The 144,179-nt window shown below is 44.6% G+C and overlaps 2 protein-coding genes across 2 annotated transcripts; one reads left to right on the forward strand and one right to left on the reverse strand.

Annotated features, from left to right (window-relative positions):
* Positions 1–43,066: 43,066 nt before the first annotated feature.
* On the forward strand, positions 43,067–117,693 carry LOC122563738 (glycoprotein endo-alpha-1,2-mannosidase-like protein). The gene is made up of 4 exons (XM_043717897.2): positions 43,067–44,081; positions 88,378–88,487; positions 109,317–109,393; positions 115,470–117,693. The coding sequence occupies exons 1-4, from the start codon at positions 43,586–43,588 to the stop codon at positions 116,104–116,106; spliced, it is 1,320 nt and encodes a 439-aa protein (XP_043573832.2). The 5' UTR covers positions 43,067–43,585; the 3' UTR covers positions 116,107–117,693.
* A 16,094-nt stretch (positions 117,694–133,787) lies between these two features.
* yrdc (yrdC N(6)-threonylcarbamoyltransferase domain containing) lies at positions 133,788–143,392 on the reverse strand. The gene is made up of 6 exons (XM_043717132.2): positions 143,164–143,392; positions 141,553–141,748; positions 139,613–139,727; positions 139,022–139,141; positions 135,742–135,884; positions 133,788–135,271 (listed from the first exon to the last, which is right to left on the reverse strand). The coding sequence occupies exons 1-6, from the start codon at positions 143,372–143,374 to the stop codon at positions 135,211–135,213; spliced, it is 846 nt and encodes a 281-aa protein (XP_043573067.2). The 5' UTR covers positions 143,375–143,392; the 3' UTR covers positions 133,788–135,210.
* Between the last annotated feature and the right edge of the window lie 787 nt (positions 143,393–144,179).

The following is a 144,179-nucleotide window of genomic DNA, read 5'->3' on the forward strand; positions in this document are numbered from 1 at the left end:
GACCCACACGAAGCAGGGATGGTCATCCGTCTGGACACCCACACGGAGCAGGGATGGTCATCGGGATGGAGACCCACACGAAGCAGGGATGGTCATCGGGCAGAGACCCACACGGAGCAGGGATGGTCATCGGGCTGGACACCCACACGGAGCAAGAATGATCATCGGGACAGGGACTGATACGGAGCAGGGATGGTCAACGGGAAGGAAACCCACACGGAGCAGGGATGGTCATTTGGTTGGAGACCCACACGGAGCAGGGATGGTCATTGAGGCAGAGAGCCACACAGAGTGGGGATGGTCATCGGGCTGGAGACGCACATGGAGCAGGGATGGTCATCGGGCTGGACACCCACACGGAGCAAGAATGATCATCGGTACAGGGACCGATACGGAGCAGGGATGGTCAACGGGAAGGAAACCCACACGGAGCAGGGATGGTCATTTGGTTGGAGACCCACACGGAGCAGGGATGGTCATTGAGGCAGAGACCCACACAGAGCGGGGATGGTCATCGGGCTGGAGATGCACACGGAGCAGGGATGGTCATCGGGACACAGTCCCACACGGAGCAGGGATGGTCATCGGGACACAGTCCCACACGGAGCAGCGATGGTCATCGGGATGGTGACCCGAGCGAAGCCGGGATGGTCATCGGGACAGAGATCCACATGGAGTGGGAATGTCCATCGAGACAGAGACCCACATGAAGCGGGGATGGTCATCGGGACAGAGACCCACGTGGAGCAGGGATGGTCATCGGGCTGGAGACCCACACGATGCAGGGATGGTCATTGGTCTGGAGACCCAATCAGAGCAGGGATGGTCATCGGGACAAAGACCCACACGGGGCAGGGATGGTCATCGGGCTGGACACCCACACGGAGCAGGGATGGTCATCGGGATGGAGACCCACACGGAGCGGGGATGGTCATCAGGCTGGAGACCCCCACTGAGCAGGGATAGTCATCGGGGCAGAGACCCACACGGAGCCGGAATGTCCATTGAGACAGAGACCACACGAAGCAGGGATGGTCATCGGGCTGGAGACCCACACGGAGCAAGGATGGACATCAGGACAGAGACCCACATGGAGCGGGGATGGTCATCGGGCAGGAGACCCACACGAAGCGGAGATGGTCATCCGGCTGGAGACCCACCTGGAGAAGGGATGGTCATTGAGATCGAGACCCACACAGAGCGGGGATGGACATCGGGACAGAGATCCACACAGAGCGGGGATGGACATCGGGACAGCAATCCACACAGAGCGGGGATGGTCATCAAGACAGAAACCCACACAGAGCAGGGATGGCTATTGGGCTGGAGACCCACACGGACCAGGGATGGTCATCGGGCTGGAGACCCTCACGGAGCAGGGATGGTCATCGGAACAGAGATCCACACTGAGCAGGGATGGTCATTGAGACAGAGATCCACACGGAGCGGGAAAGTCCATCGAGACAGAGACCAACACGAAGCGGGGATGGTCATCGGGCTGGAGACCCACACGGAGCAGGGATGGTCATCGGGTCGGAGATCCACACGGAGCGGGATGTCCATCGAGACAGAGACTCACATGGAGCAGGGATGGTCATCGGGCTGGAGACCCACTCAGATCAGGGATGGTCATCGAGCTGGAGACCCACATGGAGCAGGGATGGTCATCGGGCTGGAGACCCACACGATGCAGGGATGGTCATTGGTGTGGAGACCCACTCAGAGCAGGGATGGTCATCGGGACAAAGACCCACATGGAGCGGGGATGGTCATTGAGATCGAGACCCACACAGAGCGGGGATGGACATCGGGACAGAGATCCACACAGAGCGGGGATGGTCATCAAGACAGAGACACACACGGAGCAGGGATAGCCATTAGGATGGAGACCCACACGGATAGGGATGGTCATCGGGCTGGAGACCCTCACGGAGCAGGGATGGCCATCGGGCTGGAGACCCTCACGGAGCAGGGATGATCATCGAGCTGGAGACCCACACAGAGCAGGGATGGTCATCAGGCTGGAGACCCACATGGAGCAGGGATGGTCATCGGGCTGGAGACCCACACGGAGCAGGGATGGTCATCGGGGCTGGAGACCCACACAATGCAGGGATGTTCATCGGGCTGGAGACCCACTCAGATCAGGGATGGTCATCGGGACAGAGACCTGCATGGAGCGGGGATGGTCCTCTGGCTGGAGACCCACATGGAGCAGGGATGGTCATTGAGATCGAGACCCACACAGAGCGGGGATGGTCATCGGGCTGGAGACCCACACGGAGTGGGGATGGTCATCGGGACAGAGAGTTACACGGAGCAGGGATGGTCATCGGGATGGAGACCCACACAGAGCGGGGATGGTCATCGGGACTAAGACCCACACGGAGCAGGGATGGTCATCGGGACAGAGACCCACACGAAGCAGGGAAGGTCATCGGGCTGGAGACCCACACGGAGCAGGGATGGTCATCGGGACAGAGTCCCACACGGAGCAGGGATGGTCATCGGGCTGGAGACCCTCACGGAGCAGGGATGGCCATCGGGCTGGAGACCCTCACGGAGCAGGGATGATCATCGGGCTGGAGACCCACACAGAGCGGGGATGGTCATCGGGATGGAGAACCACACGGAGCAGGGATGGTCATTGGGCTGGAGACCACACGGAGCGGGGATTGTCATCGGGACAGAGACCCAGACGGAGTAGGGATGGTCATCGGGACAGAGACCCACATGGAGCAGGGATGGTCATCGGGATGGAGACACACACGGAGCGGGGACGGTCTTCAGGATGGAGAATCACACAGAGCAAGGATGGACATCGGGACAGAGACCCGATCGGAGCAGGGATGGTCATTGGGATGAAGACCCACACGGAGCAGGGATGGTCATCGGGACAGAGACCCACACGGAGCAGGGATGGTCATCGGGATGGAGACCTACACAGAGCAGGGATGGACATCAGGCAGGAGACCCACACGGAGCAGGGATGGTCATTGGGACAGGGACCGATATGGAGCAGGGATGGTCATCGGGATGGAGACCCACACGAGGCAGGGATGGTCATTGGGACAGAGACTCACACGGAACAAGGATGGTCATCGGGACAGATACCCACATGGAGCAGGAATGATCATCGGGACAGGGACCGATACGGAGCAGGGATGGTCAACGGGATGGAGACCCACACGGAGCAGGGATGGTCATTGGGATGGAGACCCACACGGAGCAGGGATGGTCATTGGGGCAGAGACCCACACAGAGCGGGGATGGTCATCGGGCTGGAGAACCACACGGAGCAGGGATGGTCATCGGGACAGAGTCCCACACGGAGCAGGGATGGCCATCGGGCTGGAGACCCTCACGGAGCAGGGATGATCATCGAGCTGGAGACCCACACAGAGCAGGGATGGTCATCAGGCTGGAGACCCACATGGAGCAGGGATGGTCATCGGGCTGGAGACCCACACGGAGCAGGGATGGTCATCGGGGCTGGAGACCCACACAATGCAGGGATGTTCATCGGGCTGGAGACCCACTCAGATCAGGGATGGTCATCGGGACAGAGACCTGCATGGAGCGGGGATGGTCCTCTGGCTGGAGACCCACATGGAGCAGGGATGGTCATTGAGATCGAGACCCACACAGAGCGGGGATGGTCATCGGGCTGGAGACCCACACGGAGTGGGGATGGTCATCGGGACAGAGAGTTACACGGAGCAGGGATGGTCATCGGGATGGAGACCCACACAGAGCGGGGATGGTCATCGGGACTAAGACCCACACGGAGCAGGGATGGTCATCGGGACAGAGACCCACACGAAGCAGGGAAGGTCATCGGGCTGGAGACCCACACGGAGCAGGGATGGTCATCGGGACAGAGTCCCACACGGAGCAGGGATGGTCATCGGGCTGGAGACCCTCACGGAGCAGGGATGGCCATCGGGCTGGAGACCCTCACGGAGCAGGGATGATCATCGTGCTGGAGACCCACACAGAGCGGGGATGGTCATCGGGATGGAGAACCACACGGAGCAGGGATGGTCATTGGGCTGGAGACCACACGGAGCGGGGATTGTCATCGGGACAGAGACCCAGACGGAGTAGGGATGGTCATCGGGACAGAGACCCACATAGAGCGGGGATGGTCATCGGGCTGGAGACCCACACGGAGCAGGGATGGTTATCGGGACAGAGACCCACACGGAGCAGGGATGTTCATCGGGACAGAGTCCCACACGGAGCAGGGATGGTCATCGGGCTGGAGACCCACACGGAGCAGGGATGGTCATCGGGACAGAGTCCCACACGGAGCAGGGAGGGTCATCGGGCTGGAGATCCACACGGAGAAGGGATGGTCATCGGGATGGAGACCCACATGGAGCGGGGATGGTCATCGGGGCTGGAGACTCACACAGAGCAGTGAAGGTCATCGGGGCAGAGACCCGATCGGAGCAGGGATGGACATCAGGACAGAGACCCACATGGAGCAGGGATGGTCATCGGGATGGAAACCCACACGGGGCGGGGACGGTCTTCAGGCTGGAGACACATGTGGAGCAGGGAAGGTCATCGGGCTGGAGACCCACACGAAGCAGGGATGGTCATTGGGATGGAGACCCACACAGAGCAAGGATGGACATCGGGACAGAGACCTGATCGGAGCAGGGATGGTCATTGGGATGGAGACCCACAGGGAGCAGGGATGGTCGTTGGGATCGAGACCCACACAGAGCAGGGATGGTCATCAGGCAGGAGACCCACACAGAGCGGGGATGGACATTGGGACAGGGACCGATATGGAGCAGGGATGGTCATCGGGATGGAGACCCACACGAGGCAGGGATGGTCATCGGACAGAGACTCACACGGAACAGGGATGGTCATCGGGACAGATACCCACATGGAGCAGGAATGATCATCGGGACAGGGACCGATACGGAGCAGGGATGGCCAACGGGATGGAGACCCACATGGAGCAGGGATGGTCATTGGGATGGAGACCAACACGGAGCAGGGATGGTCATTGGGGCAGAGACCCACACGGAGCAGGGATGGTCATCGGGCTAGAGATCCACACGGACCAGGGATGGTCATTGGGCTGGAGACCCACACGGACCAGGGATGGTCATCGGGCTGGAGGCCCTCACGGAGCAGGGATGGTCATCGGAACAGAGATCCACACGGAGCAGGGATGGTCATCGGGAAAGTGACCCACACGGAGCAGGGATGGTCATCAGACAGAGACCCACACGAAGCAGGGATGGTCATCCGTCTGGACACCCACACGGAGCAGGGATGGTCATCGGGATGGAGACCCACACGAAGCAGGGATGGTCATCGGGCAGAGACCCACACGGAGCAGGGATGGTCATCGGGCTGGACACCCACACGGAGCAAGAATGATCATCGGGACAGGGACTGATACGGAGCAGGGATGGTCAACGGGAAGGAAACCCACACGGAGCAGGGATGGTCATTTGGTTGGAGACCCACACGGAGCAGGGATGGTCATTGAGGCAGAGAGCCACACAGAGTGGGGATGGTCATCGGGCTGGAGACGCACATGGAGCAGGGATGGTCATCGGGCTGGACACCCACACGGAGCAAGAATGATCATCGGTACAGGGACCGATACGGAGCAGGGATGGTCAACGGGAAGGAAACCCACACGGAGCAGGGATGGTCATTTGGTTGGAGACCCACACGGAGCAGGGATGGTCATTGAGGCAGAGACCCACACAGAGCGGGGATGGTCATCGGGCTGGAGATGCACACGGAGCAGGGATGGTCATCGGGACACAGTCCCACACGGAGCAGGGATGGTCATCGGGACACAGTCCCACACGGAGCAGCGATGGTCATCGGGATGGTGACCCGAGCGAAGCCGGGATGGTCATCGGGACAGAGATCCACATGGAGTGGGAATGTCCATCGAGACAGAGACCCACATGAAGCGGGGATGGTCATCGGGACAGAGACCCACGTGGAGCAGGGATGGTCATCGGGCTGGAGACCCACACGATGCAGGGATGGTCATTGGTCTGGAGACCCAATCAGAGCAGGGATGGTCATCGGGACAAAGACCCACACGGGGCAGGGATGGTCATCGGGCTGGACACCCACACGGAGCAGGGATGGTCATCGGGATGGAGACCCACACGGAGCGGGGATGGTCATCAGGCTGGAGACCCCCACTGAGCAGGGATAGTCATCGGGGCAGAGACCCACACGGAGCCGGAATGTCCATTGAGACAGAGACCACACGAAGCAGGGATGGTCATCGGGCTGGAGACCCACACGGAGCAAGGATGGACATCAGGACAGAGACCCACATGGAGCGGGGATGGTCATCGGGCAGGAGACCCACACGAAGCGGAGATGGTCATCCGGCTGGAGACCCACCTGGAGAAGGGATGGTCATTGAGATCGAGACCCACACAGAGCGGGGATGGACATCGGGACAGAGATCCACACAGAGCGGGGATGGTCATCGGGACAGAGATCCACACAGAGCGGGGATGGACATCGGGACAGCAATCCACACAGAGCGGGGATGGTCATCAAGACAGAAACCCACACAGAGCAGGGATGGCTATTGGGCTGGAGACCCACACGGACCAGGGATGGTCATCGGGCTGGAGACCCTCACGGAGCAGGGATGGTCATCGGAACAGAGATCCACACTGAGCAGGGATGGTCATTGAGACAGAGATCCACACGGAGCGGGAAAGTCCATCGAGACAGAGACCAACACGAAGCGGGGATGGTCATCGGGCTGGAGACCCACACGGAGCAGGGATGGTCATCGGGTCGGAGATCCACACGGAGCGGGATGTCCATCGAGACAGAGACTCACATGGAGCAGGGATGGTCATCGGGCTGGAGACCCACTCAGATCAGGGATGGTCATCGAGCTGGAGACCCACATGGAGCAGGGATGGTCATCGGGCTGGAGACCCACACGATGCAGGGATGGTCATTGGTGTGGAGACCCACTCAGAGCAGGGATGGTCATCGGGACAAAGACCCACATGGAGCGGGGATGGTCATTGAGATCGAGACCCACACAGAGCGGGGATGGACATCGGGACAGAGATCCACACAGAGCGGGGATGGTCATCAAGACAGAGACACACACGGAGCAGGGATAGCCATTAGGATGGAGACCCACACGGATAGGGATGGTCATCGGGCTGGAGACCCTCACGGAGCAGGGATGGCCATCGGGCTGGAGACCCTCACGGAGCAGGGATGATCATCGAGCTGGAGACCCACACAGAGCAGGGATGGTCATCAGGCTGGAGACCCACATGGAGCAGGGATGGTCATCGGGCTGGAGACCCACACGGAGCAGGGATGGTCATCGGGGCTGGAGACCCACACAATGCAGGGATGTTCATCGGGCTGGAGACCCACTCAGATCAGGGATGGTCATCGGGACAGAGACCTGCATGGAGCGGGGATGGTCCTCTGGCTGGAGACCCACATGGAGCAGGGATGGTCATTGAGATCGAGACCCACACAGAGCGGGGATGGTCATCGGGCTGGAGACCCACACGGAGTGGGGATGGTCATCGGGACAGAGAGTTACACGGAGCAGGGATGGTCATCGGGATGGAGACCCACACAGAGCGGGGATGGTCATCGGGACTAAGACCCACACGGAGCAGGGATGGTCATCGGGACAGAGACCCACACGAAGCAGGGAAGGTCATCGGGCTGGAGACCCACACGGAGCAGGGATGGTCATCGGGACAGAGTCCCACACGGAGCAGGGATGGTCATCGGGCTGGAGACCCTCAGGGAGCAGGGATGGCCATCGGGCTGGAGACCCTCACGGAGCAGGGATGATCATCGTGCTGGAGACCCACACAGAGCGGGGATGGTCATCGGGATGGAGAACCACACGGAGCAGGGATGGTCATTGGGCTGGAGACCACACGGAGCGGGGATTGTCATCGGGACAGAGACCCAGACGGAGTAGGGATGGTCATCGGGACAGAGACCCACATGGAGCAGGGATGGTCATCGGGATGGAGACACACACGGAGCGGGGACGGTCTTCAGGATGGAGAATCACACAGAGCAAGGATGGACATCGGGACAGAGACCCGATCGGAGCAGGGATGGTCATTGGGATGAAGACCCACACGGAGCAGGGATGGTCATCGGGACAGAGACCCACACGGAGCAGGGATGGTCATCGGGATGGAGACCTACACAGAGCAGGGATGGACATCAGGCAGGAGACCCACACGGAGCAGGGATGGTCATTGGGACAGGGACCGATATGGAGCAGGGATGGTCATCGGGATGGAGACCCACACGAGGCAGGGATGGTCATTGGGACAGAGACTCACACGGAACAAGGATGGTCATCGGGACAGATACCCACATGGAGCAGGAATGATCATCGGGACAGGGACCGATACGGAGCAGGGATGGTCAACGGGATGGAGACCCACACGGAGCAGGGATGGTCATTGGGATGGAGACCCACACGGAGCAGGGATGGTCATTGGGGCAGAGACCCACACAGAGCGGGGATGGTCATCGGGCTGGAGAACCACACGGAGCAGGGATGGTCATCGGGACAGAGTCCCACACGGAGCAGGGATGGTCATCGGGCTGGAGACCCACATGGAGCAGGATGGTCATCGGGCTGGAGACCCACACGGAGCAGGGATGGTCATCGGGGCTAGAGACCCACACAATGCAGGGATGTTCATCGGGCTGGAGACCCACTCAGATCAGGGATGGTCATCGGGACAGAGACCTGCATGGAGCGGGGATGGTCATCTGGCTGGAGACCCACATGGAGCAGGGATGGTCATTGAGATCGAGATCCACACAGAGCGGGGATGGTCATCAAGACAGAAACCCACACGGAGCAGGGACGGCCATTGGGCTGGAGACCCACACGGAGAAGAAATGGTCATCAGGGTGGAGATCCACACGGACCAGGGATGGTCATCGTGCTGCAGACCCTCATGGAGTAGGGATGGCCATTGGGCTGGAGACTCACACGGAGCGGGGATGGTCATTGGGACAGAGATCCACACAGACCGGGAATGTCCATCGAGACAGAGACCAACACGAAGCGGGGATGGTCATCGGGCTGGAGGCCCACACGCAGCAGGGATGGTCATCGGGACAGAGACCTACACGGAGCAGGGATGGTCATCGGGAAAGTGACCCACACGGAGCAGGGATGGTCATCGGACAGAGACCCACACGAAGGAGGGATGGTCATCCGTCTGGACACCCACACGGAGCAGGGATGGTCATCGGGATGGAGACCCACACGAAGCAGGGATGGTCATCGGGCAGAGACCCACACGGAGCAGGGATGGTCATCGGGCTGGACACCCACACGGAGCAAGAATGATCATCGGGACAGGGACCGATACGGAGCAGGGATGGTCAACGGGAAGGAAACCCACACGGAGCAGGGATGGTCATTTGGTTGGAGACCCACACGGAGCAGGGATGGTCATTGAGGCAGAGAGCCACACAGAGTGGGGATGGTCATCGGGCTGGAGACGCACATGGAGCAGGGATGGTCAGCGGGAAGGAAACCCACACGGAACAGGGATGGTCATCAGGATGGAGACCTGAGCAGAGCAGCGATGGTCATCGGGATGGTGACCCAAGCGAAGCCAGGATGGTCAACGGGACAGAGACCCACACGGAGCAGGGATGGTCATCGGGACAGAGACCCACACGAAGCAGGGATGGTCATCGTGCCGAGACCCACACGGAGCAGGGATGGTCATCGGGACAGAGACCCACATGGAGCAGGGATGGTCATCGGGGAGGAGACCCACACGGAGCAGGGATGGTCATCGGGCTGGAGACCCTCACGGAGAAGGGATGGTCATCGGGCCGAGACCCACACGGAGCAGGGATGGTCATCGGGCTGGAGACCCACATGGAGCAGGGATGGTCATCGGAACAGAGACCCACATGGAGCAGGGATGGTCATCGGGCTGGAGACCCACATGGAGCAGGGATGGTCATCGGAACAGAGACCCACATGAAGCGGGGATGGTCATCGGGCTGGAGAGCCACACGATGCAGGGATGGTCATTGGTCTGGAGACCCACTCAGAGCAGGGATGGTCATCGGGACAAAGACCACACAGGGCAGGGATGGTCATCGGGCTGGACACCCACACGGAGCAGGGATTGGTCATCGGGATGGAGACCCACACAATGCAGGGATGGCCATCGGGCTGGAGACCCACACGATGCAGGGATAGTCATCGGGGCAGAGACCACACGGAGCGGGGATGGTCATCGAGACAGAGACCACATGGAGCAGGGATGGTCATCGGGCTGGAGACCCACACGGAGCAAGGATGGACATCGGGACAGAGACCCACATGGAGCAGGGATGGTCATTGAGATCGAGACCCACACAGAGCGGGGATGGACATCGGGACAGAAACCCACACAGAGCAGGGATGGCCATTGCGCTGGAGCCCCACACGGAGCAGGGATGGTCATCAGGCTGGAGATCCACACGGACCAGGGATGGTCATCGTGCTGGAGACCCTCACGGAGCAGGGATGGCCATTGGGCTGGAGACCCACACGGAGCAGGGATGGTCATCGGGCTGGAGATCCACACGGACCAGGGATGGTCATTGGGACAGAGATCCACACAGAGCGGGAATGTCCATCGAGACCGAGACCCACACAAAGCGGGGAAGGTCATCGAGCTGGAGACACACATGGAGCAGGGATGGTCATTGGGACAGAGACCCACATGGAGCAGGGATGGTCATCGGGCTGGAGCCCCACTCAGAGCCGGGATGGTCATCAGGCTGGAGACCCACACGAAGCGGGGAAGGTCATCGAGCTGGAGACCCACATGGAGCAGGGATGGTCATTGGGACAGAGACCCACATGGAGCAGGGATGGTCATCGGGCATGTGACCCACACGAAGCGGGGAAGGTCATCGAGCTGGAGACCCACTCAGAGCAGGGATGGTCATCGGGCTGGACACCCACACGGAGCAAGAATGATCATCGGGACAGGGACCGATACGGAGCAGGGATGGTCAACGGGAAGGAAACCCACACGGAGCAGGGATGGTCATTTGGTTGGAGACCCACACGGAGCAGGGATGTTCATTGAGGCAGAGAGCCACACAGAGTGGGGATGGTCATCGGGCTGGAGACGCACATGGAGCAGGGATGGTCAGCGGGAAGGAAACCCACACGGAACAGGGATGGTCATCAGGATGGAGACCTGAGCAGAGCAGCGATGGTCATCGGGATGGTGACCCAAGCGAAGCCAGGATGGTCAACGGGACAGAGACCCACACGGAGCAGGGATGGTCATCGGGACAGAGACCCACACGAAGCAGGGATGGTCATCGTGCCGAGACCCACACGGAGCAGGGATGGTCATCGGGACAGAGACCCACATGGAGCAGGGATGGTCATCGGGGAGGAGACCCACACGGAGCAGGGATGGTCATCGGGCTGGAGACCCTCACGGAGAAGGGATGGTCATCGGGCCGAGACCCACACGGAGCAGGGATGGTCATCGGGCTGGAGACCCACATGGAGCAGGGATGGTCATCGGAACAGAGACCCACATGGAGCAGGGATGGTCATCGGGCTGGAGACCCACATGGAGCAGGGATGGTCATCGGAACAGAGACCCACATGAAGCGGGGATGGTCATCGGGCTGGAGAGCCACACGATGCAGGGATGGTCATCGGGATGGAGACCACACAGGGCAGGGATGGTCATCGGGCTGGACACCCACACGGAGCAGGGATTGGTCATCGGGATGGAGACCCACACAATGCAGGGATGGCCATCGGGCTGGAGACCCACACGATGCAGGGATAGTCATCGGGGCAGAGACCCACACGGAGCGGGGATGGTCATCGAGACAGAGACCACATGGAGCAGGGATGGTCATCGGGCTGGAGACCCACACGGAGCAAGGATGGACATCGGGACAGAGACCCACATGGAGCAGGGATGGTCATTGAGATCGAGACCCACACAGAGCGGGGATGGACATCGGGACAGAAACCCACACAGAGCAGGGATGGCCATTGCGCTGGAGCCCCACACGGAGCAGGGATGGTCATCAGGCTGGAGATCCACACGGACCAGGGATGGTCATCGTGCTGGAGACCCTCACGGAGCAGGGATGGCCATTGGGCTGGAGACCCACACGGAGCAGGGATGGTCATCGGGCTGGAGATCCACACGGACCAGGGATGGTCATTGGGACAGAGATCCACACAGAGCGGGAATGTCCATCGAGACCGAGACCCACACAAAGCGGGGAAGGTCATCGAGCTGGAGACCCACATGGAGCAGGGATGGTCATTGGGACAGAGACCCACATGGAGCAGGGATGGTCATTGGGACAGAGACCCACATGGAGCAGGGATGGTCATCGGGCTGGAGCCCCACTCAGAGCCGGGATGGTCATCAGGCTGGAGACCCACACGAAGCGGGGAAGGTCATCGAGCTGGAGACCCACATGGAGCAGGGATGGTCATCGGGCATGTGACCCACACGAAGCGGGGAAGGTCATCGAGCTGGAGACCCACTCAGAGCAGGGATGGTCATTGGGTCAGAGATCCACACTGAGCAGGAATGTCCATCAAGACAGAGACCCACACGAAGCGGGGATGGTCATCGGGCTGGAGACCCACTCAGAGCAGGGATGGTCATCGGGCTGGAGACCCACACGAAGCGGGGAAGGTCATCGAGCTGGAGACCCACATGGAGCAAGGATGGTCATCGGGCATGAGACCCACACGAAGCGGGGATGGTCATCGAGCTGGAGACCCACATGGAGAAGGGATGGTCATCGGGATGGAGACCCACACGGAGCGGGGATGGTCATCGGGCTGGAGACCCACTCAGATCAGGGATGATCATCGGGACAGAGACCCACATGGAGCAGGGATGGTCATTGGGACAGAGACCCACATGGAGCAAGGATGGTCATCGGGCTGGAGACCCACACGATGCAGGGATGGTCATTGGTCTGGAGACCCACTCAGAGCAGGGATGGTCATCGGGACAAAGACCCACACGGTGCAGGGATGGTCATCGGGACAGAGACGCACATGGAGAAGGGATGGTCATCGGGCATAAGACCCACATGGAGCAGGATGGTCATTGAGATCGAGACCCACACAGAGCGGAGATGAAAATCGGGACAGAGATCCACACGGAGTGGAGATGGTCATCAAGGCAGAGACCTACACGGAGTAGGGATGGCCATTGGGCTGGAGACCCACACGGAGCAGGGATGGCCATTGGGCTGGAGACCCACACGGAGCAGGGATGGCCATTGGGCTGGAGACCCACACGGATCAGGGATGGTCATCAGGCTGGAGACCCACACGGAGCAGGGATGGCCATTGGGCTGGAGACCCACACGGAGCAGGGATGGCCATTGGGCTGGAGACCCACATGGAGCAGGGATAGCCATCGGGCTGGAGAGCCACACGGAACAGGGATGTCATCAGTCAGGTGACCCAAACGGACCAGGGATTGTCATCGGGCTGGAGTCCCACACGGAGCAGGGATGGTCATCGGGACAGAGACCCACATGGAGCAGGGATGGTCATCGGGACAGAGACCCACACGGAGCGGGGATGGTCTTCGGGACAGAGACCCACACGGAGCGGGGATGGTCTTCGGGACAGAGACCCACACAAAGCAGGGATGGTCATCGGGCAGGATACCCACACGGAGCAGAGATGGTTATCGAGACCGAGATCCACTCGGAGCAGGGCTGGTCATCAGGACAGAGATCCACACGGAGCGGGAATGGTCATTGGGACAGGGACCCATACGGAGCAGGGATGGTCATCGGAATGGAGACCCACACGGAGCGGGGATGGTCTATGGGACAGAGACCCACATGGAGCAGGGATGGTCATCAGGCTGGAAACACACATGGAACAGGGATGATCATCGGGACAGAGACCCACACGGAGCAGGGATGGTCATCGGGCTGGAGACCCACACGGAGCAGGGATGGTCATCGGGCTGGAGACCCACACGGAGCAGGGATGGTCATCGGGCTGGAGACCCACACGGAGCAGGGATGGTCATCGGGCTGGAGACCCACACGGTGCAGGGATGGTCATTGGGCTGGAGACCCACACGAAGCGGGGGTGGTCATCGAGCTGGAGACCCACATGGAGCAGGGATGGTCATCGGGCTGGAGACCCGAGCGAGGCATGGATGGTTATCGAGACAGAGACCCGAGCGGAGCAGGGATGGACATCGGGCAGGAGGCCCACATGGAGCAGGGATGGTCATCGGGACAGAGACCCGAGCGAAGCAGGGATGGTCATTGGGATGGAGACCCACACGGAGCTGGGATGGTCATCGGAACAGAGACCCACACAGAGCGTGGATGGTCTTCGGGACAGAAACCCACACGGAGCAGGGATCGTCATTGGGCTGGAGACCCGTGCAGAGCCGGGATAGTTGATGATCTGAAGACCAGTGTTGATGGTCAGTGAATTGCCAGCCCAGTCAGACTATGTGTGGAATCCCCCTGTGCTGATCTACTGCCGGTCCATTATAGAAAGATTGTAATGTTTATTTTTTTACCTTTATTTCTCATTTTTCTAACTTAAACTGTGAATAACTGTAAGGTGATGTAACTTTAACTTTTTTTTTCTTTATTTCTCTACTTTGTATCTAAGGCTTGTGCCTGGGTATTTTGAACCGAAGACGGTGCCAGGTGGAGTACCATGGTAAAACTTTCACTGTACTCCTGTTCTTCTGTACTTGAGTACACGTGACAATAAAGTGTATTCTAATTAAAATAGTCAATACATCAAAAACAATTGTAGAATAATGAATCCATTTAAAATAAATGTTAGCTATAAAACGTGTGAAGTAATAAACTTATTTTGAATTTAATGCAGAGTCTACATATTCACCTATAAAGAAATATTGGCTCAATAAATGTGCTTAGAAATGAGTACAGTAACAAATCTGTTTGGAAGCGAGTGCTAGATTTAATCCATTTGGAAGTGCATACAGTAATAAATTCATGCAGAAGTTTGAATATCTAAATGAATACTGTACTAAGGCTACACTCACAATCAAAGTATAATTCATAACTTTTGCGTTATCTCAGTTAAAGGACTTTTTTTTATCTCAAAGTTCTCCTCACTGTTTGTTCAGCAGCAGCCAGGTCTGACCTCAATGGTAAATAAAAAGTTACATTTACAATAAATTCTCTTGTTTTGGAGGAAAACTTTATATTATCTTTTAGAATTATTTCAATGTCTGTGTTTTGCAGCTTGTCTCAAAGCTCTTGGCTCACAGGAAAGTTTCAAAGCGTTATACACCTTTCCATGTCTTGTATAAAGTTGTTTACCTCTTTGTTTTCAGAAAAAGATTCAAATACTGCATTAGTTGAATTTAATCCATAAAATAAAAGTCATTCTGCCTCCACACAGTTTAGCATTATCACAGGTGGATTTCAATGCTAGTGTGACTTGCCAGCCAATCAGCACTTTCCTTATAGGGTATAAATTGTTGGGATCATTTGAAAATTGGCATTCTTGCATGTGTTCTGATGAGTGTAAGACAAAAAGCTTCAGCAACATGTCTTTCTTTTCAGAAAAATTCAAGTTCTGTCCAGTCGAGCAGCATTTATTCAGATCAAAAAATGAACTGGGTGCTGGAGATCTGAAACAAACAAAAACAGAAAATGCTGGAGAAACTCAAGCCTGACAGCATCTGTGGAGAGACAAAGCAGCGTTAACGTTTCAAGTCCTGTGATCTTTCACCAGAATACAGGTGTTTATTCAGTTCCTGCCCCTGAGGTATGTGACGAGTCTGTCTCTTTAAGAGGTTATTTTGTCCTGATCGTTTTTCAAAGAGGCAGTAAAGCATAGGTGCCTCGTTTTATGAATTAGAGGGATAGAGATTCAACTGAAAACCACTCGAGTAAACAGCTTGGGAGTCCTTGAGTTTCATGTAACAGCCTGAATGGGTGTGGCCAGCTCTCACAGATTCCAATTTCTAGGTTTTTCTTTCAGCAGAATCAGAAGCTATTGGGGTCTCAACAGAGTGGAAGCTTCAGTGAATGTCTCCTGGCTGCTACTGTCTCTGAATTTTCTCTTGTTTTTTTTTCTCCTGGATTGGAGAACTGCATGTGTGAATCTGTGTCTGAATTTTCCTTTTTGCCAAAGCGTGTGTTTATGGGAGGTAATTATATTGGAACAATTAATTAGTAATAGTTACTGCATCTATTATTCTGTTAAGTTTTCCAATAGAGTTAAGTTATTCTAAATTCCTCTTTCTTTGATTGCATTTAGCTACTGTGTTTAAATAAATTGTGTTTTGGTGAACATCAAATACCTTGACCAGTCACATTGCATCAGGTGCACAGCACTTCACATCCTCCTTTAACATAAGAAAAAGTTAGAATCTAGGCTACCTTCTGGATGTAGGTTTGATCGCTGAGCTGTAAGTTTCATCTGGAGGCTCACTGAAGTTGTTACCTAGTATGGTGACGAAACATCTGAAAACAAACCTTCCAGCTCAGCAAGCAAGCCTACATCCAGAATCTCAATACAACTCTTCTCAAAACTCTCTGAGCTACTTTCTTAAAATATTTTGACAGAGTCTGTGCTGGTCCATAACAGATGAAAGATGATGCATGTGTGCGTAAGTGATAAGGCATGAGGGAGTAAGCACATGAGAGCATCTATATGAACTATTTTGTTTTTAGTTTATACAATTCTTTTGATCAGCATCAGAGGGATCTCCTAAATCAGTCTTATCTTCCAGAGGATCCTACAGTACCAGCTGCATCAAGCTCCTTAGTGCATGTTTTGGCCAATTCTCTGGCATATTTGCCAAAGTCACATTAAACTTCTTTTTATTTCAAAAATATACTTTGTTCAAAGAACTATCTTTACATACACACATAGTCACTGAAGCAGTTCAGTTCAGTATTGTACCAAATGAAGGAACAAACAAACGGTACAGTTTGACTCTATCCAACAAACAAATTGAGGGCGTCTCTTACTTAGGCCAGATTATATTGACATATATTTTAGGCACCCGGAGGGTCTGATAACTGAACAGACCCTCATTTACTTTCAGCAAGAAAACCTTGGGCAGTTCTCTTCCTGCACTGTGTCTTTGCAGCAGCTGCCCCAAAGCCCCTAGTCCTGGACCTTGGAATGTGCCAGTCTGCAACACGCAGTCAGGGTCAATTCCTTGCTCCAGAAGACCAACAAGTTTTGGGCAGATCAAAGAGTGCCTTTCACCGAGTTGAGGTCCTCCAGGCACAGTTGGTTTTTGTCTCCACATGAGTCCAGGGAACACACCATAGCGCACAGCGTCCTGCATCATGGAGCTGCTCAGGATGAACCTCAGCAAAAACCACTGCCACTTCCTCCAGACTTCTTTTGCAAGAGCTTCCTGAGGCTGCTCCACTATTTCCATCAAGGGTCTCCCAGGGCCTTATCATCAGGTAACATCAGGCAGCTGTCACTCTGTGTTTGTGACGGGTGACTGAAAGATCTATCCAACTGGTTCTATTTTCATGTACTTTCCCCAAAGGCTCTGCAAAATCTATTTTCAAAAATGTAGTTGTTGAAGGTTATGATTGAATGAGTTTCATTCCAAGCAGTGCTTTTCAGATGATTTTACTACCAAAAAATTAAACTTTGAAATTGTTGCCACTGTTAAAATGTAGGAAATGCAGCAGTCACTTTGTGCACAATCATCTCCAACAAACAGCAATATGACCCTATCACTTGTTCGAGGTGTTGGTTGAAGGATATTTTACAGCCATCTGAAAGGGCAAACAGGGTACTGGTTTCATATGTCATCTGAAAGATGGCTTCTCCAACATAGACTCAATGGTGCATTGCAGTGTCAGCCTAGATTCTGTGCTCAAGCCTTTGGAGTAGAACTTGAACCAGAATCTTGCAGGACAGAAGTGAGAGTGTTGCAATAGAGACACAGCTGGCCCTTGGAAAACTGGAATATGTGGCATTGGAAAGATGTGATATTAAGAGAAGAATTGTTAGTTTTAATTTTGTTCTCGAAGAGGGTACTTCTGTTTTTCATCTCTTTGCCATAAACAAACAATTAGAGTCAATGTCAAGTTTTAATCTGGAGGAGAATCTGGCCTTGAGTGAAGGAACAGAGTTAAAAGAAGAGAGATGATAGCTGGCTTCAACTCATTGAATTCCACATTTCACTTACGCATGCCAGTCTGCACGTGGGCAAGACTGCCAGGAGAGAACGGGTATCAATTAATATTTACTTATCATTCATTTTGAGCAATGTTTAAAATCTGATTCACAACTTTCCCTCATTTTCTGAAACCCACCAGTGACGTTTCATCAGCTGAACGATCTCAGGGAAAGATGCAAACATTACTTGATATTCACAGCCGCACAGAGGAAAGCTTATTGTGGATTTTCTAGACTTTGGATATTTATTCTATCAGTTCAGGTTGGGGGGGGGGGTGCTTTTACTACCTGTGATTGGGCATCCATTTGCCACCCAGGTTGATAGTGCTGTTATGAAGGCATACGATGTGTTAGGTTTTATTGGTAGAGGGATTGAGTTCCAGAGCCATAATGTCATGCTGCAACTATACAAAACGCTAGTGCGGCCGCACTTGTAATATTGTGTACAGTTCTGGTCACCCCATTACAGGAAGGATGTGGAAGCATTGGAAAAGGTGCAGAGGAGATTTACCAGAATGAAGGACTTTTGCCCGAAATGTCGATTTTCCTGCTCCTCGGATGCTGCCTGAACCGCTGTGCTTTTCCAGCACCACTCTAATCCAGAATCTGGTTTCCAGCATCTGCAGTCATTGTTTTTACCTTACCAGAATGTTGCCTGGTCTGGAGGGAAGGTCTTATGAGGAAAGGCTGAGAGACTTGGGTCTGTTCTCGTTGGAAAGAAGAAGGCTAAGAGGGGATTTGATAGAGACATACAAGATGATCAGAGGATTAGATAGGGTAGACAGTGAAAGTCTTTTTCCTAGGATGATGACGTCACTTTGAATGAGGGGGTATAACTACAAATTGAGGGGTGATAGATTTAAGACAGATGTCAGAGGCAGATTCTGTACTCAGAGAGTGGTAAGGGCATGGAATGCCCTACCTGTCAATGTAGTTAACTTAGCCACATGAGGAAGATTTAAACAATCCTTAGATTAGCACATGGATGATGATGAGATAGTGGAGAGAGATGAGCTTAAATAATTTCACAGGTTGGCGCAACATCGAGGGCCAAAGGGCCTGTTCTGTGCTATATTGTTCTATGTTCTAACAGAAATGGAACATTGTGTGACCAGCAGAAAGAGGGACAGCACAGAGGCTCAGCTTATAGGTGGCACTGCCCATCACACGGTTTATAGGCAGCATCCGCATTTCCTGGGCATGTTTCAACAGCCTCTAGGGAAATTCGGGTTCTATATCAGATGGTGCCTCCTGGATCTGCTTTCTGGTGGGCAAACATTATCAGTGGTTCTCAACATTGCTGGCACCTATCCAGTGTATTGCCTCCGCATCCTACTGGGCCTCAGCCACAAGATGGCGGCAGAGTAGGACACTACAGCCAGCGCTCTCTGCTCCACTCCTTCATACTTTTCTTTCTTATGTGGCCAACATGTGGCTTTTATTCCCCTTTTTTCTTGAGTGTTTTCTTAAACTTATAACTTTTTAAACTTACTTGGAGGAGGCGAGAATCAGACCGGAGCTACACAAGAGGTGAGTCCCAGACAGGAGGCTCTCGTGGGGAGGGGAGTCCCGGACTGTAGGGATGTCACAGGGAGGGGAGTCCTGGATAGGAGGCTGTCAAGGGGAGGAAACGCCCTTGCAAACCGGAAGCAAGGCCTCGAGTTTTAAAGCTTGGCATAGTCTGGAGACTTGGCCTGATGAGGTCTCGGTGCTGGCAAGGACAGGAGTGGACTAACTGTGAATTGAGTACTTCTTTTTCTTTTTATTCTTATGCTCAACTTTTACTTGTCATTCTTTCAATTCTGTACCAAATACATAAGTATCTGTACCTAAGATGATTCCATAAGCAGTGACATTGCAAACTTTTCACTGCACTCACTGAAGTGCACTTGACAATAAAGTTAATTAATTCATTCATTCATTTTTATGTGAAGGATTCCTGGTCAACAGCCCATGGATACCCCACACCCCCAGTGTCTGAAGGCTTGTTTACCAGGACCAGCTATTATGTTAGATTCACCTGGGATAACATCAGTTGGAATGAGTCAGTGCTCAGGTTTTTGGTTTTAGTTAACTTCCCAAATGCACAAGGTATCATTGACAGAAAACATTGTGGCAAACAGGACGTGCCCAGATCACTCAGGAGTATTCATAAAACAACAAGGGCTTTCACTGCAGCGATGTGTTGCAGATGTGCACGCACAAAGGTGTACTCCAGTAAATGCCCCCACACAGCTGCATTGCTGCTTTTGACTTGGTCCTTGATATTTTCAGACCTGTAAGCGCATGTAAGGGTGGCTGCATGAAAATAAGGGATACACACCTTAAAGTTGACTCATGACATCCATTAGAGAACTGGCTAATGATGCTCAGAAGCTTAACAATGACTGCTGTCATAAGGGGGGGGGGGCAGAGGTTATTCACCATTAGGATCTAGCCAGCAGAGATTGCAGAGTTTTCTGTACGTTAACAGAAACTAGTTGATGACATGCTTGAAAGTTAAGTATACATTACAATAATTACCTGTAGTTGCAAGGTCTCATTTCCATATGATCACTGACATCAGTACAGTTGGTGGTGTTCCCCTCTTCCAGACATTAACCTTTTCAGAGTCTTTTGGATTCTTATACTTTATTTCCACTACCTTTGACATGAAAATGCTGTTGATTGTCTGAAAGCCCCATCTGATTCATTAATGTCCTTTAGGGAAGGAAATCTGCATCGTTATCTGACTAGGGTTACATGTGATTCCAGACCCACAGAAATGTGGCTGACACTTTACTGCTCTGTGGGCAGTTAGGGATTGGCAATAAATTTCCCAGCCAGCGATGCTCACATCAAATGAATCAAAAACCTTAATCAGTGCTGACCCCAGAATCCGAACGCCCTATTGTTCGAACAAATTGGAATCCGAACAATTATTTTGAGAAAAGTTTGCTCTAAAATCCGAACACATTTCAGAATCCGAACACCACGTACCGTTCAGGTCGCACATTGTTTATTCAGTTTGTCCCGGGAAGTAGTCGTGAAAACATCTCTCGTGTGCTCATCACTAGGTTACCTCGTGTTTTCAGCTTGTTTTGTGCTGGGTTTTTTTTTAATTATCACCCTTGTGCATTCACCATGGCACCCAAGAGGAGCAGTGAAGCAAATAAGAGGAAGAGGAAGTCCGTGTGAACCACAATTGAATTGAAGAAAGAACTTATCGCCAAGCATGAGAGCAGTACGCGTGTGTCTGATCTCGCTGCCATGTTTGAGATGCTGAAATCGACTGAGTGTACGATTCTGAAAAATAAAGAAGTGAGTCCATGGGCTTGGAGATGAGCCGAAGAGGATGTGGAGGAGTTAGTGGAGGATCACAAGAATAAACTCACCACAGAAGGACTTCAGCACCTCCACAAGATGCAGCCAGAAGAAGTGGCAGAGGAAATTTCTTCAGAGGAGTAAGAGGGAGCTAGTGGGAACATTTCCAGTGCTGAAATTAAGGAACTGTGCTTCCTGTGGTCTAAAACACAGGTCATTGTTGAAAAGTGGCATCCTAACAAGGCAGTGGTCAACAGGAGCATAAACATGTTCAATGACAATGTGATTGACCACTTCAGAAAAATTCAGAAAAGTCACCAACACCAGGCAACTTGGAAAGGTGGTTCTCTAAAGAAAGCCAGTCCAGTGAGCCCCAGCCCTCTACAAGTGGCCTTAGTGTTACGAGAATAAAGAGACAAAGAGAGCATACACCAGAAGTACAGTTACCTGATGTTATTATGGAAGGTGAATCACCTTCCAAGCAGTAAACCCTCTCCCTCCTTCCTCCTCTCCAGCTTCCACATGCACCATTAGCACTCCTCACTAAGGTAAACATAGAACATAGAACATAGAAGAATACAGCGCAGTACAGGCCCTTCGGCCCTTGCTGTTGCGCCGATCCAAGCCCACCTAACCTACACTAGCCCACTATCCTCCATATGCCTAACCAATGCCCGTTTAAATGCCCATAAAGAGGGAGAGTCCACCACTGCTACTGGCAGGGCATTCCATGAACTCACGACTCGCTGAGTAAAGAATCTACCCCTAACGTCTGTCCTATACCTACCACCCCTTAATTTAAAGCTATGCCCCCTCGTAATAGCTGACTCCATACGTGGAAAAAGGTTTTCATGGTCAACCCTATCTAAACCCCTAATCATCTTGTACACCTCTATCAAGTCACCCCTAAACCTTCTTTACTCCAATGAAAACAGCCCCAAGTGCCTCATCCTTTCCTCATACGATCTTCCTACCATACCAGGCAACATCCTGGTAAACCTCCTCTGCACCCGTTCCAGTGCCTCCACATCCTTCCTATAGTATGGCGACCAAAACTGCACACAATACTCCAGATGCGGCCGCACCAGAGTCTTATACAACTGCAACATGACCTCAGGACTCTGGAACTCAATTCCTCTACCAATAAAAGCCAATACGCCATATGCCTTCTTCACCGCACTATTTACCTGGGTGGCAACTTTCAGAGATCTGTGTACATGGACACCAAGATCCCTCTGCTCATCCACACTACCAAGTATCTGACCATTAGCCCAGTACCCCATCTTTTTGTTACTTTTACCAAAGTGAATCACCTCACACTTACCTACATTGAACTCCATTTGCCACCTTTCTGCCCAGCTCTGCAACTTATCTATATCCCGCTGTAACCTGACACATCCTTCTTCACTGTCAACAGCTCCACCGACTTTCGTATCATCCGCAAACTTGCTCACCCAACCTTCTAGCCCCTCCTCCAGGTCATTTATAAAAATGACAAACAGCAATAGTCCCACAAAAGATCCTTGCGGAACACCGCTAGTAACTGCACTCCAAAATGAACCTTTACCATCAACTACTACCCTCTGTCTTCTTCCAGCCAGCCAATTCCTAATCCAAACCTCCAACTCACCTTCAATGCCATACCTCCGTATTTTTTGTAGTAGCCTACCATGGGGAACCTTATCAAACGCCTTACTAAAATCCATATACACCACATCTACCGCTTTACCCTCGTCTACCTTCTTAGTCACCTTCTCAAAGAATTCAATAAGGTTTGTGAGGCACGACCTGCCGTTCACAAAACCATGCTGACTATCCTTGATCACATTATTCCTATCCAGATGTTCATAAATCCTATCCCTTACAATTCTCTCTAAGACTTTGCCCGCAACAGAAGTGAGATTCACCGGCCTATAGTTACTAGGGTTATCCCTACTCCCCTTCTTGAACAAGGGAACCACATTTGCTATCCTCCAGTCTTCTGGCACTATTCCTGTAGACAACGAGGACACAAAAATCAAGGCCAATGGCTCTGCAATCTCCTCCCTTGCTTCCCAGAGAATTCTAGGATAAATGCTATCAGGCCCAGGGGACTTATCTATTTTCACCCTTTCCAGAATTTCCAACACCTTTTCCCTACATACCTCAAAGCCGTCCATTCTAATTAATTGTGACTCAATATTCAAATCGGCAACAATGTCCTGTCCCTGAGTGAATACTGATGAAAAGTATTCATTCAGTGTCTCCCCAATCTCTTCAGCCTCCACACGCAACTTCCCACTACTATCCTTGACTGGACCTATTCCTACCCTAGTCATTCTTTTATTCCTGACATACCTATAGAAAGCCTTAGGGTTTTCCCTAATCCTACCAACTAAGGACTTTTCATGTCCCCTCCTTGCTGCTCTTAGTTCTCTCTTCAGATCCTTCCTGGCTACCTTATAACTCTCAATCGCCCCAATTGAACCGTCACGCCTCATCTTTACATAGGCCGCCCTCTTCCCTTTAACAAGGGATTCCAATTCCTTATTAAACCACGGCTCCCTCACACGACCCTTTCCTCCCTGCCTGACAGGTACATACTTATCAAGGACACTCAATAGTTGCTCCTTGAACAAGCTCCACATATCAATTGTGCCCATGCCTTGAAGCCTACTTTTCCAAGCCACGCATCCTAAGTCATGCCTCACCGCATCATAATTTCCCTGCCCCCAGCTATAACTCTTGCCCTGCAGTACACACTTATCCCTCTCCATCACTAGAGTAAAAGTCACCGAATTGTGGTCACTGTCCCCAAAGTGCTCACCTACCTCCAATTCTAAGACCTGGCCTGGTTCGTTACCCAGAACCAAATCCAGTATGGCCTCACCTCTTGTTGGCCTGTCTACATATTGTGTCAGGAAACCCTCCTGCACACATTGGACAAACACCGACCCATCTAACGAACTCGAGCTATAGCTTTCCCAGTCAATATCTGGAAAGTTAAAGTCCCCCATAACAACCACCCTATTACTTTCACTCTTCTCCTGAATCATCCCTGCAATCCTTTCTTCTACATCTCTTGGACTATTAGGAGGACTGTAGAAAACTCCTAACAGGGTGACCTCACCTCTCCTATTCCTAACCTCAGCCCAAACTACCTCAGATGGCGAGTCTTCATCCATCGTCCTTTCCACCGCTGTAATACTATCTTTGACAAGCAATGCCACACCTCCCCCTCTTTTATCCCCACCTCTGACCCTACTAAAACATTTAAACCCTGGAACCTGCAACATCCAATCCTGTCCCTGTTCTACCCATGTCTCCGTAATAGCCACAACATCGAAATCCCAGATACCAACCCACGCTGCAAGTTCACCTACCTTATTTCGTATACTTCTTGCATTGAAGTATACATACTTCAAGCCACTTTCCTGTTTACAGGCACCCTCCTTGGAAATTGATGCCATGTTCCTAACCTCCCTACATTCCAGGTCCTGCACCCTAAAGCTACAGTCTAGGTTCCCATGCCCCTGCAGAGTTAGTTTAAACCCCCCCCCCCCCCCCCCCCCCCCCCCCCCCACCAAGAGCACTAGCAAACCTCCCCCCAAGGATACTGGTGCCCCTCAGGTTCTGGTGTAGACCATCCTGTTTATAGAGGTCCCACCGTCCCCAGAAAGAACCCCAGTTATCCAGATACCGGAATCCCTCCCTCCTGCACCATCCCTGTAGCCACGCATTTAACTGTTCTCTCTCCCTATTCCTCGACTCTCTATCACGTGGCACGGGTAACAAACCAGAGACTACAACTCTGTTCGTTCTAACTCTGAGCTTCCAGCCTCGCTCCCTGAAAGCCTGCCTAACATCCTCAGCCCTCCTCCTACCTATGTCTTTGGTGCCAATGTGGACCAAGTGGACCAAATGTGGACCAAATAAATGAAGTTATTTTCATGTTAGTACATTTATTTCTTGTTTTTATTATTATTACTTGATATTTAGGTCATTTACTCATCTTATTTTACCTAAACCATGTGTATTTGCAGTTAAAAGTGTCTTGAAAATGTTTTTTTTTGGGTCCAGAAACAGATTAATTCACTTTCTATTTTTTCTTATGGAGAAAATAGTTTCGGAATCCGAACTTTTCGCAATCCGAAAAGGCTCCTGGAAGGAATTATAGTCGGATTCCGAGGCACCACTGTATTTAGTTTCTCCTGAACGGCATAACGAACAGAGCAGAAGATGTTTTTTCTCTTATACCATTGCTGTTTTGAGAAACTTACTGTACATGCAATGGTTACTATATTTGCTACTTTGAAACAATGAGTTTTAAGCAAGGTATTCAAAAGTTTGGAATGATTTGGAACAGGCTGAGGTGCTCAAATGCACTATAAAACTGATAGATTGTATTTATTTTGCTGCATGTTGCATTCAGTATCCACACATCCTTCAGGCTCTTGCTTGAGTTTTTTCTCTATCTAAAAGCGTGAACGCACAGGCCCCAATTTCCCATGTGCAATCAAAATTCGTCATTTATCTTCTGAAAGAGACACCTCGGATAAGAATTTGAACATTATGTAAATTTTAACAAAAGAACTGCCGTTTGAATAGCTCCCTTGTGAAATTAAGGAATTTTATTACAAATGCAAAGTAAACAAACCAACACACAAACAGCTTACTTTCAAAACGCTCCATTGTTCTGATGAATTTTCTTTCGCCTGACACCCAGGGTCCAGCAGCAAGTTTCTCATTAAAGGGACATTAATCTTTTGGTTTCAAGGGCTCTGCATACAAGTTAAGGCAGTGCATTCAGCGGCAATGGAATAGCAATGAATTAGCAGAACTGAGAATGCTTCTCGTGAATGGTGACAGTTGTAAAACTCCCAGCTCATCAGTAGGATCAACTACAATGGCAATCTGTGTGGTCAAGTCCCTGTCAGCCTTGTCACTTCAGACATTATCCTTTCATGAAGGGAAATCAACGCTGATGGCTTTCCATCAGACTTATGACATCATTTGACCATTAGCTACATAAACCTCAATTCCCCATTGTATATTCTTAAAACCTCTAGCGTCTACGGTATATTTCATTTACAGAGGGGCAAAAACACTACAGACTCAAGTAACATTCTACAGTTAGAAGTAGCAATGGAGAGAGCATGGGATTGTAAACTTAACTCATGTTAAAACAGAGCACAGATTTTGCAAATAGTCTTTTTCAACATTGGGTCCAATTTTCACCTCTCTAATGCCATGAATACTGAAGCCAATTATAGCTACCCAATGGAAGGATAGTTCTTCCTATTCTGCATGGCACATGTTAACTTGGTGGAGTTAATACCTGTCCTGTTGATGGAAGAATTCATCCCTTAATGCATCAATAAGTCAAATATACATAAAATGCTACTTGATACTTGATGAAAAGTGGAAGGTAGAATCAGAGAAAAGTGATCAGATTATTGACCGGAAAAACAGCCAAGTTACCAAACAGTTGAGCCAAGCATAGAATCATTGAGATGTACAGCATGGAAACAAACCCTTTGGTCCAACTCGCCCATGTCCAACAGATATCCTAAATTAATCTAGTGCCATTTTCCATCATTTGGCCAATATCCCTCTAAACCCTTCCTATTCAAATACTCATCGAGGTGTCTTTTAAATGCTGTAATTGTACCAGCCTCCACCACTTCCTCTGGCAGCTTATTCCATGCACACACTACTCTCTGCGTGAAAAATTTAGATTAGATTAGTTTCCCTACAGTGTGGTAGCAGGCCATTCGGCTCATCAAGTTCACACTGACCCTCTGGAGAGTAACCGATCCAGACCCACTTCCCTCTGACTAATGCACCTAACACTGTGGGCAATTTAGCATGGCCAATTCACCTAACCTGCACATCTTTGGACTGTGGGAGAAAACCGGAGCACCCAGAGGAAACCCACACAGACATGGGGAGATTGTGCAAACTCCACACAGTTGCCCAAGGCTGGAATTGAGCCCAAGTCCCTGGCATATGAGGCAACAGTGCTAACCACTGAGCCACCGTGTTGCCCTTAAGTCCCTTTTAAATCTTTCCCCTCTCACCTTAAGCCTATGCCTAGTTTTGGACTCCCCTACCCTGGGGAAAAATCTTGGCAATTCACCCTATCCATGCCCCTCATGATTTTATAAACCTCCATAAGGTCACCCCCTCAACCTATATAGGTGGTTTAACATAACATGTGCCAATTCACAGAAGCTGCTTGCAGTCCTCGCTGTAAAGATAATTTGGAGATGCCGGTGTTGGACTGGGGTGTACAAAGTTAAAAATCACACAACACCAGGTTATAGTCCAACAGGTTTAATTGGAAGCATTAGCTTTTGGAGCGCTGCTCCTTCATCAGGTGGTTGTGGAGTAAAAGACCACTGTCTAAGGTCTTTCTGCTGAAGGGAAGAGGGGGTCCATTCAGCTATCAGACCCTCCTAGTTTACTTGATATGCAACTGGACAGATCCAAACTGTATTTGTGACTATATATATATGAGATTTTTTTATGAATAAAGTATATTTTTGAAATTTCAAAAAATGGAATTCATGGAAATTCTGAGGCTCATTGAGAGTCCATACTTTGCTAGGCCAAAATGTCCACACTGCCCAGCAACAAGCCTCCCAAAGTTGGGATAAAGGCTGAAGATGCCATTTTGAAGCACTGCCATTGTGGTGAATGATGGTAACACAAGGTGACAGGATGGCCCAACTGTGGCTGAAATGGTCACATTCAGTCCTTTTGTCATTCAAGACCACTCTTTAAAGGCAAATCAAATAAATCAACCCCACAATGCTGGAGAATGACACGAAGAAGAACACAGAGATCACTCATTTTTTTGGTCAAGTGTAAACCAATGACCCTACAGTGGAAGATGGCAATCTGGGGTGGGACTTTCAGCAAGTCACCTTACAAGTTAAGAATTTTGATGCTCAATTTTGTCTTGACTCAGGAGCAACCATTACTGTTCAGGCTAACATCTTTCATCTAACATTTTTCATCTTTCATCATCAAGCATCAGGCTCCAGGGTTTTAGATTAGATTAGATTAGATTACAGTGTGGAAACAGGCCCTTCGGCCTAACAAGTCCACACCGACCCGCCGAAGCGAAACCCACCCATACCCCTACATTTACCCCTTACTTAACACTGCGGGCAATTTAGCATGGCCAATTCACCTGACCTGCACATCTTTGGACTGTGGGAGGAAACCGGAGCACCCGGAGGAAACCCACGCAGACACAGGGAGAACGTGCAAACTCCACACAGTCAGTCGCCTGAGGCGGGAAATGAACCCGGGTCTCCGGCGCTGTGAGGCAGCAGTGCTAACCACTGTGCCACCGTGCCGCCCACCCAGGATGAGCCCTCCCAGTTACCAGTCAGTTTGTAAAGTGGTAATGTTATTAATGAAGCTGTTTACATCTTGCAGAATCAGAACAGATCATTTTGGAGTTGCAAGGTTTGTGCACAACTAAGCCTTCTACAGCTGACACAAGACACCACATGCCAATTTTCACAACCACTTTCTATCTTCAGAGAAACTATCTCTCCAGAAACATGAGACTTCATATCAACATACAAAATTTATGGACATATGGATAGATAGAGAACACTTTGTCAAAATTTAGTCTGACTTTTCCAAAAACTGGAGCTTCATTCCAAGGTGATTGGATGATCTTGTGTCAAGACATGCCTCACCTTTTCTAAGAGTTTGGTGAGCTCTGGGATACTCTTCATTTCAAACTTGAAAGAGGATAATATTTCTTGACAAATTCTGAGCCAGGAGACACATCCAGAAGATGAAACAGAGAACATGCCACGACCAGATCCAGTTTCAACATTTAAAGAAGAAAGTTCTGTGATACCAGACTCTCCAAACATTGAATCAAATATACACAAGGACTCTGCCCTCACAGCTCTCTGTGGCAAAGAGTTCCAAAGACTCACAACCCTCTAAGAGTCAGAGTCATAAAGTCACGCAGCACAGAACTAGACCCTTCCTTCCAACCAGTCCATGTTGACCACAATGACAAACTAAACCGGTCTCACCTTCTGTGTTTAGCCCACATTGCTCCAAACATTTCTTATTCATGTACTTATCCAAACATCTTTTAAACGTTGCAACTGTACCCGCATTCAACACTTCTTTAGGAAGTTCATTCCTTATAGGAACACACTGTTTAAAAAATTGCCCCATGTCTTTTTAAAATCTTTCCCTTTTCACCTTAAAAATATACCCCTTAGTCTTGAAATCCTCCTTAGTCCCTAGGGAAAAGACACCTGCCATTCATCTTATCCATATTCCTCATGATTTTATAAACTCTCTATCTATAAAGTGGTCCCTCAACCTCCCACTTCCAGTGAAAAAAAAGGTCCCAGCCTAGCCAGCCTCTCTTTATAACTCAAACCCTCCATTCTCAGCAACATTCTGAACACTTTCCAGCTCAATCATATAATGTAATACGTGCATAAGATAAAAAAGAAAGTTGAGTTTTTCCGACAATTTCTGTTTTTGTTTAGGTACTTAAGCAATAATGACAGCAATGGCACAAAGAACACAACTGCAAGAATACATTTACCATAAATCTTCCTGCATTTTTATCATTAAATGCAACAAAGAAATTCATTTAAACTGTTCTTTTGCAATGATTGATGCTGTGCATGTGCATAATTGCAAGCTGCTAGCTATATGGTTGACAGAAGATCCACCATAATCAAGAGCTATTAACTCATTGGTTGCAGTTGGCACAAAGACTGGAACAGATGGCATAAAGGGTACAAATAATATGGCTGGCATAGGGAATGGTTGGAGAGTGAATTTAGCTGCTTTGGCAAAGTGCGTGATTGGTAGGTAGGATGGTGAAATAATATGGCTCCCTGGGTTTCAGAAAGCAGCCAATAATATCAGTCTCAAATCAGTGGTCAGCATTTCCACTGAGGGAGAAAGCTGCTGATTCAAGTCTCACCGAAGAGACTCAAATCTAGGCTATCAGTACAATGCACTACTGAGAGATTGCTGAATTGTCAGAATAGGAATCTTTTGAATGTAATGTCAAACCGTCTCTGTCATAGAGTCATACAACACAGAAACAGAACCTTTGGTCCAACCAGTCCTTGCCATCCATAATCCCTGTAAATTCCCATGTTACTATTTTAGGCAGCATCAGGGAAATTACTGTAGCATCCTGGCTAACATGCATCTCTCAACCAACACCTAAAACAGACGATCTGCTCAACTATCACATTGCAGTTTGAGGTATCTAGACATTTTCAAATTGGCGGCTGCATTTCCAACATTACAATAGTAATTAGACCACAGATGTCCTTTGTTGGCCCTGAGATGCTGTGGGCAGATCTGAGGTTGAGAAAGAGGCTGCATAAATGTGAATCTTCTCTTCGTATTAAAAAGGAAACCTTTTAAGAACTGTAGTCAAATGCACAGTAAAGACTGTCATTTAAGCGAATACAGTCAGAAATATTTGATGGGATAAATGATATCATTACAGATCTTTGCATTTTATTTATTTTACGGTGATAGGCTTGTTTTTGTTTAGAGTTCTGAGGAAGGGCTCTTGACCCAAAACGTTAACTCTGATTTCTCTCCACAGATGCTGCCAGACCTGTTGAGACCTTCTCCAACAATTTCTGTTTTTGTTTCTCATTTACAGCATCCACAGCATCTTTCAGTTTTTATGTTTTTGCTTAAGTTTGTTATCAGAGGATCGGGGTTGCATTCCCCTGAGGGGAAGCATGACAAATAGGGTTTGGAATTTGTTTGATAGTTCTTTCTGAAAACAAAGAGCCTGCATAAGCACGATGGGCCACATGGCCTCTTGCTGTGCCGTACAGTGTTCCTCTTATGATGTCTGAGGTTCATTGTAAGGAAAGCAGGTGCTTCTATCATCCACCTCACCCCATCATCGCCAGGTTAGCTCAGTACGTCAGACCAGAATGAGACTATCACTCCCAGCTTCATGGAAAACGGGTCATTTCTGCAGAGTGAGGAGAAGGCCTACAAGGCCCTGAAAATGACAGATTCTAATTATCTATAACTAGCTTCTTGGTCTTGCAGCTTCTATCCTTGTATTAATTCATCACACCTTCCCTTGACCTTAACACAGACCTCCCTTTGGCTTATTCCTCCCCTCCTTCATTTTCCTTCCTCGAAACTATTAAACCTCAACCATCACCCTATTTTGTTGAGAGAAGAACTATTAAGACTGATTCTTTCTCTGTTTATTTGACCCGTGTGATGTTTGCAATATTTTATTTTACACTTTAAATATCACCTTTGATCAAAAATTCTGAAAAGAACATTTCAATGTGCTGTTTAAATCTCTGAAAGTGGAATGTGAATTGCTGTGATGAATTACACAGAACAGTTAGCAACCCTCTTGTGACAATGTCATCAAGATTATCACAGGTACTGTCACATGTAACCAATTGACTAAAAGTGAGTTCAAAAGGAGGGGGATTCCCAGGACAGATGGCTGAGCTCGGCCGAAGGGCGTTTTTTTCCCACTAAGCAGCTGTGCATATTTTTGTTTTTGAGCTGTAAGAAATCAGAGAAACAGCAGGAATATTTACCAGCTTGCCTGGGGAGTAGCAAGGGTGGGAAGAGGAAGTCAGATCCTCAGATGTGATCCTCCCCCACCTCCGCCCTCCTTTAATATCGAAAAGTGAAGATGTTAAATGAACCATTCTGACATTGTTGAAGCATCAATATAAATGCTAATCTTATCGACTATCTCTGCACCTCCCCAAGCATAGGACTGAGATGAGTCATTAGGGACTTGATGCAGTAACCATAACCTCATCAAAGCCCTTCATGACAGAACAATAACAATGGTTCCTCCATTCTCAGTGGCCTGCCCTTTCCTTGCTGATGATCTCTCAGATCTTCTGAAGGACAAACCCATCCCTGAGATGCTAGGGGGTGATACCTGCAAAAAAGCAATCAATACTGCATCGGTGAAATCCTGAGCTCCCTCCTGAATGGTACTGTGATGCGGCCACACTAAATGGGTGACAGCAACTCCAGAAGACTGCTCGCCATCACCTTCTCAAAGGCAACGAGGGAGGTGCAATAAATGCTGGCCCAGCCAACAACACGCATGCCGTGCTCATGCACAAAAAGAGTGGGTAGTTGGAGGTATGTCTGAGACCATTCACTTCAAGTCCAACTTCCATCTTGTTCTGCCCATCAAAATGACATCACTCCATAACACATGCACTGTAGCTTTAAGGGATAGATAAGTTTTTGCTCCACCATATCATCTGGGGGTTTAACGCAACAAAGGCATTTTGGCAATTGACAGCTATCAAAGCACCATCTCTTCAGATCGACTGACTTTAATGATCAACAGTAATGTCCCGCCATCACTGAACACCTTGAAATTGAAGGGTCAGTGGTCAGTCACATTTTTGGGTGGCATGGTAGTTCTGTGTTTAGCACTACAGTCTCGCAGTGTCAGGGACCCCAGGTTCGATTTCACCCTCAGGTAACTGACAGTGTGGAGCTTGCCCATTCTTACCTGGACCGTATCAGACTCCTCCCTCCCCTTCCTTGACCTCTCCATTTCTATCTTGGACGACCGAATCAACACGGGCATTTACTATAAACCGACCGACTCCCACAGCTACCTAGACTGCACCTCCTCCCACCCTGCCCCCTGTAAAAACGCCATCCCATATTCCCAATTCCTTCATCTCCGCCGCATCTGCTCCCAGGAGGACCAGTTCCAATACCGAACAACCCAGATGGCCTCGTTCTTCAAAGACTGCAATTACCCCCCAGACGCGATCGATGATGCTCTCCACCACATCTCCTCCACTTCCCGCTCCTCCGCCCTTGAGCCCCGCCCCTCCAACCGCCACCAGGACAGAACCCCACTGGTCCCACCTACCACCCCACCAACCTTCATATACATCATATCATCCGTCGTCATTTCCGCCACCTCCAAACGGACCCCACCACCAGGGATATATTTCCCTCCCCTCCCCTATCAGTGTTCCAAAAAGACCATTCCCTCCGTGACTCCCTTGTCAGGTCCACACCCCCTACCAACCCAACCTCCACTCCCAGCACCTTCCCCTGCAACCGCAAGAAATGCAAAACTTGCGCCCACACCCCCCCCCCCCCCCCTTACTTCACTCCAAGGCCCCAAGGGATCCTTCCATATCCATCACAAATTCGCCTGCACCTCCACACACATCATTTACTGCATCCGCTGCAACCGATGTGGCCTCCTCTATATTGGGGAGACAGGCCACCTACTTGCGGAATGTTTCAGAGAACACCTCTGGGACACCCGGACCAACCAACCCAACCACCCCGTGGCTCAACACTTCAACTCCCCCTCCCACTCCACCAAGGACATGCAGGTCCTTGGACTCCTCCATCGCCAGACCATAGCAACATGACGGCTGGAGGAAGAGCGCCTCATCTTCTGTCTGGGAACCCTCCAACCACAAGGGATGAACTCAGATTTCTCCAGTTTCCTCATTTCCCCTCCCCCCACCTTGTCTCAGTCCCAACCCTCGAACTCAGCACCACCTTCCTAACCTGCAATCTTCTTCCTGACCTCTCCGCCCCCACCCCCACTCCAGCCTATCACCCTCACCTTAACCTCCTTCCACCTATCGCATTTCCAATGCCCCTCCCCCAAGTCCCTCCTCCCTACCTTTTATCTTAGCCTGCTTGGCACACTCTCCTCATTCCTGAAGAAGGGCTCATGCCCGAAACGTCGATTCTCCTGTTCCTTGGATGCTGCCTGACCTGCTGCGCTTTTCCAGCAACACATTTTCAGCTCTGATCTCCAACATCTGCACTCCTCACTTTCTCCTGGATTGTCCATGGGGAATGCAAGTTTAAAGGATAGTATAGGGGGGTAGCACTGGGCGGGATGCTCTTTGGGGGGTCAGTGTAGATTCGATGGGTCAAATGACCTGCATCCATACTGTAAGGATTCTATGATCTACATGAGGTAGGGGGTGAAAGCACCACCTTCTCCACATCCCATGGCATTTAAACAATTCAAACTTAGTGCTATTAGTCACCCTAACAATATTGAGTTATTAATCTAGTTCCATTCCACTCTCTGCTCAGATAAGAGGATCTCTCCGCATGTTTAGTAATTGATTACAGGACTGCACACATCTCTAGTTAAATGTTAAATGGTGCTGAACCAGTTCCCTCTTCACTAACTCACAGAATTTGGACGCATGGATGGAAGACTTCCCTAGTTTGCCCAACATTTGAAAATTTCAATTCAGACCAATTCGCTGTGTGCTGCCAACCATCAGTTGCACAAGGTGATATCAAACATGTCGAGGTGTCACAGCACTTGTACCATCAGACTTACGGCAAAATTCACACAAACACAACACAGAAAGTTCCAAGTAGAGCTTACACCTGAGACAAACTGAAAGGTGACAGAGGGATCCATGGGTGAAATGTGCAGACCAAACAAGAGAAAATTGAAAATTTGAGGAGCCTCCTTTTATGGTGATCTATTTAAAAATTGGCTGACATCCAAGCATTTATGATTTAACCTGGGATTTGTAAAATGACCTTGAAGCTGTCTGCCACTCTTGCTGGGGATTCTACTCAGATGCCATTAGAAGAAATACTGATGAACAAACACACACTGGAAATTAGTTCTACTACATAAGCTTTACATAAATTAGCATGTTATTTACATATTAGCTGCACAAACAGAAACTGCCTGTTACCTTGTGGGTTTTACTCCAAAATTCTTCCTCGGAAACAGCATCTTGTATTAGTGCTGTAAATAAGAAGAAAAATGCATACTCCTGGATCCTGGAAATCTTTTAATTACTCAGTGTGTTAGACAGTGGGTGTGGAGAAGTAAATTAATGGAGAGGGTAAACTGCTCACCCTCTTCCCAGAAGGAATGTCGGTGGCTGGTAGGTGTAGGTTGCCCTATGGTCACAAGGTGCTGTGTGCGTGGGCTAAATTGATTCAAAGTAGGAGGCGCTCCCACCCTCATGAATTGCTGGGGAGGAGGGAAGGGGATGGGGGCTGGAGGGATGAGTTTCAATTGAGGTAGGAAGAGGTCCACCATTGTTAGGGTGGTGGGATTGAGCCCGATGCCTGAAAGTAGTGCCAACCCTTCCTGTTCACTCTTTTGAAAATATTTTTCACAAAAATAGTCCCGCTTTCCAGCCCATGCCTATTGTACGGGCATGGTAATATTGGGGTCAATTGAACTTGCTAATTATTTATTTGAATATTTCATCACCCATATTATTGGGGTGAGCTCAGGGGTGAGGGTGTGTGGGTGAGAGATCAAATGCAATCAGTCCTTACTGAAAGTGGGAGGTGAAGAAACATTGTCACAGTTGCTATCTGAGTCAGTGGGCTTTTTGTTTCTTTCGTAGGACGTGGGTGTGGCTGACATGTGTCATGGAGAAAATGTAGAGAATCACCAGGAGACGCAGAGAATTTTTCAAGAAGTAGGTCTTTTATTTGCAAACAAAAAACTGTGACACTGAGAAAGCAGATTCTCGAATGCCCACGAATCTCAGGGTTCGTGGTTTTTTTTTATCATGTTTCTGTTAGCTTATCAGCATGTCCAACTATATTACTCAAAGTACCTTACTCTAGCTACACAATAAACTAGTGATGTTAGTTCCCATTATTTCTTTAGGTGTACATTCGACTTAATGCTATTCTAATGTCACGGTTAGACATTTATTATCCATTCCAGACTAACCTGTCATGGTTAGATATTTCGCTATTCCATCTATTACAATAGTCTCCTGTCTCAAGCTGACTATTAATTAGATATTTAATGTAATGTCCCAAATATTTATGGTCCCAATCTTATCATAATGACACTTAACAGTGAGAATACCTTGACTAACTGTTATCTTATCTCACCATAATGACCTTTCAGCCTTAACCTTACTCAGCTACTTGATGTAACAGCATTCCACTATTCTTATCTCATCCTGCCTTCCACAGACCACAGATTGCCAGTGGTCTTCATGCTTTAACCCTCCCCAAGCTTTCATGCTCTTTATTTTCCATACATGGCCAGCATTTATCGACCATCCCTAATTGCCCCTGAGAAGATAAATACTGTATAGTGGATATTTGCCAATAGCCAATCCTCAGAATTGGAGATAGGGAAATCATGGAAGGGATGGGAACAGTCAGAGATGAATCATGTAATGGTGAGGGAAGGGTTGAAACTGGAAACAAAGTTGATGGAATTTTATTGCCTTAGGCAAGAGCAGAAATTGGCAATGGTACAGTCATCAATGCAAGCTGAAAACAGAGCTGAGGGAAGAAGTCTGGTTAGGACTGGAACAATGCATGTCCCACATAGCTCAGAAGGTAAGCACAGCTGGGATCCATGTGGGTACCTATTTCGGTAATTTTATTTGGAGGAATTGAGTAGAATTGAAGAAGAAGTGGTTCAATGTGAGAAGGCATTCAGGCAGATAGAGAAAGACCGAGTTAGATAGAAACTAGCTGGATCTCCTTTCAAGAAAGAAGCAGAAAGATCTCAGGGTGTCCTATTTGGAGATTGAGGTGTAGAGGGATTGGGCATTCACCACAAAAAGAAAACAGTTAGAATCAGGAAACTAAAACGTGTTAAATTGGAGGATGGCATCAGAAGAGTCACAGATGTAGATGCAAAAATGTAGAAATGAGATAGGTATTGTGCAGGAAATGCTAATATCATAAATCTAACAGGGCAATCCTGCTTGTGGATCTTGGGAAGGCAGTAGAAAATTAGAAGTTCATGAGGTTGGAGGCCATTAGGAAAAATTCACCAGAGGATAGGAGGTCAGTCTGGGAAACAATGACTTGGTTGGGGGAAGAGGGCAGTGGTGGTGGTGGTGGGATCTGATCCCAGGAAGGTATGAGGTAATTTCTGGGACCAGGTATTCAATCCCTGCAAGGAAGAAGCCAATTAGCCAAAGAGCAACAGAGGCAATCATGTTAATAGGTTTAATAGCAATGTCAGAAGTGGACATGAGAGAACAGTTTGGTAAATCCCAGAGTGAGGTGGTTAACATCACTGCAAATAAAACTTTTGCACAACACTTAATAAATATTCTTCATAATAATGAAGCAGCCTCCATGGTGTTACTTACATAGTTTCACATACTGTTGAGAGCATAGAAACAGCTGACACATCCATTCTTTGCTAATGGTTTTACTATATCTGAGTATCAAAGTACTCCATTCACCTAAACTGAGCCTATTAGGATGTTTTTCATCTTTATCTTCCATACTCACCTAATTTACTTTAGAAAGCAGCTAAACTATTGGCTTCCACCAGACTGTCATTGCAAGTTCAGCTTTCTAACCTCTCTGAGTAAAGAGATTTTTCTAATTTATTGTTAGCTCATACTTATAATCCTAAACTTTGGATTCTCTCATATCCTCTCTACATTTATCCTTTCAAACTAAGGAGTGGCATGATGGTCAGCACTGCTGCCTCACAGTGCCGGGTTCAATTCCAACCTCACGTGATTGTCTGTGTGGAGTTTGCACATTCTCCCTGTATCTGTGTGGGTTTCCTCCCACTGTCCAAAGATGTGGATGCTAGGTGAATTGCCCAAACTAAATTGCCCGTAGTGTTCAGGGATGTGTAGATGAGATGCATCAGTCAGGAGAAAATGTAGAGAAAATCCGATAGGAGAACGGGTCTGGGTGGGTTACTCTTCAGAGGGTCAGTGTGGACTTGTTGGGCCAAAGGGCCTGTTTCCACACTGTAGGGATTCTATGGTTACTTGTAAAGACTTCTTATAAATTATGAAATTATGGTTTGTTTCACTCATCAAGCTTCAAAATATCTCTCAGGACTTCAGAAGAACTAATAGAATGCATTAGTTTGAGCCAAGAGATGCTTTGAAGTTTGAACAGGGACAAACTAATTAAACAAGGGACATCATGCAAGTTCCACCCCAAATCACACACCATCCTAACTTAGAACTATATTGCTGTTCCTTCACTATCACAGAGAAAAACTAGGGAATAATTTCCTACTGATACTGTGGGTATCCATACACCCCAAGAGCTGAAACGGTTCACAAAGGTAGCTCAGCACCACTGTCTCAAGGGCAACTAGGGACTGGCAATAAATACTGGCCAGTCAGCAATGGCCACATCCCACGAGTGAATAAAAAAAAGTGTTGGCCCAGCCAAAGACATCCACATCTCATAAGCAAAGTTTAAAATGTTAAAACTCTTTGCAAATGAACTAATGTTACCATAGTGGCTCAGCGGTTAGCGCTGCTGCCTTACAGTGCTAGGGACCTAGGTTCAATTCCAGCTTTGGGTGATTTGTGTGGAGTTTGCACATTCTCCCTGTGTCTGTGTGGGTTTCCTCCAGGTGTCCCATAGTGTTCAGGGATGTGTAGGTTAGGTGCATTAGTAAGGGGCAATGTAGAGTAATAGGGTAGGGAGGGTGGGTCAGAGGGTCGGTGTGGACTTGTTGGGCCTGTTTCCACACTGTAGGGGTTCTAATTCTAAACTTAGGTGCAAAATTAAAGACAGCGAGAATTTCTGCAGGCTTAGAGCACAATAGTATCAGAATACGCCGCTTACTTGCTGTTCTTAAGATTTATTTTTCACATTGTTCCCAACTGCACTTACTTAAATTGACCACTTTCAAAATAAAGTGAGTAATTAAAAGAAAAAGCTTCTGGTGCGATCAACTGAAATCCTGCAAGGCTGCCATTAATAACTAAAAATGCATCAAGCTTACATTCCTTAACTGGAAAGGTTTATCTGTCAGACTGCGTACACAGGCCTCATAAAAAATGGAGCATTTAAAACTGAATTACTCTTTAAGTGAATATACTCTTGACACTGTAAAAGAAATGAAGAAATAAAACTGAACAAAAATACACCACGAAGAAGATATTTCATTTTGTGACATTTACACATATGGAAATTGAGTAATACATGATTTTCTCCCTTAACAATACTCAATAGATAGACTGAATTATGTGCGCTGAGAATAATCCTGGGCATGAACATGTGGTAGCGTCTCATCTTAAAATTTAATGTAAAATTTCAGAATTGAAAATTTAGAATTATCACCATAAAAGCATAAAATATTAAGAGTTAAAATTGTCTCCTTCACATGGCCCTGCCTCAAGAGAACAGCCAAATGATTCTAAAATCTATTTGATGAAAACCATAAACTATATTGAACGGCATTAGTACCTGAAATATGTTTCAGGCCTATCACTGAATCTCACTTGGGTCTTTCAAAAGAGCACACAATTAGAATGGATTACTTTGAATGTTCCTTCAGAGGTTTCCCTGTGTATTGTAGCTCTGACAACAGAAGGATGCTCTAGATGCTCTATTAATAATATCTTTGTTGGTCTCTGGGTCACCTGATGTGGAGACAAGTGCCCCTGTTCCAAACAACAGCTTCACATTGAATATCCTGCATGCCTGGATTGATCTTTGGGCCAGTATTAAATTTGTATTAAATTGGGTCATCTTTTCTGAAAGCAAGACCAGCAAGATATAACTATGACATGCCCATGGGGATGTTGGAGGGATGTAAGAAAAGTAGAGACAGAGATCATGGTCTAAAGTTGCAAAATTCAAAATTGGGTCCTGACGGCTCAATTCGGGCAGAGAGGTGGCAAATGGAGTTTAATGCGGAAAAGTGTGAGGTGATTCACTTTGGAAGGAGTAACAGGAATGCAGAGTACTGGGCTAATGGTACGATTCTTGGTAGTGTAGATGAGCAGAGAGATCTCAGTGTCCAGGTACATAGATCCTTGAAAGTTGCCACCCAAGTTGATAGGGTTGTTAAGAAGGCATACGGTGTGTTAGTTTTTATTGGTAAAGAGATTGAGTTTTGGAACCATGAGATCATGCTGCAGCTGTACAAAACTCTGGTGCGGCCAAATTTGGAGTATTTCATACAGTTCTGATCACCTCATTATAGGAAGGATGTGGAAGCTTTGGAAAGGGTTCAGAGGAGATTTACTAGGATGTTGCTTGCTATGGAGGGAAGGTCTTACAAAGAAAGGCTGAGGGACTTGAGGCTGTTCTCATTAGAGAAAAGGTTGGGATGTGACTTAATTGAGACATAAGATAATCAGAGGGTTAGATAGGTTGGACAGTGAGAGCCTTTTTCCTTGGATGGCAATGGCTAGCACAAGGGGACATAGTTTTAAATTGAGGGGTAATAAATATAGGACAGATGTCAGAGGTAGTTTCTTTACTCAGTGAGTAGTAGGGACGTGGAATGCACTGCCTGCAACAGTAGTAGACCCGCCAACTTTAAGGGAATTTAAATGGTCATTGGATAAATATATGGATGAGAATGGAATAGTGTGGGTTAGATGGGCTTCAGATTGGTTCAACAGGTCGGCATAACATTGAGGGCCGAAGGGCCTGTACTGCACTGTAACGTTCTATGTTCTGGAATGCAGCCTGATGGGAATGCTGCTGGGTTCTTAACCAAGCAACCAAACATATGCTCTAGTGCCCTCTTGTAGTACAGTAGTAAAGTCCCTACCTCTGAGCCAGGTGACCTCGGTTCAAGTTCTATCTGCACCAGAGGTGTGTAGTAACATCTCTGAACAGGTCGATTAGAAAAAAATATAAAAGGAAGTGGAATATGAGGTGTCATTCCTCCAGCTTATGTTGTGTTTATTGGCATGCTATAGCAGGCCTCCTCTCATTTATCTCTCCACCCTGCAGGCACTCTGCCTCTATTCCTGATGAAAGGCTTTTGCCCGAAACGTTGATTTTCCTGCTCCTCGGATGCTGCCTGAACTGCTGTGCTTTTCCAGCACCACTCTAATCTAGAATCTGGTTTCCAGCATCTGCAGCCCTTGTTTTTACCTATGCTACAGCAGGCCCAGGATAGAAATGTTAACATGGGAACAAGGTGATTTGGTGAAAGCAAGCAACTGGAAGGTCTGGGTCAGTCACATGGATAGAACAGAGACATTCTACAAAGGGGTTACTCAGTCTGCATTTGGTATCACCAAAGGAGGATCCACACCTCCTTTTATGTCTTTCCAAATTACTTCCATTCAAATTAAGGGGTAAAGGGAGAGCAAACAATTCAATACCAAGGTATGTGCAAAATCGTCCAATTTTGTCTATGACTAATCCTCCCTCAAAATCACATCATTCAAAATGAATCAATGACAGCTTGTGTTGTTTTTACTTCTTTAATGCACTTTAACATCCTTAACGGTTTCTGAATCACAGCATCATAACTGGGGGATAAAATTATCTGACCATGTTCAATAAAAAATGGAGTGGAGAGATGAGACAGAAACAGGTGCCTGGTGCCCTCTGTCAGGGCAAAACATGAAGAAGCCATCCACACAAAATATAATGATAATTTGCTTCCAGGACAGTGTATTAACACCTTTCTTCAACAGAGCAAGTTGCCAAAGGAAACAGTCACAGTCCCATCACCTGAAACCGTCAGTATCCAGCTACAGATAATTTCATAGAATCTGCACCAACCGCCTGAAGAGTATCCCACCCAGCTCCATTTCCCCATCCTACCTATGTAACCCCATCTAGCCTACACATCCCTGGACGCTGCAGGACAATTTCAGTGGCCAATCCACTAACCTGCACATCTTTGGACTATGGAAGGAATGGAGAGTGCCCAGTAGAAACCCACACAGATACAGGGAGAACATGCAAACTCCACACAGCCAGTCACCCAAAACTGGAATTGAACCTGGGTCCCTGGCACTGTGAGGCAGCAGGGCTAACCACTGAACCACTACACTGCCCAGTTTTCAATATTGGGTCTACCATCTCAGCAGGTCAAGCCTAGTTTAGCCCACGTTACCCAGAATAATGTTGGCAGAATAGAGAGGTTCGTCTGTGATGCTGACACAATTAAAGCAGAAAGTAGTGAAACTACACAAGATGCAGCCTAGGGGAAAAGATGGGTAAAGGAACATTATTTCATAACTTGATCATGCAGGTATGTTTTAAGGAGCATCACAAAGGAAGTGAATAGGTGAGGAGGCAAAGACTTTTTACGCAGAAATTGAAAACTCAGAAGCAAGATGGGCACCAAAAGTGGGGCAAAGATTGCATTAGAGAGAAATAGAAATAAAATGTCAGCAGTGGCAGTCTGGAAAAACATGGTTCTAAGGGAAAAAATAAAGCAGTTTTATTTTGTTTTAACCTTCTGAACATTCGCACATCCTTGCATCACAAAATTGTCATTTACCCTGCCTGATTTGATCCCCCCCGGGTTTAATTTTATTCCCTCGTAATTTGTTTTCTTTCAGGCTGGGGCTGTTGTCAAATGTGATTTCAGAGAAGCAGCTCCCGGTGAAAGCTATTCCCCCGCTGCTAACAGCTTGTGGGAAGGAGGTCTCACTTGGAAAGACAGTCAGTCAGACATCCAGGCTCCACAGCCACTGCTGCTTCAATGAGCTCTTGATGTCTGGTCGCCCATTCCCCAAGGAAAGAGGCGGATAGTCTGTGCCACAGTTTTGAAACGATTCAAATGTTTCCCCCCCCCCCCCCCAATTCTTCTTCAATCCTGTCATTTTAGAAGGGGGTGGGGGGGAGTAAAAGCGAAGACCAGGAGTGGAGTCAGGCTGGAGTGGAGTGGACATTCCCAGTGATGGGGCTTGGGAGATGTTTGTGTGTGTGTGTGTGTGTGTTTGACTGACGGCCCCCTTTGCAAATTGCATCTGACGTGAGGCCTGTCTGTGAAGGTACAGACTGTAATCAGAGAGCATCCTTTATAGGTACAGCTCACATCCTGAATGAGAGAGCAGGACAAGAGAGGGGGAAAGGAAAGCAAAGTGTTCTATTTTTGTTTTGGAGGGCCAAGGGTAGAGGGGGGCCGGTTGAGAGACTGTCACTGACCCAAAGATCACTGACCTGTATTTTCATTTTGGTCAGAAAAGCTCCTTGGATGGTTGTGCATGGTCAGAGGGATGTGACTGCATTTGGAGCGCGGCTTTGTGAATTTAATCCGATTCTTAATAGTGTAATTCTAAATAAAGGCAGACAAGAGATAGCTTCTGAGGAATCATGGCCAGATTTCGGCGGAAAACCTGCGTCGCTTTATCGCTTTTCACACTCTTCATTTTCGGCACAATGATGGGGCTGAGGATGCTGAAACAGACCGAGGGTTTGGGGGAGCCGGGTGCGAGGCTCCAGCAGTTTCCCCCGGAGGACAGACGGCGGCTAGTGCCGGTCAAAGCCATCCTAATGCTGCCTCCCACCGTGACCAAGGCAGCGGCGGCGATCTCCGGCCCCTTGCCCGGCTACCCCCCGATCAACCCGGACCTGCACATCTTCTACTACGCCTGGTACGGCAGCCCCCGCTTCGACGGCAGGTTCCTGCACTGGGACCACCTCCTGGTCCCTCACTGGGACCCCAAAGTGGCCGCCAGTTATCCGAGAGGCCGGCACCACCCGCCCGAGGACATCGGCTCTAGCTATTACCCGGAGCTGGGACCCTACAGCTCCCGGGACCCCCATGTCATCGAGGAACACATGAGGCAACTTCGGTCTGCAGCCGTGGGTAAGCAGCTTTAAAGTGAAACCACAGCCAACATTTTCACAATGATATTGTACACTGAATTCTTAAAACTAAACAGAAAGTGCAACATTTTTTAAAGGTGTGTCATTATGTATCTTGTATGTATTTCAATGTGCAGCCACGGGTTTATTTATTCCCTCTTGTTTCCCCCCACCCCCAAGAAAAACATAATTAAGAGTTTTGATGCAATCGCGGTGCTTGGATACATTGAGTACTTAGAGTGTGTGTGGAAAGCACTGGCTGGAAGTGTGGTACAGGCAGTGTCAGTTGAGATATTCAAAACGGAAAAGATGATTGTTTAAAGAAGACGAATCATAGAATCCTTACAGTGTGGAAACAGGCGATTCGGTCCAACAAGTCCACACCGACCCTCCGAAGAGTAACCCACCCAGACCCATTACCCCTATCCCGTTACTCTACATTTACCCCTGACTAACACACCTAACCTGCACATCCCTGAACACTCTGGGCAATTTAGCGTGGTCAGTTCACCTAACCTACACATCCCTGAACACTCTGGGCAATTTAACGTGGTCAGTTCACCTAACCTGCACATCCCTGAACACTCTGGGCAATTTAGCGTGGTCAGTTCCCCTAACCTACACATCCCTGAACACTCTGGGCAATTTAGCGTGGTCAGTTCACCTAACCTACACATCCCTGAACACTCTGGGCAATTTAGCGTGGTCAGTTCACCTAGCCTGCACATCCCTGAACACTCTGGGCAATTTAGCGTGGTCAGTTCACCTAACCTGCACATCTTTGGATTGTGGGAGGAACCCCACAAAAAAACGCAGCAGAATGGCACAAAGTCGTGATGATCATTCAGAAGGCTACTGCAAACACCAGAGAGGAATAGAGTTAAGGTTTCAAGTTCAATATGACTCTTCTTCAAAACTAGAATTCTGAAGATCAGAAATGTTAACTGCTTCTCTCTGCACAGATGCTGCCAGACCTGCTGAGTTTCTCCAGCACTTGCTGTTTTTGTTTCAGATTTCCAGCATCCACAGTAAATTTGCTTGTATTTCCCAGAGTGTGTGATGCTCCAGGTTGTGATATAATCTGAATCCTACGTAACATGTTATCAGTGGTCAGAAAACATTGGAATGCAACAAGTTTCAGGCAAATGAAAGATGGGTGTGGGATAAGGAAAAGAACAGTTTCAGGCAATCTTATTGTGGTTGGAGGAAGGGAGAGGAATGGGAAACAATTTTTTGAGAGACCTGTCAACCACAGCTGGTCTAAGGGACAAACATCTCAGTTCAGGATAAAGGGATACATAACTATAATTGGGCCATTAACCATGTCTGCCTCCAGTCAGTATTGAGTTCAACAGCCTCAGCCTGCACCCATTTTGCTTTCTTGTTTTCTGAAGGCTTCAATTTTAGTATAACTTGTTTTTGTCCAATTCTGACATTCACAACTCCTCTAGGTGTCTTTATTGTTTCTTTGATTGTCCAATTACCCCTCCCTTTGGTCCTGTAACACAGCTCTTCTGTCAGTTAACCTCTCCTGTCTTCCATCTGATGACAGATCTTCCCTTTTGTTCTCATCCCATCCTTCCCCCATTCACTTGCTTCAAACCTATAACCTCTCTCACTGTGGGCAACTACAGAATTCTGTTTTTGTTCTGTGTACTTCTGTGGTAGAAGTAAAACACAATATTAATTTGGAAATGTCATGATGTATGAATTTGAAAAAGAATTTGCAATTGTCTGACTAAAGAATAACAAATGTGGAATTGAGATTGCAGTTCTACAAATGGTTGAAGCCAAAGGTATGAAAGATGAAAGGTATAAGCAGTGCTGTTGAATGTGAAATCGTTTCAAATTGCAAATAAGATGCAGATTTCACTTTATCATTCAGTGCTGGGATTCCTGATAACTATAAAGCAATGCAAGCTATTTTCCCTGCAGCATCGGAAGCTGAGAGGTGACCTTATAGAGGTTTATAAAATCATGAGGGGCATGGATAGGATAAATAGACAAGGTCTTTTTCCAAGGGTAGAGGAGACCAAAACTGGAGGGCATAGGTGTAAGAGAGGAGAGAATTGAAAGGGACCTAAGGGGCGACTTTTTCACACAGAGGGTAATGTTTGTGTGGGATGAGCTGCCAGAGGAATTGGTGGAGGTTGGTACAATTACAAAATTTAACAGGCATCTGGGTGGGTGCATGAATAGCAAGGGTTTAAAAGGATATGAGCCAAATGCTGACAAATGGGACAAGATTAATTTAGGGTATCTGGTCAGCATGAACAAGTTGGACCGAAGGATCTGTTTCCATGCTGTACATCTCTGTGACTCTATGATCTTAATCACAGAAAAAGAAGCCACTCAGCCCATATGCACTGGCTTGCTAAATGAGCATCATTGTGCCTCTGTGCTTGTGCCAATCTGCTGCCTTTTCCCTGTAACCTTGCATATTATTTCTATCCGAAGAATCACTCAAAGCCCACTTGAATACCTCAGTTAAAACTGCCTCCACTAGACAGTGCATTCCATACCACAACTGCTTGCTGTGTTAAAAAGCTTTTTCTTCAATTTAGTCTTGTTTATTTTGCAGAACACTTTTAAATGAGAGCTAGGGCCTCAGAATAAAAGATAAGTGAGTGCAATACTGGAGTCAGTAACAGAAATAAAAGAGCATGGTGCAGTAGCAGGGAGAAGTTAAAACAAGGAGTGAGCATTCTCTATCAGTCCTTCCATCAAAGTGAATGTATATCTCACAGAATGTTGATCAAACTACAGTTGTACATGTAAATCACAACCACAAAGGGGATGTAAGAGTAAGGTGGAATTAACAATGAACTGTTGCAATCCTAAATGAAATTTGATTTATAATAAAATGCTGAATTTTGATATGTGCAGAAAATGGGATCATCACATATCCAAAGGATAGATATACTGTCAAACTCACATCCTGACAGAATCCCAATTTTTAGCTTTGATTTGATTTATTGTTGTCACGTGTAGCTTAGTACATTGAAAAGTTTTGTTTTACTTGCAGAACTGACAGAATGTTTAAATTAAGGCAGGCACGCAAGTTTATGGCTGCACAGAAGGTGCACAAAAGCATGATCAACATTAGATTTGAAAATTGAGAGGTAATTACCTATGAAAGAGCTGACAATAAAACAAAAACCTTAGTTTGGTGGAATGTGTCACTGGAGAAATAGAGAAACCTTTTATGCTTTAATTTGTAAAGTGATCAATAAGCAGTCAAACAAGAGCTCGTAGATGCTGCCCACTTTGAGAACAATGGGCCGGAGGGGAAGGATTTGTGTGGGTGGTGTGCAGTGCATTAAAGATCCAAAGGTTAGAACAAATAAAAGACAAATTAGGAGAGCAGAATTATTTTTGAAAAACAATTCTGATTTCTAACCAACTGGATAGTTTTCTAATAAACCTCATATTACACACCTCTGGAGCAAATGGACCTTGAAACTAGGTCACCTGCCTGAAAGTTAGGAATACTACCACTGTGTCACATGAGCCCTGAACATGGTCTAGATTTATTTCTTTTTAAAAATCAACCCTTTTAGCGATGTTACTACGCATCTCTGGAGCGGGTAGCACTTGAACCTGGGCCACCTCGTCTAGGATGAGAGACACTACCACTGCACCACAGAGCAGCTTGACTAGCTTGACTAACAAGCTCATTGTTACTGACACATGAAAGTACTAGTGGCTGAATGTGATTTTTCATTGATTATTAATTTGGAAGTGGTACCCAGCTTCATTGAGTGCTAAAGAAGATTGAAATGGAGAATCACGCAATACAGAATGAGGCCATTTAACCTATCGGGCATGTATGCAAGTTTAAAAGATTTAGCCCTCTCCCTTGCCTTTTATTTTTCAAACATATTTCCAATTAAAGTTTGAAGTTGTAAGAAGACTGAGAGTAAAAAATGCAACAAAATAACTATTAGGAACTTAATTGGAGATTCAGTTTGTTTTCAAATTACTTTTGATCCATTTATTATGACAAGGGATAGAATCTAATAATATTTGGAACTTGCATGATGTAGGAATTCCTGGAAGCTTTGATGGTCCAGGTCAGTCACTGAGGTAAGAAATGTCTCCAGATAAACCTACCTGAGCTCAGACATGTTTGTGTTATTCATTCAGCGGATGTGCTCATTGCTGGCTGGGCCAGATTTTATTGGTTATCCTTTAGTTGCTTTTGAGCAGATGGTGGGTTAGCTGCCTCCTTGAACCAATGCAGTCCATTTAATGTAGGTAGACAGTGTCATGAGGGAGGGAGATGCAGGATTTTAACTGCAGTGACTCTGCAGGAATGGTAGTGCGTTTCCAAGTCAAGATGGTGAGTGCCTTGGAGGAGAATTTGAAGGTGGTGCTTGTATGTGTCTGCTCCCCTTGTTCTTCTAGATGATATGGTCCTGAGTTTGGAAAGTGCTGACTTAGAAGCCTTGGTGAATTTCTATGGTGCATCTTGTAGATGGTACTTACTGATGCTGGTGCTGAGCGTCAGTGATGTAAATGAATGAATGTTTGTGGATACGGGGCCAATTAAGCAGGCTTGTCTATCCTGGATGATATCAAGCTTCTTGTGAGTTGTTGGAGCTGCAGTCAGCCAGGCAAGTGCAGCATATTCCACCACGATCCTGATTTGTACCATGTAGATTGTTTTGGGGAGTCAGAAGGTGAGTTACTTGCTGCAGGATTCCTAGATCTTGACTTGCTCTGTAGCCACAGTATTTATATGACTAGAGTCGAAAAGTGTGGCACTGGAAAAGCACAGCAGGTCAGACAGCATTCAAGGAGCAGGAGAGTCAATGTTTCAGGCATGAGCCCTTCATCAGGAATATGTCAAATGAAAGGCTTATGCCCGAAACGTCGACTCTCCTGCTCCTTGGATGCTGCCTGGCCTGTTGTGCCTTTTCCAGCAACACTTTTTCAGCTCTAGTCATATAAATAGTAGAAAGTGAGGACTGCAGATGCTGGAGAGTTAAAATCGAAAAGTGTGCAGCTGGAAAAGGCACAACAGGCCAGGCAGCATCCAAGGAGCAGGAGAGTCGACGTTTCGGGCATAAGCCCTTCATTTGACATATTCCTGATGAAGGGTTCATGCCTGAAACATTGACTCTCCTGCTCCTTGGATGCTGCCTGACCTGCTGTGCTTTTCCAGTGCCACACTTTTCGACTCTAGTCATATAAATACTGTGGCTACAGAGCAAGTCAAGAGCTAGGAATCCTGCAGCAAGTAACTCACCTTTTATATGACTAGTCTTGTTCAATTTATGGTAACCCCCAGGATGAAGTTAGTGAGGGATTCAGTGATGACAATGCCATTGAATGATAAGTGGTGATGGATAAATATTCTCGTGAGAAAGATGGTCATTGCCAGGCACTTATACAGCTTGAATGTTACTCTCCACTTGTCAACCCAAACCTGGATATTGTCCAGGTTTTGCTGCATTTGGACATAGACTGTCTAGGTACTGTGGAGTTACAATTGATGCTGAACATTGTGCAATCATGACACTTTAAAGATGTGTGTAACACTTTAAAGATCTAAGTACCTGAACCCCCAAGCCTCTGGACGTCCACTGTATTTAAAATCATACCATTGAGAAAGTATTCTGCTAGATCATTTTTGGGTCCAAAATAGATAACTTCACATCACTTGTATTAAATCCCATCTTCCACAGTTTTGCCTATTTACTTAGTCTATTAATATCCTTTGCCATTTATGTATCATCAATACTGTCTACAATGCCGAATAACTTTGGAGTCATCAGCAAATTTGGACGTATGATGTTCCATGCCATTGTTCAAGTCATTAATAAAAAATGGGAATAAGGTGAAGCCCTAACACAGATCCTTATTGGACACCTTTGATCACATCCTGCTAATTTGAGTACGTACCCATTATCCGTACTTTCTGTCGCTTGCCACTCAACCAATTTCCCAACCATGTCAGTAATTTGCCCTCAGTTCTGTGTCTTATATCTGACTTTATCAAATGCCTTTTTGTAGTCCTCCTTAAATGGGACATCTCTTACTTTTAAACTTTGTCCCCTAGTTCTAGTCTCTCCCACAATTGTTTCAACACCCGTCCTATCAAATCCCATCAGGAGCTTATGTATTTTGCTTAATTGAACCAGATAAAAGGTGAGTAAACAAAAGATTGGATGCTTACCATCGGCTAAAGTATTATTCTACTTAAATTAAATATTGTAATCCAGGTGAAAGAAAAACTGCCCGAGCTATATCACAACAGATGATAGGGCATTTGTGCAGTGATAGTGCCCATACCTCTGGGCAGGAGGCTGGTTCAGTCCCACATGCTCAAGAGCTGTCTCTTAACATACCTGAATATGTTGAAAAATAGAAAGTGTCAATCAGCAGGTGTCAGAGTTGGTCAACATTAGATTAGGACTGTACTAACATCGTGTTCACATTATTGGTCTGCTAATCTAGTGGCCTTGACTAAGATCTAGGAACTTGGGTTCAGATTCCACCATGATATTTGGAAGAATTTAAATTCAATTAATTAAATAAATCTTGAATTAAAAGCTAGTCTCAACAGCAGCAGTTAATACAAGTCTATATGCTCTCCTTATCCAGTCTATAACTAGTGGTTAACTGCCCTCTGAGTTAGAGTCAAGATTAGAGTGGTGCTGGAAAATCACAGCAAGTCAGGCAGCATCCAAGGAGCAGTAAAATCAACATTTCAGGCAAAAGCTCTTTATCAGGAATGAGGCTGGGAGCCTCGGGAGTGGAGACATAAATGGGAGGGAGTTGGGACTGGATAGAAGGTAGCTGAGAGTGGGGATAAAGATGATAAGTCGGAGAGGAGAGTGGAGAGGCTGGTTGGGAAAGAAGATTGACAGGTGACACCTTCTCCCCAGCCCCACCCCCCTCTCATTTATCTCTCCACCCCCGAGCTCCCAGCCTCATTCCTGATTAAGGGCTTTTGCCCGAAACATCGATTTACCTGCTCCTCAGATGCTGCCTGACCTGCTATGCATTTCCAGCATCACTCTAATCTTGACTCTAATCTCTAACATTTGCAATACCCACTTCTGCCCTCTGAATTAACCTGGCAAGTCACTCAAGTCATGTTCAGAAAGGTAGCTTACCATCACCTTCTGGACAGCAGTTCAGAATAGACAACAAATTCTGGCTTTACCAGCAGCACACATATCTCTGAATGAAGAAAAAAAGTACTCGAAAGCAAATGTCACTCATGAAAGGCAGACAGAGAAGCCTGTATAACATACAATGGAAAGACTGGAATTTCCATGGTAATAGTCATGACCTCAGAAATCCCCAAAGCTCTTTTTCAAATGTTCTTACTTTAGCAGGAAATAGAGAGCTCATTTGCACATTGCAAGCTATGTAATGATAATTAGAGAATCAGTTTCTGCAATACTGGTTGAGGGATATATGTTGACTGGGACACCAGGAGGATATTCTTGATTTGTTTGTGAAATAGTGCTACGAAAAGCTTTGTCTTTTCCTGAGAATGTGGGATTTCAAGACTGGGGGGCACAATTTTAGGGTGAGAGGAGAGAGATTTTAAAAAGACATGAGGGCAAACCTTTTACACAGAGGATTGTTCGTGTATGGAATGAACTTCCTGAGGAAGTGACGGTTGCGGGTATAATTACAACGTTTAAAAGACATTTGGATAGATACACGAATAGGAAAGGTTTGGAGGGATAAGGGCCAGCAGCAGACATGTGGGACTAGTTTAGGATTATATTCGGGACGGACTGGTTGGACCAAAGAGTCTGTTTCCGTGCTGTATAACTTTCTCTCTCTCTCTCTCTCTAATTTACACAAATTTGATGGAGGAGAGTATATAGGGAGTGTGCTGGCATGATGTCTTACCTGAAAGACAGTGCCTACCATTAGTCTCTCAGTACTTCACTGGGTAGGGGGTCATTCTAGATTGGGATTTGGTGCCTAATTTGGAAGTTAAATCCACATCATTTTATGCAAAGCCAGGAATACCTCCTGCTCAGGCACAGCTGACATAGCAGTGCAGTATTTGGGAGCATATACACTACTGAAAGGAAAGCTGGCATCGCTCATGACAGTACCAAATTTAAGTTAACTTTAGAATTGGTGCCAATTTTAAGTCTGTATATTTGAGAAATCCACTAGATCTAGTAGAGTGATCACAACAAAGATCCATTGTGGCACTAAGTAATGAATAATAATATGGAAAGACTGGCATCAAGTTCCAGATCAGAACTGATTATCAAAGGAGTATTGGATGAGGCTCAAAAGACAAGTTGTCCATGTGGAGAACCCCATTTACAGGATGGGAACGAAACTGAAAGGGGAATTTTGTTAAAAACACCTTGAGACTTATAAATAAAATAGAATGAGGCAATAGAGTGGCTGAGTTTATTATTAATCATTAACCAAAGAATTAATACATTTTGCATTTGCTTCAGTTTTCAGTAAATGGAGCCAATAAAAAGAGAATATTGCAAGCTTCCAATAGAAATGAAATTGTTATATAATTTATTGTAGTGAAATAAGTAAAGTCAACTCCATTTTAAGCTTTTTAGCAACCAAGACTGAATGTCACCCTTCTCATGTTCACACATTTACGTACATCTACCAAGAGGCACTGATTCCTCTGACTTCCCTTTGATATTGCTTCTGCTCAACAGAGACTGGTGTCCCATCACCAAGTCCCCCTTTATTTACACACTGAGAGTCCTTGATACTGATCCAACTCCCTGAGAGCCAGCTCTCAGTGAACAGAACCTCTGACACACCTGTGCTTTTTTTTTATTTTATGAGACCATACAAAATACAAACAGTTAACAATGAACAAAAAGCAGCAGTTCATAAAAGACCATTACTTACAGGGGAAGGGGCAGCAAGGCCAGAGTCCAAACCCCGTCGTGTAATCAGTTCACAGGGAAATGAGGGCGAAGCTCAAATCCCACCTTAAGCCACCAAAAAGAAAACAGTAACAAACACAGACAAGACAGTCCAATCAAATTAAAAACAGTGCACAAAGCAGAGACCCCTTGGCAAGCCGGCAAGCCACCCGTCCCTCCCACCTTCCAGCCATGAGGCAGCCCGCCCCTACGCTCCTTCTGGCTCTTGGTCTGTTCCTGCCCCTTCAGGTTGTCAGTCTGCCCTGACCCACCTTCCAGCCACCTCAAGGGCAGCCCATCCCGTTTCCCACATCCCCTCAGGACAATGGTGATCTGAATAGCCTACCCACCTTTCAGCTTCTCTGACCGACTCTCCGCACCTGACACTTCTGTTTATCTTTTTCCCTGTTAATTTTTTTCTCTCTTTTTTCTTTTTTTCTCTTTTCTTTTTCTTTTTTTTAAAAACCCCCACACTACCACCTAAGTGCGGTAGTGCTTATTTTTTCCCCAGCACCCATGGTGTGTGTGTGCAGGTGTGAGACACAAAGTGCACGAATCTTTATTCAAATTCCACCATCAGGAAGATAGGAAAACACCCGGGTGGCCAGTGACAAACACTGCCCTTCACATCAAAGGGCAGTGCTGTGTGATCAAAACAGTGAAGGGGGAGGGTAGGGACTAAATCAAAATAGAGTTGGAGGGAGAAACGATGCACTCCACTCCCTGCGGCACACTTCTGTTTATATCTGTTAGCCAGAGCTGCATGATTGGACCAGATTAACAGCCCCAGTCAGGGGTCTCATATTCTATGAGGTCCACCTAGCTGACCTCATTACAGTCACTGCACTCTGGAGGTTTGTAACTAAACTACCCTTAACAGATTGAACACAGTCATCAAATCAAGATATTGATGGAAGGAAAATGTTGTCATGTTCACTGAAAGAAGGACATCAAGATCATAAGGATCTGACTGATTTCAGAAGAGTTGACATAAAATTTAATAGAGGTGTAAGTCTATTTGTAGTCCCTGAACTTGCCTTGCTAATGATATCCCCAATGGTGGAGGTGTTAAACCTGACAAAATTACAATCTCAGTAATGACCATTCCGCAGTAAACTACAAAATGACTGTGAGGAAGCTTCTAAGTGTTGTCAATTACAAGGTAAATTCATGCCAAATCTTTGAAGAAGATAAAAGCATCAGCTCTCGTTAAGTTGAAACAAAGTACTCCTGAGTGGAACCAGCTTCCTGTATAACAACATTGTTTCATTAACTTAGTGTCTTGAAAATGGTAAAACATTCCAAGGTCCTTCAGAAGCAAGTATTTAGGTTATAAAAATCACTAGGAGGCAAATAAGATAAAGGCTTTATAAAACATTGTTTGAAGTGGAGAGAGTGGTGGAGAAGTGGAGAGGTTTATTGAATAATATCAGAACTTAATCCACACATGGATGCAAGTACAGTCACTGAACTTGGGGCAAGGATTTGGAAAATTCAGAGGCAGCCGGAACTGAGCGAAGATTGATTTTTCAGAGAGTTGTAGAGATGGAGAAAGGCACAGAGATAGAATATGGAAAAGCCAGGAACGAATTCAAACACCAGAATGCGAATTTTTTAATTAGCAACGAGTGCGGGGAGAGGGGGGGGCACCATGAAGGTCAACAAGTACAGAGACAATGGATGAATGGATTAAAAAATGGGATTCAGTTTTTTGGACAGGCAGGAAGAAATATTAGCAAGCCAGAAAAAGACTTCTCAAGTAAGAGTTGGTTGCAAAGTTTATGATCCTGAAAAGCCAATAAAAATTCCAACAAATGCATCACCAATGGAATAAATCACTTTAAAAATGTGATATATGACTTTCATTTGCGAATACAATTTAAGATATCCAGAGATTGAGCACCCTGCTAAGATGCTTATGATAGTTCATTGACTCTGCACAGTAGAATTATAAACGACCTTGCAAAATTAAGTTGCTAAAACATAAAATGGAGGTATTATACACCCCAGACAAGTAGAGTGTGTTTCAGTTCAGAGAGTCCAGGTTTCTGTGATAACATGCTGTGGATAGTGATTGTGGATAGTGTGAAGCTATGGATCGTGATTGTCAAGGTTCCAATGTCCTTTCCAAAACATGACTGTCCAGACATCTCTCCTGCCCCAAGAGCAGTAGATCAGAACGCAAGTGGTCAAACAGGCTAAGGCATTTGTATCTACTTTGATATGGTCAGTGGCTATTGTAGACACTTTACTGTCCTGCTAAGATAAGAAGCTAATCGGCATTCAGGCTGAAAGGGGCAAGTCCTCTGGGATACTGAAATAAACAATAGCGGTAGAGACAAACAGGAGGCTGGAAGAACACAGCAAGCCAGGCAGCATCAGGAGGTGGAGAAGTCAATGTTCATGTATTAACCCTTCTTCAGGACTAGGTAGGGGGAGCTACAGGTAAAGGTGTGGATAGGGTGAGGAGAGTAGCAGAATGATCAGGTAGTGATAAGTGGACATGGGTAGTGGGTATGACCTGGTTGGTCAATGGGAGGGATGAATCCAGTTGGTAGCTGGAAGGAAGCATCAGTAAGTGGAATGGAAGGGAGGAGATGGGACTGGAAAGGGAGTCAGGGATGGGTGGGAAGGTTATTTGAAATTAATGAACCGTTGACTTCTCCACCTCCTGATGCTACCTGGTTTGCTGTGTTTTTAGGTTAGATTACTTACAGTGTGTAAACAGGCCATTCGGCCCAACCACACCGACCCGCCGAAGCGCAAACCCACCCAGACCCATTCCCCTACACCTAACACTACGGGCAATTTAGCATGGCCAATTCACCTGACCTGCACATCTTTGTGACTGTGGGAGGAAACCGGAGCAACCGGAGGAAACCCAAGCAGACATGGGGAGAATGTGCAAATTCCACACTGTGCCACCGTGCCACCGTGTTCTTCCAGCCTCCTGCCTGTCTACTCTGGATTCCAGCATCTGCAGTTTATTTATCTCTAAACAATAGTGGAGGATGATCACAAATAAAATAATTGTAATTAAAAAGTAATAAGAGGTAGTTATTGCCAATAAGGTCATGCAAAAGAATGCAGCAAATTGTTCATGAGGGTACACAGACAAAGGGAAACTTAAAACATTAAATGTTTTCAAAAAGGATATAGATATATTTATTAGTGCAAAAGAGTAAGGGGAGGAAGCAGGAACAGTGTACTGAGTAGGATGATCACCCATGATTGTGTTAAATGGTGGAGCAGGCTCTCAGGGCTGAATGGCCTATGCCAGTTCCTATTTTCTATGTTGCTATGTATTCATTGGATCAACTCAGGACATTGATCATTGTGCTTATAGTGTAGACGAAAGCATTGAAATTCACATCAAACTGTAAAAGAGTGTCAGTATTCTTTTGTTCACATGGCAGGGGAGAAATTGCTTGCGTCTGACTAATTACTATTCCATTCACCCAGAGGTAAGCAAACTACGCAATGCCACTTGCAAAATGGTGATAAATTGCATGAAACCAATTTTCTCCAGACTTGAAATACCTAATGGGCTACAGTTTGTAAAAGATTACTTCAGGCAGCATGCCAAAACACGGGATTTCATTTCACTCATCTTCAAGTCCAAATATTCCACAGTCAAATGGACTCCTAGAGGAGCCAGTGCACACAGTAACGAAGAAATAATGGGACAGCGAGAGTGATGGGTATGGAAATCCCATAGTTTAATGTAGTACCCTTGTACTGAGTGGACTAGCATTAGTACACTTACTTACACAATGACTAATAGCAAATCCACATACAGGGAAGATAACTCAGTCTAACTAATTCAAAGTTGGCAAGGCAGTTAAAAAAAAAGCAAAAGTTTAAACAGGAGACATTTTACAGCCTAGAAATCTACTGATAGCATTTGAAATATAGAACCATACACACAGATGAATACAACCACGAAAAGAGACAATGAGCGAGTCAATGTGATCATAAAGAACAAATGAAGGACAATTGGTCCATTGTGCTTATTCTGGTTCATTGCAAGCGCTGTCTCATTAGTCTTTCCAACCTCACGGTTTCCTCAAAGGTCCATTTCAAATTTACTTGCAATTCTATTTTGAGAAGAATTGTGAAATTGTGTCCACAACCCTTTTTGGCCAAGCAGTCTCAGTTAGAATAGTTTGTCACGTAAAAAAGTGACTCCTCTGGTGTCCTCTGGTCATTGGTCCTCCTACAGTTTCTCTGTCTTCACTATATCAACCCAACCCTCATAATATCTCTAAGGCATTGAATTTTCATGCAATGGAGTCATTGAGTCATACAGCATGGAAACAGAACCTTCAGTCCAACTCATCCATGCTAAACCAGATACTCTAAAATGATCTCTTCCCATTTACCAGCATTTGGCAGGGGCCTCACCTTCATTCCCCTACGCTCCCGGACTAATGAATTCAACACGCGGCGTGACATCGAACAATTCTTCCGCCGCCTTCGCCTCCGTGCCTACTTCTTTAACCAAGACTCCCGCCCACCCTCTGACGACCCCTTCTCCCGCCTCCAACACACCCCATCCACCTGGACACCCCGTGCTGGCCTCCTACCTGCCCTCGACCTCTTCATAGCCAACTGCCGCCGCGATATTAACCGCCACCTGAACTCCCCCACCCCACTCACCCACTTTAACCTCTCACCCTCGGAACGCACAGCCCTCCAATCACTCCGTTGCAACCCCAACCTCACTATCAAACCAGCAGACAAGGGAGGCGCGGTAGTAGTTTGGCGCACCGACCTCTACACCGCTGAGGCCAAACGCCAGCTCGCAGATACCTCCTCCTACTGCCCCCTTGACCATGACCCCACCCCCCACCACCAAACCATCATCTCCCAGACCGTCCATAACCTCATCACCTCAGGGGACCTCCCATCCACCGCCTCCAACCTCATAGTCCCACAACCCCGCACCTCCCGCTTCTACCTCCTGCCCAAAATCCACAAACCTGACTGCCCCGGCCGACCCATTGTCTCCGCCTGCTCCTGCCCCACCGAACTCATCTCTGCATACCTCGACACGGTCCTGTCCCCCTTAGTCCAAGAACTCCCCACCTACGTTCGGGACACCACCCATGCCCTCCACCTGCTCCATGATTTTCGCTTCCCCGGTCCCCAACGCCTTATTTTCACCATGGACATCCAGTCCCTGTACACCTCCATCCCCAATCACGAAGGACTCAAAGCCCTCCGCTTCTTTCTTTCCCGCCGTACCGACCAGTACCCTTCCACTGACACCCTCCTTCGACTGACTGAACTGGTCCTCACCCTGAACAACTTCTCCTTCCAATCCTCCCACTTCCTCCAAACGAAAGGAGTAGCCATGGGCACCCGCATGGGCCCCAGCTATGCCTGCCTCTTCGTAGGATATGTGGAACAATCCATCTTCCGCAACTACACTGGCCCCACCCCCCACCTTTTCCTCCGCTACATCGATGACTGTATCGGCGCCGCCTCGTGCTCCCACGAGGAAGTTGAACAGTTCATCCACTTCACCAACACCTTCCACCCCGACCTCAAATTCACCTGGACAGTCTCAGATTCCTCCCTCCCCTTCCTCGACCTTTCTATTTCCATCTCAGGTGACCGAATCAACACGGACATCTACTACAAACCGACCGACTCCCACAGCTACCTGGACTACACCTCCTCCCATCCTGCCCCCTGTAAAAACGCCATCCCATTCTCCCAATTCCTTCGACTCGCCGCATCTGCTCCCAGGAGGACCAGTTCCAAAAACGCACAACCCAGATGGCCTCCTTCTTCAAGGACCGCAATTTCCCCCCCGACGTGGTCGACGATGCCCTCCACCGCATCTCTTCCACTTCCCGCTCCTCCGCCCTTGAACCCCGCCCCTCCAACCGCCACCAGGACAGAACCCCACTGGTCCTCACCTACCACCCCACCAATCTCCATGTACAGCGCATCATCCGCCGTCATTTCCGCTACCTCCAAACGGACCCCACCACCAAGGATATATTTCCCTCCCCTCCCCTATCAGCATTCCATAAAGACCACTCCCTCCGTGACTCCCTCGTCAGATCCACACCCCCCACCAACCCAACCTCCACTCCCGGCACCTTCCCCTGCAACCGCAGGAGGTGCAAGACTTGCGCCCACACCTCCCCCCTCACCTCCCTCCAAGGCCCCAAAGGAAACTTCCATATCCGCCACAGATTCACCTGCACCTCCACACATATCATCTATTGCATCCTCTGCACCCGATGTGGCCTCCTCTATATTGGGGAGACAGGCCGGCTACTTGCAGAGCGTTTCAGAGAACACCTCTGGGACACCCGGACCAACCAACCCAACCACCCTGTAGCTCAACATTTCAATTCCCCCTCCCACTCCACCAAGGATATGCAGGTCTTTGGACTCCTCCATCGTCAGACCACAACAAAACGACGGTTGGAGGAAGAACGCCTCATCTTCCGGCTAGGAACCCTCCAACCACAAGGGATGAACTCGGATTTCACCAGTTTCCTCATTTCCCCTCCCCCCACCCTGTCTCAGTCAAATCCATCAAATTCAGCACCGCCTTCCTAACCTGAGATCTTCTTCCCGACCTCTCCGCCCCCATCCCAGTCTGACCTATCACCCTCACCTTGACCTCTTTCCACCTATCACATTTCCGACGCCCCTCTCCCAAGTCCCTCCTCCCTACCTTTTATCTTAGCCTGCTGGACAAACTTTCCCCATTCCTGAAGAAGGGCTTATGCCCGAAACGTCGATTCTCCTGTTCCCTGGATGCTGCCTGACCTGCTGCGCTTTTCCAGCAACACATTTCCAGCCATTATCCTCTAAACCCTTTCAATTCATGTACACATCCAGATGTCTTTTAAATGTTGTAATTGTGTCCACATTAGGGCAGCATGTTATGGCTTGATAGAGCCAGGGACCTGAGGTTCAATTCCAGCTTCGAGTGACTATCTGTGTGGAGTTTGCACATTTTCCTGCATCTGCATTTCCTCCCACAGTCCAAAGATGTACAGGCTAGGTGGATTAGCCAGGGAAAATGAAGGGCTTTAGGGAAGTAGGGGTAGGTCTGTGTGTGATGCTCTTCAGAGGTCAGTGTGGAATCGATGGTCCAAATGACCTGCTTCCACACTGTAAGGATTCTATGATTCTTTTCAGCTTCTCACAATAGCTCAAACCCTCCAATACTAGTAATATCCTTGTAAATCTTCTCTGAACCCTATGAAGTTTAACTACATGTTTCCTACAGCAGGGAGACCAGAGTTGAATGCAGTATTCTAAAAGTGGCCTCACCAATGTCCTGCACATCTGCAGTATGACCTCCGAACTCCTATAATCAATGCACTGACTACTGTAGGCAAGCATGTCAGCACCTTCTTCACCACCCTTCGCACCAGCAATTCCACTTTCAAGGAATTATGCACTGCTCGGTTTCTTTGTTCAGCAACACACCTCATGACCCTACCATTAAGTATGTAAATCCTGTCCTGATTTGCCTGATCAAAATGCAACAACTCACATTTACCTAAATTAAGCTCCATCTGCCACTCCTCAGCCCATTGGCCAATTTGATCGAAGTCCAATTATATTCTGAGATAACTTTCTTCACTGTCCACTAAACCACCAAATTTGGTGTCCACTGCAAACTTACTTAACCATGCCTCCTATATTCACATCCAAATTATTTATGTAAATAACGGAGCAGTGGACCTAGAACCGATCCTTGCGGCACACTGCTGGTCACAGGCCTCGGGTCTGAAAAGCAACACTTTAAACCACCCTCCCTTTCCTACATTCAAGCCAATTTTGTATCCAAATTGCTAATTCCCCTTTGAATCCACGTGAACTAACCTTGCTAACCAGACTATCTTGCAGAACCTTGTTGAATGCCTTTAGAGATATGACTCTCAGGCATGCTCATATTTTTATGTATGATGTATGAATCAGTATTTTTTTGAAAGTTGAGTGACCCAATTCTAAAATGCAGTCCGAGCTTCTTACTGAAAAACTAAAATGGCTGCCCTAGTCATCAAATTGCCTGAAGGTACTGCCCTCTGTCATTACTGTTCCACTGGAGATGTTAATTGACGGAGCAGCTCCAAAGAAATTCCCCAGACACTTTTTTGACTTGCAGATGCATGTTTATCTGTGGCTCATGTGATCTGCATCTTACAATCCTCCTGTCTCAATAATACAGAGTGATAAATAATTCTGAATCATTGGGAATTAATCTAAACCAGCTAAATCTGTAAGGAGGTCAAAACAAATGAACTCACCATTCCCTTGGTTACTGAGGTCGTGTAGAGAGTTATTCTTTATTTCACCAGACTTGTTTTGAAGAAATTGTTTCACCTTCACAATAACCTTTAATACATAAAGCACCGAAACCCCATTGGATTCTGCCTGCCTGAATCAGTGCTCACTCTATTCCCTCCAACTCAATTTTTTTGTGGGTTTGGATCATGGGGACCACTCTGTGGGAATACATTAATGGATGGTTCACCGTGGTTGGGGAGGGCTGAGTGGGGTAGGGGAGATTTGTTGATGACGCCATTGTTTAGGAAGTGGGTGGTCATGAGACCATTAACCAATGGGAGGGCTGTCATGACCAGAGAGAAGGGGAGAGAGAGATAATGAAAGGGGCCATGCATACTGTATAAACTAGAGATTCATGGGGAGAACAAAATGCAACGCTTCTAGGCTTCTGTAGGATGGAGGGAGACTATAAGTATTGCCTAAAAACAAAACTACGCTCTTCTAATGTGGAGCAAGTGTGTAAAATGCTTCAGTGACATTCTGCCTCCTGCAGTGTGGGCTGCTCAGAGCCCAAAGCACTATCCTGTTTTCAGATGTTTCACACCCCTCACCAATACCAAGATACACTCACCTCTGCCCAACTTCCCACTTGCAACAGATGGACTCAGTGGTCTATCTTCCCAACCCCGCTCATTCAGAAGCAGCACCATCCCTTTGACCTGATCACTTGGAAGTCCTGAACCCCCTTTCCCTCATTAACTCAGGAGCCCCACTTCCCAAACCCTTACTCCCTATTAAATCAGCAGACCCTCTCTCCCTGGGTTTGTGAAATCTCTTCCTCGGTCTAGCTGGATTGCCCCTCTGAGCTTGCTGGAATACCCCTTGAAAATGCTGGATCAGTAGACCCCTATCCTCCACCCTTCTCCAAACTCGCTAGATTCAACAGCCCCCAGACCTACTGGATCCTCCTCTCTATTACCCCACGAATACTGCACAGGCTGGTGCGCACAGGTTGGATCTCCAGGCTGCTCCTCCTGGCTCACTCCGAGTTCTGGGCATGTATATGTGCAAATACCACAGATATTTTGGGTAACAGCAATGGAGACTCCAGCAGCCTCTCCACTTACAATCCAGGGACAATGTCTTCCCAGGCTGCCAGTCTGCGAGGCAGTAAGGTAGGCCAATCGTGGAAAATCCAGGTCACTATGGACCAGGTCTCACTCCAGACGCTTCAACACATTATTTATGGAAGCATAGAAAGAGGCCATTCAGCCTACACTGACTGAACAAACTCGCTACCCACTCTAATCCCATGTTCCAGCCTGGATCCATTGTTTTGCATGTCACAGCACTTCAAATGCAGATCCAGCTTCCTTTCAAATGAGTCGAGGGTTTCCACCTCGATCATGAAACTGGACAGGAAATGCTAAACACAAACCATCCTTTGTGCAAATATGTTTGTCCTCATGTCACAGAGTCATACAGCATGGAAACAGACTCTTTAGTCCAACTTGCCCAAGCCAACTATGTTTGAAAACTAAATGTTTGAAAACATTTTCCTGCACTTGGCCCATATCCCTCCAAACCTTTCCTATTCATGTACTTTTGAATGTTTTAGATATACCTGCATCAGGCAGTTCATTCTACACGTGAACCACTCTGTGTAAAAAATGTTGTCCCCATGTCTTTTCTAAAACTTTTTCCTCTCATCTTAAAAATTTCCCTCATGTTTTTGAACTTGCTCACCTGAGGGAAAAGACCCTTGTTATTCACCTTAGTTATGTCCCTCGTGATTTTGTAAATCTCTATAAGGTCCCCCCTTCAACCTCCAATGCTCCAGTGTAAAATGTCCCAGCCTGTCCATTCTATTTTCACAACTCAAACCTTCCATTCCTGGCAATATCCTGGTAAATCCTTTCTGAACCCTGTCCAATGTAATATCCTTCCTATAGCAGGGTGATCAGAAATGCACACAATACTCCAGAAGAGCCCAGAAATGTCAAAGAATTAAGTATTTGAACCCCTAGGTCTCTCTGTTCTACAGCATTATCGAGGACCCTATCATTCTGATGAAGAGTATATGCTCAAAACGTTGACTCTCCAGTTCCTCGGATGCTCCCTGACTGGCTGTGTTTTTCCAGCACCACACTTTCTGAACCTACTATTAATTGTATAAGTCCAGCCCATTTTTGTTTAACCAAAGTGCAATGCTTCGCATTTATCCAAATTAAACTCCATTTAACATTCCTCAGTCTATTGACCCAATTGGACAAGACCTCTTTGTAATCTTAGATAACCTCCCTCACCATTCAGTGTACCACCAATTTTAGTGTCATCCACAAACTTATCTGTGCCCCTCGAAATTGACCACTCCAAATGGGGAAACAGCTCTTCTCTGTCCACTGGGTCCTAGCCCCTTATTCTTTTGTGGATCTCAATTAAGTCCTCCTTCAGCCTCATTTCCCCAAGTAAAACAACTCTAGTCTGATCAACTTTTCATCAAAGACTCTTTTCAAGCCCTGACAACATTCTGGGTAAATCTCTTCTTAAAAAGAGCAATTACATTCATCTGTAATGTGGTGACCATAGCTGTACACAACTCCACTTGTTGGCTAACCAGTATCTCTGATATAGTTCAAGCATCACATAGAGTCATAGAGATGTACAGCATGGAAACAGACCCTTCAGTCCAACTCGCCCATGTCGACCAGCTATCCTAAATGAATCTAGTCCCATTTGGCAGCACTTGGGCCCATATCCCTAAAAACCCTCTCTATTCATATACCCATCCAGATGCCTTTTAAATGCTGTAATTGTACCAGCCTCAACCACTTCCTCTGGCAGCTCATTCCATACATGCACTACTTAGGTTACTCCTTAGGTTCCTTTTAATCTTTCCCCTCTCACCCTAAACCTATGCCCTCTACTTCTGGACTCCCCCAACCCAGGGAAAAGACCTTGTCTATTTACCCTATCTATACACCTCATGATTTTATAAACCTCTATAAGGTCACCCCTCAGCTTCTGACACTCCAGGGAAAACAGCCCCAGCCTGTTCAGCCTCTCCCTATAGCTCAAACCCCAAACCCTAGTAACATCCTTGTAAATCTTTTCTGAACCCTTTCAAGTTTCACAACATGCTTCCGATAGGAAGGAGACCAGAATTTCACACAATGTTCCAAAAGTGCCCCCCCCAACTCCTATACTCAGTGTTCTGACCAATAAAGGAAAGCATGCTAAACATCTTCTTCACTGTCCTATCTACCTGAGACTCCACTTTCAACAAACGATGAACCTGTGCTCCAAGGTCTCTTTGTACAGCAACACTCCCCAAGACCTTATCATTTAGTGTAGAAGTCCTGTCCTGTTTGCCTTTCCAAAATGCAGCCCCTCACATTTATCTAAATTAAACTCCATCTGCCACTCATCAGCCCATTGGCCCATCTGATCAAGATCCCATTGTACTCTAAGGTAACCTTCTTCATGTCCACTACACCTCAAATTTTGGTGTCGTGTACAATTACAGCATTTAAAAAGCATTTGGATGGGTATATGAATAGGAAGGGTTTAGAAGGCTATGGGCCTAGTGCTGGCAAATGGGACTAGATTGGGTTGGGATATCTGGTCGGCATGGATGAGTTGGACCAAAGGGTCTGTTTCCGTGCTGTACGTCTCTATGACTCTATACCTCCTATGTTCACATCCAAATCATTTATATAAATGATGAAAAGCAGTGGACCCAGCACCGATCCTTGTGGCACACCACTGGTCACAGGCCTCCATCACCATCCTCTTCTACCTTCGAGCCAGTTCTGTATCGACATGGCTAGTTCTCCCTGTATTCCATGTAATCTAATCTTGCTAACCATGAGCAACCTTGTCAAATGCCTTACTGAAGTCCATATAGATCACGTCCACTGCTTACTTTCATATTCAGTACCTCACCTAATGATGGAATGCATCCTAAATGCCTTCTCTACCAACTTATCTACCTATCCTGCCACATTTATAGCTGTATTGACATGTACTCCAAAGTCGCTCATTTACTCTATGCATTGTTTTTACCTCACTTCTCAATACCCTCCCATTTATTGTCAGAAAGTTTTTTTCTGTAGAATCCAGACAGTGTGGAAACAGGCCCTTCGGCCCAACAAGTCCACACTGACCCTCTGAAGTGTAACCCACCTAGACCCATTCCCCTACCCTATTACTCTACATTTACCCCTGACCAATGTACCTAACCTATAGTGCAGAAAAGGCCTTTTTACCCATTGAGTCTGTACCAATTAAAAAACCCTACCAGCTATCTACAGTAATCCTAGTTACCAGCACATGGCTCATTGTCTTGAATATTATGACATTTCAAATGCTCATCCATATACTTTTTATAGGTTGTGAGGCTTCTCACTTCTGTTGCCCTCCTAGGCAGTGCATTCCAGCTTCCTAGCATGCTGTGATGAAAAATCTTTTCCTCAAACTCCCCTAAGCCTCCTCCCCGACACCTTAAAAATATACCCTCTTTTTTATTGACCCTTCAATGAGGGGAACAGCTGCTTCCTATCTGGCCTGTCCACGTTCCTCATAATCTTACACATGTCAATCAGGTCCCCCTCCCTCAGCCTTCTCTGTTCTGACTAAACAAACCCAAGCCTATAACTCTCTTTATAGATGAAATACTCTATCCCAGGCAACATCCTGGTGAATCTCCTCTGTACTCCCTCCTGTCTTCCTATAGTCTGGTGATCAGAACTGCACACAGTACTCCAGCTGTGGTGTAACCAAAGTTTTGTAAAGCTCCAACATAATCTCTAAATAAAACAAAAACAACCACAGATGCTGGGGATTTGAAACAAAAACAGAAATTGCAGGCAAAACTCAGCAACATCTGTGGGAAGAAAGCAGAGTTAATGTTTCAAGTTCAGTGACTCTTCAACAGAGCTGTTTGTAACTCCGGAAAAATGGTATTTATGCCAAATTCCAAGTGGAAAAAGTTAGGGGTTAGAGGTGGAGATGGAGCCTGAGAGAGAGAGATAGGTATGAAAGGTGTGTGTAAGCAAAGATATAATGGAGAGCATGTCTGGGACAGAAGAAAAGCTGAATAAGAAATATTTAAGAGCCAAGAGTGAGAACATGGGTTAACTTTGCTGAATGTAACTCATATTATGAGATAATGGGCCAGGAAGTGCTTGAGAATGAATGACAGTGCTAAAAGCAACCATGTTATAACAGGGCTGAAAATGTGTTGCTAGAAAAGTGCAGCAGGTCAGGCAGCATCCAAGGAACAGGAGAATCGACGTTTTGGGCATGAGCCCTTCTTCAGGAATGGAGAAGGGCTGAAGAAGGGCTTATGCCCGAAACGTTGATTCTCCTGTTCCTTGGATGCTGCCTGACCTGCTGTGCTTTTCCAGCAACACATTTTCAGCTCTGATCTCCAGCATCTGCAGTCCTCACTTTCTCCATGTTATAACAGGGCCAGGTATGGGGTGGGTAAAAAAACATGGAAGGATGGAATTAGGCTCCGACATTATTAAACTTGATGTTGAGTCCTAGATGCTGCAGGGTGTCCAAGTGGAAAATGAGATGTTGTCCTTTGAGCTTGCACTGAGGCTCACTGGAACACTGCAGCAGACCTGAGATAAAAATGTTGCATTCCCACAGCTAAACCCATTTTCTCATTCTTAACTCTATTTATGTCTTATTCAGCTTTTCATCTGTCCTGTCCTGCTATCCATGATCTCCCTGTTTACCTCCAGCCTTCATATCTCTCTCATCCATGGGGCTCTGTCTCCAGCTTCCGGCTTCCCTCTCCCCACTTCAGTTTCAGTATAAATACCATTCTTTTCTCATTACTAACAGCTCTGATGAAGAATCACCAGACTCAAAATGTTAACTTTGTTTTCTTCCCATGGATGCTGAGAAATCTGATGAGTTTCTCCAACAATTCCTGTTTTTGTTCAACAGAATCTCCCTGATCTTAAAGTCTATGCCACAACTGATGAACTAAGTGTCCCATGTTCCTTTTTAACCACCCAATTAACCTGTGCCACATACAGGAATCTGGGGACAAGCAACGAAAATACCTCTGTTCCTCTGAGCTTCATAATATCCTGACATTCATTGAGTATGGGGAGAAAGTGAGGTCTGCAGATGCTGGAGATCAGAGCTGAAAATGTGTTGCTGGAAAAGCGCAGCAGATCAGGCAGCATCCAGGGAACAGGAGAATCGACGTTTCGGGCATAAGCCATTCATTGAGTATGGGTCATGTTAGTATCGTCACGGCACAGAGATTGCCATAAGCTGATAAATAAATAAGCGACTTTGACCTAAATGAGCTTAGTGGGGATTGGAGCTAAAAATGACCTGGAGATTTCTCATGGAGTCACATTCCTCATTCCCTGTGCTTTCCATATTTGTTGAATATGGTTTGGTTTTGCACAGTGGACTGGCCACAGTGACCAGCCCCCCTGTTAAGGCTCAAATCATCTCTTTCATCTTATCATCTGTCTAACAGTCCACGCCAAACATAATCCCAAACTAAACTAGTCCCACCTGCCTGCTCCTGGCCCATATCCCTCCAAACCTTCCCTATTCATGTACCTATATTAACTACCATATCTATACCTCTGTCGTTGATTCTTTCACCAATAATGCTACGCCTCAATCCTTTCCCCCATTCTATATGCTCCCTGTAAACTTTATGTCCATGGCTGTCAAGGTGCCATCCTTTGCTCCTCTTTACACTGACAGTCATTTCCCAAAGAGGTGCTGCACTGTTGGAAGTCCCACCTTTCAGATCAGAGATTAAACCAAGGTGCCTGCTATTGTGATTATCAATGATCCCATGGTATGATTTTGAAGAAGAGTTGGAGCTCCCTCGGTTTCCTGATGAAGGGCTTTTGCCCGAAACATCAATTTTCCTGCTCCTCAGATGCTGCCTGACCGGCTGTGCTTTTCCAGCACCACACTCTCGGCTCCCTCAATGTGTTAGCCAAGATCTAACTCTCGAATGATATCACAACACCCATTGCATTGCCGATTGTGAGTGCTCACTGTGGATAAGACACATGCTCCTTTTCCTACAACAGGACAAAGACCGTGTTTACAAAAGAAGTAATTAAATGGCTGTGAAATGGTCTGCGATATCCCAGGAAGGTGTGAAAGAAAGTGTACACTTGCTTTTTATTGTTTGTCACAATGAAATCTTATTGTGTAATGCTAGTGATTAAGTACCTTAATATTAAATTCATCTGCTATTTTACTGCAGGCCTTAATGTAAGTAGGTTGACACTTCTGTTAAAATAATAGACAAAGAACATTTTATTATCGTTATTAATATCATGGAAAAACAACTTGCGTTTGTATAATGGTTTTGATGTAGAAGGATGCTCCAAAGCTCTTCATAGAAGAATAGCTCCAAGTCAAACATATAGGGTTTGACCAAGGACATGACTTCCAAGGAGGACACGAAGAGGGTTGGAGGGATTTGTTGGGAAATGTCCTACACTCAGGTGATAGATTGCTGGAGCATAGTGGCCAGTGGCAAGGGAAAGGAATGATAGGTGACCAGAGTGATATGAACAAAGGACCAGTTTTGGTTTTCACCTGTGGAATGTGGGCGTCGCTGACTGGCCAACATTTATTGCCCATCCATGTTTCCCTTGAGAATTTACAGAGAGTAGAGAAGGGAAAAATAAGATGGAAACACAAACACAGCGCAGCAATCTGAAAATATACAATTGCTCTTTCCTGTTGTTGGCAGGGTCTTAATGTGCAGTGTGGGAGCCACAGATTGATAGACGAGATGTTAATGCTGGAGAAGGATGGATACACTCTGTATAGCTGTCATGATCAGAAGTTGATTTTTAATATCTGCAGCCATTTGAAGGGTAATGTGGCTCCATGCGCGTCAGTAATCACTTTTTTTAAAAACTAGGCTGATTGATTGACAGGCCAACTATTCGACCAGTTTCGGTAGATTTTCTTATCGACATTGATTTCTTTTTTGACATTTCCTCATTTGAATACTTGGCTGAGTTTTGGATTTGAAGCCGAATAACTCTAAAAGTGAGGTTAATTAAATCTTTATTTCTTTTTAGGGCTTGGGCAGGAAATGCAAGTTTTATTCAGTGACTGAGAAGCTTTACTGATCTTGATTGTTAAAAATAGCAATAACATTGGTGACTAAGAAAAAGAGCACAAATCTGTTCAGGTGGTGTCAAATTTGGTAAAAGTACCTCCAATGTAGAAAAAAAAGGCACAAATGACATGATGGCAACCATCTTTGATGCAGTCAAAAAAAAAAGCCATGAATCTAATTGAAGCCATTTTGAGACAGTTTCTACCATGAAATCTGTTGGAAATCCTCTATCAATCTTAGAAAAGTAATATTTTCATTGCTATGACAACACCATATTGAAATAGGAAAACCAAGTTTTACATTGAAAAAGACTCTTAGAACAGAAGAAACTTTAACAGTTTTCCATTTTAATGCTAAAGCAAAAATCTTTGCAACAACAAAAATTCAACAACAATTTTAATCAACAAAGCATGCAACAAGGCAACAAAATGAGTGTGTTCCAGCAATCAGCCAATGTCACAAAATGCACCGGGACCAATCTTTCCACCACAGAATGTAAACCATTTGAAGATCAATAAATTGCCAATTGTGGAAAGCATAATTCTTCAGATTTCAAACATCTTTTGAATTGGACACAAAATCAAACACAAAACACATGAGCGTAGTTCTCTGTTATGCGGAAAGAATATCAGACATGTGTTACACAGTCAACAGGACAGAGAAAAAGAAATTATATTCGAAAATCTACTGACAGTTTTGGATGAGTATTTCACTTCGAGTACAAATGCATTACTGGAAGGATCATGCTTCAGTAGAAGATACCAATTGCCAAGAGAGTCTGTAGGTAGCTTTCTAAATGATATGTATGCATTATCTGAACTATGCAACTATGGACATTTACAACAAGAACTCGTTTGCATTAGAATCATCATTAATTTCTTAAATAAAAGTCTTCAATCAAAATAAGATCTAACTCTGGAATGAGCAGTGTGTACAGATAATGGAACATTGTTCAAGAAGTATTAGATAGCAAAAGTTCCATTTAATAAAGACCATTCTACAGAGACTGTTGACTACTTAAAGCACAGGACAGCATTCGAGCAGAGGAGACAGATCTCTGATCTGAAAAAAGACCAAATGTGACAACTTGAGGGCGAAATCCTCAGAAGTTTAATATCTTGTCAAAGGTGTGCTTTCAAAATCCCACATCAATGAAGTCAAAACAGTTAAACTGCTTTGGGGAGGTAACGGGCTAGTGATATTATTGCTGGACTATTAATCCAGAGACCCAGGAAATGCTCTGGGGACCTGGGGGTTCAAATCCCACCACAGCAGATAGTGGAATTGGAATTCAATAAAAATCTGGGATTAGTAATCTAATGATGAGTTGGAAGAACCCACCTGGTTCACTAATAATGCCTTTTAGGGAAGGAAACTACCATCCTTACTTGGTCTGGCTTGCAATGACTCCAGACCCACAGCAATGTGGTTGACTCTTAACTGCCCTCAGAGCAATTAGGGATGGGCAATAAATGTTGGTCTAGCCCTAATTCCATGAATGAATACAAAGATTTTAAAAAAAACACCGGCAATATATTCATTGAAAGTAAAGAGGTCATTTCTCAAGGATGTGCTACAGTCTAATGAACGCACCAAACATCCTATCAAATTGTTTCCAAGCGACACAAGCAGAGATGTATAACTGTCATCCAATCCTTCTTATACTGACAGAGAAGAGAAGAAACACGATTTCCCTTTGCATCCCTGCAGTTACAGCTTCAGCAAGTACAGCCCATTCTAGACATGGGGTCAGGCGCCATAACAACTACATCTCTGATCTAATAAAAAAAGAACAAAGAGCAAAGAAAATTTTCAGCCCAGGAACAGGCCCTTCAGCTCTCCAAACCTGAGCCGATCCAAATCTACTGTCTAAATCTGTCGCTCAATTCGTAAGCATCTGTATCCCTCTGCTCCCCACCTACTCATGCATCTGTCCAGATGCATCTTAAATGAATCTACCGTGTCTGCCTCTACCACCTCTGCTGGCAACACGTTCCAGACACCCACGACCCTCTGTGTAAAGTACTTGCTGTGTGTATTTCCCTTAAACTTTTCACCTCTCACCTTGAAAGCGTGAATTCTCGTTATTGAATCCTTGACCTTGGGGAAAAGCTTAACTCTATCTATCCTGTCTATACCCTTCATGATTTTGTAGACCTCAATCAGGTTCCCCCTTAATCTTCTTTTTTTCTAATGAAAACAAACCTAATCTTCTTTCATGACTCTCTTAGCCCGCTTGATTCCTCGTTTAAAACTGGTCCTACTCTCCTGATATTCCTCCAGGGCCCATTCTGTTCTTAGCTGCCTGGACCTTATGTATGCTTCCCTTTTCCTCTTGGCTAGTCGTACGATTTCTCCTGTCATCCATGGAACACGAATCTTGCCCTTCCTATTCTTTGCCTTCAACAGGATATACCTATCCTGCACTATCTTCAACCTATCTTTGAAATTCTCCCACATTTTAAATGTGGACTTCCCTTCAAATAGCTGTGTCCAATCCACATTTCTCAGGTCCTGCCTAATTTTCATATAATTGGCCTTGGCCCAATTTAGTACTCTTCCCTTAGGACGACTCCCATCTTTGTCTACGAGTATTCTAAAACTTACAAAGGCAGTAGAGATGTAGAAAATTAATCAATTTTACCTCAAGTGCTTCTATACATTGTCATTAGTTGTCTTTACCTTGAGATGAATGAAGTCAAAAGGGTGGAAGACTTAAAGACAAATTGTACAGTAAATGTTACAGCAAGAAATAATCTAAGGAACACATTTCAGCTAACACCTCTGTCTCAAGCTTGCTGCAGAGCTCCAGAAAGGCTTAGCACAAACTGAAAGAACAGCACCTCATTTATCAATTCGGAACTCTACAGCCTTCTAGACTCAATATCAAATTCAACAACTGTAGGGCTTGAGCTTCTTCCATGTCTTTACCCCAACCCCAAACCCTAAACCCCACACACCAACCCTTATCATCACATGGTCTGCTGTTACACAGAATCCATTATTAGCCACTAATAGTCCCCATGATAATCAGCCTCCTAGCAAGATAGTTATCTATTCCTGTGTCTGTCCAACTGTTCCTCTCTCTTTTTGGGCTCTATCTCCACCTATTGTTTGCTCCTTACCCCTCCCACCAACCTATCATCTGCATAAAAATCAACCTTTTCCTAGCTACCACTGGGCCCTAAACTTTAACTCTGAATTCGCCTCGCAGGTATTGCCAGACCTGCTGAACCTTTCCAACAATTGCTGTTTTAGTTTCTGATTTCCAACATCAGCAGTTATTTTGGTTTAATAGAAGATATTTAATTGCTTCTGAGATGTAGATTCAGGAGATTAATTCCAGAGATGACAGGCTTTTCTTGCGAGAGAGACTGTACAATTTTGGCCTATTCTCGCAAGAGTTTAGGACTCTGGAAGGAGATCGAATTGGGGCATGTAAAATCCTAAAGGGATTGACAGAACTGACTTGAAGGTAGAAGAGGGTGGAGGTGTACCCCACGACAGATTTTTATTTAATAATGGGTTGAAGGGTTATGGGGAATGGGCAGGAAAGTGGAATTGAGATCAGTCAAGGGGCTGAATTGCCTCCTCCTGCTTCTAGTTACACTCGAAACGTCGACATCTGCATCTCCTGATGCTGAGGTGGAAATGTGTTGCTGGAGAAGCGCAGCAGGTCAGGCAGCATCTAGGGAACAGGAGAATCGATGTTTCGGGCATTAGCCCTTCTTCAGGACGTGCGGGATAAGTCGGTTCCGTAGGCAGGTGCTGAGGAAGGAGATGTGGCTGTGGTAGCGAGTCTGTTTGAGAATGTGGCTGAAGAGCTTCTGAGCAGAGGAGATGACCTGGGGGGTGCAGTGAGAGAGGGACTCACTGAAACCTTTGTAGAGGGAGAAAGAGAGCTTCTTCAAGGAAGGCATCCTTGTAAGAGGATTCGCAGTAGGTTGAAATCTTTGAAGAGAAAATGAGGTCTGCAGATGCTGGAGATCAGAGATGGAAATGTGTTGCTGGAGAAGCGCAGCAGGTCAGGCAGCATCTAGGGAACAGGAGAATCGATGTTTTGGGCATTAGCCCTTCTTCAGGAAACTTTGCAAGCCAGGCTGATGCTGCCTGGCTTGCAGTGTTCTTCCAGCCTCCTGCCTGTCTACTCTAGTTGTTATGATCAGCTTTTTCCCCACTGTTCCTCAATATATTTTATGTTTGTTTTCAGACAGAACCCCAAGATTTGGATCACCTTGCTTTCAAATTCTCTTTACATTCAGATCACCCAATAATTAAATACCTCACATTTAGACCATCTCATAATTAAATCTCCTTTTATTGAGATCACCTTATAATTAAATCTCACAATGAAATAACCCTGCAATCTTCTCTTTGGAGGTCAGGTATGGAACAGTTCATATCCATCGCCTGCACAAATCACATGCCATCCCATAATCAGACTATTTCCCACGTCCACGACACAAGTTATAATAAGCACAGGCAATAACCATGTAAGGCTTACAAGCAAGTTTGTGTAACTGGTAATTTGTGTTTGATTAATCAGGATATGAGACAAGTGTTATCTTCTCAAAAGAAGATTATTGCAATGATTTTATAACACATTAAAATGTTGCAAATGTGTACTACAGTAGTGATGCTTTTGTTTCTGACATATATTAATAATTCACTTATGAGGGTAGTAAAACCATTGCACATAAATATGTTGCGTTTTCGACTAACTAAGCAATAAAATATTTATAGTTTCCTTTTTATTTAGAGGTCTCCTTTACAGAGAATGTGAATGGTATAGGAGCTAGGAAGTGATCCATTCCAGGGAAGGGGAGTGTATCTGATGAAAACACTTGAGATCCATTACCATATTCTGTGATCTCCCAAATGCTAGACTTGATTCTGAATGTCCACATCAGCAGAGGCCAGCAAACGGTTCACTTTTGGTGAACTATTGGGATTGTTTATTTGCCAATGGTCATACTTGACTTGGAGGTGTTGGACTGGGGTGTACAAAGTTAAAAATCACACAGCACCAGGTTATAGTCCAACAGGTTTAGTTGGAAGCACTAGCTTTCGGAGCGCTGCTCCTTCATCAGTTGGTTGTGGTGCTTCCAATTAAACCTGTTGGACTATAACCTGGGGTTGTGTGATTTTTAACAATGGTCACACACGTAGACTTGAGGCAGGAGCCAGCTAGAGGCTAGTAACCAAAGTGTGGATCTGTTTGGCTGGCCTAAACTAGCACTTGTTATTTCAATCAAAATTGTGGCGACATGACACGAACTCTGGGTCTGTTTCTCCTAATGTGGCAAGAACAGGTAAATCTTACTGGCTGAAGTATGCTGCTCAATCCCTCACTCGACAATGAGGTGAGTGACTGAAAAAGCCACAACTTGGTTCTTATCGGTTGGATTTACAAGTTCTTGGACTTGGGTTCAACATCCTTCATTGGCTTCAACCTCTCCCTCTTCCAAAACCTCCTGCTATGCTAGAAACCTCCAAGAACCATAGTCATACAGCCCAGAAACAGACCCTTCAGTCCAACCAGTCCACGCCGACCATGTTCTCAAACTACTTGTCCCACCTGTCTGCGCTTGGCCCATATCCCTCCAAACCTTTCCCATTCATGAATTTATCCAAATGTCTATTAAACATTATAACTGTACCTTCAGCCACCACTTCCTCTAGCAATTGATCCCACACACAAACCACTCTCTGTGTAAGAACGTTGCCCCCAAGTCCTTTTATCATCATTCTCCTCTCACTGTAAAAAGATGCCGCCTAGTTTTGAACTCACTGACCGTGGGAAAAACACCCCTGTCATTCACCTTATCTATGCCTCTCATGATTTTATAAACCTCAAAAAAGGTCATCTCTCAATAACCTATGCTCTGGTGAAAATAGTCCCAGTCTTTCCAGTCTATTTTTATATCTCAAAATAGGGGACTCTCTCGTCAGAGGCACAGACAGACTTTTCTGTGGCTGACAGCGAGAAATCAGAATGGTGTGTTGCCTTCCTGGTGCCAGGATCAAGGATATCTTGGAGAGGGTGCAGAATGTTCTCAAGGGGGAGAGGGACCAGCAGAAGGCCGTTGTATACATTGGAACTAACAACAAAGGAAGGGAAAAGGATGAGATTCTGAAGGGAGAATATAGGAAGTTAGGCAGGACATTAAAAAGGAGGTCCTCAAGGGTAGTAATGTCTGGATTGCTCCCGATGCTACGTGCCAGTGAAGGTACAAATAGAAGGATAGAGCAGATGAATATGTGGCTGAGGAGCTGGTGAATGGGAGAAGGGTTCACATTTTTGGATCATTGGAGTCTCTTCTGGGGTAGAAGTGACCTGTACAAGAAAGATGGATTGCACCTGAATTGAAAGGGAACTAATATATTGGCAGGGAGATTTGCTAGAGCTGCTTGGGAGGATTTAAACTAGTAAGGTGGGGGAGTGAGATAGGGAGATAGTGAGGAAAGAGATCGGTCTGAGACTAGTACGTTGGGAAAAGGAGTGAATCAAACAATTAGGGCAGGTAGGAACTAGGCAGAGAACGAGGTAAATTAAACTCTATTTATTTCAATGCTAGAGGCCTAACAAGGAAGGCAGATGAACTCAGGGCATGGTTAGGAACATGGGACTGGGATAATAGATGATAGAATCCCTACAGTGTAGGGCCATTAAGAGAACGTGAGGACTGCAGATGTTGGAGATCAAAATCGAGATGGTGGTGCTGGAAAAGCACAGCCAGTCAGGCAGCATCTGAGGAGCAGGAGAATCGACAGTTCAGGCATAAGCCTTCCTGATGAAGGGCTTATGCCCAAAACGTCGATTCTTATGCTCCTCGGATGCTGCCTGACCGGCTGTGCTTTTCCAGCACCACACTCTCAAAGCAGGCTATTAAGTTCAAAAAGTCCAACCAACCATCCAAAGAGTATCCCACCCAGACCCATTCCCGTACCCTATTACTCTACATTTACCCCTGACTAATGCTGAAAATGTGTTGCTGGAAAAGCGCAGCAGGTCAGGCAGCATCCAGGGAACAGGAGAATCGACGTTTCGGGCATAAGCCCTTCTTCGGAAATCCTGAAGAAGAATTCCCGAAGAAGGGCTTATGCCCGAAACGTCGATTCTCCTGTTCCCTGGATGCTGCCTGACCTGCTGCGCTTTTCCAGCAACACATTTTCAGCTCTGATCTCCAGCATCTGCAGACCTCACTTTCTCCCCTGACTAATGCACCTAACCTACACATCCCTGAGCAGTTTAGCATGGCCAATTCATCTAACCTGCACATCTTTGGATTGTGGGAAGAAATCAGAGCATCCAGAGGAAATCCACACAGACATAGCAATTACAGAAACTTGGCTCAGGGATGGATGACACTGGCAGCTTAATCTTCCAGGGTACAAATGCTACAGGAAGGATAGAAAGGGGAGCAAGGGTTGGCGGTAGTGGGGGGGAGTGATGCTTTTGATAAGGGATAGCCTTACTGCTGTGTTTAGAGTGGATATTCCAGGGAATACATCCAAGGAAGCTATTTGGTGGAACTGAGAAAGTTGATTAGGTGCAGATGTTCGCAGGTAAAGAGATGGCTGGAAAATGAGAAGCCTTCAAAACTGAGATAACGAAGGTCCAGAGACAATATTTTCCTGTTAGGGTGAAAGGCAAGGCTGGTAGGTGCAGGGAATGCTGAATGACTAGAGAAAAAGAAGGAAGCAGAAATCAAGTGAATCCTTAAAAAAGTCTAAAGGCAGTAGGAATATACTTAAGGGGGAAGTCAGAAGGGCAAAAAGGGGACATGAGATTGCTTTGGCAAATACGGTTAAGGAGAATCCAAAGGGATTTAATAAATACGTTAAGGACAAGAGGGTAACTAGGGAGAGAATAGGAACCCTCAAAGATCAGCAAGGCAGCCTATATGTTGAACTGCAGGAGAAGGAGGAGATACAAAACTACTTTGAATCAATGTTTACTGTGGAGAAGAACATGAAAGATAGAATGTGGGGAATCGATGGTGATGTCTTGAAAAATGTCCATGTTACAGGGGAGGAGGTGCTGGATGTCTGAAAACACATAAAGGTGGATAAGTCCCTGGACCTGATCAGGTGTATCCTAGAACTCTGTGTGAAGCTGGGGAAGTGATTGCTAGGCCCCTTGCTGAGATATTTGGATCATGGATAGTCACAGGTAAGGTGCCGGAAGACTGAAGGTTGGCTGACGTGGTACCATTATTTAAGAAAGGTGAGAAGGAAAAGTCAGGGAACTATAGACTGATGAGCCTGACATTAGCGATGGGCAAGTTGTTGGAGGGAATCCTGAGGGACTGGAGTTACACGTATTTGGAAAGGCAACAACTCATTAGGGATAGTCAGCATGGCTTTGTGCATGGGAAATCATGTCTCACAAACTTGATGGAGTTTTTTGAAGAAGTAACAAAGAGGATCGATGAGGGTAGAGTGGTGAACGTGGTCTATATGGACTTTAGTAAGGCATTCAACAAGGTTCCTCATGGTAGACTGGTTAGCAAGGTTTGATCACATGTAATACAGGAAGTACTAGCTATTTGAGTACAAAACTGGCTCAAAGGTAGAAGACAGAGGGTGGTGATGGAGAGTTTCTTTTCAGACTGGAGGCCTGTGACCAGTCGGGTGCCATAAGAATCGGTGCTGGGTCCACTACTTTTCATCGTTTATATAAACGATATGGATGTGAACATAAGAGGTACAGTTAGTAAGTTTGCAGATGACACCAAAATTGGAGGTGTAGTGGACAGTGAAGAAGGTTACCTCAATATACAACAGGATCTTGACCAGATGGACTAATGGGCCGAGGATTGGCAGATAGAGTTTAGTTTAGATAAATGCGAGGTGCTGCATTTTGGGAAGGACTTATACACTTAATGGTAAGGTCCTAGGAAATGTAGCTGAAGAAAGAGACCTTGGACTGCAGGTTCAAATTTCCTTGAAAGTGGGGACTCAGGTAGATAGGATAGTGAAGAAGGCGTTTGGTATGTTTTCTTTTATTGGTCAGAGTATTGAGTACAGGAGTTGGGAGGTCATGTTGCAGCTTTACAGGACATTGGTTAGGCCACTGTTTGAATATTATGTGCAATTCCAGTCTCCTTCCTGTCGGAAGGATGTTGTGAAGCCTGAAAGGGTTCGGAAAAGATTTAGAAGGATGTTACCAGGTTTGGAGGGTTTGAACTGTCGGGAGAAGCTGAATAGGCTGGGGCTGTTTTCTCTGGAATGTTGGAGGCTGAGGGGTCACCATATGAAGGTTTATAAAATCATGAGGGGCTTAGAAAGGATAAATAGACAAAGTCTTTTCCCTGGAATGGGGGAATCTAGAACTAGAGAGCATAGGTTTTGGGTAAGAGGGGAAAGATATAAAAGGGACTTAAGGGACAACTTTTTCACGCAGAGGGTGGTGTGTGTATGGAACGAGCTGCCAGAGGAAGTGGTGAACATTAGTACAATTACAACATTTAAAAAACATAGGAAGGATTTAGAGGGATATGGCCAAGTGCTGGCAAATGGGAGTAGATTAATTTAGGATCTCTGATCTGTAAGGACGAGTTGGACCAAAGAGTTTGTTTCCGAGCTGTACATTTCTATGACTCTACGACTCTATTCCAGGCAACATCCTTGTAAATCTTTTCTGAACCCTCTCCAGTTTAATAATATTCTTTCTATAACAGGGCAACCAGAACTGCACTCAGTACTTCAGAAAAGGCCTGACTAACGTCCTTTACCACCTCAACATGACATCCTAACTTTTACACTCAATGGGCTGAGCAATGAAGACAAGCGTGCTAAATCCCTTCTTAAACACCCTGTCTATATCTGTGACACAAGTTTCAAAGAATTATGTACCTGAACCCTGAGGTCTCTCAACACTACCCCAAGCCCTACCATTAATTGTTTAAGTTCTGTGCTTGTTTGCTTTCCATTCCTCCAATTCTGATCTCTTCTGCTCCCCCAGGTTACATCACCCCACCATTGACAGCTATACCTTCCATTGTGTTGGCCCCAAGGACTGAAAGTCCCTTGCTCAACTCTCCTGCCCCTCCAACTCATTCCCCTTTTGAAAATGTTGCTTAAACAAGCCTCTTTGACCAAAGGTTTGGTCAGCTGTTCTCATGTCACCCCCTTTGGCTCAGTCTTAGACTCTTTCCTGTGCACTGTTGTGAAACAGTTTGAAATATTTTGCTTTATTAATATAAAAATATCACATTATCATTATTATTAAATAACATTGTATGATGTGAAATAATTAATTACATCTGCTGGCTGTTGCCAAACACATTTGAGAAGCATTTCTTTGCCAAATTACATTTATAATTTTGTAAATGTTACCTCAATGTAAAAAAAAAAGCAGAAGTTAAAATGTAACTGAAGGAAGGGGCTCCTCCAGAACACAGCTAGTGACGAGTGGGTGGAAATTATTTGATTTGATTTGTTTTGATGTACTATTGTTACATGTACCCTAAGTACAGTGCCAAGTTCTGTTTTGTGTGCAGTACAGCAGATTACAACATACAAAGACACAAAGGTCGTAGGGTGATTGAAGAGAGCGAGGGATACAAAGTTATGGCTACAAAGAAGGTGCACAAAAAGCAAGATCAACTATCAATTTGAAATTTGAGAGATCCATTTAGAACTCTAATAACAGCGGGAAAGACGCTGATCTTGAACCTGTTGGTACGTGTGTTTAAGGTTTTGTATCTTCTGCCGGATGGAAGAAGTTGGAAGAGATTATAACGAGGGTGGGAGATGTCTTTGATGATGTTGGCTGCCTGGTAACAAGAAGTGTAGATAGAGTCAATGGATGGAAGATTGGCTTACATGATGGACTGGGCGGTGTTCACAACTTTCTGTAGTTTCCTATGGTCCTGGCAGAGCAATTGCCATGGTGTATCCAGACACAATGCTTTCTACGGTGCATTTGTAAAAGTTGGCAGGGGTCCTTATAAACATGCTGAATTTCCTTAGCCGCCTGAGGAACAAGAGGCGTTGTTTTGCCTTCTTGACCATCGCATCAACATGCATAGTCCAGGCCAGATCGTTAGTGATTGTCATTCCTAGGAATTTGACACACTTGACCGTCTCCACCTCAGCTCCATTGATGTAGATGGGGGAGGGGGTGTGATCCACTTTGCTTTCTGAAGTCAATGATCAGCTCTTTAATAAAAGCAAATTACTGCGGATGCTGGAATCTGAAACTAAAAGAGAAAATGCTGGAAAATCTCAGCAGGTCTGGCGGCATCTGTAAGGAGAGAAAAGAGCTGAAATTTCGAGTCTAACTGACCCTTTGTCAAAGCTGGATCAGCTCTTTAGTTTGCTACCTTGAGGAGAGATTGTTATCTTTGCACCATGTCACCAAGGACTCTATCTCTTTCCTGTAGTCTGTCTCATCATTGTTTGATACCCGGCTTACGACAGTGGTATAGTCGGTGAACTGTAGTTGGAGTTCTGACAAAATTTGGCCACAAGTGTACAGGGAGTAATGTAGGGGGCTGAAGACCCAGCCTTGCAGGTGCCAGTGTTGATGATTGTCATGGAGGAGGTGTTGTTGCCTATCTTCACTGATTGCAGTCTGCAAGTCAGAATGTCGAGTCCTATGTCTATATTCTAAAACAGCGCAGACAGATGGGAAAGGAGAAACAACCTGGACTTCAAATGATCAAATTAAAGATTGACAGGCAACAGTACTGATCAGTTGCTGTATGTGAAAGTGTACTGGTATTGTGAGTGCTCCATTCGATCAGTAACATTGGTGGCTGACAGGTTTTCAGTGTCAAAGGCAATTTGTCTCAGTCTCTTTAAAGTCTGTTACTAGAAACCACTTTCATGGGATGGCCAATCAGATTGAGAAACCTTTTAGACAGCTCTGTAACATCTTCTTCTCCTTACGCAGTTCCTCAGGATTGACAGTGACTTGTTTCCAGTCCGATCCAATAGGTTCAGTGATGACTGATAATCACAGGCACAATCTACAGTCTGTTCCGGGTGATAGAGGTTACAGTAATGGGTTGCTCAGCAATTTGTGCACTTCCATCAATACTTTGACTTCTTCTCTGCATAATCCTGACCGAGTCTTTCCATGTACTTAGTGTTTTCCCAAATGAACCTTCTCCATTCTGGCCGATCACTTGCCAGGGACTCCCATGAATCAGTGGGTGTGCTTGGCATCTTCAGGGATGCTCTGGGGACATGGACTACTAACACTATAGCTGATCATGGGTGATGCCATTGGCACCATACTGTTTAAGGTTAAAGCTAAGAGTTGGGGTTAGTGTTTAAGGTCATGGTGTCAAGATGTTTGGTAAGGTTTTATCACTATAGTTAGGAGATACTAGTTAAGGTTAGTGATTGGGGGTCAGGGTCAAAGGTACAATCACTGTTGTCAACTCTGTTGTCACTAGACACATCCTCAACAATTGTTGGGTGACATTATAGTAGTTTATAAAATCATGAGAGGTATAGATAGAATTAATGGTAGTTGTCTTTTCTCTAGGACGGGTGATTTCAAGATTAAGGCAAGAGAGAGATTTGAAAAAAGACATGGGGCAAACATTTTCCAAAGAGGGTGGTTCACGTATGGGATGGACCTCTGAGGGAAGTGGTGGATGTGGGTCCAATGACAACGTTTTAAAAAAATTGGATAAGTACATGAACAGAAAGGTATGGAGGGATGTGGGCCAGGAGCAGGCAGGTGGAACTAGGTTAGTTCTGGATTATGTTTGGCATGGACTGGTTGGACCGAAGGGTCTGCTTCCGTGCTGTATGACTCTATGACTCAATGGGGGGGAGGCTAAGTGCTGGCAAATGGATCTAGGTTAATTCAGGATATCTGGTCAGCACGGATGAGTTGGACCAAAGTGTCTGTTTCCGTGCTGTGCATCTGTATGACCCTAAGCATGGATTGGTGGTGTCAAGATATAGTTAAGGCTGCCCAAGATCTGTCTTGAAGTCAGCAATTCTATAACTTTAGATTAAATAGAAAGGAGTATCCTGAAAATTCTGAACTGTAGGAAAGATATAGTTCCACAGTGAAAAATTCTATATCAGGCAAATAATTAGAAAGGGCTTGGTATTAATGAGATTCAATGGAGGTCAGTAGAATGGGGGTTGTTCATGCTCCCCCACGTGAACCCTTACTGATCCATAGCAACAATCTGCAAAGTTATGCAAATGAATATGTTAATTGTTCAAGTGAAGTAATCAATTTAAGTGCCTCATCACTCCTGAACTGGCCAGATTAAGTGTTGAGAAAACCTTAGAAGTGTGTTTCATTTGTCCTATTATTTGTCAATCTAAAGTGATAGTTTTCAAAATAAATCTTAGCACATCATACTTCATGAGTATTCTAGATAAGTGTATAAATTTTGCAGAAAATCTGTTTTACATTAAAATAAGTCCTTGCAGGCTTGCTAAGGAGATCTGAATGAGAGCTAATTGGAGGTGAAGCCCATATTTCACATCAATGATTAACTTATTTCGGCCCATAAACTGCAGTGAGGCTCCCAGCCGCATTAAGGTCCTAATTTGAAAGCTGTGCCAGCAATGTTAATGTTAGAACTAAACCCTGTTCCAATCACGCACTCTCACTCACATTGCTATAAAGTTCAACAACAAGAAAGCAAAACCCAATAAGATTGCACTAGCAAAATTGATTTATTTTAGCTTTTAAATTGTGTGTTGCACTGAATCATATTCTACAAAAGCCTCTGATAGTTTTGTAATCTTGGGTAGAATTTCTTGCCCCCACCTCAACCCCTCACTCCCCATAACACTCCAGGGAAGGTTGGAGGACCAGTAGAGGCAGCAGAGTGGCTCAGTGGCTTTCCTTATAGCATTAGGGACCTGGGCTTGATTCCAGCCTTGGATGATTGTGTGGAGTTTGCACATTCTCCCTGTGTTTGTGTGGGTTTCCTCCGGGTGCTTCAGTTTTCTCCACAGTCCAAAGATGTGCAGGTTAGGCGGACTGGATGTGGGCGATACAGGGTGATGGGGATATGATGGAGGCTGGTCTCGGTGGGATGCTCTTTGGTCAGTACAGACTCAATGAGCCTAATAGCCTCTTTCTGCATATAGGGGTATCTATGATAACTTAAAATGGAATGTCATGGGCATCATTCCTGACTTCTGTGATTTTACAAGTGATTGTAAAATAATTTACTTACCTACATCAGACATTCCACTTGCTAACCAGTTAATGGCCACTTGACTCTTCCCATCCCACACACAATTATTCCCATGTTGGCTTTGGGATGAATGTGCCATCTTCAAATTCTCAATTTTCTTCTTCAATTCTTCCCTTCTTTGCAGTGATTTCCAAAGCACTCTCTGAACAAGATCCAAAGCAATTCTGCTGCATCAGTAATTCACCTGCCACTTGCTCATCAGTGCAGCCTCAACACCAGAGTCACTCTTCCCTTGATTAAAGCTGGCCTGCACAGCATCAAGATCGCCAATAGAATGGATGTTACAATTGACTCACCAGTACCCACTTAGAGTCATACAGCACAGAAAAGATCCTTCAGCCATCAGGTCCGTGCCAAACTATCCACACTAATTTCACTTTCCAGCACTTGCTCTGTAACCATTCTTAGAATCATAGAATCCCTACAGTGTGGCACAACAAGTCCACACTAACCCTCCGATAATACAGAGGAACCTCAATTATCCGGCAAGATCGCAAGGTCCTGATGTTTGGCCAAACTATGTTAGCTGGCATTTGATTAACCGAATGAAATACTTCCCGCCCATGTCCTTCAGATATTCAAGATTCCGCTGAACTCTACGTTTATCCCTGACTAATGCACCTAACCTACACATCCCTGAACACTATGAGTAATTTAGCATGGCCAATTCACCTAACCTGCACATCTATGCATAGTGGGAGAAAACCAGAGCACCCAGAAGGAACCCATTAGACACAGGGAGACTGTGCAAAGTCCACACAGACAGTCGCCTGAAGCTGGAATTGAACCCGGGGCCCATTGTGAAATGTCTATAAGTCACCACAAAAACAGGTGCCATTTAATTGCATAAATTATATATTAAAAATGAGACAAAGTTAAGACAAATATCATTTTGTGCTCATTCCATGGCCTCTTGGTTTCATGAGCCAGCTGAAGACCTGGGCCTGACCAACTGCCAATGACCAGGCAACTTGTTAAAACTGTCAAAAATCTGGGGCCTGCTGAAGCTGTCAAAAATCGGGGGCCTGTTGAAACTGTCGAGGACTGTTGAAAACTGGGGCGGGGGGGGCTTTCAAAACTGTTGACAACCGGAGGCCTATCAAAACTGCCAAGAACCAGGGCCTGTCAAAACTATTGAGCCCCCTGGTTGGTACTAGACTCCCTAGCTGGAGGAAACATCTTCCCTACATCTGCCCTGTCTATCCTTTTCAGTAATTTGTAGGTTTTAATGTGTTCATTTCTCAAAGAGAAGATGAAAATGAAGGGAAGAGACTTTGCAAAAGATCCTGCCCTTTTCAAACAGAGTTGTCAAGGTCAGAGTGAGTGGGATGTTTTATTATTTCTGCCACTGGGGCTATATTTTTGCTCTCGTATGTTAATCTGTTTTTCTGTAAAAACTGAATGGATTTTTTTTAAAAACTTGATCTACATATAGAGATTGGCCCACAGACAGAATTAACGACTTCTCGTGAATGTTCTGTTTACATTGAGCAAATTGACTTTTTTTTGAAGAATGTGGTGGCTTGCCTTGTGTGCTGTGGTAGAATTTGTAGTAGCTGTCAAAATGTGAGCAGAGTTTTAAGAGCAAACTGTTGCATTTGGAATTGAATTAAATCACCTCAGTGAGATTAAGCTCTTCATAAAACTGTTCATTTTGTCAATGTTGTTGTAACAGATCATTGGCAGGGAAAAGCTTTAGGCAAAAGTTGCATAATTATAATAATGTTGAGTTAATACAGCACAACAAAGGTATGGTTTAAACTGAGATCTGTTTTCACTTGTTGATTAATGAGCCTGATTTCATATGACACACATGGTAAGATGGCAGATGATAGTGTAGGACACCATTTTTTCCTGGTGAAGCATTTGACACCGACATTGGTGAGGCCCCTTCTGGAAAACTGTATCCCATTCTGGTTGCCCAGTTATAGGAAGGATACCACTAAACTGGAGAGGGTTCAGAAGAGAGTTACCAGAATGTTGCTAGATATGGAAGATTTGAGTTATAAAGAAAATCTGGATAGGCTGGGACTTCAGTGAAAGTGTTTGAGAGGTGCCCTTATAAAAGCTTATAAAATCATGAAGGTATAGATAGGGTTAAAAGTAGTTGTCCTTTCCCAAGGATGGGGAATTTCAAGACCGGGGTGCACATTTTAAGTTGAGAGAATAGAGATTTTAAAAAGTCAAGAGGGGCAAATTTTTTCACAGAGATTGGTTTACATATAAAATTAACTTCCTGAGGAAGTGCTAGAATGTGTGCACACTGACAACGTTTAAAAAACATTTGGATAAGTACACAAATAGAAAAAGGTTGGAGGGATATGATGTGGAGGTGTTGGTGTCAGACTGGGGTGGACAAAGTCAGAAGTCACATGACACCAGGTTATAGTCCAACAGATTTATTTGAAATCACAAGCTTTCGGATCACTGCTGTATGGCTCTATGACAGCATCTATAAAAGCATCAAAAATAGGAACAGAAGAAGGCCATTTAGTCTCTAGAGTCTGACCTACTATTCAGTATCATTGCTGGTGTGAATTTTTTCTGAAAATTCATTGTCATCAATGTTTTACAGGTATGTTGGTTCAGGAGCTGCACATTAATCCCCACGAAACTGGATGCTGTTCCATAGCTATGAATTGTTGAATCCTGGCCCAGAATATGCAAATTAAGCTGCACTCTAGTGATGTGAGTGAGAGACATTCCCAGAGCAGTCATAAGAGGGTGCTGCACAGTAGAGAGCTGCCATCTTTGATTCCGAGCATTTCAGGTGATATAAAAGGTTCCATGAGATTATCTTGAAGATCAAGGGTGTTTTCCCTGGCTGAAGTTTGATCAACATCACAAAAAAAAATTAAGCAGCTCTTTCAACAGTGATATGTGAAAAATTGTTCTATGTTTCTACTATGTAACAGTAATTGCACTTCAAATGAATTTAATTACCTGTAAAGTGCTTTTGAATATGCTAAGAATGTAAAGAAGACCATGTAAATCGAAGTTCCTTTTTCTCTTATATTGGGTGGAAATAAACATCCATACTCCACTCTTAGCTAATTCCAGGACCCCTTGGATGGATGAAGGTTGGTAAGACCTGGCTTTGCCAACATGTCTGCACCGATGGAAAAGTGTCTACATTCCATATTGGTCAAACATGAAAGGCCTTGGTGAGGCCGCACAGTGAGCATTGTGTGCACTTTTGTTCTCCTAATCTGAGGAAGGACATTCTTGCTATTTGAGGGAATCCAGCGATGGTTCGTCAGATTGATTCCCAGGGTGGCAAGACTGACATATGAAGAAAGACTGGATAGACTGGGCTTGTACTCACTGGAATTTAGAAGAATGTGGGGCTATCTCAAAGAAACATATAAAATCCTGATGGGACTGGACAGGCTAGATGTAGGAAGAATGTTCCCAATCTTGGGGAAGTTGATAACTAGGGGTCAGAGTCTAAGAATAAGGGGTAAGCCATGCAAGACTGAGATGAGGAAGAATTCCTTCACTTAGAGTTATTAACCTGTGAAATTCACTCCCACAGAAAGCTGATGGCACTAGCTCATTAGGTATATTCAAGGGGGAGCTGGACGTGACCCTTGTAGTTAACAGGTTTGAGGGGTATGGAGAGAAAGCGGGAAGGGGATATTGAAATTGCATGATGAACCATGATCATATTGAATGGTGGTACAGGCTCGAAGGGCCTACTCCTGCACCAATTTTCTATGTTTCTATGAAACCTACAGTAGCTTGACTTGGAGATTCTTAGTTTTGGTGACTGTCTTCCTATAGCCATGGGAAGGAGATGATACTGGATTAGTGAAGCAGATCAGTCTAAAGCTCTAGCAATATATGCTGCAATCCATCCATGTCAGCTGCTAGAATTAAAACTTAATTAATAAGTAAATGAAAAATTGAAAACAAATCTGAAATTGAAAGCACTCTCAGTAATAGTCTCAGTAATGGTGTCCATGAAAGTATAATTAATTGTTTCATAAACCTATCTGTTTCACTGATCCTTTCGGGAAGGAAATCTGCCATCCTTATCTGATAATTCCAGTCCTACTGCAGTGTGGTTGTCTGTTAACTGCCATCTGAAATGGCCTAACAAACCCTGAGTTCAAGTTCAATTTGGCAAGGGCATAAATGCAAGACTTGCCAGTGATGCCCACATCTCATCTACAGTATATAGTAAAAAAGAACTGACTAATGGTAAGACATTTGCAGTAGATCTGACATGACATAAGGGAGCGACCCAAGACCTCTGGACAGCGGCCATAGAATCCCTACAGTATGGAAGCAGGCTGTTTGGCCCATTGAGTCCACATTGCTTCTCTGAAGAGCATCCCATCCAGACCCATTCCCCTGCAACTGCATTTTTTATGGCTAATCCATCTAAACTGCACATCCCAGAACACTGTGGGCAATTTAGCATGGTCAACCCACCTAACCTGCACATCTTTCAACTGTAGGAGGAAACTGGAGCACCCGGAAGAAATCCACGCAGACACGGGGAGAATGTGTAAACTCCACACAGACAGTCGGCCAAGGGTGGAATTGAATCCAAGCCCCTGGTGCTGTGAAGCAGCAGTGCTAACCACTGAGCCACCATGCTGCCCACAGTGTCAATGCCTCAAATGCTATCCATGAGTAACAGGGCACTTGAATCACTGTTATATGATCACAGCCACCTCATTAAGTTTCAATCAACAGAATACGTTTATCCAAAGAATATAACTAGTCACTAGTTGCATTCAGTTAAGATTTCAACTTTATTTTTGTGTGATCATCACTATACTCCCTCTCTTCCAAATCCAGGTGTATTGGTGTTGTCTTGGTATCCTTCTGGATTAGAAGACAACAACAGTGAACCGGTGGATGACCTGGTACCCGCCATACTGGATGCTGCAGACAGATACAGATTAAAGGTACGACAGTGGGTGGCCAGTAGTGTTTTAAGTGCACATCAGCAGCATCTGAGTTGGTTTCCTCTTCTTTTTCTCCTGAGGAAGATCAAAGGAATTCGAGGAGATTTTTAAAAAAAGGGAAATTTGAGGGGCTGAATGTGAATATGAAAATGTGTGGGAACATAACATAAAACATGTTAGTAAATCTTTTACAAGTATCTGAAATAAATTGAAGAAAGGCATAATTGCTTGGGATGAAGGAGGAAATTAATTAGGAAGAATAAAGGTATGACAGCAACAATTCTATAAATCTCAGTCAAGATCAGTTATTTTATCAGAAAAAGAAGAAATTCAAATTCCTAATTATTTACAGAAAGAATGAAGCAACAAGATTCCAGTTTCAGTCCAAAGGGTTTTATTATGCCAAACAAACCAATCTCATACTAAATGCTCTTAGATAATTTTCTAGATTCTAAAATTAAAATATGTTAAACGTATTAATGGACAATTATGGTCTCTGTAAATTATAAATTACACTTTTATTGGTAGGTATAACCGAAAGATTTTACAAATTGACTGCTGTGAGAAGGACATGGAAGACATAGAATGTGGGGAAATAGATGGTGACATATTGAAAAATGTCCATATTACAGGAGGAGGAAGTGCTGGATGTCTTGAAACATATAAAGATGGATAAATCTCCAGGACCTGACCAGGTGTAACCTAGAATTCCGTGGGAAGCTAAAGAAGTGATTGCTGGGCCCCTTGCTGAGATATTTGTATTATCAATAGTCACATGTGAAGTGCCGGAAGACTAGAGGTTGGCTAATGTGATACCATTATTTAAGAAAGATGGTAAGGTCAAGCCAGGGAACTATAGACGGGTGAGCCTGACATCGGTGGTGGGCAAGTTGTTGGAGGGAATCCTGAGGGACAGGATGTACATGTATTTGGAAAGGCAAGGACTGATTAGGGATAGTCAACATGGCTTTGTGCATGGGAAATCATGTCTCACAAACTTGATTTGAGTTTTTTGAAAAAATAACAGAGGATTGATGAGGGCAGAGCGGTGGACGTGATCTATTTGGACTTCAGTAAGGCATTCGACATGGTTCCCCATAGGAGACTAATTAGCAAGGTTAGAGCTCATGCAATGCAGGGAGAACTAGCCATTTGGATGCAGAACTGGCTCAAAGGTAGAAGACAGAGGATTGTGGTAGAGGGTTACTTTCAGACTGGAGGCCTGTGACCAGTGGAGTGCCACAAGGATCAGTGCTGGGTCCACTACTTTTCATCATTTACATAAATGGTTATGAACATAAGAGGTACAGTTAGTAAGTTTGCAGATGACACCAAAATTGGAGATGTAGTGAACAGCGAAGAATGTTACCTCAGATTATAACAGCATCTTGATCAGATGGGCCAATGAGTTGAGAAGTGGCAGATGGAGTTTAATTTAGATCAATGTGAGATGCTGCATTTTGGGAAAGCAAATCTTGGCGGGACTTATATACTTAATGGTAAAGTCCTAGGGAGTGTTGCTGAACAAAGAGACCTTGGAGTGCAGGTTCATAGCTGCTTGAAAGTAGAGTCACAGGTGGATAGGAAAGTGAAGAAGGCATTTGGTATGCTTTCCTTTATTGGTCAGAGTATTGAGTATGAGTTGGGAAGTCATGTTGCAGCTGTACAGGATGTTGCTCAGGCCATCTTTGGAATATTGCCTGCAATTCTGGTCTCCTTCCTATTGGAAGGATGTTGTGAAACTTGAAAGCGTTCAGAAAAGATTTACAAAGATGTTGCCAGGGTTGGAGGATTTGAGCTATAGGAAGAGGCTGAATAGTTTGGGGCTGTTTTCCCTGGAGCGTCGGAAGCTGAGAGGTGGCCTCATAGAGATTTATAAAATCATGAGGGGCATGGATAGGATAGATAGATAAAGTCTTTTCCCTGGGGTGGGAGAGTCCAGAACTAAAGGGCATAGGTTTAGGGTGAGAGGGGAAAAATATAGAAGGGGTCCAAGGGGCGATGTTTATACGCAGAGGGAGGTGCGTGTATGGAATGATCTGTCAGAGGAAGTAGTGGAGGCTGGTACAATTGCAACATTGAAAAGACATTTGGATGGGAACATGAATAGGAAGGGTTTAGAGGGATATGGGCCAAGTGCTGGCAAACGGGACTAGATTAGGTTGAGATATCTGGTCGGCATGGACGAGTTGGACTGAAGGGTTTGTTTCGGTGCTTTACATCTCTATGACTCTATGACTCAGAATATAAGCAATATAAGCTATGTCATCCTCACAAAGAAATTTAGGGCCTGTGCTGGGATTTAGCCTGACTCCCAAGCAACAACAGCACACAATTAGCCCGAATCCCATAGGCAGTCTTCACCATGAAAGGCACACATTATCTTAAAGTAACAGAAATGGTTGCAACAACTGCATCGCTAATTTTGGATCCAGCCTCCATCTTCTTCGGCCTGCTTGCAGTGCACCAATATGCTCATCAACAATACTGAACTCTGAATCCTTTAATATAGCTTTAACAAGACATTTTGGTTTCCATTTCCTTTCCATAATTTTAGTTTCAATTTTAGTTTCAGTTAGGGAATTGTTCAAAAGGCACAAGCTTTGCCCACAGTATCTATCACACATTAAGGAATTGATTTGCATCAGTCTTACAAATGAGATATGAATGTAAGTATAATTGAGAAGGATGTGGAGTATTTGGGAAAGATACTGGTCAAAAAGAATTGCTGCTAAGCAGACGAGCAGAAGTCCAGATGGGTAAATCAACACATCCCGAAGTCATGGACACCAGGTTGATGGAGGATGTGTGGTGAGGCAATATCAGAGTCGCTAACCACAGAATAGGAAGCTCCTCAGACGTGCAGATTTTGGCAGCCAATATTTAGTGTTACTCCTTTGTTCAAGGCAGAAAATAATAAACTGGATAACCCAATACGTCAAACAGTGGGAAATCTTAGATTCTATTTTCCATGATTAATTTAATGAGCATTTTAAAGTACTTCATCAAGAACTATTTTGGATTGTTCACAGACAAGTTGGTTTTGTTTTTAAAGAAGTGACCAGTTAAGTCGATTAAAAAATTGCTCAAGTGCACTTCCTGTGGTTTGTTGTAAGGCATTCAGCTGAGCGTCAAAATGTTAGGAGCATGGTGGAAGTGCAAATCACCCCGACCAGCAAGTTGAATGATGCACGGGGAAGAAAATTCTCACCCTTGTAGTTGTGGATCAGCTGAGAGACAGATTAGAATTGGAGGGGGGCAGTGTAGTGTTAATTTGATTGTATCAAGATTATTTGGTCAGCACCGTTGCTTCACAGCTACAGGGACGCGGGTTCGATTCCAGCCTCGGAACTGTGTGTGGAGTTTGTATATTCTCCCCGTGTCTGCTCCTGCAGGTACTCCAGTCTCCTCCCACAATCCAAAGATGTGCAGGTCAGGTAGCAAGAGTAGAGTAGAGCTTTTATTGGACATTTCTACCACATAAACCTGATACAGTAAAATTGAGGACCACGGGTGCCACATGGACAGCACAAACTACATGGACAGCACAAACTACATGATCATATACGAGGCGATATAAAGTGCATAAGAACATGCAAATTACAGTGGAATAAAAAAGATAATTAATAGACATTTTTCTAGCAGCAATTCAAAGTTGTGCAAAGAATTTCAGGTGATCATACGGTGTTAAGGAGCCTGATGGTTTGGGAGAAGAAACTGTTGCACAGTCTGGCTGTGAGAGACTGAATGCTCTGGGATCTTCTGTCAGATGGCAGGAGGGAGAAGACTTTGAGTGAGGGGTGTCTGCGGGTGTACGTCCAGTACATCAATGACATCATCGATGTTGCTTCCCTTGCTCGTCTGGAATTGGAAAAGTTTTTAAAATTGGAAAAGCCCTCTGATCACATGTCCTGCTCCCCCAACTGTCCCACTGTCAGTTACTAATGTCCCAGTTAGCAGCTATTCATTTCTTTGTATGCCCAACTGTTGTTCTCTCCCTCTGGGCTTCATCTCCATCTATCATTTATTCCTCCCCTCGACCCAATCTTTCTTTAGCATATACAGTATGCCAACCTTTTCCCAGTGACAATCAGTTCTGAAGAAGGGTGACTGGACTCAAAACGTTAACTCTGTTTTCGGTTTACGGATGCTGCCAGATCTCTGAGGTTTTCTAACTGTTTCTGGTTTTTTTTGTTTACAATTTTGAAGTTGTTGAACTCACTGTTGAGTGCAGAAAGCTGTAAAGGTGAGCTAAAGAAGGAGAAACATAGCAAACACAAGCAGGATTAGGCCATGCCTTTTGAGACTACTTCCCCATTCAATATGATTATGGCTCATCATCCAACTCAGGATCCTGTTTTCCCCTTTCTCCTTACCCTTTCATCTCTTTAGCCCTAGAGACTACATCTAACTGCTGCTCTTTAAGCCAACATTGTGCCCCACAATGTACTGAGTGCTGACGAAGACAAAGACAGAGAGGCCAGTGTGGGAAGTAAAGAATTAAAACAACAGGGGGCCAATGCTCACGGTCGTGCTTGCAGACTGAACAAATGCATTTTGCAAAGTGATCCCTGATCTGTATTGAGACTGAGCCACGTAGAGAAAACACTCTGTGAGCAGTGAATACGGAATTCTGGATTATTGGTGCTGGAAGAGCAACAGCAGTTCAGGGAGCATCCGAGAAGCAGTAAAATCGATGTTTCGGGCAAAAGCCCTTCATCAGGAATAAAATGAAGGGCTTTTGCCCGAAACATCGATTTTACTGCTCCTCGGATGCTGCCTGAACTGCTGTGCTCTTCCAGCACCACTAATCCAGAATCTGGTTTCCAGCATCTGCAGTCATTTTTACCTAGTGAATACGGAATGATGTGCATGCAAGTTGCTGTTGCTCCTGGAAGGAGTGTCTCAGGCCTCATACATGGAGGAGGGAGGGAAGTCTGATTTACTTGGACATCTTTCCAGTTAGTGTAATACAGACTTGGAGATATCTTCAGTTTCATCTGAGAGTGTGACCTGAGCTTTCAGCCTTCTGACATTTTAATTTTCTCATTTGTTCCTGTTTAATGAACACTGTAAGCTCAGTCTCTTAATGGCCAAATGGAGCTCAACATTAGGTCAAGAACAAAAGCTCATTCTTCAGTTACTGCCTTCCAGACACAATACTGAGTTCAGCAATTTCACATTATAACCTCCAATCCCATTTTAGTTCCTTTCTCTTTGCTGGCTTTAGTTTCTCACTCTTCAGTTTGTTTCCAGAGGGCAGCAGTTAATGATTCTGCCTCTTACACCTCCGCTACATACGCCTTTAGTTTATTCACTTACTGTCACTCCCTTTAACTCTGCGCCATCAATTCTATCATTTAATTTAAGCACTTGCTCCCCACCCTCTCATCTTCACTTTTGTTCTTTTCCCACTCTGACTTGCTTAAATTCTATTCTATGTCTAATTTTACTCCATTCTGATGACAGTCATCAACCTGAAATGTTAACTCTGTTTCTTTCTCCACAGACATAATCTGGTTTTTTTTATTCATTCCTGTGGGTATCATTGGCTGGGCTAGCAATTGCTGCCCATCCCTAATTGCCCTTGAGAAGGTGGTGGTGAGCTGCCTTTTGGAACCACTGCAGTCCATTTGATATAGATAGATCACAGTGATGTTGGGGAGGGAGTTCCAGGATTTTGACTTAATGGCATTGACGGAATGGTAATGTATTTACAAGTCAGGATGGTGAGGGGCTTGGAGGGGAGTTTACAAGTGTTGATATCCCTTGCTTCTGCTCCCCTTGTCTTTTGAGATGGTTGTGGTCATGGGTTTGGAAAATGCCATTGAAAGAGCTATTGGTGAATTTCTACAGGCCATCTTGCAGATAGTACACACTGCCACTACTGAGCATTGGTGCTGGAGGGAATAGGTATTTATGAATGTCGGGCTGCTTTGTCTTGGATAGTACTAAGTTTCTTTAGTGTTGTGTTGAGGTGAACCCATCCAAGCAAATGGGGAATATTCCATCACACACCTGACTCATGCCTTGTAGATGCTGGACAGGCTCTGGGGAGTCAAGAGGTGAATTACTTGCTGCAGGATTCTTCACCTTTGACCTGCTTATGTGACTACAGTGATGTATATGATGAGTATAGTTCAGTTTCTGGTCAATGGTAACCCTCGCCCCCCAACCCCAACCCACCCCACCCCATGATGGGGTATCCAGTGATGGCAATTCCACTGAATGTCAAGGGGTGATGATATTATCTTTTGTTGGAGATGATCGTTGCCTGGGCATTTGTGTGATATGAATGTTACATGCTATTTGCCAGCCCAATTCTGGGTATTGTCCAGGTCATCTTGTATTTAAACATGGACTGCTTCAGTATCCAGTGAGTAACAAATGGCTGCTGAGCATTGTGCAATTATTGGTGAACATCCCCAGTTCTGACCTTATGAAGGAGGGAGGGTCATTGATGAAGTAGCTGAAGATGGTTAGGCCAAGGACATTACCCTGAGGAACTCCTGCAGAGATGTCATGGAGCTGAGATAACTGACCTTCAACCACCACAATGCAGTATTCTCAATACTTTCCACTATTATTTCAGATGTCCAGCATTATTTCACTTCAGTATTAGTGTTCCTTCTGTGTTGTCTTTGCTTCCTGTCCCTTCTTCCTTTCTTCGAAGGACATTTGTTCTCTAACTTTTGGCATTTTATTTTGTATCTCTTGTCTTTCTTACTGTCAACTGAGTGATCTTCAAAGCCTACTTTCAATGTAATCTCATCCCTCCATGTTCCTTCTTATCTGCCTATCTCTTTCTCTCTCACACATACCTTTGAAGTCAGCAACTCGAGCTCCTTTCCTTCAGGCTCATCAAATGCAATCACTGACAGTCTGCTTTAGTGCAGAAAAAGGTGGGCAGTATCCATGGTTACGATGTTCCTCATCAGTTCCTCTGCAATGGTTTATCCTTGCTTGTACTCAATAAAATATCCGTAGGTTGGAGAGGGTACAAAACAATTACAAAGGTTTCCTAGTGTGAAAACAGTACAAGATATGAAGAAAATGAAATATTATGAAAAATAAATTTTTAATAATGATTTGGGACAATGAAATTTTTGAAACACTTTTGAATATTTTCAATAATCTAACAGGCATATAGTAAAGAAGGTAAAAATGCAGTTGAATTTAGCATTCCATACAGTCGGGATTCTATGGATTTATGGGTGAGATGTACTTTGCTCAGAGAAACAGGATTAAGATCTTTTTTAATTGTACCTTTCAATTAGATCTTCCCTGATCTGTGTCTTCACTCTATTCACTGTTCTATTTTAATCAAGATGGAATTTATTGATTAGTTACAGACAGACTCAAGTTACCGAGATATAATAGGACTGGGCTGAATCATATATTTGGGGCCAATTGTGTTAAGTTTTCTTTTGGAGGGTTTTTCACCATGAGCCCTAACTGTATTTCTCAGTCCATCTTGTCAAATCGGTACATTAAATACCCACCCTACCAATAGGGCATCCCTCTTGTCCAATTCCATCACCATGTTACCACATATCATTCCTAGAACAATCTCAAAATTGACTCGCATTGCTGACACTGGTGCCATTTTAAGAGACTGTTGTGTACCTTGTCAAGCACTGTCAGTCTGCAGCTGCCCTGCACAGTCCCTGACATTTGCCCAGAATTGGCAGACATGAGAGATCTGTTGCCCCACTTTCCAAGCGAGATCCTAGAGGTCCTCAATACCTGATGTGGAGGTGATGCATCCTTTCCCCCCCCCCCCCCCTCCACCCAAGACCAGCAGAGGATGACACAACGCCCAATGACAAGCTGACCCAATGACAGGTTGCCATCCAGAGTGCTACCTCAGCCACCTGGGGAAAAGCCCAGCATTGTAGGAAAAAGAGTCAATGATCTACACAAGCATAAATGCAACCATCTTCTCTCCGAGAACGCACAGTCATTGCATCTCTTCTTTTGAACCCATCTGCCACCGAGGCTGATGCTCTACCACTTCCCCCACCCAAACACACACACACAGATGCATGATCTGGATGTGTGTCCCTGAGCACACAGTGTTCTTACTGCAGTATTTCAATGCAAGTTACTGGTCCAGCCTGAGGTGCAGCATTGAAGTGCAAAAGCATCCTGTAAGTAGATCAGAGATGTACCATGAGGATTCTTAGAGGCTGGCACAAGTGAGATGCCAGTATCTGTGGATGTGGAATATGCGTGGCTGGCATATTGCCTGGTGTCCAATATAGAGTTAGAGGTGAGCTCAAATCGCCAGCTACCCGCTCTGAGCTCCATGATGAGAATTTATGACATCTAGCTGTTACCATACTTTTAACACCTAATACAGTTTGACTATGTGTACATTTCAGAAAGTAGTGCAAATTGATCAATTTGACTTTTTTTTGTTTGTTGCTTTGATTCAGACAGATTTCAGACCCAAGGAATTAGATCCATGATAGAATGAGCTGTTTTTGACTTTTGTTGCACGACATCTTGTGTGTTTGGTGGTGTGGTGAGGATGGAGTTGGACTCATCCATAATACTTGCTCCCCCAGGGTCAAGGAACCTGTTGACACTTCATGTTTCGTCTTGTGTAGGAAATGGTCACTTGTTCAGCTTACGTGAGCTTCCTATGCAAGTAAACAGGAGCATAGAAAGAGGGAATTTCTTTGTTACGAGCAATTTTGGGAGGCCCTAGAGGACATGTCGATTTTAATGGAAACTGGATTCTAACTGGAATAACTCCACCAAAGATACTGTTACTTACTACTGGCCTCTACTTAAATAATGATGAATCATGTATATTACAGCTTAATGTACAAGCTCACCCACACTTCAAAATCAGCAGCAAGTAGTAAGTCGAAAGATCTCTGAGGTTAGGGGAGCTATCCTGTTGCAACATCTCAACATAATTATGCAGTAATGTATCTGAAGCTCCATAAACAGATCATTTGGACGTAAGGGAGCCCTTTATTATCGTGTACTCCAGTCCTGTTGCTTGGAATTCCTCCTGTGGTGTTTAATTTCATTGCTACATCCAATCTTTTCAGACTTAATTCTCTCCCTTGTTTTCAAACCCTGCTCTGATCTCATCCCTCCATTTCACTACCTACAGCACAATATCCCTCCAAGAACTCTGCACTCCTCCAATTTTAGCCTCTTGTGCGTATCAAATTGTAATTGCCTGGCCATTGATAATTGTACCTTCATCTATCTATAATCTAAACTCTGGAATTCCTATCCCAAACTATGCCACTTTCCTCTCCATCTTTAAGATGCTCCTTAAAATCTACCTCATTTGAGCTACATTTTTGTACCCAATCCTGATATTCTTTGACTTTGTGCTAATGATTACAGTCCTGTGAAGGAACATTATGTTTCCTGCATTCTCTCTGGGTGCGAGTGTCACAGCTAAGACCATTAATTACTGTTCATCCTTCGTTACACGTGAACAAATGAGACACTTTCTTGAAGCAGTCCATGTGGAAAAGGTGCAGGTACAGGACCATTACAAGAGAGGGCTTAAGGATTTTGACACTGAGGAACATTTTTGCTGTTTCAAATGCTGTACAAATGCATGTGACTGTATTTGTGGAAGCCTGTCTATATATTTGTGACTTGATAGTTGATAGAAATACACGAGGGAGAATAGTACTCCCAATGTAGTAGGTGTCTAGTGACTGACACTGAATAGTATATCATAATTAAGATGAGGATATAATTGACAACATCCTAGTGGTACCATCTCTAATTCAGAAATCCAGGTTCAAATCCCGCATAGCAGATGAATTGAATTCGGTAACAAAATCTCAAATTAAGAATGCAATGATAACTACAAAACCGTTGCTGTGTGTTGGGGAATTACTCAACAGGTTCACTATTGTTCTTTATGAAAGAAAACTACTCTCCTTACCTGGTCTCACCTACATGTGACTCCAGGCCCACAGCAATGTGGTTGGCTCTTAACTGCTTTCTCGGCAATTATGAACAGGCAATAAATACTGACCTGGTCAACAATGCTCACATCCCATGGATGAATAATAAAACAAATTAGCTTGGCTGCGATTCCTGCTATAGTTGAAGAGCATTGCAGGCTCTTTGTTTCTGAGGTTCACACAAGATACCAGAAGCCTTTGCTAAAAGTATATTGGACATCGGGAGCTGCAGGCGAGGTCATTAGAAGGTCTTAAGTAAATCGAGATTTCAGTATAGATGGAGAACGTGTAAATGCATCCATGCAGTGTAGGAGCTTGCTGTTTCTAATGAACATCATTAACCACACTCCACTCATCACAATACCTTTCATTTTTAAAAGGTACTACATGCTATCTGAAGCGCGGAAACATTCTTTTTCTCCCCCCACTGGCGTCAGGGTAATGCAGTGCGCCTGATTAAAGCTTTTAATTAATTTTCTGGGCTGTAATTAGATGCAGAACTGTATTGCTCCTGCTGGGCCTATCTGGCACTCATGTTTATTATCCTGACAAACAGGGAAAACGTTCAATGAAGCTGCTTTCATTTGGCTGATGAGTAAGTGCTCCTACTTAATGGTGCATTTCCCCCTCAACTTAGCCTGCATTACGCTTAAAACAAGCTGCTGGCACTTTCCATGTTGATTCCTAATCCAACATAGCTGCTCGACCCTGTAATTGCGTAGGTACTTCATCCAAATGTAGGGCACGTCGAGAGCCTCTCAAACACAGTCCAAAATAAGTAAGATTTCCTTTGGAGAAAGCGATTTTGGAGAAAGTACGTTTACCTTCATGCACATGATTTATTAATATTCATGTGATTCCCTTTAATTGCTCCTCCACAGAAGCTGGCAGAGACAGAGCAGCTGCAGTCAGTCTGCGTGAGCTCAGCTTTTAACCCGCTGGGATAAACCCTTAAACTGTACACAGGCACATTTTTCATTGCCTCAGTGAGTGCGTTGCCCCGGACACACACAACTATTGCTGTGACTTACTGATTCCTTAGGAACAGTAATAGGGATGAGCACACATGCTACAAAACTGTAAATGAGCTGACCCCAGTGCCACATTGCCTTCTCAGGTTGGGATATGGCAGCATCTGTGCCTTTTAAAGCATGTAACGAAAGGGAGAAATTTACATCGCTCTAATATCCTTCACAGGCCCCACCACTGCAGCACACATAATGCATTGTTGTGATGTAGGAAATGCAGCAGCCAGCTGTACAAAGGCCCGCCAATACCAATGAGATCACAACCAGATTGTCTGTGATAGTCACACTCATAGAGAGATAAGGATTAACCAGGATAGAGCTTCTTTTTTCTTCAAAATGGCCCAGTAGGCTCTTTTACAGCAACCAGAGAGGACCAGAGTGGTTTCAGTTTAACATCTCATCTAAATGACAGCAGAGAGCTCACAACCAACAGATCAAATCAGCACACTGCAGCCCTGCCACAGCCAGTTGTGAATGCACTTTCCAAACCCATGACCACTTCCAACTAGAAGGACAAGGGCAGCAGGTACACAGGAATACCACCACCTGCAAGTTCCCCTCCGAGCCACTCACCATCCTGACTTGGAAATATCACTATTTCTTTACTGGTGCCAGGTAAAAGCCCTGGAATCCCCTCCCTAACGGCATTGTGAGTCAACCCATAGCAGGTGGATTGCAGCAGGTCGAGAAGGCAGCTCACCCCCACCTTCAAGGGTAGATAGGACGGGCAATTAATGCTGGCCAGCCAGCGACGCCCACATCCCATGAATAAATAAAGAAAACCTCTAACAAAGCAGCAATATGTCTGGATCTTTGGAGTGGTATTTGCCCCTTCTGACTTAGAGAAAAGATGGTACATTGGTCAGAATTGCACCCAATCAGCATAGTGCTTTGGAACAACAGGAATACTGAGCCTGAGAGGAGTTTTCCATTATCTCGGACCGGACAATACTTGAGCTGAAAAAAAAACTCAATAGCTTTTATTTGAAATGAACACATGCTATCCACTGTGGAGAATATCTGCTTAAAAGAAACTTCTCTCTGTACACATTGTGGCTCATTCCAAAAACTGTTCGCAGTAATCTCTCAAAATCATTCTGCCACACGATCTGTCTATGGGGACAATTTTAAAGCTGCCTCAAGTCTGAGAAAAATAAAGGTGGTTCATTGTTTTAATTATGTTTTTACTGTGCTGTTAATAAGGTTATAGAATATAATGAGTCATCGAGGCAGTAATTAAAGAGGCATCTTTAATTAATGCTGGATTGGCCCATTGTTAAGGTTCTACCTCAATCAATTGTGGACGTGGGTAAAATTGAAGTCACCCCAGAGTGCAGAAATCATTGATAAAAAGCTCGGCTTTCAGAAACCTGTTAAACACTCTCAGGAGTGAGATTCCAATGAGCGTGACTATCACAGACAATCTGATTGTGATCTCATTGGCATTGGTGGGCCTTTGTACAACTGGCTGCTGCATTTCATATACTGCAACAATGCATTACGTGTGTTGCACTGATGGGGCCTGTGAAGGATATTAGAGCGATGCAAATTTCTCTTTTTCGTTACACCACAAAACCAATACTGTGTCTTCAGTGGGGAACTGAAGGGATGTCAGCTGCATTGATACGATGTACATCTCCCAGAGTTAACTTCCTTTTTAGTTGCTCTCCCATGCCTGGTCACATACAATGCAGACGAGCACGTGCTTATGTCTATTTCTATGGCTACATTTGCTGTAACAGGTCACTAGCCTGAGGATAAAGGGTACAGTGGAGGGGTGTCACCCCACATCAACCAGGAAATCTTTCCATTATTACCACCTGCCATGGATGTATTGGAAGGAGGCACAGCTGAATTATGAAGTTGGTTGGCCATACTACGACATAGGCAAAAGTGATGAAGGGCTTTTGCCCGAAATTCGATTTTCCTCAGATGCTGCCTGACCTGCTGTGCTTTTCCAGCACCATACTCTTGACTCTATTCTCCAGTATCTGTAGTACTCACTTTCACCTCGTTAATTTTAACCTTACTGCGAATCCTCTTCCAAGGATGCCTACCTTGAAGAGGTCCTCCTCCTCTCTCTACAAAGATCTCAATGAGTCTCTCTCTCTCACTGCAACCTCCAGGTCATCTCCTCTGCCCTGAAGCTCTTCAGCCACATCCTGAAACAAACTCACTACCACAGCCACATCTCTTTCCTCAGTGCCTGCCTACAGAACCTACTGATCCCACATGGACTCCGAACCACATTCAGACCAACACAGTTTGGATCCGAACAGAACAGACTACAAATTCAAAATCTCAAGCAACAGTTTTTCTTCCAGATCCTCCACTCCACACTCGTAGCCATGCGCCGCCACCTAATCTCTCAACAGTTAGCCATAGCTCAACTGAGGACCACACTCTCTCAGACCCCTACTGTATTATATCCTCAGAAGAATTCATGCACTTAAACAATATTTCTACACCATTTAAAACATCAAAACCTGTAAGTACAACAAACTTTCATATACCCACCTCAATAGTCAGCATTCCTCGAACATTCCAGAAGCTTCCCCCGGCCTCCGAAAATGCTCGGCTGCCATCAGCCACGAGGCCGCGCCAGCCATCATCACAGCGGTGATCGATTACGTCATCTCCGCCCCCCGCTGACCAGCGGCTTGCAGCCATGGCAGCTCATGTTGCCTTCGCGACCATCAGCCAGACAACCGCCACCACGATCGCTACGAGATTCCCCGCTGCCGAGACCAACGCAAGGCCCAGCAGGAACACTTCCGCCCCCTCTGTTGCCACCGCCGCAGCCACCTCTGACCCCTCCGACCTCACCCACGCCACACTTTCCACGACTTCCGCCCCCTTTATGGCCGCGTCCACAACCACTTCCGCCCCAAAATGACATCACCTACACCGCGCGTATCGCCACTTCTGCCCCTGCATCTGCCGTCATTGCAACCACTTCCACCCCCACTGAAGCCACTCACCTGTACACCGCCAACATGCCCTCACAGATATCACTGTCACCACCTCCGCCCCCAGAACCCCGGGGTGAGCACCACTTCCACAAATGACGTCACCCCGGTTCCCCCACTACCACGCCCACTCCAGTTGCAGTCTCTGCCCCCACTCCCAGCTCCAACCCTATACCAGGTCCTAGCTCCCAGCCCTGCCGGGTTTTCAACTTCCCTCCGGACCTCCCCCTCACTGAGGATGAACGATCAGCCTTTAGCAAAGGCCTTACCTTCATCCCCCTCTGTTCACGGATCAGCAAATTCAATACGCGTTGTGACGTTGAACTCTTCTTCCACCGCCTCTGCCTCAGAGCTTACTTTTTCAATCAAGACTCCCGCCCACCCTCCGAGGACCCCTTCACCCGCCCTCAACCTCTTTATTTCCAACTGCTGCCGACACATTGACCGCCTCAACCTGTCCTCTGCTCCAACTTCTCACCCTCACAACACGCAGCCCTCCACTTCCTCCTCTCCAACCCCAACCTCACCATCAAACCAGCAGACAAGGGGGGTGCAGTGGTAATTTGGTGCACTGACTTCTGCACCACTAAAGCCAGGCACCAACTTGAAGATGCCTCCTCCTATTGCCCCTTGACCACGACCCCACCTCCCAACACCAAACCATCATCTCCCACACCGTACACAACCTCATCACCTCAGGGGATCTTCCAACCTCATAGTTCGGGAACCTCGCACCGCCCAGTTCTACCTCTTACCCAAGATCCACAAGCCTGACTACCCTGGCCAACCTATCGTCTCAGCCTGCTCCTGCACCACCAGCTTCATCTCCACATACCTCGATATTGTCCTATCACCCCTAGCCAGGAGCTACCCACATACGTTCGGGACCCACCCACGCCCTCCACCGTGGGCAGCACGGTGGCACAGTGGTTAGCACTGCTGCCTCACAGCGCCAGAGACCCGGGTTCAATTCCCGACTCAGGCGGCTGACTGTGTGGAGTTTGCACATTCTCCCTGTGTCTGTGTGGGTTTCCTCCGGGTGCTCCGGTTTCCTCCCACAGTCACAAAGATGTGCAGGTCAGGTGAATTGGCCATGCTAAATTGCCCGTAGTGTTAGGTAAGGGGTAAATGTAGGGGTATGGGTGGGTTACGCTTCGGCGAGTCGGTGTGGACTTGTTGGGCCGAAGGGCCTGTTTCCACACTGTAATGTAATCTAATCTAACCTCCTCCAAGACTTCCGTCTTCCTGGCCACCAACGCCTCATCTTCACCAAGGACATCCAGTCCCTATAGACCTCCATCTGTCAATAGCAGACACTCCCAGCCCCTCCATTTCTTCCTCTCCCGACATCCTCAACAGTACCCTTCCATTGACATTCTGATCCTCACCTTCAACAATTTCTCCTTTGAATCCTCCCACTTCCTCCAGACAAAAGGGGTAGCCATGGGTACCCGCATAGGCCCCAGCTTTGCCTGTCTCTTTGTCGGTTGTGTGGAACATACTACGATGTGTCTGAGTTAACATTACAAGCAGCAAATCAAACTGGATCTGACTTTCTGCCAGTGCCATTTCTCAGACGTTAGGCCCATGAAGCTCTAATGTTATGTTGGACCCCTCTCTCCACTCCCTTTATAAAATTTTCTCCTGTGTAGTCAGTCACTAAGGAGTAGCTGACTTACATGGCTCCTTTGAGCCTTGGTGGTATCTATTGAAAGGGAAAACATAACACTAACTGGAGAATTGTCGGAGGCTGAGGGGTGACCTTATAGAGGTTTACAAAATTATGAGGGGCATGAATAGGATAAATAGACAAAGTCTTTTCCCTGGGGACGGGGAGTCCAGAACTAGAGGGCATAGGTTTAGGGTAAGAAGGGAAAGATATAAAAGAGACCTAAGGGGCAACGTTTTCACACAAAGGGTGGTACGTGTATGGAATGAGCTGCCGGAAGAAGTGGTGGAGTCTGGTACTGTTGGAACATTTAAAAGGCATTTGGATGGGTATAAGATTAGGAAGGGTTTGGAGGGATAAGGGCCAGGTGCTGGCAGGTGGGACTATATTGGGTTGGGATATCTGGTCAGCATGGACGAGTTGGACCAAAGGGTCTGTTTCCATGCTGCACATCTCTATGACTCTAATTGACAAGCAAGGTCACTCAACCCAAATGTAAATACTTGAGCACTGTGATGGTGCACTAGAGACATTCTGAACATCCTCCGTTTCAATGGGTTCAGTTCCCAGGCTACCAATATCCCTTTTTGCACCAGTATCAATGTAATCTCAGGTTAAAGGCAGCGTGAACAAAAACAAAAAGTTGCTGGAAAAGCTCAGTAAGGTCTGGCAGCATCTGTGAAGAGAAATCAGAGTTAACATTTCAGGTTCGGTGACCCTTCCTCAGCACTCAGAACCCTGTTTTGAGGAAGGGTTACTGGACCTGAAATCTGTTAAATCTGATTTCTCTTCACAGATGCTACCAAACCTGCTGAGCTTTCCCCGTAAATTTTGTTTCTGATTTACAGCATCTGCAATCTTACAGTTTTTATTTTTTATAGAGTCAGAGTGAACCTGGTTATGACATTTTAAAAGATTGAAAGATACAACTGAACTGATCTTAACCTAGAATACAAAGTACTGTGAATGCTAGAAAATAGAAAAGAAACAAAAACAAAGTGTTGGAGAAATTCAGCAGGTCCAGCAATATCTATTGAGAGAGAGAAACAGATTTAATGTTTTGAGTCCAATGCTCCTTTTCCATTTGTGACCATAAACTAGGACCAGAGCTGAAAATGTGTTGCTGGAAAAGCGCAGCAGGTCAGGCAGCATCCAAGGAGCAGGAGAATCGATGTTTCGGGCATAAGCCCTTCTTCAGGAATACTGAATGCTGATTCAGTCCAATGCTGATTCCTGAAGAAGGGCTCATGCCCGAAACATCGATTCTCCTGCTTTCCTGAAGAAGGGCTCATGCCCAAAATGTTGATTCTCCTGCTCCTTGGATGCTGCCTGACCTGCTGCGTTTTTCCAGCAACACATTTTTCAGCTCTGATCTCCAGCATCTGCAGTCCTCACTTTCTCCTATAAACTAGGACCAGTTCAGATTAGGTAAAAACAAGGGCTGCAGATGCTGGAAACCAGATTCTAGATTAGAGTGGTGCTGGAAAAGCACAGCAGGTCAGGCAGCATCTGAGGAGCAGGAAAATCGACATTTAGGGCAAAAGCCCTTCATCAGGAATAGATGAAGGGCTTTTGCCCGAAACGTCAATTTTCCTGCTCCTTGGATGCTGCCAGTTCAGATTAGTCAAATGAATCCAGTGCTCAATGTGGCTCAAATTAGAAATGTTATTAAAAACATGCACCAATTGGTTAAATATTCCCCTCCCTCCCCAGTCAATGAATTTATATTTCGTTTACCACATCTACTCCAACAACCTCCTGGATCCCCACCTCAGAACCATTGTACCACTGCCAGTTTTCTCCTCTGCATTAGGTTTCCTTACCAACTTTTTCCAACAGAATTTAACAATGCCAATTCGTGAGCAATTATGCACAAAGAACTCTGACTTGAAAAGAAAACAAGGTTTGGATCACTGCAGATTTATTTACTGTACCATTCTCACAGGAGCAGAGAGAGCAGTCAATACCTCATTGATCTGGACTGTGTTTCAATCCTGGTCCCAGAAATGAAAGGATAATGTTCCAGCTCAGCACACCACCTGCTTTCCAATCTTTAGATCTTTAAATCTTGGCTTTCTGCACACTTAGAGGATTACAAGGACATATTGATCAATATACATAAACTAAAGTGTACTTAAATGCTGACATGTTCTCATTCTAATCAATAGTTTTAAAACATGAAGAATGTGCACATCAAGGGCAGAAGGAAAGCAAGCAATTATATATTTAAATGCAGTATTGTATGGTTAACAGTTATTCCATCTTCAAATATAAGTTGCAAGGTAATTTTGTTTTGTGACATGCTCTTCAGAGGCAGCATCAGGCTTGAGATACAGGTTGACTAAAGAAATCCCAAAACAGAACTCAGAAACAACCTCACAATTATTGTCTCTAACACTGACAAATCATCATAATGGACAAGTTGGATTGCAGTCACCCAGTTTGTGTGGAAACATAATCGCTTCGCCTCAGGAGTTAGTGGGGACACAACGTGAGGGGATCAGAATTTTTGAAATTTCCTTTCTTTCTACCTGGGAACCCAGATGAAGGGCCAGCATCATTGCGTAGCACCAAACACCATGCAATTTGAAAAGAATAGGAGAGCTATCAAAATGTATCTGGAACAGTGATTGGTGGTGGTGGTTTAAATTATAAATGTAAAAAATGAGCAACATTAATTCAGTCACTTCTTATACTGCACCAGATGCATGTGATCTGCTGCACTGGTATGATCAGTTGGAGTGGGCCAGAGAGGGCTTTTCCAGATATTTATTTCCTGAGCTTTTTTTTTTTGGTTTGCTTGTTCTGGTAGATTACAAGATTGTGGTGGACAGATAGGCCTGGGTCTTATTCCTGATGAAGGGCTTTTGCCCGAAACATCGATTTTGCCTGTCCTCGGATTTTGCCTGTCCTCGGATGCTGCCTGAATTGCTGTGCTCTTCCCGCACCACTAATCCAGAATCTGGGTCATCAGGTGCCATTCACCACTTATTGAGCTGGTTGGTCTCTTCTTTATTAGCTTTGTCTTTTTTCCAATGGAAATGATCATTGGACAAGGGATGATTGGATATACTCCGTTGCCCAAATTCAAAATAATTCACATGAATTTCAAAAAACCTCGGAATATGGAAGGAATGAAAGAAAGAAAAGAATCAATCCATTTCACACTTTATCAGGTCTGATCTTGCTGCCATCTGCTTTCAGGACTGTTTCTATTTCAGACAGCCACTTCCTGATTTAACACTGCATACGCAGTCACTGGCAGTTGCCTGCACTATAGTATTATCAAACTTTGGAACATGTACCATAATTTTGTCAAACACCATTGCCTAGTGGTTTCCCCAATCTTAATGCAGACACAGTTAGAATTTTGTTTCCTCCTTTGCAATCTCGCTCGCTTCATTGCCCTCATGGCAGAAGAAATAGAGAAACCTTTGAGGAAGGTCAGAGGAAGATCCCTAGAATGGTATCTAGGCTTAGGGCTACGAGTCATCAGGATAGACTTAAATTATTTGCCTGGATGAGCACAGCTCCAACAAAACTCAAGACCACCCAAAGCAAAGCTTTCCACTCAATTGACAGCCACCATCCACTGCCTTAGAAATGCACTCACTCCTTCCACAACCAAGACACAGTGGCTGCAATTTGTGCCATCGAAAGGATACAGTGCAGCAATTCAGTGGCAGCATCTCAGCAACTCCTACTACCTAGAAGGACAAGGGCAGCGGGCACACAGGATTTGGTGTCATTTTGCAAATTCCCGAAGTCTCACACCAACCTGACTTAGACATATAAATGCCATTCTTGCAGTACTGCTGGAATCAGAATTCCTACCTATTGATGCTGATGGGAGTCTCTTTACCAATTAGAATGTGACAATTTCAGAAGTTGACGCACCACCACCATCTTTTAAAGGACAGCCAGGGTCACGTAGTAAATGATGGCTTTACTGATTGAAAAAAATGAAAAAAGGTTTGACCAAAATAGCTACCATTTGGTTCGTATTCTTAATGAAACTTCTAATATGAGCCAAATTGAGCAATGATTTCATTCCATGAATGAACAAAGTTAAAACAGTTGGAACCGGGCCTTTTTCACAAGAGAAGCACAGACATGAAACCAATATGATTCAATATTTTAAAATGACAATGGGAATAGGTTGGGTTTTGGCAGATTTGTTACCTGAGCTAGATCAGAAACGAAGACTTAAGAAGCTTTAGTATAAATGTGAAACCAAACAATTAGGTAGACATCAAGAAATATTCCCTTTCATAGTGTTGTGAACCTCGAGATTGATTAACTGCTCAGATGGACACAAAACATCTTCCTGACTATCAAGGGCATCTCAAGGTATAGAAGGAAGGGAAAATTTCTTTGTCTTGAAATTCCTTAACTCTATTTGAAGGGATCTTGAATGGACCTGAAAAGGATAGTGTGTGTCTCGGCTTAATGTGATATATGTCAGCACCCTCTAACAAAATAGCACCCCCTCAGTACTGCATCTGAGCGTCAGCCTGGATTTTCTGCTTACATCTCTAGAGTGGAATTTGAACCCACGACTTTCTGGCTCAGAGATGAAAGTACTTGCAATAAGTCTTTGCTGACAACACCCATTCTAGCAAAGGGTCACGACAGAACCTAGACAATGGATTTTTGCTGGTTGCTTCCTAGAGTATTGTTAATATCAGTTACAGGGAGCTGATTCCAGACCAGGTAAAATAAGCTCAATTCAGCACCGAGGAGGGATGAATCTTGCTCACCAGCATAGTTACTTATGACACACATCCCTATATGTGTTACTAAGCCATGCATAGATAAATCTAAAACGTGCTAGATTATTTGCAACAGTAGCTGACAGAGGAACACATCCATATACTGTAGGGAATAAAAGCAAAACCCTGCAGATGCTGAAAACGTGGAAATTCTCAGGTCTGACATCCATTCTGATGAAAGATAATTGATGTGAAACATTAACTCTGGTCTCTACAAATGCTATCTGGACTTGCTATGTATTTCCAGCACTTCCTACTGAAATGAAGATTGTTTGAGGTTACAGCAGCCTTAGCTTGTTCCATCCAAATTATTCTGAAATGAAGCAATTAATTTCTATCCTGTTAATACCGCTGATGTTACACTTGCCTGAAATATCCTATTCACTTTGTTTTTAATTTGCACTTTTACTATTTTAACTGTTTGCACTATTTTTTTTCCAGGTGGCATTTCACATCTTACCGTACATAGGACGTAATGACCACACAGTGTATGAGAACATCAAGTACATTGTGGACAAGTGAGTGCTTTCTGACTCCCTAGGCTACAGACAGAAGCAGCAAAGGCTGGAAACTGAATTGGGCTCCCAGAGATGGAGATTATTGTAGAGCAAATAAGGGAGCAAAGGAAGAATGAGCTCTTTGGATAGAACAGCCATCTTACAAGATAGGTGGTTGCTGTAGAGGATTTCTGTTGGCTAGGTCAGGGTGGGAAGGGAAATAGGCAACCTGTTTCCAAAACTAGAAGGAAAGGGAAAAATAATTGAAAAGTTAAGAGAACAGATTTAGTTTTCACTACAACATTCATACACTTTTAAATTCACTGCATGAATATAAATACATCAATTCAGAGCATCAGAGGATCAAAGAGTGAATCTGGAGTAACTCAAAATTAGAAAAATCAGGAGCTGAGTAAAAACCGAGGGAGGGGAAAGGAAACTATTTTGGTAATCTAATGATGAGGGCAGGATCTAAAACTGAAAGTGCTAAATTATTCCATAATCACAGTCCTGTAAAAGAAACAATAATCTGCCAGAATCTTATGCCCTTGCATAATAATTGTGCTAGCACTTCCTGGCAACTCGTCAGTTAGAGTCATAGAGATGTACAGCATGGAAACAGACCCTTCGGTCCAACTCCTCGATGCCAACCAGATATCCCAATCCAATCTAATCTCACCTGCCAGCACCTGGCCCATACCCCTCCAAACCCTTCCTATTCATATACCCATCTAGATACCTTTTAAATGTTGCAATTGTACCAGCCTCCACCACTTCCTCTGGCACCTCAGTCCATACACGTACCACCCTCTGCGTGAAAATGTTGCCCCTTAGGTCTCTTTTATATCTTTCCCCTCACATCAGAAACCTATGTCCTAGACTCCTCCACCCCAGGGAAAAGACTATGACTATTTATCCTATCCATGTCCCTCAAGATTTTATAAACCTCTATAAGGTCACCCCTGAGCCTCTGACGCTCCAGGGAAAACAGCCCCAGCCTATTCAATCTCTCCCTATAACATAAATCCTCCAACCCTCGCAACATTCCTTGTAAATCTTTTCTGAACCCTTTCACAACATCCTTCTGATAGGAAGACCAGAATTGCACACAATATTCTAAAGGTGGTCTAACCAATGTCCTGTACAGCTGTAACATGACCTCCCAACTCCTGTACTCAATACTCTGACTAATAAAGGAAAGCATACTAAATGCCTTCTTCACTATCCTATCTACCTGCGACTCCACTTTCAAGGAACTATGAACTTGCACTCCAAGGTCTCTTTGTTCAGCAATAATCGCTCGGACCTTACCATTAAGCTTATATATTCTACTAAGATTTGCTTTCTCAAAATGCAGCACCTTGCATTTATCTAAATTAAGCTCCATCTGCCACTTCTCAGCCCATTGGCCCATCTGGTCCAGATCCTGTTGTAATCTGAGGTAACCCTCTTCGCTGTCCAGTACACCTCCAATTTTGGTGTCATCTACAAACCTACTATCTTTACCTCTTACGGTCACATTCAAATCATTTATATAAATAACGAAAAATAGTGGACTCAGCACCGATCCTTGTGGGACTCCACTGGTCACAGGCCTCCAGTCTGAAAAACAACCCTCTACCACCACCCTCTGTCTTTTACCTTTGAGCCAGTTCTGTATCCAAATGGCTAGTTCTCCCCGTATTCCATGACATCTAACCTTTCTAACTAGTCTCCCATGGGAAACTTTGTCGAACACCTTACTGAAGTTCATATAGATCACATCCACTGCTCTGCCCTCATCAGTCCTCTTTGTTACTTCTTCAAAAAACTCAAGCAAGTTCGAGAGACATGATTCCACAAACAAAGCCATGTTGAGTATCCCTAACCTGTCCTTGCCTTTCCAAATACATGTAATCCTGTCCCTCAGGATTCCCTCCAACAACTTGCCCACAACCGACGTCAGGCTCACCGGTCTATAGTTCTCTGGCTTGTCCTTACCACCTTTCTTAAACAGTGGGGCACCACACTAGCCAACTTCCAGACTTCCGGCACCTCACCTGTGACTATCGATGATACAAATATTTCAGCAAGGGGCTCTGCAATCACTTCCCTAGCTTCCCACAGAGTTCTGGGGTACACCTGATCAGGCCCTGGGGAGTTATCCACTTTTATGTGGATAATTGGAACAACTTTCTGGGAATCCTGCCTGGTAATTGGCCACCTCCAATTATGGATGATCAACAGTTTCCTTTGGCTTTAAATCCAGTCAGAGGCTTCGCAACAACGGAAGCTTGGCATCACCAGAGGTATGCATTGCTGCTGCAGGAGGGAGGTTGTGAGGGCACATCCATCGTCTGGTGCTCCCCAAAGTGGCTGGCTCATTTCAAACAAAACTGTTTATGGAGGCAAGAGCAATTGAAGCTGCCCATAAGCTGTCTCCATGCACCTCCTGGGAGCTTATCTTGGTAAAAACGGGGCCTGACCCAGAGGTTAGCCGTTGCTCCTTCCAGCCCCTGTCTCAGGCAAACTTGGCTGGAGCTGGGAACTATCAACCGAATGACCCGGCACTCTCCCATTCTACCTTACTCCCAATCCTGCTTCCAAACCCATTTCCAAGCAATCACTCCTGGTGTCTAGTCAGTCAGTCATGCCTAATCACATTAACAACAATTTATATTTCTAAACTACCTCAAACAGCATGAAACTTCCCAAAGAGTTTCACAAGAGCATTATAAAACAAGCAAAAACAGAAGATAGTTACATTGGGAAATATTGAGGCGGATAACCAAAGGTTTGCTCAAAGAGGAATGTGTTAAGGGGGAAAGGAGGATAGAGAGAAGGAGAGCTATATGGAGAATACTGCAGCTGAAGACATGGTGATAAGCGATGGAGCATGAACGCCAGGATGCTCTTGTGGCCAGAATTAGAGGAGCACAGATGGTTCAGAGGATTGAGAGGCTGAAGAGGTTGACAGAGATATGACGTGGTGAAGAGGACATGGGGGCATTTGAAATCAGGGAGAAAGATTTTAAAATCGAGGCACTGCTAATCGGAACTGAAGGGAAGTCAGTAAGCACAGACTGCAGGCTAAGACACGAGCAGAGTTTCAGATGAATTCAAGTCTATAGAACATTTATAAATCAATCTGAGTTTGTTGGAGTAGTCAATCTTGAGGTAACGTGAATCTCAGTTTCAGCAGCAGATTTGCTGGACTAGGGTAAAGTCTGGTGATGTTCCAGAGCTGAAAGCATGCACTCATGGTGCATGTCCAGAAACTCACAAGGCTGAGTAGGAGGACAGATTGGGTTCATCTCAATGCTGCCAAGGAGATAGGTGGAATCAAGAGCTCGGAAACAGAGTTTGGAAGGGGGATTCTGTCTTCCTAATAATTAATTGGAGGAAATTTCCGCTAATCCAGTACGGGATGCCAAATAAGCAGTCCAATAATTTAATAACAGTGGAGGAGTCAGGAAAGGTAGACCTGTCATCATCGTAAAAGCCAATGCTGTGCTTCCTGGTAATGTTGCCAAGTGCAACATGTAAATGAGAAATAGGAAGGAAAATAAGTTAGTTTATTGGGAACACCAGAAGTAATGACATTGGGAACAGGAAGAAAAGCCATTGTAAGTGATGCTGAATATGTTGAGGTGAATAAGAGTGTCAGCAGGAAGGACCAGTCCCATCCAACTGGTCAACAGTGGAGAGGTACTGGAGGAAGATAGTGAAGCCAACTGTGTTGATAGTTGCTGACAGGGAGAGGAGGATATGGGAGAAAGTTTACCTTTATCACAGCCACACAGGACGTAATTTGTAACAATGATAAAACATATTTAATGGTGTTATAAATTCAAATGAGGAATTCTTGGGAAGATGTGAATGGATTTGAGAGGTAGAAATATGTTCCAGGAATTTGGAGAGTCAAAGTTAGTAAAGTGATATCTGCTAAGGACAATGGGGTCAAGTGTGTTTTCTCTTAAAGAAAAGGTGGGGGGTTGCTAAGAAGAAATTTAAAGGCGAGAGGGGCAGTAGCTGAAAAGAAAATAGTTAACCATATGAGGGAAAGATGGATGGTCAGTAGCTTGGCGGGAAAGGTCAAGGAAGCAGGACGTGGGTCAGATAGACAAAATGAGCTTAGAATATGCATGCAGAGAGATGGGAAAGAATCTAGAGAAAGATCCAGATGACATGGCAGTGGGAGATTGAGGAATTTTGCTCCATTTGGGACAGTGGTAAGGAGTAATTTGGCGGAGGCAGTAAATCAGTTGGTCTCTATCTTAGTTCTATTTTCAGTTTTCTGATATGGTTGCCACTGGATAGGCAATGCATTTATTGCCCATTCCTAGCTGCCCTGGGAAGATGGTGATAAGTTGCCTTCTTGAACTGCTGTTGTCCATTTGGTGCAGCTACACTTTCATTGCTATGAGTAGGGAAGTTCCAGGATTTTGACCCAGTATCAACAAAGGCACAGTAATATGGTTCAAAGTCAGTGACAAAGAAGTCCATATGTATCTCGCACATCTTGGTGGAGGGGCCTAGGGACAGTGGTTTGAGATGGCAACTTGGAGTAAGAAACCAAGACTTTTCTTGGAGTTCCGAGACGATCATGGAAAAATTAACCATTTTAGCAAGACCACATCATGTTTCATGAGGTTCAGCAGATCTGGTGATGTCTAAACCAGTCTTCGAACATGTATACCCTGGACTTAAGGAAGCAAATATCAAGGGTTATAGGAGGTAAAATGCCCGGAGTGAGAAATAATCATGGTTTTATTGGTAACTGGAGTATCAAAGGTGGAGATGAGTGTGTGACGGAGCAAAGCAGTAACTGCAGAACATTTATGGAAATTAACCAAAGGATAGATAGTAAGGATTTGGAAGTGCAATTTTAGCAGAATGAATTGATAGTTTCTTTTCCTAGGGAGATATGGTTAAATAGTGACATAACCCATAACCACAAGCGTCCAATCCCTTCATCACCGATGCTCAGCCGCGGCAGTGTGTACTATCTATAAGATGCACTGCAGAAATTCACCAGATACTTAGAAAGCACCTTCCCAACCCACAACTACTTCCATCTAGAAGGACAAGGGCAGCGGATACATGGGAACATTACCACCTTCAAGTTCCTTTCCAAGCGACTAACTATCCTTACTTGGAAGTGTCTCCCAGTTCCTTCACTGTCACTGGGTCAAAAGCCTGGAAATTCCTCTCTTAGAGCATTGTGCGTCAACCTACGCACAATGATTCAAGAAGGCAACTCACCACCACCTTCTCAAAGACAATTAGGAACAAGCAATAAATGCTGGCCAGCCAGCGACATCCATGTTCCATGAGGCAATAAAAAAACAGAAATAATCAGAGATGGCCTTAACTGCGATTGTTAGGATGGTGCAGCTAAATAGCAAGGTTACTACTGGGTTGGGATGTTTATACAAATAGAGGTTTAGAGATGATAGGGCAGCTGTGAACTCAGACAAGAGAGAACAGAATGAATTCAACTGAAGGTCAAAATTACAGACAACAAGAAATCATTCAGTGCAGTTACTGGAGGAGAAAAGCAGCAAAGATAATGCAGTGATAAGTTTTTAAAACTATACTAGATATCGTACTAACATGTTCTAATCTTTAAAATTCCTAGTTAGGACCGGACGTATAGTTTACATCTGTGCTAAAATATGGTTTTTGAGCACCAAAGACACCATTAAAGAATATATTGAGAGCTACGGGTGGAATGTCACACACAAGGCGAATATTTTTCCCCAGACTCTTTCTATTCAGTAGCTATGATGCAACAAAGATTTCCATGCACGATATTTAACAATGGATTAGCAATTTGTTAGGAAATCTTTATTCCTTTTAAACACTGTGCTGATCAGCACCAATCCAGAATCACCCTAATTCTCCAAACTCTATTCAAGCAGTTTCTAATGCATAATATGTCATTACTTTGGTACAAGTAGCAATCCACATTAGCCATACCATCACCAAGATCAGCAAGGCTCTCAAAATCCTTAACATAAGAGATCTTTTCCAAACTCTACAATCTTAAGTTCTATGTCTTGATGTCCACACCTTCTGTTTTCCTCGTATTAACATTTTTTTTGTGTGTGTCTAGGTATGGGTCTCATTCAGCGTTTTACAAGTACAGGACCAATACTGGCAGATTATTGCCTATGTTTTACATCTATGACTCCTACCTGACATTGCCAGCTGCCTGGGCCAATCTCCTCACATCCTCAGGATCTCTCAGTGTTCGCAACACACCATATGACGGAATGTTTATTGGTCTGTTAGTGGAGGAGAAGCACAAACAGGCAATCCTGGAGTCGGGATTTGACGGCTTATACACTTACTTTGCATCCAACGGATTCTCATTTGGATCGTCCCACCAAAACTGGAAGACCATCAAGAACTTCTGTGACAGCAACAACCTGATGTTCATTCCAAGCGTGGGGCCAGGATACATAGATACCAGGATACGCCCTTGGAACAATCATAATACACGGAACCGAGTCAGTGGAAAGTACTATGAAACTGCCCTCCATGCTGCTCTCACAGTGAGACCAGAGATCATTTCCATCACATCTTTTAATGAGTGGCATGAAGGCACGCAGATAGAGAGGGCAGTGCCAAAGAAGACTGCACAGTACACCTACCTGGACTACTTGCCACATGAGCCGAACCTGTACTTGGAGCTAACACATAAATGGGCTGAGCATTTTTGCAAAGAGAAAGAACAATGGCTGATGTAAAAATCTTATAAATAAGAAGTTCCTTCAGAAATACCTACAAATGTACCTTGACATTTGCTTTATATTAAAAAGAACACAAGCCTTTTCTGGTCAATGAAGTCTATAGAATCCTTCACTATGTGTTGCTGCGTGCTTGGTCATATTTATGATGCTGGAGTTGAGAAGCTAACGTCAACAGGTGTAAGAGGCACCTTAACTATGTGCAAGTGTCATGGGATCATTCGACTGACAATACACTGTTAAGGTTTGGGATGAGATTTTGGATTGAGATAATGTAATAGTTGGGTTTGCTGGACAACTGCTCTTTCCGGTGTTCAGCAGTTGGCCCTTTTCCTAGTCCACACCTGACACACCCTCAAACAACCAAAGATGTCCCAGACATTGCCTACCCATGTAGTTCTGTAGGGAATTGACTTTAAATACAATGAAGACAGTTGTGTTTTGGCGCTACAGTAGGTAATCAGTCCCTAAGGAACTCAATCTAATTAATAGCATCATTCAAGGCTGTACTCTTGGGTAAAAGGTAGAAGCTGAGGTAGTGCATGCCCCATCAAACATTCCCATTGACTTCTGGGCTGCAATTACCAAACACTGGTACTTACTGAAAGCAAAATATTGTGGATGCTAGAGATCGGAAATAAAAACAAAATGGTGGAGAAACTCAGCAGGTCTGGAAGTATCAGTGGAAAAACAGTTAACATCACCAATACATTAACTCAAATTTCTCTTTGCCAAGTCTGCTGAGTTTTCACAGCACTTTTGGCTCATAAGGGTATTTATGCTTAAATACTCCATCCAGGGGAAAGTGTGAGATTCCAATCAAGGACAAAACACGAAATAGGATCTTATTCACTTGATGTTTTATACAATGTTTTAAGTAATAATCCTTTTTGCAAACCAAATGAGAGCTTGAAGGAAGGAACAATCTATTGAGATCTTTCAGTCTGCAAGTTTATCTTTTATTCCCCACTTGATCTTGCGGCAATCAAACAAAAACTGCTTTGGTTATTCAATGCATGGAAAATGGGAAATGGGGAAAAAAGCAATTGTAAAGTTTCAAGTGGCAATTTCAGCCGATTAGTTGTCTTACCTCAGTGGCATCTAATGTAAAATTTAAAGATGTAGGGAAATAGCTATGAGTTACCACTTACCTTTAACATGGGAGAGACTGGAAGATGATGTGTGGGCGAAGAGAAAATCTAAACAATTTACCCTGGCTACTCAAAAATATTCAGTAATTTTATTTCTTTTACACAAAGGTGTCACACGGATATCAACCATATTGGCCTCTTTCTATGCCATGTGGGTAGACTTCAGAAATAGCAGGTTAAGTGCGTATAACACAGATACTGTAAACATGCAGCATTGAGCCAGGAATTCAGCACCTCTTTAGAGCTGTCATTGGACTAAACTGGGATGTTCAATGTGGAAAGCTACAATGACGATATCACCAAGAAACTTAGCAGGAAGAGAATGGATGAGTGAAACTGACAAATATTGTTGCACTGGCTTATAACTGGAGACAATTTTGAGATTGTAATATATACACATGTACATATTAAGCTACAACAAAATAAAAATGTAAAAAGTAAAACAGTTTGCTGTATGAAACCTTAAGAGTTTAATGACATTGTTGGCAGCTGGGAATCCAGATGGGAACAGTCCATTTGTAATTTCAAATGTAAAAAAATGAGTAGACTCCCATCATTGTTCAGGTAATCTCAACATCCACAATGAATGTAGGTACTTTACTCGTACTAAGCATTTTTTTGGTAAACTGGCAAGATGGAAAACTGCTCAAAGTACTTTACATGCTTCTTGCTGAAGGGAGCAATCTATAACTGAGGGGGGCACGTTTAAGACAGATTGAGGAGGATTTTGTTTTCTTGGATGGTTAATTTTAGTACTTTGCATCTCAGCTGGTCATTGGACATATTCAAGGCATTTTTTTTTAAATTGGGGTGCAGGCAGGAAAGTGGAGTTGGAGTCACAATGAGATCATGGTGTTATTCAAAAGCAGAGCAGTCTCGAGGATCCAATTGTTCTACCCCAAATCTTATCCTTGCTCTTAGTCAAGGAATGGTGATTAAGTTAAACATTTGTGTGAAGTACATTGTGAGGATGAGATATTTTTAATTCAAACTAATGAATGTGGCTAAAACAGAAGACCATGGCTCAATTTGTGGCCAATCTGCAGCTTATATTGGATAATACTATTCCACATGCTCAACTTATCAAATTGGAAAACTAAATTTCAGCTTTAAAATCGAGAAGAAAGCTTTTTGAATGGGACTCATACAATAGAGGAAAAGAATGAAAACAAAGAGTAAACTGTGGTCTGAGGTGAGGTGGAACCTCCTCTGATTGAGGAGCTAAGTCACGTAACCATCTGGAGAAACTTACTGACGATGACACACTGACTGGCTTAGCTGCAGTTTCTCCCTCACAAAGCAAAACTTGTGCTTGTGGTGGAAACCTTTGGAACAGGCTCCTAAACAGAAACATGAGAATCAGTTAGTCCTGATTTATTCACCTGCAAACTAGACAGATTTGTTTCATAAAATATTATTATGAGATACAGTACAAGTAGTTAGAGGCACATGGTAAATGGACTATCTGGTGGAGAAAAGGTGACTTGTTGTCAATGGTTCCTTAAAATCAGCATAACTGGGGCTTCCCTGAGCTACATCCAGGTCTAGATTACTTAGACCAAAGAATAGTAAAGCACAGGAACAGGCTCTTTGGTTCACTAAGCCTGCACTGACACATGAGATCCTTCTCAACTAAAACCTGCTTGCTTCTACAAAGTTTATATCATTCTATTTCCTGACTATTCATGTATCAGTCATGATGCCTCTTAAAACATTGCTATTGTATTGATTCTACCACCTCGTCTGGCAGCGTATTCCAGGCATTTACCACTGTGAATAAAAAAAAACTTGCCTCTCACAAACTTTAAACTTGCCCCCTTTTATCTTAAACCTATGTCCCCTAGCAACTGACATTTCCACCCTGGGGAAAAGACTCGACTATACATGCCTCTCAATTTTGTAAAATTTCCATCAGTTGCCTCTCAGCCTCCAACGTTCAAGTGAAAACAAATCAAGTTTGTCCAATCTTTCCTCATAGCTAATATCATCCAAACCAGGCAAACTCCTGGCAAACCCTTTCCATCCCCTCTCATGTGGGTGACTCGAACTGTATTCCAAATGTGGCCTAACTGAAGTTCTGTACAACTGCAACATGACTTGCCAACTTTTATATTTTACGCCCAACCGATGAAGGCAAGCATTGCATTCCATCCATCTCCATGTCCGCTTTGTTCACTCGTGTTGCAACTTTCAAGGAACTGTCGACCTGTACACCTTGCACCCTCAGTACATTAATGCTTCTAAGGGTTCTACCATTTCCTGTAAACTGTCCTCCTGCATTCGACCTTCCAAAATGAATAACCTCACATTTAGAGGCATAGAGATGTACAGCATGGAAATAGACCCTTCGGTCCAACCTGTCCATGCCGACCAGATATCCCAACCCAATCTAGTCCCACCTGCCAGCACCCGGCCCATATCCCTTCAAACCCTTCCTATTCATATACCCATCCAAATGCCTCTGGCAGTTCATTCCATACCCGTACCACCCTCTGTGTGAAAAGGTTGCCCCTTAGGTCTCTCTTATATCTTTCCCCTCTCACCCTAAATCTATGCCCTCTAGTTCTGGACTCCCTGACTCCAGGGAAAAGACTTTGTCTATTTATCCTATCCATGCCCCTCATAGTTTTGTAAACCTCTATAAGGTCACCCCTCAGCCTCCGATGCTCCAGGGAAAACAGCCCCAGCCTGTTCAGCTTCTCCCTATAGCTCAGATCCTCCAACTCTGGCAACATCCTCGTAAATCTTTTCTGAACCCTTTCAAGTTTCACAACACCTTTCCGATAGGAAGGAGATCAGAATTGCACGCAATATTCCAACAGTGGCCTAACCAATGTCCTGTACAGCTGCAACATGACCTCCCAACTCCTGTACTCAATACTCTGACCAATAAAGGAAAGCATACCAAACGCCGCCTTCACTATCCTATCTACCTGTGACTCCACTTTCAAGGAGCTATGAACATTCTCCCCATGTCTGCGTGGTTTTCCTCCGGGTGCTCCGGTTTCCTCCCACAATCCAAAAAATGTGCAGATTAGGTGAATTGGCCATGCTAAATTGCCTGTAGTGTTAGGTGAAGGGGTAAATGTAGGGAAATGGGTCTGGGTGGGTTGTGCTTCGGCGGGTCGGTGTGGACTTGTTGGGCCGAAGGGCCTGTTCCACACTGTAAATAATCTAATCTAATCTAAACCTGCACTCCATGGTCTCTTTGTTTAGCAACACTCCCTAGGACCTTACCATTAAGTGTATAAGTCCTGCTAAGATTTGCTTTCCCAAAATACAGCACCTCGCATTTATCTGAATTGAACTCCATCTGCCACTTCTCAGCCCATTGGCCCATCTGGTCCAGATCCTGTTGTTATCTGAGGTAACGCTCTTTGCTGTCCACTACACCTCCAAATTTGGTGTCATCTGCAAACTTACTAACTGTAGCTCTTATGCTCGCATCCAAATCATTTATGTAAATGACAAAAAGTAGAGGGCCCAGCACCGATCCTTGTGGCACTCCACTGGTCACAGGCCTCTGGTCTGAAAAACAACCCTCTGTCTTCTACCTTTGAGCCAGTTCTGTATCCAAATGGCTAGTTCTCCCTGTATTCCATGAGATCTAACCTTGCTAATCAGTCTCCCATGGGGAACATTGTCGAACACCTTACTGAAGTCCATATAGATCACATCTACTGCGCTGCCCTCATCAATCTTCTTTGTTACTTCTTCAAAAAACTCAATCAAGTTTGTGAGACATGATTTCCCACGCACAAAGCCATGTTGACTACCCCTAATCAGTCTTTGCCTTTCCAAATACATGTACATCCTATCCCTCAGGATTCCCTCCACAACTTGCCCACCACTGAGGTCAGGCTCACTGATCTACAGTTCCCTGGCTTGTCTTTACCGCCCTTCTTAAACAGTAGCACCACATTTGCCAACCTCCAGTCTTCCGACACCTCACCTGTGACTATTGATGATACAAGTATCTCAGCAAGAGGCCCAGCAATCCCTTCTCTAGCTTCCCACAGAGTTCTCGGGTACACCTGATCAGACCCTGGGGATTTATCCACCTTTAACCATTTCAAGACATCCAGCACTTCCTTCTCTATAATCTGGACATTTTGCAAGATGTCACTATCTATTTCCCTACATCTATATCTTCCATATCTCATTTGTCCAGATTAAAATTCCAGCTGCCACAAGAAACAAACTGGTCTGCACTTATCCAGCACCTCCTTTCATGTGTCTGTACTCTGTAATTATGTCAATACACCAGCTTGAGCATACAAACACAACTCCAATGTGTAGAATCAACATCTAGTCATGAGGTTTTTAGATTCCAGAAACAGGAAAATACCTCAACAGTTTTCCTGGTTGGCCACTTCTGCAAAAGATTGGCAGCAATCTCAATTGTCACAAATAGGGAGGAGATGAATATTAGATTAGATTCCCTACGGTATGGAAACAGGCCCTGCAGCCCAACAAGTCCACACTGACCTTCTGGAGGATAACCCACCCAGGCCCATTCCCCTACCCTATGCTTACCCCTGATTAATGCACCTAACACTATGGGCAATTTAGCATGGCCAATGGGATGAAATCCACACAGACACAGGGAAGAACAAGCAAACTCCACACAGACACAGTCACCTGAGGCAGGAATTGAACCCAGGTCCCTGGCGCTGTGAGGCAACAGTGCTAACCACTGAGCCACCATGCCACCCACAATACTAGCTTGGTGACAATATCACTAATAACCTAGAAGCCTAAGCTATTACCCTGGGCATAAATCCAAATACCGCTTTGGTAGCTGGCAAAATTTAAATTCCACTTTAAAAAAACTGTATATAAAATTAGCCACTGTAACAGTTATCAATGACGATGAGCATGGATGACTTTTAAAACCCACCTTGTTCAGTAGTCTCCTTCAGAGAAGGAAATCTGCTGTCCTTATTTGTTCTGGCTACATATGATTCCAGATTAATTGCAATGTGGTTGACTCTTAAATGCACCCAAATGGCCAAGCAAGCCAGGCAGTTCAAGAGCAATTTAGGGATGGGCAACAAATACTGGCTTTGTCAGCAATATCCGTGTTCCATGAAAGGATAAAGGGAAATTATGGATTGCCAATCAGGAATTCCACTCCACTCTTGAAGAAATTCCCTGTGCAGATGGCAAGTGCATGTTCTGAGCAGTCAATAAATTGATGCCTGGTTACTGAATGCAATGTTTCCATCAAATAAATGGAGCTGCAGGACAAAAATTCTTAAAGTTCAGTCAAATAATCATGAACAAAATGATTGATGTTTTTGCAAAAAAAAAAATCAATTTCCTAATACAATCTGTAATAACAGCCTGACTTGGGAAGTTAAATCATTCAACTGAGTGAGATGTGACTGGTAAGAATAAACAGCTCAGTTGTCATCAGCTTCAAGGTTGATGTTTCTGAATTTTGCATAGAGCTGGACTTTAAGATACTGTTCCTCTGCAGCTTCTGCTCAACAAATGTAACAATGGTAAAAATCATGTTTGTCCACAGAGATCTCCAAAATGGCAATTAACAAGTGGAAGAAGCCTCGAGGAAAATCCTCAGTTTCTGATCACTGCACATTATTATAATGCTCTGAAACACTATTTCTCATTGCATTATCTCTACACGACTGCCCACACCATCCCATTCCATGTTAAACAGCTCACAACACTCTCTCCAGACACAAGTGACAAGCATTATCCATAAATGTACTGTGGAATGTCACCTTGTATAAGTGGACATTGTACAAAAGAATGCAGATGTCTAGAATTTCCTATTACTGACACCTCTTTTACACTATAACATTAAAAACAAAAATGGCTCATCAATACAAAACAGTTTAGAGAAGAAATCTATGGCTTGGGGGATTCAAGATGGCGACAACCCAGTAGGTCTGCTTTGCTGAGCTTTGCACCAGAACCCAGACAAAATGGAGCATCACCCTCCCTTTACTACTTATGTGCTGGAAATAACCATTTCTTGACCCCGAGAATGATCTAGTATTAGTTTGAAATTGTTAAGAAAATGACCAAAGGGAAGGGAACACAAGGATTGCATCAGGCAGGGACCCCACCCCCGCAACAACGGACAGTCCCGTGGCCGCAGTGTTGGCCTCCGCGACCGCCCCAGGGGCATCAACTATGGAGCAGAGCCTGATCTCAATGGAGGAGATCCGGGCCAGGCTTGAATCAATCTCGGTCATGCTGCAGAGACATGACCAGGAGATCCAGCGCCTCGGGCAGCGTGTCGGGGAGGCAGAGCAACCGGTCGCATCTTCCAAGACCACAGAGGAATCCTCAATGGGTCGGGTTCAAGCCCTGGAATAGCGAGTGCAGGCCTTGGAGGAGCAGGTCGATGACCTCGATTTTCAAGGTTGTCAGAAGAACATCCTTTTGATGGGGCTTCCTGAACAGGAGGAAGAAGGCCAGCTCGTCAGCCTCTGGGAGCAATGGCTCCCACAGTTTCTGAAGCTGGAAGTCAGGACGGGCTGGGTGCAGGTTGAGCAGGCCCACCGGGTCACAGTGCGCAGGCCTAGATTGGACCAACACTCCTGCCTGGTCCAAGTGCGAATCTAGCACTATAGAGATAAACAAATGATGTCGGAAGCTTCCAGAGCACTGGGGAAGGATCCTCAGGCTCTATTATATAAAGGATCACGAATTATGCTTTTCCAAGACTTCTCTCCGGTCTTGATGAGGTAAAAAGGTGGCTCAGAGACTTGAATATCCAATATTCCATTATATATCCAATATTCCGTTAGATATCTGGTGATACTGCATTTCAGTCACAGAGGATCCGTGTTCAATTTTGACTCACCAGAAAAGGCAAAGAACTTCTTGGATGCTTTAAAATAGACTGACTGGCTTGAATAATATGGACAATCTTGTTTATTTTGTTTTTTTGTCTGTAATTTGCCTGGTTTACCTGATTGTTGGGGGGGTGGTTTTGTTTTCTTCAATATATGTCAGGGTCATAATTATTTCCCATTTTTTCTATCCTCTCCCTTCTCTCTCCCTTCCCGTCATCCTTTGTTTTCCCGGTTTTTTTTCTTATCATTTCCTTTTGTTCTTCTTTTCTGGCTTGGGATGGCGGGGGGGCAGCGGGACGAAGTGGGGAAGAGTTTTTTTTGTTTTACCAGGAGTGCCCAGGGTTACAGCATGAAGGGGACGGGTTGAGTGTCCACTTTTAACTTTCTTGTTATAAGATTATTTTTAACTTTGTGTTGTTTGGGGCACGGCTTTGGCTAGAAGGAGTCAAGGTGGGGCTAATGTGTGGTATGAGCGTCCCCTGTGGACAAAGCGGTAAATCTCCTTTCATTTCTGTTGTATGTTGGTGTGTTGTAGAAGTGGCAGTTAGAAGTTTTGATTTGGTAGTTATGGAAGTTACATTTTTAAATTTAGACAAACTGTTTATGGTTTTCACTTGGCATGCTATGAGAGGGATTCTTCCTCCCGGGTGGGGGGAGGGTGAAGGTGTCACAGACTGTTTCAGACAATCGTGGCTGGGCATTCGTTTAAAAGGTGCACCTTGAATTTTAAGGGGAGTCATTCACCAATTAAGAGAAAAAAGATACTGTCAAGCCTCAGAAAAGAGAGAGTCAATGTAGCCTTGCTGCAAGAAATGCATCTAACCGATAGGAAGCATTTGAAGTTGCAACAGGGAGGATTTGGTCAGGTGTTTTTCTCATCCTTTAATTCAAAAAGTAGAAGTTGCTGTTCTCACCCAGAAGAACCTCCCATTTCAAATGCTAGGCCAAATTAAGGATGAATGCAGGCGATTCATAATTCTTAAAGCTTTAATACATGGAGAGGAATATGGGATTCTGAATGTATATTGCCCCCCAGCACACCCCCTTAAATTCTTAACGGATGCGCTTTCTAGATTGATGGCCCTTGGGGCACATCACGCAATTATAGGGGGAGACTTTAATCGTATTATTGACCCCGAGGTGGACAGGATGCCTAGTGTGTATGTGCGTAGGGTCTTGTGTGTACGTCCCCGCAATCCAGGCAATTGGTGGACCTGAACAGGGAGTTGGGGTTGGTGGACGTGTGGAGATGTCTTCATCCCAAAGGTAGGGATTTTACCTTTTTTTCTAAGCACATAAGTGCTAGACTAGAATTGACTTGTTTTTTTTGTCTCATCGACCTGTTTGACCTCGGTGCTGTCTTGCAGAATAGGGAACATAGCCGTTTCTGTTCATGCGGCAGAATACATGAAGGTCAAGGCCGGTGGTAGCGGGACGGGTTCCCGGCATTGGTGCATGGACCCGTTCCTCCTGAAAGATAGCGAGTTTATAGAGTATTTTTCACGGGAGTTTAAAATCTTTTGAGATATTAATTTTGGTACGGCCAGTAATCCATCGGTGCTGTGGGAGACTGCCAAGGCATATGCACGGGGTTTGATTATTTCTTAATCTGTGACCCGGAAGTGGCAGAGGGGAGAACAGCAGCGCTTGCTCAAGGCTCGCCTGAAGGCAGCTGAGTTAGCATACTTTGATAGACTATCTGTAACCAAATTGCAGCGGATTACAGCTCTTAGGGCTACCTTGAGTGCTGCACTCACTCAGACAGCAAAGAAGGAAATCTCTTTTGCGAAACAGAAATTATTTGAGTATGGTGATAAACTGGGAAGATATCTAGCGTACTTGGTCAGAAAGAAGAATGCCCCCAATCTATTACATCCATCAGAAAGAGTGCTGGTACTCGTCCTTGCAATGCTATAAAGATTAACAACACATTTAGAAAGTTTTACTTTGAGCTGTACCGGTCAGACGGTTGTGAGGTCTGAATGATGAAGATGGAATCCTTTTTAAGACCCTGGACCTTCTGGGTATAACCTCAGAGCAGGCGTCCTTTCTGAATGCCCCCCTGACAATTCAGGAAATACAGAAGGCGGTGAAGCTGCTCCAGATGGTAAAGTGCCCAGACTGATTTCAAAGTGAGTTTTATAAGGCGTTTATAGACGAGCTGGCCAGGCCACTCTTGGATAGGTACAACTACTCATGCAGTCAGGACTGCCTCCCATCTTCTTTAAGAGAAGCAAATATTTCTCTTATTCTTAAGAAAGGAAAAGCCCCAGAGGATTGCACTTTGTACAGGCCCATATCGTTACTGAATGTGGATTTTAAAATCCTGTCGAAAATGCTGGCGTTAAGGCTGGAGAGGATATTGCCTTTTATTGTAAAGGAGGACCAGATGGGTTTTATTAAGGGTCTTAGGTCTATCAACAATATTAGGAGAATATTAAATATGGTCCAAATATGCCAGCAAAGATTGATCCCAGGTTTGGTAGTCTCCCTGAATGCAGAGAAAACATTTGATTGGGTGGACTGGCCGTACCCCTTTTATTTCGTGGAACAGTTTGGTCTTGGAGGGGTTTTTGCCAAGTAGGTGGCAGTGCTGTATAGTGATCCAAAAGCAGAGGTTCTCACTAATGGTATAAGGTTTTAGTGTCAGCAGAGGCTGCCATCAAAGGTGCCCTCTCTCGCCACTGCCATCCGGACAGATCCCAATATAACTGCCCCAGAGGTAGGGTCAGGCAGGCATAAAATCACCCTCTATGCTAATGACTTCCTTCTCTTTTTAACTGATCCAATGACATCTGTGCCCTGTTTAATACAAGTGATTAATTTATTTGGTTTGTTTTTCAGGGTACAAAATTAATTTCATGAAATCGGAGGCCATGCCTGGGGGGTGCCTTACTAGTATATCCAATTTTGGAGATGGAACCCGTTTCCCTTTCCGGAAGACCCAGGGAGGTTTTCTGTACTCAGGTATTTTTATCACTTCAGTTTTCGATGAATTATATAAAGCCAACTGTGTGCAGTTGTTAGAGAAGATAAGGCAGGACCTTCAGCGCTGGGAAGATCTTCCGATATCTTGGTTGGGCAGAATAGCTCTGGTTAAAATGAATGTTCTTCATCGTTTTTTATATCCCATGAGAATGTTCCCTTTGATGCTGCCAAGGCAAGCACTACGGAGGCTTAACAGTTGGCTTGGATCTTTTATCTGGCATCATAGGCGGCCTCTTATTAAGCTGGATAAATTGCAGCTTCGGCAGGAGAGGTGGGGGTCTCGATTTTCCGGACTTTAGGAAATACCAATTGAGCTCCTTACTATCCTGTGCGGCTGAATGGGCCTGTCAGGACTCACGATCAATCTGGTTGGACATTGCGGCCTCCCAAACAAAATGCCCCCTCATTAATATGGACAAGATGAGAATTGTTATGGACCGCTACAGAAACCGGATTGTCCTAAACACAGTTAAAATATGGAGAATGGTGCGGCAGGGTGAGGGCAATTCACAAAAAATCTTCCCCTTTCACTCCCATAGTGGGAATGTTGGGATTCCCGCCAGGGTCGGTGGACTCTGGCTTTAAGTTCTGGGAGTCTAGAGGAATCTCCTATTTGGGAGATCTATTTGACAGGGAGGTCTTGATATCCTTCGAGCAGCTGAGTCAGAAATTTGAGTAACCTAGGAGATATCTCTTTCATTACTTCTAGGTTAGAGACTTCACACAAAATAAGACTATATCGATGGTTAGTCCCTGCAAGTTGGATATGGAGAGGAGAGTGCTCCAGTCTACAGGCGCCCTCTCGGTTAGCACTCTCTATCACTTGTTAGGAAGTAACGTTTCGAAGGACATTCAGCGGCTATGCAGAACCCAGACTCAAGAATTGGGGGTGGAAGTCTCGTCAGAGATGTGGGAGGGTATCTGGGAAAATGTTAGGAAGATCTCAATTTACATTAAGACCCAGACTACTCAACTGAAGGTACTCCACAGGGGTCACTTGGCAAGGAATGTTCTCTTGTGAAATTCAAGACAGGAGTGTCCCAATGTACCCAAGTGTAAAACAGATGTTGGCACTCTTACTCATTGCTTGTGGTCATGCCACAAGCTTCGCAGGGGTTGGGATGCCATAGCAAGCGTCTTAGAAGAGGTTTTGGGAACTGAGGTTAAGTTGGATCTGGTGTTTCTCCTTTTGGGTCTTTCAAGTCCTCCCTCTTTGGACATGGATGGGTAGAGATTGTTTAATATTCTTTATTCTGTGCGAGGAAGAACATTCAAATGAGCTGGGTGTTGGGAGAATCCACTGGACTCTGGAACTGGCATGGGTTAGTTATGTAACACATCGCCCTGGACTTCCTTACGAGTATGGTGCACCAGGAAACGGAATTGTTTTACAGAACATGGCGGCCCTTTTTTGAATTACATTGATGTATACTTGTTGGTTTTGCTGATCAAGGCTTTTGTGTAGCCGTGAGGGTTGTGTCTGGTGGCCTGTAATTTGATTGAATATAATTTGTTACTTTGCCATAACTTGGTTTAATTTTATTTTGTTTGTTTATTAATTTTTCTTCTTCTTTTTCCTTGGTTATTTATTGTAGCTTTTGTAGAGGCTTTTTTAAAAAAAAAGGTATCTCTGCAGTTTATGGAGTAGAGTAGTAGTTTGTTTCCTATTATTGTTATTATAATATAAAGTTGCTACACTATTTTGTACTGGTTTTTTAAAAAAATATTTTATTGAGAAACATTTTTAAAAATCTACCCTATTTTGAATCTACCTATTGTGTACGATCCTGTTGCTCAATAGAGTAAGATCTACAACAACACCTTTAACATTTGCTTTAAGTTTACTGGTCTATTATCAAAATGTTATCTGAACTCAATCCAAAATTACAATATATAGGATACCTAAAATATTTATAGGTATTCAGCATCCTACTGCATAGTGCTTTGCTTTATATTTCTGAAATGTAGCATGAGAGATTTGGGTATGTGTTTTTCTAACCAAGCCAAGCAGTTATGAAGTCATAGAGATGTACAGCACAGAAGCAGACCCTTCGGTCCAACTGTTCCATGCCGACCAGATATCCCAACCCAATCTAGTCCACCTGCCAGCACTCGGCCCATATCCCTCCAAACTCTTCCTATTCATATACCCATCCAGATGCCTTTTAAATGTTGCAATTGTACCAGCCTCCACCCCTTCCTCTGGCAACTCATTCCATACACGTACCACCCTGTGTGTGAAAAAAGTTGCCCTCTTTTACATCTTTCCCCTCTCACCCTAAACCTATGCCCTCTAGCTCTGGACTCCCCACCCAAGGGAAAAGACTTTGTCTATTTATCCTATCCATGCCCTTCATGATTTTATAAACCTCTATAAGGTCATCCTTCAGCCCCTGACGCTCCAGAGAAAACAGCCCCAGCCTGTTCAGCCTCTCCCTATAGCTCAAATCCTCCAACCCTGGCAACATCCTTGTAAATCTTTTCTGAACCCTTTCAAGTTTCACAACATCTTTCCGATAGGAAGACCAGAATTGCACGCAAATATTCCAAGTGGCCTAATCAATGTCCTGTACAGCCACAACATGACCTCCCAACTCCCTTACTCAATACTGACCAATAAAGGAAAACATACCAAACGCCTTCTTCACTATCCTATCTACCTGCGACTTCCCTTTCAAGAAGCTATGAACCTGCACTCCAAGGTCTCTTTGTTCAGCAACACTCCCTTGCACCTTACCATTAAGTGTCCAGTCCTGTAAAGATTTGCTTTCCCAAAATGCAGCACCTCGCATTTACATTTTTCTTATTCCTTAATTCCAGCCAAATTCTCATTGAACTCTGAAACATCCTTATTCTTTAAGGCTGCAATGCACTCCTTAAGCAAAAGCATCAGCCCTCTTTTTTTTTAACCCATTTTATCTTTTCTGAACGCCTTGTAAATGAGGAATATTTAACACCAAATACCTGCCCTTCCTTGAACAAGGTCTCTGTTTTTGCCATACCATACTTCCACCTGGCAGTGCATGCCTTAATCTACCCAGTCTTATTAACTACGCTCCTTGCATTCCCATATACGTAGTGTAATTCTGATTTAGACAAATAAAACAAAAGAAGCTTGGCTGCTGGAGACCTGAAACAAGCAAAAACAGAAAATGCTGGAGAGAAAACAGATGGTGGCTCTGAAGATGGGTTAATAGATATCCAAGATTCTTTTGTTTTATTTGTCTAAATCAAAGTTACACTACGTACATGGGAATGCAAGGAGTGTAGTTCATAAGATTGGAGGGAAATAAGGAATGCATTACCATATGATCTGGCAAAAACAGGTTCAAGGTCTCTTGTTCAAGAGAAAACAGACGGTGGCTCTGAAGATGGGTTAATAGACTTGAAACTTTAACTCTTTTCTCTCCACAAATGCTGTCAGACCTGCTGAGTTTCTCCTGAAATTTCCATTTTTGCTTGTTTCTGACTTACAGACTTTCTCCCATTCTCTGACTCCACATATTAGTTTACTATTCTCTCCAGTGCCATCTGCAAATCTTATTTTGCACACCATGGCATTCTTTTTTAATATTCTCATCTTGCTCTCACAGCCCTGCCAAGTTGGTTCAAATCTTTTCCAAGAGCACGACAGAAACAGCCTGCAAGGAATTCCAATCCCAGCTACATTCAGATGTAACCCATCTAACATGTACAGGGTGCCATTCTCCCCAAAGTCAGTATCCCAGGAATTCAAATTTTTTAATCCTGCATTATTTTTCCAGACATACAATAATTATTGTATCTTTATATTTCTGCACTCACTTGCACAAGGTTCTGGGAGTAATCCCGCATTTACTATTAGGCAGGAACTGTGGAGCGTATATTGGGAACAGATATTCTCAGAGAAATGCACGACAGAAATGTGGAGGTTGTCTAGGGAGCACTTGCTGCAAATGCTGAATAAGTTTGATCCACTGAGGCAAGGAAAGAATGGTAGAGTAAAGAAACCTTGAATGACGAGATGTGGAACATCTAGTTAAGAAGAAGGAAGCAAGGAAGAATCTGACAGGGCTTTACAGGGTTACAAGGTAGCCAGGAAGGAACTGAAGAGTAGATTTAAGAGAGCTAGAAGGGGGCATGAAAATGCCTTGGCAGGAAAGATTAAGGAAAACCACAAGGATTTCTACACTTATGGGGAGAACAAGAGGATGGCCACAGTGAGGGTAGGAGAAAGTGAGGTCTGCAGATGCTGGAGATCAGAGATGGAAATGTGTTGCTGGAAAAGCGCAGCAGGTCAGGCAGCATCCAGGGAACAGGAGAATCGACGTTTCGGGCATTAGCCCTTCTTCAGGAAGGAGGGCTACAGTGAGGGTAGGGCCGATCGGGGATAGTGGAGGGAACTTGGGCCTGGATTTGGAAGAGGTAGGACAGGTCTTTAATGAATACTTTACTTCACTATTCACTCATGAGAAGGACCCTGTCATTTGTGAGGACAGCATGAAACAGGCAGATATGCTCGAACAGATTGATGTTGAGGAGGAGGATGTGCTGGAAAGTTTGAAAAACATTAGGATAGATATGCCCCTGGGCCAGACGAGATATACCCAAGGTTACTACGTGAAGAGATTGCTGCACCTTCGACGATGATTATTGCATCCTCACTGTCCACCAGATGATTGGAATGTGGCATATGTTATTCCCTTGTTCAAGAAAGGGAATAGGGATAACCCTGGGAATTACAGACCAGACAGTCTTGCATCGGTAGCGTGCAAATTATGTGAGAGGATTCTAAAAGACAGGATTTGCAATTATTTGGAAAAGCATAGTTGGTTAGATAGTCAGCATGGCTGTGTGATGGGCAGGTCATGCCTCACAAGTCTTACTGAATTTGTTGAGGATATGACAAAAACACAGTGATGAAGGTAGAGCAATGGATATGGTGTTTATGGATTTAAGCAAGGTTCCCCATTGTAGGCTCATTCAGAAACTAAGGAGGCATGGGTACAGTGAAATGTAGCTGTCTGGATACAAAATTGGCTGGCCCATAGAAGACAGAGGGTAGTAGTAGATGAAAAGTATTCAGCCTGGAGCTCGGTGACCAGGGATCTGTACTTTTTGTAGTTTATATAAATGAATGAGGAAGTGGAAGGGTGGGTTAGCAAGTTTGCCGATGACACGATGGTTGGTAGAGTTGTGGTGTGTGGAGGGCTGTTGTAGATTGCAATGGGTTATTGACAGGATGCAGAGCTGGGCTGAGAAGTTGCACATGGACTTTAAACCAGGAAAAGCGTGAAGTGATTAATTCTGAAAGTTCAAATGTGAATGCAGATTACAGGGTTAGAGACAGGATTCTTGGCAGTGTGGAGGAACAGACGAGTCTTGCAGTCCACGTCCATAGATTCCGAAGTTGCCACCCAAGTTGACAAGGTTATTAAGAAGGCGTATGATGTGCTGGTTCTCATTAGCAGGGGGATTGAGTTTAAGAGCCATGAGGTTATGCTGCCACTCTATAAAGTCCTGGTGAGACCACACTTGGAATATTGTCTTCAGTATTGGTTTCCTCATTATAGAGAGGCTGTGGAAGCTTACTAGGATGTTGCTTGGTCTGGAGGGCAGATTTTATTATGAAAGGTTGAGGGAGCTAGGGCTTTTCTCATTGGAATGAAGTAAGATGAGAGATGACTTGATAGAGGCATACGAGATGATGAGGCATAGATAGACTCGATAACAGAGACTTTTTCCCAGGGCCAAAATGGCTATCACGAGGGGACATCATTTTAAAGGTTGAGAGTGTGGTGCTGTGGAAAAGCTCATCAGAGGATGTTCCACTATCCCCTACTCGACTAATCTCCAGCATCTGCAGTCCTCACTTTTATATAATTTTAAAGTTGACTGAAGGAAGATTTAGGCGAGAAATCAGAGGTAGGTTCATTACATAGAGAATGTGGTGTGTGTGTGTGGAATGTATTGCCAGCAGTGGTAGCAGAGTCAGATAAATTAGGAACATTCAAGGAACGCTTGGATAAGCACATGGAAGACAGTACAATGGAAGATATGGAGGTTAGTTTGATCTTGGAGTAGGATAAAAGGTCGGCACAATATCAAGAGCCAAAGGGCCTCTGCTATCCTATGTTCACTTGCCTCCCCTTTCATCAAGTCTCAGTCTTCCAACTCTGTACCATAGTACCAAAACGTAATGCTTATGACATTTTTTGCCACCAATCTCCATAAATTAACTACTGGCTGCTGTTGTAATAGAATGGCATTTGATTGTCTCCACTAGTCTTCAAATCAGAAATCCTGAAATTTCTCCACCGGCATCCTAATAAGATGCTGCTTCTCTGGTGTTTTACACTAAAACACTTTCTCGAATGATGATTCTTTGGAGAAATTGACATATTCAGTCAGAATCAGAAATATAAAAATCAGATCTCCTATATAGGAACTTTGGAAAGCCAGGCATTACAGTCTATACAGTCCAAAATAAATTTTCTCCACAGATTAAACCTTCTGCTTTAGAATACAAATACCATTTTTTTTTTAAAAAGCTCAAGAAAACTTAGCAAAACCAACCATACCTGAGTTCAGAGGCTGCATGGAATTAAAAACCAGAAGTTCTCTGTTGATAAAGACTGAGCTACTACCTTAACCCCAAAAAAATCCCTATCAACCATAAACAAAATACAGCAAGGAAACCTGCTTTTAAAAAAAAAATTGATGAAAGTATCAGTAATTTTCAGGTACACATTAAACTTTATTTCTGAATATTGTGTTAAACTTGAACTGAAGCTATCTCAGTTCAGACAGAAACAAACTGTTGCTCAAATTGAATATGACTGCGCGAAAGTTTCCTTTTGTGCTGAAATGTTTCCGTGACTTTTACACTGTAAAATTAATGATATAAATCTAAAAATTTATGATATTTATTTGAATTTCTTGTAACCAAAAGAAATTAATGCCCTCTAAATCTGAACTTATTTAGAAATTAAATGTGGTGGAATTCCAAGAATTCAAAATATTTAGTTTTCAATCCAGCACTGAATATCATCTTCAACTTATAATCTACATTGCTGCTCAGAAATGTGTTAACTTGTCAGACATGATTCAAAGTAACAGCTTTAGACAATTTTAATTGCTCTATTCTTTTTCATTATTCCAGATGCCTTACTTTCATATTTTCACAAGGATGTGCAGAGGTTGCAATATTTAGCACTAGCCTCTCCACAACCTCTATTTATGGGGTAATGTTACAGAAGTTCTTTCCAGTAGCAAGATGTCAAGGTTAGGAGAGAATGCAGATGGCCAAGATCAATGGATGATCAATAGGACAGAAGGCACAGGATCAATGTCCTCCCTCCGTTAAAAGGCAAACATTAACTACAGCATGAGAGAGGACACATGAGCGGGAGAACGCAAGGCATGAGAATGAGACAGAGGGTGGAGAGCAGGAAGGTATCTCTCCTTCTGTTTGGATCTGAGAAAGACGGCATACTTGTGGCCAGCCCTTCAATAAATTTATATTTTTAATCAAAAGATCAGAGGTTAATGAATAGGTAGAAGATGCATTTGAAGCTCTTTCCAACAATTCAAAGTTCAATATCGTTATCAAAGTTCAAACTGAGCTCCTATTTAATATTTCCTCAATCTATGACTAATTCTGAAACAATACAGCATGAAAGGAGAATGAACTTTAAAAAATGCCCTGCATAGGACTTTACTTGCAGGCAAATTGTAATGTACAAAACAATGACAGTCATGGCTCATGACAGGCAAGTAAAAGAATAAAAGTGTAAATTCCAGAGCACAGCTCAGTCTTCAGCGTCATTTGGCAGAAGATTTCCTGAAGTTGCATTCAACGAGTAAAAGAATAGACAGTACAAGTTCTCGGGTCATAACATGAATTTTCTTGGAATAGCATTTCACTTCCCTCAGTTGTATGATGGGAGAAAAACATTAAAAAAAAATCAATCATCATGTACAACATGTAGGGGGTAATGTGTGCAAAGTACAGTCAATAAGATTAGGGACAGATGAGTTCTCTGGACTCAAACTTTCCAATAAGAACAGATATTTAGAGTGACACGGAGTCCAAATGTATTCAGAAATTTGTCTTGTATTAAAAAAAAACACTTCCAATTTTGTTTTCAATAGTTCTAGGACTGGAAGGACAAGCCATGCTTATGCTGGAGAACTTCCACGGTGGCATCAAACGCACTGTGTGGGGATAAAAATAGAGAAAAAAATATAATCAATTATATACTCTTTCAGCAACTTTGCCACAAACTGAAAAATTGTATTAAAACATTTACTTTACTGAATCATAAAGTTTTTTATTACCCACTGCTGTACTGAGAATCAGTAAGCAAAGGAACAAATTAAGACAACTGTTAAAATAGGGGGACAATCAAGGACAGGATTTCTTTCATTGCAATGAGTTGTTCTCACCTGGAGCACACTTTCAAACCATCAGTAAAGCAGATTGAACAGTAGATTTTACAAAGAGATTTAGATACATAATTGAAATGTAAAAATCTGCAGGACATTTGGAAAAAGCAGAGAACTGAATCTAATTGGAAAGCTCCTATAAGAACTGGCATAGGCATGAAGGGTTGAAAGGACTCCTGAGTTCTATGATTCTACTGATGAGAATAATCATGAACCAAAACTGAAAAGGGGATGCTTACCAGCCAGGCCTGATGATGCTGTATTTTCCCGGTGTTCCCAAGTTAATCACTGTTGATCCCAACCGACATTCTGGCTTTGTCATGTCACCAATCGGCCCACCGTCAACAACAAGACCCAACAAAGGCCAAAGGTCCCGAAATTCCTAGAGGATCAGAAGAATTTTGATCTTGTGAAACATTTTCCTTTTTGCTTGTAAGTTTTATCAGATACTGATGTCAATTATTCTGACTGTAAGACATAAGAACAGGGGAGTGCATCACTGCAATGCTGATTCACATCCAAAGTCCGCAGTTCAAATTTATCTTTAGTCTGAAAGAAGCAAAATCTGACATGTATTAATGGTAAAGAATTTGCAAAACTACCAGACTTTGTGACTGAATGGCCAACTACTTTCAGAAAAAAAATGACATTCTGGTAGAGCTGAAGTGCTCTTAGGAAGAAGTAACAATAATGGGAGCTTCACCTTGATTTAATTTATTTATGGTTATGTGTCTCTTGTTACAAAATAGTGAACAGTGTTGCCATAATTACAATATAAAACACTAGCATGGTCCCTGCTTGTGCAGTGTGTCTAATCCTGGGCAAACTCTGGGAAGACTAAAAAATTTGAGAGGTCAGGGAAGGAATTTACTTGAATAATGTCAAGGTTGATGGATTACTCAGGAGTTAAAAATGTCCTCTTTGGCGCAGATAAGGTCAGGAGATTTGGTAGGTTGCATATAAAATAAAGAAATAAATAATAGGAGCTTTAAATAAAGAAAACCAGCTTTTGGTGGCTAATGGGTCAATAAAGGAGGATGGAACAAATTCAAGGAGACTGGCAAAATAAGTAGCAGCAATGTGACAAAAACTTATCCAAGTGGTTAATATTTGTATTGCACGGTTTGATAGCGTGGTGAATATAGTTCAATCTATAGTTTCCAAAAGGAAATTAAATAAATGCTTGAAGGAAAAAAATTGCAGGAATAAAAGGAATAGAGCAAATAAAGTTAACTGGATCAGTTCTGAAGGAGGGTCACTGGACCCAAAACATTCATTCTGGTTTCTCTCCAAAGATGCCACCAAACCTGAGATTTTCTAGTGATTCTGTTTCTGCTTTTCCAAAAAAAAACTGGATTATTTTTTGATAGAACCAACATACACTCAATGGAACAAATGGTGTCCTCCAGTACTGCACTATTCTACTTTTTAAATCAAAGGACTGACACTGACACGGAACATCAAAACTGGCTTCATCCTCCATCCTATCCTCACCAATGCAAATATCCCTCAATTTCACAAGGGGAGGAACTTGCCACAGACCTAAAACCACCCACGACAAGGACTAGAAAATTAGGTAATGGAAAATGTCAGAAGTAGGCCAAATACAGGGTGACAGAAGTATCACACACTGAAAACTTCAAGCTGAATGTAGAATTCCACAAGAAACTCAGTGATAAAGTTTTTTGACAAGATTGGTGGAATCCTGTTTTTAAATTAATTGGAGCAACTGTTAATTATGCAGACTCAGCCCTTCAATAGGTCTTGCATGTTCATTTCCATAAGTGAAAATTCAGTAATACGAGAAAGGAAGCAGGTGACACAAGTACAGGTGATGAAGGGAAACAAAATGTGTCTTGCAACAGACTCAAATAACTTCTATGCAATATTCAAATTATTGCAGGCTGATTTTTATCTAGATTACTTAGTGTGGAAACAGGCCCTTCGGCGGAAAAAGGCCACACTGACCCTCCGAAGAGCAACCCACCCAAACCCATTTCCCTACATCTAACACTACGCGCAATTTAGCATGGCCAATTCACCTAACTTGCACATTTTTGGACTATGGGAGGAAACCAGAGCACCCGGACGAAACTCACGCAGACACGGGGAGAATGTGCAAACCCCACACAGACAGTTGCCGGAGGCGGGAATTGAACCCGGGTGTCTGGCGCTGTGAGGCAGCAGTGCTAACCACTATGCCACCGTGACGCCCTATTTCACATCAAACAAAAGATCATTCAACTGAGACTTGTACACTTTCAATTCAATCATAGCTTACCTCTGCCTTAGTTATAGATACCCACCCTTGGGTTTATACAAAATGAGCTTGTTCAACAAAACAAAATTTAAAAAATCTAGCATTCAATTTCAAAATACTCAACTGACCTAGTTATAAGTGCTTTTTGAAGAAAGTGAATTCTAAGTTTCTATTACCCTTCATGACGGGAAGTGTTCCCTGATATCAGCCCTGAATTTGAAGTTTTCACTGTCTTGTTCTACTTCTTCAGTGAAAATAGTTTTTCTCACTCTATGTAAACATCTCATTTAGGTTATCCCCTTATCTTCTAAATTAAAAATCACAAACCAATTCTGTCCTCAATATCATTCTCATGAATGTATGCTACACATGCTCCAAGGTGAACTTGCTTAATACCAATTCATATCAAAGTCCCCTTATCCTGCAGCTGGAGCATAATTTGAAAAAAGTGTACAGATAAACGTGTTTTCTTTTTAAGTTTAATTTCTTGAGCACTATTAAGTAAAAGTCTCTCAGTTTACTTCACAATTTGAGCAGAAAACATTTTCTAACCATTCCTCAATACGGTTCTTTGATATTCACATGACCTTCTCTGCCTCAGTTCCAAAATAAGGGCATTGCCTGTTCACCTCCTTGATCACAAATGTGTTCAATATATTGCTTGGGCTGCTTAAGTCAGCTTTACAGAGGGAGTTTTTCCCATTTCTATTTCTAACTAACTCACCTATCCCACCATCAGAGCTATTCATGTCATTCAATATGGGTCTTGCAAATGTCTAATTTCTCAATTCTTTCATTATCTCATCCTTCTATCACTCAGTGCCTTGTGAAACAAATTAAGAGCTGCAATTTCCTTCCAGCCAGATTCCGTAGAAAGTTCAAAGAACAAAGTCAAGCTCATCGATTAACAGCCCATCTGCCACATTTAACACATGCTTTGTCACATCCTCAATGGAAAATGGTCAATTGAACAATAGTGGAAGGTTATCAGAATCCAAAATATGGTGAACAAGACACTGTTTTAAGAAACCAAGATGATAAATATTTAGCAAGGTTAATGCAAAAGCAACAACAGGCAGTTCCTGATATACACATTTATGAACACAATCCCATACAGGGCTGTATTAACATTAAATATGTGACATGAATGCAACAACGAAACGTGTCTGCAATGCAGTAACTGCCCATAATCCATTAGCTAAAGTACACAAAAAGTTAAGGTGCCTTTGTAATAGTCACTATTAATAAGGAATACCCACCTCTGTGGTTAGTGTGCTGGTCTGAGAGCTGAGGTTGGCACTTGTCAAAGCTAGAGGTTCACCACATACCTCTGCAAGCTTCTGAATAAATGGATGCTTTGGAATACGTACTCCCACCAACTGCAAGTAAAATAAATAAAATGGACACAACAAACTTATTCAGCATTACAAGGTGATAGCAATCATAAGACCTAAGAGTTCAAGACAGAGAAGCAGAAGCAGAAAGTAGCAACATTTGGACAGACATAACAGGCAGGGATGAGAGGGATGTGGACCATGTGCAGTCAGATGGGATGAGTTTAGAATGGCATCACGGTTCGCATAAATATGGTGGGCAAAAGGGCTGTTCCTGTGCTGTACTGTTCCATGTAGGCCTTTCAATCAAGTTCTCTCTGCCACTCAATTGCTGATCTGATAATTATCCAGTCCACCATCCTGCCTTTTCTCAGTAACGTGATCAAATATCGAGTAACGGGCATTCTAAATGAGGACTCCTTTAACTGATTTTAATTTGAGTTCATTGGTTCTCCGATAAGCATACAGCAAAGTCATGTGATCAAACAAAACATAGATCATTCAATTCATTCTTACATCAGTGAAAGGATTCAAATCTTTGTTCAGTTCCTCTGACCGCCTGAAGACTAGCGTTACAGGTCCTGGCAGGAGATCTCTTAATACCTGATCGGAAACAGTGACCTTACAGTACCTGTAAAAATAAAAGGAATTCCTCAATCCACAAAATATTCACAGACCAGTATTTTCCATATGAAAGGCTGGTTAATCTTTCATAAGAGATTTTAAGAATAAAGGGCCAACAAGTGTCCTTTTCAGATCAATTAATTCCATCCACCCACCCCTTTGCCATTTTATCCAATTGTTTCTTCATCACACCCCTCTCATAACAAATCATAATAAGTTGTTTTAAATCGACTTAAATTATTGGGTTTCCCTTTTAATTGATTCCCCTATTCCACAAAGATTTTGGTTGACAAATTCTACTCACTATCCATGCTTGCACCTAACAGTTTACACCCCATCGTTCAGAGAACCCTTCCTCACACAAGCCAATTTGTTTGGATCAAATGTCCATTTATTTCATCATCTTGAAAACCTTTCCTAGTCCATTCCTAGATTGCTCCTTTCCAAACAGCCTGATTTCCCAAAACCCGTATGAGAAACCAAATCAAATATTTAAGGTGTTGTGAATTACAAACAGGAACTAAAGAACAGTCTGCAATCATACAGATTCACATAAGAATATAATGAAATATTAAACAGTACTTTTACATATGACAAGGATCAACTTGGCTCTTTGACCTTGCTCTGACATTCAGTAAGATCAGAGCCAATCTGATTTTGGCATCAATTCTACATTTCCTCAATCTTTCATCCCTTGGTAATCAAGGATCTACCTACCACTGCCTTAAAATCATTGAAAGATGCTGCACCCACTATCTTTTTAGGATTTCCAAAGTCAACTTTCAGAAAGAAAAAAAATCTTCATTTGTCTTGAATGGACAGCCCCTTATTTTTAAACTTTTCCCTCTAGTTCTATATTGTTCAAATACAGGAATATCCTTTCAACATTCACTGGTCAAGTCCCCTCAGGACCTAATATGCTTCAATTCAGTCACCTTTAACTCTTCTAAACTCGATCTAGCTTTTGCTCACAAGGCAATCCACCCATTCCAGGTATTAGTCTGGTAAACTTTGTATGAACTGCTTTTAACGTATTAAGATCCTTCCATAGAAACAGTGGCCAATACTGTACATAGTACTCCAGATGCAGTCTCACCAACACCCTTTATAATTGAGGCATTACTTCCCTACTCTTGCAATTGAATGCCCCTGGCAATGAAACATAACACTACTAGCTTTCCTAATTACTTGCTATTCCTGCATGCTAGCCTTCTGCAATCCATACACTAAGATACTCAGATCTCTCTGAACCTCTCACAATTTCACTAATTTCCTTTTGTTTTTGTTTTAAATTCTGCCTGCCAAACTAGATAATTTCATGTTATATTCCATTTACTAGATCTTGGTCCACTTACTTAACCTGCCTGATACCTCGGATGCTGCCTGACCTGCTGTGCTCTTCCAGCACCACTCTAATCTAGAGTCTGGTTTCTAGCATCTGCAGTCCTTGTTTTTACCCACTTACTTCACCTACCTACTGCCCTTTGTAGTCTATGGCCTCTTCACAACTTCCTTTCCTACCCAGCTTTGTCCCGTCAGCAAATTTAGCGACTATACCTTCAGTCCTTTCGTCGAAATAGTTTATAAACTGTCAATAGTTGAGACCCCACGCCGACCCACAGCTTACCACTCATGACATCCTGAACTGGCCATCCTGCCACCCATTTATTCATACCTTCCGTTTCCCTGTTAGCAAGCTGATTTTCTAACCACAGCAAGTTGTTACCCACCCAACACCATCAGCTTTTAGTTTCTGCAACAACCTTTAGTGTGGCAGCTTATCAATGCCTTCTGACATTTTTAGGTCCACGACGCTCGATACTTGCACTCACTTATAAATATCTTCCACATGACCAACACAAATAGCCAAAGGCTTATCCTCATTGCGTCCTTTGATTTCATAAATCCTTCGGATGGCTTCAGAATTCTGCGCAAGGCCGGTGATTCCATAGATGGTATCTGTAGGAACTGCCACCACCTGACCACAGCGGAGAACCTTTACAGCCTCTGTTAAGGCATCTTTCCAATCTGGGTTAAAAAGAACAGTTGCATAAGTAAGATGTGGATTCAAACGTTTCACTGGCGAACACCAGCAAGTAACTACATGCATATTGAAGCTGATGTTCTCATGCAACAACCTCAAACAACTTGAAAGACAAAGCCAGAATCCATCAGCCCTTTGATAGAAAAGCAATACTCAGTTTCCATGCAAAAGAGCAAATAAGAGGATTGATGATAGGATGGAGGCCTGGGAAGTTAAGTTAACAAAATGTTTAATGGGTCAACAGCTTTAAAGGAATAAAGGATAGAGAAGAATAGGTTGTATCCAAATAAGACATTACTTCCTACATAAAAATCTGAGAGTGTATCATGTCAGAATTAAAAGTTAATGACAAAGACCAACACAGCAAAGTAAAAGAGGGAAAGAAAACAACAAAATTGAAACAGTGGCTTTGATCTAAAGTTGCTGAAAACACTTAAATCCAGAAGGCTAGAGAATGCAGAGTGGAAACATAAGGTGCTGTTTCTCAAGCTTGCATTGTACTTCAGAAGAAAACAGCAAAGAGGCCACATACAGAAAGTTCAGCATGGAAGCAACCGGGAAACAAAGACAAGCCACCAAAAACTTGGGATCATGCTTGCATACTTAGGGATTAAATTCAGAATTTTACTTTTAATTACAAGGGGTATAATTAGCAAAAGCTAAATTCTGAACAGATATCAGCAAATTCTTCAAATAAACACATGAATTGGACCTCTGGATGCAATCCAATTGTTTATGAAAAAGTTAGAATTGCTTCAGAAATTAATTTCTGCATTTGGAGTAGGTAGAGTCTTTTTAAACAACCTGTTCAATAAATATTATACACCAATGGAAAAGGCGGGGCTTGAGCCCAGAGCTTCTGGCTCAGAGGTAGGGACACTACCGCCACGCTGCAATAACTCCAGAGCTGGACTCGAAATGTTCACTCTTTCTCTCTCACACCACACGTGCTACCAGACTGGCTGAGTTTCTCCAGCATGTTCTGTTTTTGCTTCTGACTTCCGGCAGGCGCAGGGCTTTGGTTTTATTAACCCCAGGGGGGTCTTGGTGGAGAAAAGATCCTCCTCATTGACCTGCGTTTGCAATCGGAAATGCAGCTGCTTCTGAACTGGATGGGTTAATTTAAAAGCAGCGGGATTGCTGGGTGTGCGGGCTCTAAGGTAACGTTTGCAGCATTGCTCCTGCCCAGGTTACCTGGAGGGTGGTTCTGCACTACCCTCTCTACATGGATGATGCAACGTGCAGACATGAGCCCGAGCCCGGGCCCGGGCCTAGGCCTAGGCCTGGCTCAGGCCTACCTCACCTTCCCCCACCCCCGGACTCGGGTTGAAGCCACCCCCGTACAAGACAGAGGGGAAAAGGGGCCGTCCCTTTAAAAGGTGGCGCGCTCTCCGCTTACCTCCTACTCCACCCCGAGGCTGCGGCCTGAGTGTAGGCCCAGGTCCCGGCGGCAGACGGCCCGGTGACGGGGCCGGGGCCGGGACCTCGGGAGCGGGAGCCTCGGCTTTGCCCCGGGCCCAGTCCGGCTCCTCACCGCCGCCAAGGCCGCCCTCCAACCCCCGGCTCCTCATGAGCAGCTGGAGGAGCAGCCGCCGAGGCCGCGTCACCATGGAACCCGCTCCATGGCAACCCCGGCTCCCGTTCCCAGGGCAACCGCCCATTGATTGACAGCCCGGCGCCGCGCAGCGCGTGGCCACTTCCGCAATCGGGGGGCCAGTGCTAACGTTCCCTGTTGTAGCTGCAGCAACGTGAGGATTAGCATCGCTCAGGAAGACATTACATCTAGGAAAGGGATTAAAAAAAAAACAAACACAGGCTATTCAGCCCAACTAAATCCCGTTAGTCAACAGGAATCTCCTCCCGTCCCTTATATATTTAAGGGGAAGCATATGGGAGAGAGAGAACTAAGGCGACAATGAGGACTGCAGATGCTGGAGATTAGAGTGGTGCTGGAAAAGCACAGCAGCTCCCAGGAGCAGGAAAATCGATGTTTCGGACAGGAGCCCTTCATCAGGAACTCATTTATTGTCACTTGTACCGAAGTAGTGAAAAGCTTTGTTTACCAGCAGTACAGGCAGATCATAATAAGCAAGGATACACAGAACAAAAGGTTCAGGCACGAGGTAACATCGCACAGGGTGGACAAAAGTTAGCACAATCAGTATTATTTGAGGCTAGAGTTCATTCAAAAGTCTAATAATGGCCAGGAATAAGCTGACCCTGAACCTACTGGTGCATGTTCAAGCTTCTGTATCTTCTGCCTGATCGAAGAGATAATTACCAGGATGTGATGAGTCTTTGATTTGTTGGCATAGAGCCATGTAAATAGGATCCATGCATGGCAGGTGGGCTCCCATGATGGCCTGAGCTGTACACACCACCCTCTAATTTCCAACAATCCTGGGCACAGCAGTT

The sequence above is a fragment of the Chiloscyllium plagiosum genome, unplaced genomic scaffold (assembly GCF_037043375.1).
Source record: "Chiloscyllium plagiosum isolate Xiang-an unplaced genomic scaffold, Cpla_swu_hap1 HiC_scaffold_30, whole genome shotgun sequence".
NCBI lineage: Eukaryota > Metazoa > Chordata > Chondrichthyes > Orectolobiformes > Hemiscylliidae > Chiloscyllium > Chiloscyllium plagiosum.

Bases quoted from the DNA above. Each gene is read 5' to 3' on its own strand.
- LOC122563738 (XM_043717897.2), top strand. From the start codon at position 43,586: ATGGCCAGATTTCGGCGGAAAACCTGCGTCGCTTTATCGCTTTTCACA. The intron at 44,082-88,377 runs GTAAGCAGCTTT...TTCCAAATCCAG, and splicing joins ACTTCGGTCTGCAGCCGTGG to GTGTATTGGTGTTGTCTTGG. The intron at 109,394-115,469 runs GTGAGTGCTTTC...GTGTGTGTCTAG, and splicing joins ATCAAGTACATTGTGGACAA to GTATGGGTCTCATTCAGCGT.
- yrdc (XM_043717132.2), bottom strand. From the start codon at position 143,374: ATGGTGACGCGGCCTCGGCGGCTGCTCCTCCAGCTGCTCATGAGGAGC. The intron at 139,728-141,552 runs GTGAGTGCAAGT...TTATTTTTACAG, and splicing joins CATGTGGAAGATATTTATAA to GTACTGTAAGGTCACTGTTT. The intron at 139,142-139,612 runs GTAAGAATGAAT...TTTTACTTGCAG, and splicing joins ATTTGAATCCTTTCACTGAT to TTGGTGGGAGTACGTATTCC.